The 144,179-nt window shown below is 41.5% G+C and overlaps 2 protein-coding genes and 2 pseudogenes across 5 annotated transcripts; 3 read left to right on the top strand and 1 right to left on the bottom strand.

Annotated features, from left to right (window-relative positions):
- The first annotated feature begins 23,355 nt into the window (after window positions 1-23,355).
- On the top strand, window positions 23,356-96,556 carry LOC144615029 (uncharacterized). 4 transcript variants are annotated; one of them, XM_078441450.2, is made up of 4 exons: window positions 23,356-23,563; window positions 47,015-47,079; window positions 89,725-89,870; window positions 96,266-96,556. In XM_078441450.2, the coding sequence occupies exons 1-4, from the start codon at window positions 23,489-23,491 to the stop codon at window positions 96,328-96,330; spliced, it is 351 nt and encodes a 116-aa protein (XP_078297576.1). In that variant the 5' UTR covers window positions 23,356-23,488; the 3' UTR covers window positions 96,331-96,556. The 4 variants fall into 4 exon arrangements, 1 of the variants encoding a protein (XP_078297576.1); XR_013553362.2 differs by lacking the exon at window positions 89,725-89,870; XR_013553363.2 differs by lacking the exons at window positions 89,725-89,870; window positions 96,266-96,556 and adding an exon at window positions 51,043-51,114.
- LOC145713477 (U2 spliceosomal RNA) lies at window positions 40,555-40,774 on the top strand (annotated as a pseudogene).
- On the top strand, window positions 41,541-42,514 carry LOC132664877 (etoposide-induced protein 2.4 homolog pseudogene; annotated as a pseudogene).
- On the bottom strand, window positions 68,509-99,757 carry OPRK1 (opioid receptor kappa 1). The gene is made up of 4 exons (XM_060610528.3): window positions 99,422-99,757; window positions 98,824-99,113; window positions 83,361-83,713; window positions 68,509-72,913 (listed from the first exon to the last, which is right to left on the bottom strand). Exons 2-4 carry the CDS (start codon window positions 99,078-99,080, stop codon window positions 72,381-72,383), a joined length of 1,143 nt encoding a protein of 380 aa, XP_060466511.1. The 5' UTR covers window positions 99,081-99,113; window positions 99,422-99,757; the 3' UTR covers window positions 68,509-72,380.
- Between the last annotated feature and the right edge of the window lie 44,422 nt (window positions 99,758-144,179).

The raw sequence follows: 144,179 nt of genomic DNA on the forward strand, positions 1-144,179 counted from the left end.
TCACGTAAATTGACAGTATTTCTTGATTTGAGGCCCATGGACTCCTACATCAGCAGATCTCTTCTCCATGTTCAGAAGGTCTCAAGTTTGAAACATATGGATGTAGAGATGCTTCCTTTAGACGGAAGCCCTGGGTGGGGGGGGTGATATTAGAAGGAACTGAGCTCTTTTGTGGAACTATTCTAGCCATTTAACTGTGACTTTGGCCCAAGGTCAAACATGCCAAAATCAAGCCAGACAAATCAAGCTTCCCCTCAGTTTGGGAAGAAAAAAGAGCATCTGAGGTGAAGCTGAAGCGGTAAACAAGACGTGAGACCAGGCCCTCAGCCAAGGCATGCTACTGAGACTAGTCAAACCTGAGGAAATAACTGTCACCGTGGGATGAAAACCAGATCCAAGTGGGGCCGAAATGCTAGAGAGGATAGACATTGGTGCTGGTGCTTAAGCTCTGGGACCATCCAGTGGGAACCATCCAGTTCTCTGCCTGATGTTGTCTTCACGGGTCAGACCCTTAGCCCGTGGAGTCACACGTATCTCGCGTAGTTGGACCGATGTGGAATCATCTGAGGAATCTGGGCTAACGTGGGGATCTTGTGAGTATTTTAAGTGTTCTCACAACACGGTAGTACTTAAAGGTCTCTGTTTGAGAACGTGATCTTCATTTGGGGAAGAAGGCGGGCACTGAAAACTGTTCTTTCGGCGGATAGGATTTGATGTTTCAAAATTCTTAACCATAACAAAGTGACACATGTTTTGGTTCACTCTGTTGTTCCTAAGGCTATTTGAAAAAGGAATTCTTTAGATAGGTCTGAAGTCAAAGGTAAGACCAAAACATAATAGTTACAACACTGAAAATACAATTTAATCTCCCATTTGTAGGCAAAGTCAGTAATACGGGGTAAACTAGAACAGAAAGAAACTCGGATTCAACACTGTTTGTAGGAAACCCACTAAAAGTAAGTTACCACAAAAAGATTAAAGGGCGTGGCTAGATAAAGCCATATTAAGAACATTGTTTCCTTCTGCAGTAAAGAAATATTAAAGTTTTAAAAAATCTGCTTTCTACTTACACTGGTTACGTAAATATTAAACATAAGCTGAACAAGCTATTTGTTTTCCCTTTGTGAAAGTGAACCGACTGGTCAATATTAGCTGATATTTATACATTCATAGTTGAAAGACAAAATTCTAAACTGGAGAATACTTTAGATTATTATTTTTTTAATTTTAAAAGAAAATGATCGATACTCATATACTGTGGAGGACATTTTGTTTCTAAAAAAACCCAGGAGCTGTCAGGAGCTATAAAAATATTAACAAGGTCATCAAAGCATCCTAATGATGTACTGCCTCTTCAAGAGGAATGCGATGTTACTGAGCTAGGATGTAAGCATCGAGTGGCCAAAATATTACATTTTTTCTGGCCAATAGCACATATAACATGGGTAGTTTTGGAGGGGACATGTAGTGGGGTTCAGGTGGATATATACTCAGACTGTCAACTGCATAGGGAGAGACATTCCCAGGTATGAACAAGTGGACTGTGTTCTGCTGTGATCTATTGAAGTGAAATATGTGTCTTGAGTATTTTCATAAGTGTAGTTAGGTTGATAATTTTCACTTGTGCTTTACGCATATCAAAGGGGCATATGAAAGGCAACAGCACAGGCTACAAGGCTATAATGTCCAAAGAGTTGGGGCTATTCTGGCTGTCAAATATCCTTCCAAACTGTCACTACGCCTACATATTGTGTTCTTCGAGTTAAGTAGACTTTTTGGTAAACCATGGGTGTGGGTATATCAACATGTGTTTGACCTTGGTCTTTTGCCATTCAAAGTACAATTAATTGCACTCGAAATGCAATGGGGCTCGAACCCATGAACTGGGAGATCATGACCCGAGTCAAAGTCGGACGCTTAACCGACTGAGGCACCCAGGTGCCCCAGGGAGCATTTTTAAATTATATGTTCCAAGGCTAAAGGAAGTGTTTTAATTTACGGACTTCACTGCTCTCATAGTATTTATCACAGGCAAAGTTCTTTCCGAAGTATTATTTGTTTGATTCTCACAGGAACATGACATATTATCCCATTAAAAATTAACAACTTAAGGGACTGACACAGGGGTTAAGTATTATCCCAAAGATTACAGTTAGGAAGTGAAAAGGACTGGTACTGAAGCATCTTCCCCAGGAGTCAGTTCACTGCACTAATGTGGTCTCCCAAATACCCGTATCTGTCTAATATCTATAGCTGTGTTCCTCTTCTGCTAAACCCAGAATTTTGAGATTTTTAGCCAGTTCCAAATGGTTCATCTGACTTTAATGGTTCTGTATCACCCAATTAATTACACTTAAAGAAGTTCCCAGAACCTGATCAATTTTGCCAGCTGCATTACACCTGAAGTTCAATTGTCAATTCATTCAACATGTACTGTTACTTCTATACGGTAAGTAACTCTAATATGATCCATGCATATTTCATATTATCTAGCAGCAACCGCCATTTAAATATCCAGATCAAAATCCACACTTTACCTCCTTAAAGCCTTTCAGCTACCTCCATCACATTCAACACCAAAAGTCTACCAATTGGCTTAATGGATGAATGATGAATGACTTTTCATCAGCAAAACAAATAGTGTGCATGAACAGAATCTAAGACCTTACACAAATTATGAGGAACGGTGATTACTTGAGATTCCCATCTGGTTCTGGACTCACGGATTGTAAGAGAATTGTATCTCTGGCCTCTGGCTGGAAGGTTAGCCAAACTGGCCAATAGAATATAAGCTTATCTGTCTTATAAGAGGCCTTTCTTACATGGGGCTCCCATCTAAAGGGATGGAAGTTAAGACTCATTAATAGTGATATACATGGCAGGATTTGGCACAAGACATGTCCTGATTGTTACCTCTTTCTGGATTTCTTTATATATTGTAGAGAGGAAATTTATAACACTGACAAACTTCTAAGTATTAGAAACTATGAATACTTACCCCTTAAGAATCTGATAATTGTGAGTGATCAAATTTTCTGAGGTCAGTTTTCAACTAGATCCTTCTAAATCTATTATTAACCCTAACGAAAACCTTAGAAAGAGTATTCCTGGTTCATAAGAAATATCGAAATAAGTAACATAAAATCACTTGCACTTTTGCCTCTATAAGGACTTGGGGAATAAGATTGGCTTTCGTTTTTTATTTTATATACCTCTGTATTATTCAATTTGCATAATTGTTATATTCTGTATAGTTTACATCATACAATGTTGTTGGTGATGATAATGATGTATTATTCAAATTACAAGTAAACTTGTATTACTTGCATTACATGTATTACTTTTTAGTGAAAAAGAACTAACATAACAGAAAAGAGCGAAACTAATTTTAGGCCAAGACTGATGTAGGAATACAACTTTTGCTACAACTCCTCATTTCAATTTTTGAGATCTTCAACATAGCATCATTATTTTCTTCGTAACTTACACAAATGAATGTTATTTACTTGAACGTATGCATCATTTTTATGTTTGCTGCTAATTTTCTGATACTGGACGACAAAGGTCTTTTACACAACACTGAAAGTTTCACTTAGGACTCTTATTATCTTCATGCTCCATAAAACTGAGTGATAATCCACTGTGTAGAAGCACTACAGTTGGGGTGTCTGGGTGACTCCGTCAGTTAAGCATCTGACTCTTGGTTTTGGTTCAGGTCATGATCTCATGGCGGGTGGGATCGAGCCCCACGTCAGACTCTGTGCTGACAGTGTGGAGCCTCTTTGGGATTCTCCCTCTCCCCCTCTCTGTTCCTCCCCTGCTTTCTCTGTCTCCCTCTCTTTTTCTCTCTCTCAAAATAAATAAACTTAAAAAAAAAAAAAAGAAACAATGCCGTCAAATGCCAAGGAGAATCATGGCTATTACAAAAGATCAAAAATCATAAACACTGCGATGTGGTAAACTTATTTTGTTTTGTGGATGAAAACTCAATGATACAGGCTGTACTTTATAACCTTTATTGAATAAATGCATGAATCCCATCTCAGTTGGTGTCTAGGTGTTTGAAAACTGGTTTAAAAACTCAGCTTCCCGTATTATCAGATATTTTTTAAAGCAAAATCATTCCTGCTTGTCTTGATATTTCCTATAAGAATTAAAGTGAAGTACAAAGGTATATAAAGTGAATCAGAAAAGATTTCTCAGTTCCTAGGTTTATGACACTTTGGGGCCTGGGGTAGTGCACAAAAAGCTAGCCCATAAAAATAACTCCAGAATCATTTAAAATATGGAACAGATGTTGCAGGTGAAAAAAAGATCATATTCTCAGAGGGCAGCCCCCGAGGCCTACATAAATGTGTGGTAGAGTCTGACCTCCCCACCTCTAAGAAAGCAGAAAAGTAAGAAGGGGTATGTTTTAAAAGTAGAATGAATACATGGAAACACCATTGATGCTATGCCCTTTCATTGTTGGCAAAACAAAGCTGCCATTTCTAATATCAAAACACACCTCTTCTGCTTATCTTTTTCTTTAGGACTTCTACTCTATGAATATGTATTAGCTTCAAAATCTGGCTTCCTGAAAGTCAACTCTCTTACCACCTGCATTTAATCCTCCTCATGTAGACTTTCAGGCTTATCCCTTTTCTAAAAGAACATTAAGGTAAGAAAAGCGGCATTCCATTATCAGCTTTCTTCCACTGGAAAGGAAGGAATTGTTTCCCTTTTAGACTCCAAATGAACAGAAAAACAATAACTCTAAAAATCCTTTACCCTCCCATCACCACTCCTGCAGACAGTTATGTTCAAAGAAATGCCTTCAAATGTTGAAATACACACTTTCTAATACAAGAGATTTTGGGGACTAATGCTTCCCAATTTGACTATAGGTTTTATGTTGATGGACACATAAGTTAAATTTGAAAATACATATCTAAGCTCAGCCGCAATAATTTCTTACTTGACACATCCCCAAAGGCAAGGGAATTAAAAGCAAAAATGAACTATTGGGACCTCATGAAGATAAAAAGCTTCTGCACTGCAAAGGAAACAATCAACAAAACTAAAAGGCAACTGACGGAATGGGAAAAGATATTTGCAAATGACATATCGGATAAAGGGCTAGTATCCAAAATCTATAAAGAATTCACCAAACTCCACACCCAAAAAACAAATAATCCAGTGAAGAAATGGGCAGAAAACATGAATAGACACTTCTCTAAAGAAGACATCCAGATGGCCAACAGGCACATGAAAAGATACTCAACGTCACTCCTCATCAGGGAAATAAAAGTCAAAACCACACTGAGATACCACCTCACGCCAGTCAGAGTGGCCAAAATGAACAAATCAGGAGACTATAGATGCTGGAGAGGATGTGGAGAAACAGGAACCCTCTTGAACTGTTGGTGGGAATGCAAACTGGTGCAGCTGCTCTGGAAAACTGTGGAAGTTCCTCAAAAAATTAAAAATAGATCTACCCTATGACCCAGCAATAACACTGCTAAGAATTTACCCAAGGGATACAGGAGTGCTGATGTGTAGGGGCACTTGTCCCCAATATGTATAGCAGCACTTTCAACAATAGCCAAATTATGGAAAGAGCCTAAATGTCCCTCAATTGATGAATGGATAAAGAAGTTGTGGTGTATATGTTCAATGGAATACTACTTGGCAATGAGAAAGAATGAAATATGGCATTTTGTAGCAATGTGGTTGGAGCTGGAGAGGGTTATGCTAAGTGAAATAAGTCGTATAGAGAAAGACAGATACCATATGATTTCACTCTTATGTGGATCCTGAGAAACTTAACGGAAGACCATGGGGAAGGGGAAGGGGGAAAAAAGAAATTAGAGAGGGAGGGTGGCAAACCATAAGACACTCTTAAAAACTGAGAATAAACTGAGGGTTGAGGGGGGGTGGGAAGGAGGGGAAAATAGATGATGGGCATTGAGGAGGGCACCTTTTGGGGTGAGCACTGGGTGTTGCATGGAAACCAATTTGACAATACATTTCATATAAAAAATGAAAATGCATATTATAAATCCTATGTCTTTCAGGCTAATGGTTATATATTTGGCTAGATTTATTGTCTACATAAGGTGCAGTCATAGAAAACTGTAAAATTTATTTGCCTAAGGAGCTGAATATTTAAAATTCTGCCAGTTCTTCCCCACACTCGGAATGATTCAGTGTGAGCCTTAGCAACTTCCGGTCACATGCCACAGGGGCATTAATAATGGGTTCTAGGTTATACCCTGTGTACTCCAATGTCAGCCTGCACAGGATGTAGTTTGGGAGATTTGTCAGAGAAAAGAGGAGAGAGATTCCCAGCTGACTTTGCTCATGGATAGAGCATTTGAGATGGCTGATTTGAGGGATCTAGGAAAGCCTTCCTTAGACCCCCCCCCCACCCCAAATCTTGGAGTGCCTGATTCATAGCCTGAAATCCTGCCATAAAAAAGTCATTTTTTCAGGTTAGTCTTTCTTCCCTAATGGAAAGGTAAACGTCCTTTCCAGTCAGTAACAAGTATATAAGCATTTCCCAACTGCAGTTGAGATCCGGGCTCTGAAACACTGCTTATTTATCTCCTAGTACAAAATAATAATAATAATAATAAAAACATTTTCTTCAACGGCTGATGAACTTTCCTATGCAAACCCTGTTGCATTTTCTAACTTTCCAGAAAAATTACTAAACAGACAACAGCAGCAGCAGCAACAAATAGCAAACAGTAAACCCTAAAGGAAAAGGTGTAATCTCTAGAGTTGTCACAGTATGTTGTTTGAAGTGTCCAGTTTTCAACAAAAACATTATCGTAATGCAAAGAAATAAAGTATGGCCAATAGGAACTGTCATGGAAGAAGCCAGACATTGGACTCCCTAGATAAAGAGATTTTGAACCAGAATTATAAATATCTTCAAGGAATTAAAGGAAATCATATCCGAAGAATTAAAGAAAAGTATGACAAATTGTCTCCCAAATAAAAAAAGTCAGTAAAGATATAAAATTATTTTTAAAAAATGCACATTCTGGAGTTCAGTACAATATTTGAAATGAGTAATCCATCAGAATGGCTCAGCAGCAGATTCAAGCTGACAAAAGAAACAATCGGGGAACTTGAAAATAGGTCAGCTGAGATCATCTAATCTAAGGAACACAGTGAAAAAAAGAATGATGAGAAATGAACAGGGCCACAGTTACATGTGAGACACCATCAAGGTTACCAACATATGCAAAATGGAGACTCAGAGGAGAGGAGACAAAGCAGCAGAGGAAATATTTTAAGAAAGAATAGCTGAAAACTTTCCAAATATGAATAAAAACTGCTAATCTACACATTTAGGAAGGTCAATAAATTCCGAGTAGGATAAACTCAAAAAGATCCACACCTAGACACATTATATTTAAACTGCTGAAAGTTAAAGCCAAAAGGGAACTTGGGAGGTGCCAAGAGAAAAATGATTTTACACACACACAGGATTCTTGATAAGATTAACAGATATGACAGTAAAAAACATGGAGACCTGGGGGCACCTGAGTGGCTCAGTCGGTTAAGCGTCAGACTTCAGCTCAAGTCAGGATGTTGCAGTCCATGAGTTCGAGCCCCGCGCCGGGCTCTGGGCTGATGGCTCAGAGCCTGGAGCCTGCTTCGGATTCTGTGTCTCCCTCTCTCTCTGCCCCTCCCCCTCTCACGCTCTCTCTCTCTCTCTCTCTCTCTCTCTCAAAAATAAATAAACATTAAAAAGTTAAAATAAATAAAATTATTAAAAACGTGGAGGACTGAAGGCACTGGGACACTATGTTCAAAGGGCTGAAATAAATCCTGTAGGTTCTAAGGAGACCATGTTTTCTAGACACATAAACTCCTTTCTTCTTCATATTTAGGTCTCCGTTGTACCTATTTGCTATTTATGTCTCAATTTTTTACTGTTTCTGATTATGGTATGTGTGTCACTCCCAAGTTATTTTCTAAAGGTCTACTTGGGTTATCACCACTCCGGAAGCATGCTTACTGTAAAATATCAAAATACTGTATCAGCGTAAAAAGTAAAACCGGGGCAGCTGGGTGGCTCAGGCAGTTCAGCATCCGACTCTTGGTTTCGGCTCAGGTCGTGATCTCACCGTCCGTGGGATGGAGCCCCGCAGCGGGCTCTGCACTGACAATGAGGAGCCTGCTTGGGATCCTCTCTCTCCGTCTCTCTGTCTCTCTCTGCCCCTCCCTTGAGCTCCCCTCCCCCCAAATAAATAAACTGAAAAAAAGTAAAACTTAAATTTCCTTTTACCATCGATCCCACATTCCTCCCTCTCTTAAGATAGCCACCCTCGATCAGAGTGGCATATTCTTGGCATATTCTTTCCAGACCTGCTGAGGTATATGTTTAATTAGGGAGATCATGCCTGAGCCCAGTAAATGCAGAAGAGGGTAAATGTTACCATCACACGCTCTGAGGCCTGATGGTTTCGGTTCAGGTATTGGCTCTGACTTCTTAGTGTCTAGACTTAGGCAAATTCCTTCATCATTCTGTGACTCAGTTTCTTCACATGTAAGATAAATATGAATGCATAACAATCTTCCAATAAATGTTATGGTCCATATAAATTTTTCCCATTAGGAACAGTATGATGCACATGTTATTCTGGAGCTTAATTTACTTTATATCACAACATGTAAGGATTATATGATTTTAACACATGCAAATCTACTTCATTATTTCTAAAGTCTATAGGTTATTCTTTACTATGCACGTGATATAACTTCGCCATTCTGTCTTTGAAAGCTAGGTTACTTCCAGCTTTTTCGATATTATAAACAGTTCTACAGTAATTCATCTTTGTAATTCAAATGTGTGTCCATAGAATAGATCTCGAGAGGGATAACTTCTGGGTTGAAAGCACGCAATTTAAAAAATATTTTATCTAATGTGAAATTACCTCCCAAAATGGCTAGTCCAATTTTCCCTCATTATAATAAGGTAACAACATCTAGGAAGTTGTTATGACCACAATGTACAGACAAGTAAGCAACAGTTCTGGATAGTCAACAGGCGGCCCGGTCAGATGAAACCCAAATATGTTCTTATTTTTAAATCTTGGCCTTTAAAGAGGTGATCATGATTTGTTCATTATCGCTTGAGCACTTGGTCACATGACATACATTAAACATTATTATGTTGTTAGCCTTTTTAAGAGGAGGAAAGTGAGACCCAAAGGTCACACGATTGCAGCTACAAAAGCGGGTGCTTGTACTCAGCCCTGACAGCTCCCCAGGCCGCTTCTCACCCTCCCGTGTCATCGTAGTCACTCAAAGTCAAATGCGAGTTTCCACGCCTCTCACGTACCTTAGAATGTGCTGCTGCATGAAATGATTCTGTGTGTCCTTGTCACCTCTCCCCATGGGATGACAGATTCTTTGGGAGCTGGGACCATATCTTCATTCTCTTCTGGGCCCACTATAGAATCAAGCCTGTTTCCCAGCACATATATTCAGAGTCCGGTGTAAGTTTTCTTATATTTACATTTTTAAATGTTGATTTATTTATTATTTTTGAGAGAGAGAGAGTGGGAGAGGCCGAAAGAGGGACAGAGAGAGAATCCCAAGCAGGCTCCACACTGTCATCAGCACAGTGCCCCATATAGAGCTTGAACTCATGAACCATGAAACCATGAGCCGAAACTGAGTCAGACGACCAACCAACTGAGCCACCAGGATGCCCTTATATTTACATTTTTGATATTGTGGTGATACTTGGGGTTCCTAAAATATGGAGTTAATATGGGAAGCCTGCATTACAGATTAAGGACTTGGTATTAGCAAACAAAATCATGAATATCTAAACATTAGATTAAAATTTTTATCTAATGGAATATTATATAGCAATTAAGAAGAAGAAGATATATTTTTTAAGGCTGGTGTCCACACCACATGGGAATATCTCTATATTACATTTTTTTTTAATTTTTTTTTTTTTTTAAATTTTTTTTTTTTCAACGTTTTTTATTTATTTTTGGGACAGAGAGAGACAGAGCATGAATTGGGGAGGGGCAGAGAGAGAGGGAGACACAGAATCGGAAACAGGCTCCAGGCTCCGAGCCATCAGCCCAGAGCCTGACGCGGGGCTCGAACTCACAGACCGCGAGATCGTGACCTGGCTGAAGTCGGACACTTAACCGACTGCGCCACCCAGGCGCCCCTAATTTTTTATATTTCTTTATTTTTGAGAGACAGAGAGAGACAAAGCATAAACAGGGGAGGAGCAGAGACAGAGAGGGAGACACAGAATCCGAAGCAGGCTCCAGGCTCCGAACTGTCAGCACGGAGCCCGATGCGGGGCTCAAACCCATGAACCGTGAGATCAGGACCTGAGCCGAGGTCTGACGTTGAACTGGCAGAGCCACCCAGGCGCCCCTCACCAGATTTTTAAATTCTGTTAGGGTGGGAGCAGACTCAGACAGACCACAATCTGGAACGAGACAAGAAATGCAATGTGCATTTAGGAGCGACTCCTGGTGACAGAGGGATTTTGGGTGTCAATCATAGGCCAAGCAGGGGCAGAGTCTGGTCATTCCAACAGGGATGTCCCTGTAGGTCAGTAGAGAGCTTTGGAAGAATCTGGGTACAGGCAATTGGCCACAATTCAGGTGAGCAGTGGCTTTGGGATGGTCTAGCTTTAGTCACAGAAGTCAAACAAGCCCATGAAGTCAGAACCAGGTCATGGAATCAGCACTGAGTTACTTGTATGTCACATAAGCTACAGAAATCAATGTTTTTAAAGTCCATGACTAGAAATAGGATTGCTCATTTGCTTGAAGGCAAAAGGCACCCACAGTTGGAACGTGGTTCTCTGGTTCTATAGACTGGGGGAAAGTTACCAGACAGAGTGAGATTTACCATCGTAAAATATACTATATATGGAGCTCAGGGCTAATATCATGTATTTGACCTAAAAAGAATGCGCTGGTAATTTGACAATTTAATAACACTTTTATGGGTCCGATAATAGCAACTATTGTAATAACTTTGTCTTATTTTTAATGCTCAAGATCATTTGCATGAGTTAGTACTTCTTTTCTATTTTCCTTAAATTAGTGATTTCTTTTTCTTCTAACACATTTTCTGCAAGTTTGGACAGTATTGCATTGACCACAATGGGCTGAAATATACATAACCTTATGCTAATCATTTTTCAGGGACAATTATAGTCTTGGCTTAAATAACATCCTGACTGTGGCTTTAAGTTTAGACTATCGCAGTAGCTTATTCACTCCTTTCCCCATTATTTCTGATTCTCCAAAGATGCAAACAATGTTTTCTATCAGCCAAAATAAGCTTGTTTTGATGCCAAAAGTGCCATAAATCACTCCCACCTTTTATGCGTACAACAGTTTGAATACTGCAATTAGAACACTTCACACATAATTAGAAAGTTGGGAAAAATAGATTTTTTTAAGTTTATTTTAAGATTTAAGTTTATTTTAAGACTATTTTAAGTTTGTTTATAGATAGATGATAGATAGATAGATAGATAGATAGATGATAGATGATAGATAGATAGATGATAGATGATAGATAGATAGAGAATGCAAGCATACACAAGCAGAGAAGGGGCAGAGAGAGAGGGAGAGAGAATCCCAAGAATCCCAAGCAGGCTCCACGCTGTCAGCAGAGCTCTACGTGGGGCTCGATCCCACCACCCATGAGATCATGACCTGAGCAGAAACCAAGAGTCAGATGCTTAACCGACTGAGCCACCCAGGTGCCCCGAGGAAAATGGATTTTTTAAAAAGTAAGGAATTGGACTAACAACAAATCTTGACTACATATCACTGTGAGAGAGAAACTGAACACATAGGACCAAAATATTGCAAGAATTGGGGTCAGGTAGTTACTAGGCTGCTAAGCTTTACCATGGCCTTTTGTTTCCATCTCTGCAGTCCCTGGCCTCTTCTCTACTAGTGGTGCATATGGTCGGCAGATGCAGAGGGCAAGAGAGCCTTCCCTCGTTCCCAAGAAGCCAAGGAGACTCAAATTAATAGCCAACAGTGGTTGGACCAATGAGGTTGTTCCGCCCTCTGCTAATTTGTAGTAAACACAACAGTTTCAATCTTCCATCACTCCATACACTGACATTGACCTTTCCATCTCTCCTTCTTTGATCAGTTAAGTGGTATTTAATTAGAAGGCTTGGAGTGGAAACTCTCCCCCCCAGCTAGAGCTTAATCCGCGGATCTCCTTCCATATCTTCTAGCAGGCTCTGTTCTCTGTGCCTCCGAAAAAAGGCAATGATGATGTTAACAACAACAATATTTACATCATCATACCTTTAGGATAAAATGTTCTGCACACAGCACCTAAATTGAATTAAAGGCTATTAATCTTTTATTCCAAGGTAATAACCTTTCTCTACATACCTTTCTAAATACCTAATATATATAAGGGACATGCTTTAAAATATCTTTATTCTAGGGGCACCTGGGTGGCTCAGTCAGTTAAGTGTCTGACTCTTGATTTCAGCTCAGATCATGATCTCAAGGTTCGTGGGATGGGCCCACGCATCTGGCTCTGTGTTGAAAGTGTGGACCCTGTTGGGATTCTCTCTCTCTCTCTCTCTCTCTCTCTGTCTCAAAAATAAATAAATAAACATATAAAAAATAAAATAAACACATTTATTCTATGAAACATGTAACATTTGGGGCGGGATCTCTAATGAAGTTTCTCTGAGGTGCAATTAATCTGACACCACCAAAGTACGAACCCATAGTTATTGTCCTCCCTTTCATGTTGGAAGGGGGGTAGGGTCCTTTCAAATCAGACAGGAATAAAGAACTGCTGTGGGGCAGGAGGGAGTCCCGGGAAGCAGGGGACCACCCAGTTGGCCTGGATCAGCTGCTCAGTGAAGAAAGAGTGACCAGAGAAAGTGTATATGGTGTGGTTTTGCTATTCTTGTTACTGCTTTGAGATTATCATAAGTAATTCTTTCAGAATGAAATAGTCCTGTGATATTATTTTGGAAATAGCAAAGAGTAGGCTTGGAGAAATGGTGCCTCACAGAGTGAGTCTCTATGGACAAAGAATCCAAAAATGCAGAGGAATAGCATAACTCTGAAAAGGAAAGGAAAGCAAATGGAACCCTCGGGAAGCCAGCCTTGAGGGCACAGACTTCAGGAGGAAACTCAGTCCTGGGAATCAGTCATTAGCAGGCCCATGACACCCATTCAGATTATGCTGTGTTCAAGTGGCTTGCTCAGGGTATTATAGGCATAATATAGGCAGGCAGAGCTGAAGTCCTAGGACCCAAAATGGAGTCTTGACACCCACTAGGTTAGGAACTAACTACTTTGAACCTGGGTCTCCTCGACCTTTAACTACCCGCAACATTGTACCTACAACACAGAGTTTTTAATGAAGAATAAGCGATATAAGGAGAAAAAAACACTTTGCCAACCATACTATCTCCACAAATATTAGAGTTCACACTCAGAATACACTTGAATGATTTTGAGGAAGCAGGTGGGAATTAGGAGAGACGATAGCCGACAACATGTCCCCACTTGGATCTACCAACAGTGGCTTGATTTCCAAAGCCAGGAACATCACTAGTGTTAGTCCAGGAGCCCAGATGCTTTCTTTCCATAAATTTACAATGTCAGCTGATATTCTAGGCAAAGAACAGTGCCTTAATTCAAGCTCGCGGAAAACATTAGATGTTGTTGAGTGTGTCTTCTATTCATAGGTTTTCATTTCCATGAATTTTAAGCAAATGTAACCAGTCTGTTGTCTTCCAGGTTACTTAGAAAGTGATTGTACCGTCGAGCAATCATTGCCTCTTTTTCCCCCTTACATTTGCCCCCATTGTTACAAGCGTATCCCATACGGATCAGCCAAGTGAGAGACAGGCCACAAGATGAAAACTGCTCAGACTTCTTACTGTATAAAGGTTCTCCTTTCTCTTTCTCTACAGAGAGATTGTGAAGAACAATTTCCAGGCATCCATATTGAGTGTTTTTCACCCAGAAACGCTGGAGGCTAAATAAGCCACTGGTGTCTTTATCTGAATGTCAGGCACATGATCACTTATCGTTACATCAGAGGAGATGGCGAATGGAAAGAAACTGGAACGAAACAAAACAAAACAAAACAAAACAGGTCTTCAAGCCCAGCCACAGATGTTCAGGTTTTTCCAAATGCCTACTTCAAGACCCAAGGAGCTTTGTTGATCACTTGCAAAGAAGGAAACTTGAAGAAAGAAAAGAAATCTTGGTGGTGTTCACTGCTAATTATCTGACAAAACACTCAAGTGTTGAAAGCTATGGCTGAACACCAGTGAACTATGGGAAAGTGGCAAAGTAGTCAGAGTAAATCAATACGACATAAATAAGCCAACTCGGTACTTAAAACGGGGACTCAGCATCATTTAAGATCATCTTCAAAAACTTTATAAACACGAAACATCATCTCTTCAGAAAACTTAGACCTATGGCATACAGACAAAATTTTGTTATGGCTTTAGGGACGCATAGCTCACAGATTCGTTCTCTTAATTTAGAAAGATTCATCTGAGCCATAATTTATACTGGCACGAACACGGCTTCCATGATAAGAACATAAGCCAACGGAGGTATATGGTAAATGAACCTAACTGAAAGAGTTTAGTTCGAGCAGTTCTACAAAACAGACAAACAAACAAATAATCCTTCAGTCAACCCATCTGACTGTTCGCTGGGTGTGGACTCGTCTAAGCACTGCTTCACGAGAGATGATGCATTCATAGTCCCTGCTTGGCCCAGAGAAGGAGAGAGACAGCTGAACCCAAACAATGAGAAACTCCAGGGTGGACAGGCAAGGTGACATTCCACTGCACCAAACAGATCCCATAGTGGATCGTACCTGCTTCTAACCTGGAACTGCTCGTTCCTTCTCTTGTTACCCCTGCAGTTTGCTCATGTGATGGATGAGCTCAACATGCACGAGCATCGTTTAAGGGTTATGGGCTATCCCCTTCCAAGCACAGAAGGAATAAAACATTGAACGAGGCAATCTGAGCCGCCCAATCTCTAGTTCTGGTCTGGTGTAGTGGAAATACAGTCTTCGGTAATTAGTAGCTCTGGTAAGAGAGGGGGCCTGCAAGAAACGCCCTTTATGCAAAGAAACATATTCAGTCCTAGGGCAGAGCCTCTCTGGGAGAACGTGGGTCATGGCCTCAAAGAAATGGGTGTAGACTTTGACGATAGGGAGCCTGTAAGTATGCTGAGGACATCATTGTACCTAAAGCACCTGTTCATTGTAGGCACTACCTGATGCTGACCTTAGTACCCTGATAGAGAACAATCAAGTCCTGGATCCAATTGTCCTTGGCGGGACCCTTACACAATACAACTCTTAACGAATGTATAAGAAAAATGAACCCCATGAGAGAACCGAAATAAAGTCGAAGGGATGACATAATACAATGACACCAAGGAGCCATACTTTAACATCCATGTCCTTTAAAAAGGAACCTTTTTATTATAGAAGATTCCAAACATAACAAAAGGAGAAAGAGTGGTATAATGAACTCCCATGAAACGCTGTAGCCGTTGGCCCACTGGTCCAGTAATGTTTCATATATACACTCCGCCATCAACATACCTTTTTGTATGCAAATATTTCAGCAGAGATCTTTAAAAGATAAAGACTCTTCAAGAAAACAATCATTGACAATAAATTTCATATACTGAAGAAAACAAATGGAAACCAATCTGACAATAAATTTCATATATTGAAGAAAAAAAAAAGAAAACAATCACAATAATATTACCATACATGAAATTTTAAATTACTGTGAGTTCTTCAATATCATCCAATATACTATCAGTATTCAAATTTTCCTAATTGTCTTGCAATTTTTTTTAAAAATTTGCTTAATTAGGATCTCGATAAGGTACATTATTGCAGTTGGGTAACTTGTCACTTAAATGTCTTTTAATTTACACATTCTGCTTTATTTTGTTGTTGTTGAAAAAACTAATTCGCTTTTCCTGACCAGAGTGGGATAATTTACTTCCCATAGTGTAATGTGCTTCACTCCCTTTATTTTGGGGGGAATCTTGAGATTGATCAGAGTCAAGTTTGATTTTTTCATTAAGAATATTTCATGAGGGTTGGTATGTAGTTCCTTTTGGAAACACAGGTACCTAGCCATTTCTCCTTTTCCGATAAACGTTGTTTAGATTTATTAATTTAGTAAAAGGAAATCCATGGAAAACTGAAGGAAAACTATGCCTCTTCAAAACAAGGAAAAATATACCTTTGAGACAGAACTGGGGCAACATTGGCTGCCTCTTAACCCGAGCTCTTTTTGGGTATTCATTTCCCCTAATGTTATCTGCCTCGTGGATTATCTGCCTCGTGCCCTGCAGGGGCTTTTGCTTGTCTGATGAAGAAGGGCTCATCTCTTTCTTTATGACTCAATATTTGAATCCAAAGAAAAACTTACAAAAAGATGAAATTAGTTGTAATCAGATGCCTTATAAAGATTTATGCACACATTTTATGGTTGTATACATTAGTTATAACCCTTTAGAATAAGTTTAATAATATCTAACTTAGTACCCTTGTATGCATGGTATAAAACTAAAACTATAATATTCTTCCAGCCACAAATGTTTCACCATTGCCTAAGATTGTATATCCTTCCAAACACGGTCTTTGAATAAATAAGAACACATAACTAGCAATTCATCTATAATTTTTTTATTATTTGATCACTCTGAAAATTTCAAATAGTATAGCAAAGTATGAAGAAGAAACTGAAAATCACCTGTTTTTATACCACCCAGATATTTTTTTAAGTTTATTTATTTATTTTTGAGAGAGAGAGAAAGAGAGCACACAAGCAGGGGAGGGGCAGAGAAAGAGAGAGGGAGACACAGAATATGAAGCAGGCTCCAGGCTCTGAGCTGTCAGCACAGAACCCAATGTGAGGCTCGAACCCATGAACGATGAGAGCATGACCTGAGCCAAAGTTGGATGCTTAACCAACTGAGCTCCCCAGGACCCCCCCACCTAGATATTTTTGTGAATAGAATTACTATCATAAACATGGTATATGAAACTGTACATGGTTCCTACACTCCTCTAGAGTTAATGTACACATCTAAACTCTACTCTTTATTTTATAAACACTGAGGGTTTATTGTGGGCAGGACAGTATGCTATGCTATGTTATCCTTTGCTCTGCATTGAGATAGTGGGCTGATTTCCTTCGTCAGGAAAGCCTAAAAAGGTATTTGTAAACCACCTGTCCTTGTCCTGCATCCATGTGAGCTTAGAAGTGGTTCCTTTTCCAGTTGAGCCTTCAGATGAGGCCACAGACCCTGAACGGACAGCTTGCTTGCAGCTGGACCCACAGAAACTGTGGGGTAAGAAATGCATGCTGTTTTAAGCTGGTAATTTTTGTGGCAATTTATTTTGCAGCAATAGATTATTAATATCTGAGTTGAAGGGATTTATCCACTTTTATTTGTACTTTGTTCTCAGGAACTTTCTCCCAACTCCGGTGATCCCACGTAGAAGCAGAGCATGTAATTGCTCCTGAAGACAAAACCAAAGCTTGGGGATTTTAGCTCATTAAAAATAAGTGTGTTGTGATATTTAGTGATTCTTTCAGAAGCCAGTTCTTATCTGAAATAGTAATTGTGAGCTATAGTTTGAAAACAATCCCTTTCCTGATGCAAAATCTTGTCGTGAGTTATTTGAGGTCAAAAGAAAAGTAAGAAATGTACCAACTGGAACATAGAGCCTCAAGGCACGATAAACTGGCATTTAACTGAAACCTTTCTTTTTCCCTGCTAGCAATTCTCCGTCAGTTAAAAAAATAAAGAAATCAAGACAGTTCAAATAAATAATCAACTGTTCTTAGAGTGCTTTTAGAAAACATGTGATTTATCTAACACCTGTGTAGGCCATTTAATGAACGTCTTAATCTTTTGTGCTTATTACAAGTTGGGTTTTAATAATTAAATAGCATATTTACTATTTACATGTCCAAAAAGACAAACCCAAAAATGTATTTAATTATTTATTTTTCTACTTTTCTGTGTTTTCAATAGTTTATTTCTATATGATTAAATGATTTGTGTATCTGCCTATGTACTAAGACATGTTTACACACACCGTGGAAAGAAGAAAGTTAATGGCTGTCCATTTGTTCTAGATCAATTAGCATTAAAGTATCGCTTTTCTGATATCTAGACAAAAAGGGAACTATAGAATTATCTCCATCTAGTAGGAATTCTTGAAGAACAGGAAGCCTATTTTCATCGTTATAGCCCCAGTAGGCCAGGATTTTTGCCAAATAAGGGAATGAATGAATGAATGAGCATATCTCTGATTTCTCTTGCTGAAGCTGTCCTATTGTCTCCAAGTTTTGAAAACTCAGCAGATTGGATAACCAAACTCCAACTGTTCAGACATGAAAAATCAAGGGTAAATGAGCAGCCATACAAAATTTAAAGACAGAAATTTATTTTAGGGCATGCTGTTATAATTCCTCAAATGATGTCAAGGTTACTTTGGGAAGAAACATTTATCTTTATAACCTCACCAATTTGGTATCATGTATTTTGGACTCAGTAAAATAGGAGGGTCAGCCTCTGTTCAATGGGAGAGAAAAGTTAACCTGTTCCAAATACACAGCTTTAAGATAGGGATATTGAAAATAGCAAGTAATACCATTTATTAGGCTCCACCCGGTGCCAGAGAACCAAAAGGCTTATGCTGATGTATCTATTTAATCTTCATAGCAATTTGAGAAGTAAATACTGTTATATCTGTTTTAAACATGAAGAGACTAAAATCAGAGCATTTGAATATCAAACAACTGGTAAGAACCTGAACACAAGTTGATTTCAATGCAAAGCTCTTTCAGATCCAAAACTAATTACTGAGTTTCCTTGACTGAAAAATGCTACTGACAGTGAGATTGAGGATGAGCATTTAGGGGAGAAGGGACCAAAACATTCAATGCAAACACAAGTAATGTCACTGATTGATGGTAATAATGTACATTTAGTCTTACAAGTAGATAACTTCCTACTATAGAATCACATACACAAAAAAACAATGTGCAAACTTCTTGCACATTGAAAATGTCAAAGTCATTTTGAACCAGTTGTGTCCATTGACAGTTAAACAGTATCAAGATAATTAACTGATTTTCATAACTTTCACTCTTGGTCTCTTTGACACTAATATTAAAAGTATCAATATAATCGCTAAGGTTTATTGCACATCACCAGGGTTTTATTTATATGTCCTAATTGGATTCATAGTTTAAATTACAGGGTTGAGAGATTTAATTTAAAAAATTTTTTTTTAATTTAAGTATAGCTAACACACGATGCTACATTAGTCTCAGGTATACAACACAGTGATTCAACATTTCCATACATCTTAACAGCATTAATTTGTGACTCATGCCCATCTGTATTTGAATCCAAGACCTGCAATTATGTGAATTTAAGCTATTTTCTTCTCAGGACGGGTTAAGCCACGCTTTGATATGAAACGACGCCAACATTTCAGTGGCTTCCAACGGCAAAGGTTTAGTTCTCCCTCAAGCCACTTCCACATTCCATGTTTGACGCCATGGTCTTGCCCGTCTTTCAGGGTTAAGATGGTTACTTAGAGTCTGTGACATCTAAACCAAGACTGAAGATGAAGTGGGAGGGCTGTGGATGCGCCCGGAGAAAAGTCTTCCAGGCAGAAAAACAACGTAAGCAAAGGTTTGGGACTGGAGAGCTCAGAAATCAAGAGAATCGTATTTTAGAGGGTATGGTGTTCCAGAAGCCATACTGAGTCCTTGATTTGTCAAATATTTCTGCAATCCCAAGAAATCTACTTAATCTCTCTGAGACTCAGTCCTCATCAAATGAAGAGAATAACACCAACACTTTAGTATCATACGTATACCGATCAAATAAGATACTACCGGTGAAAATTTCTAACACGTGGCCTGGTTCATATTGGACATCACTTCTGTATGTTTTCCTTTTCAGGAGGGGGAAACGGTGATGTCTATTAGATGTAAACGTAATGAAAACATCAGTCAGAATCTCTCAACACACACCGTCTCAGGTCTTAAGCTGAGGTAAAAGAAAAATGGAATCTAGTTACTTTGTGTTTCCAAGCAAAGACTGTAATTCAAAACATTCTGCTTCCCTCAATGTTTGTGTTTTATATTTTTTCAACTAAGCAAAAATTTTTTTCAGTATCCATAGACAACCTCTTCTCTGGATTCTACAGGAATATCACAGCAAGTAAGACATAGTTTCTGAAGATTTGTAGTATCAAAACCTAGTGAGAGAGACAATACAAACCATATTGAGTTCGCTTGGCTTTTGTTTGCTAACTGGTCCCACCTATACACAGTCCGTTCTAAAATAAATTTCGTTTTTTTTTTCAGCCATCACAACAAATGCCTATTTATGTCATTGTTCCCGTCCAGTAAAGATAGCCAACAAAAATAGACACATTCTAATTATTTTGTTTCTTTCTTATTATTTGAGTTGTCATGATAACCGAATTAGGCTGGCTAATTAAAGTGTGACTGACTGATTCATTTAATTAAGTTATTATAATGACTAAAAGAACCCTCACTTAAATCAAACGATTGACTTAATGATATTGTATTCTTGGGTTGACACAACCTCTCTTTAAAAGAAGGGAGACACAATAGAATATTTAAAAGATTGGACATTGACACCTAAAAGAGTTTTCTTAAATGTAGGAAAGTATTGGTTGTAGTTGGTGGTTGTGATGAATTACGACATCTGATAAAGAAAGATAATGCCGAGCTTTTCTCTCTTCTGTGTCCAACGTCGTAGAATAAGACATAAAAGGCTTTTCGTTGACATGACTTTATTTTTTCTTTATAATGCCCTTCTATTACAGGGTTGCAAAACTTTTTTTAAATCAAAAGTAAATGGGAGAAATTTGTTTTCAAATACACATTTCTGGCAGTTTCATGCTATACTAGACTCGGGGTATTGAGTGGTGAAGCACGGGGAGTTCTTTATGCTTCTTTAATTATGTAGGTATCAAGTCTAGAGTTACGTCTTCCACCTAACAACTTAAAGCAGGAATCGGAGGAATAAATCTCGATTTGCTGGTAACTCACAAGGAGTTCAACTTTCATGGTTTTGCCTCCTTTAACCTTGAACCTGGTATGCACCATTAGGTAGTGTGAAAGAAACCACGGGGACCCGCCAAAGAGCCAGCGTTTTCTACTCGACTGAAGGGAGCTTCCCGGGTCCCTGATCACGTGAGCCGCATCTGACAGTGAACGTGAGCAAGCAAAACATCTTTATTGCTGAAAGCCCCCGAGGTTTGGGGTTTATCTGTGACTTCTGGCTAGCTTCACCTCCTCTGACCGCCCTGTGGCCGAGGCTAGTGGAGCTCACCAACACTTAGGCACCCTTTCACCCTTGCAGGTGCAATGGGGCTAGGTGGCTGGGTTCTGCAATGCACTCGGGAGTTGTAGGAGCCACCTGGTCTAAAGACATCATCGCTTTATTTTTTTTTTAAGATTTCCTCGGGGTTTGTTTTTTTGTTTGTTTGTTTTTTAATATAATTTATTGTCAAATTGGCTTCCATACAACACCCAGTGCCCATCCCAACAGGTGCCCTCCTCAATGCCCATCACCCACTTTCCCCTCCCTCCCACCCCCCATCAACCCTCAGTTTGTTCTCTGTACTTAGCGGTCTCGTATCGTTTGCCTCCCTCCCTCTCTATTTGTAACTATTTTTTCCCCTTCTCTTCCCCCATGGTCTTCTGTTGAGTTTCTCAAGATCCACATATAAGTGAAAACACTATCTCTGTCTTTCTCTGACTGACTTATTTCACTTAACATAATACCTTCCAGTTCCATCCACATTGGTGCAAATGGCAGGATTTCATCCTTTCTCATTGCCAAGTAGTATTATTCCATTGTGTATATAAACCATAACTTCTTTATCCATTCGTCAGTTGGGGGACATTTAGGCTGTTTCCATAATTTGGCTATTGTTGAAAGTGCTGCTATAAACATTGGGGTACAAGTGCCCCTATGCACCAGCACTCCTATATCCCTTGAGTAAATTCCTAGCAGTGCTATTGCTGAGTCATAGGGTAGATCTATTTTTAATTTTGTGAGGAACCTCCACACTGTTTTCCAGAGCGGCTGCCCCGATTTGCATTCCCACCAACAGTGCAAGAGGGTTCTCGTTTCTCCACATTCTCGCCAGCATCTACAGTCTCCGGATTTGTTCAGTTTTAGCCATTCTGACTGGCGTGAGGTGGTATCTCAGTGTGGCTGTGATTTGTATTTCCCTGATGAGGAGTGACGTGAAGACATCATCACTTTAGAATGCGCAGTACTCAAGCTCTCTCTAAAGGCTTTAGCACCACAACTGGGTGTTAACTATTCTTTCTCTACGGTGCGACTCTTGGATATTGAACACATTTTAAATAAGACAGGAGTGTTTCTTGCGAATATAGATGAGTCCCGCGTAAGATGCCTCTGATTGAGAATTACTGTCTGTTAATATCAGGAAAGGAATTTGTCTGTATCCTCATAAAAGTTGGAATGCTTGAACAACAGACACACAGTATCTGACCTATCGTCCTCAGGGAAATCACATTCGGTGTACAGAAAAAGGTAGATTTTGTTGAAAGCAATGAAATAATTATACTATAACGAAGCCTGATTAATACTCTAACCTTGTATTCGGAATGCTGCATGAAACTGCTCTCTGAGGCAATACGAAAATCACAGGTAAAAGCAATATTGTGGAAGCTGATAAAATTTGTGGCCAGTACTAACGTTGACAGTTGAATGTGCTGGGCAATCAATCACAGTCCCCTCAGGGTGCTATCCCGCTGGAGAGGAACCCTCCCGAAAATTTAGACTTGATTATGATAAATTCACTATGGTTGTGAAATCCCTCCACAGATGTATGCCATCAGGTCCAGGAAACTATGAATCAGAAATGGAAAATAATTGTAAAGTGAGTACAAAAAACGTGAGAAAGTCTGCATTGCTATTGTTGGATGGTGTGGCTGTTTAAAGCCATACCAACCCCACACTGCTTATTTTAAATGTTTGGAACGTGCGCATTTCACATGTTTATCTGATCGTACCCTCTTGCAAGGCTGACAATCACCACCAAACAAGCAGTGATAGTGATTGTTTTGTCAGAAGAATGCCTTGAGCCCAGGTCAGGGATGTTTTGCTGATGTAACAATTTTGTCTTTATTGCACTGACCCCTGGTCAGAGACTGACATCTACCGATTAATAACGTTGCTCTGTGACCACGAGGCTGGGGCAAGTCTCCGGTGGTGTGTACTAGATTGTCAGCATTGTTTCTTGATAAAACCGAATCTCAATGACATTCTAGAAGGTTCCACCACTGGAGTTGGCTGTGTAGCAAGAACATGCCTACATATCCAGCGGGGGATAAGGAGCCCTGATGAGACTCTATCTTTGGATCCCTGGTCTGAGGTGCTCTGTGTACAACCGGTGGTTCCTGAATAAGAGAGAAAAAGTATGTCCTGGTATCACCCTGCAGAGAGGGCAATTGGCATTCATCCCTCCTTTTTTTCCCCTTAAATGTTTATACTTTTGAGAGAGAGACAGAGACAGAGTGTAAGCAGGGGTGGGGCAGAGAGAGAGGGAGACAGAATCCAAAGCAGGCTCCAGGCTCCGAGCTGTCAGCACAGAGCCCGGCGCGGGGCTTGAACCCACAAACCGTGAGATCATGACCTGAGACCAGCAGACGCTTAACCGACTGAGCCAGGCAGGAGCCCCTGCACTCATTCCTCCTTGCTCTCCAAACTTCTGGCTGCGAGGCAGCTTCTGGCTGCGATGCGTATCTACACTTTAATTCTGTTGCCATGTTGGACCCTCTTTCTACAATACAGTGAATTTTTGTAAGTATGGCCGGTTTGAGCCCTGTGAATCTTCTTTAGTAATCGAAGCCTATCTAATTGCCACAGGGAGTGCAGTTCCTGTGTCCCCACTTTCTGGCAAGGTGCCTGGCCCGTGGGATGCATCTACTAAATATGAAATGACATCTACCTTCCCTTCCTGGGGGGGGAAGAAGCCAAAATAAGTAGAGGTCAATTTAATTAAGTCACATTGCTTACCAAATTAAGTAAACTCTTTTATCTTCAAAGAAAATCTATAAACACCATTGGAAAGAAAGAACGGCTCCATGGTCTGTTTATGAATAGTTCATCGTTTGTCCTTAAAAATTAATAGCTAATATTTATTGAGCTACTCTGTGCCAGGCACTGGGCCGAGGGCTTAATATTTATTTTTTCATTCATCCATTCGTGTTTTCGACAATATTTGTTAAGTACCTATTTGATAGCCAGTAACGTTTAGGTCCTGGAGATACAACTCGTTCATCTCAACCACCTTGTAAGATGAGTCCACCTCCTCCTTTTACAGATAAAAAAACTGAATTTTGTTGGAGTTAACGTGAATCAGATTCTAACAGAAAAATTCCCAGAAATTTAGTTCACCTCTGATTTGTGTCAAACCTATGCTTGGACTTCACGATCCACAATACCCTCCCTTGAAAATTGGACATGGTAAAGTTCTGCCAACCTCACAGGGAAGTGACTAAGGACCCAAAGAGAGTGTGTAAAATCGAAATGGCTTGTAAGCTGCCAAGGGTTAAATAAAGGCACTATATGCCTAAGGACAACTTTTGCCCACAAAATAAGTACGATATTTCTGAAATCCTTTTCATTGTTTGCTTTTCCTGCTTAAGGATCAGTGGTAATCTATTTGAAGGAAGTAGCATAAGGATGCTTCTTCTGAGAAGAGCAGTTTCAAACCCCATAGTCAAAGTCTGTATTATTTCAAGGCAGATAGTGTCACAGCTACAGAGTCATGTCAAGGGTAGCGTTCCTATCAACGTGAAAAGACCAAAGCTCTTGAATTGGACTATGTTCATTACCCACCCAATTTGATTTTGCATTTCACCTTAAAAATCGGAAGTCACGGCCATATGTCTCAACCAGAGTAACTCTACCCAAAGGCAGAAAAATGGATTTAATGACCTTCTGAATCCCATCCCTACAGACTTAGAATTCTCTTGTCTGTAAAATGTTTTTGGAAATAATTATAAGAGAACATCTACCAGGACTAGAATGATGTTCAAAAATGTAAAATGACTAGGAGCACATTTTAGGCACTAAAAGGTTTTATTTGACTGTTTTTCTAACATCCTGACTTGAATTTAGAAAAAGAAAAGATAGACAATGTTCTTTTTTTTTTTTTAATTTAAAATGAGATTTGAAAGTTACAGAGCATCTTAAAGCGTATACAATAGCAATCACCATGTAATTAAAAATCAGATGGTTCCTGGACATAAGTGTCATGAAAAAGACTGCCTGTCTGACGGATTGCCTTTAGGAGGCATTGCTAAGCACTGGCAGTGGATAAACAGTGTTGAGTTATAGAAAATCCTCTCATTGGGACAAAACTTAATTAAAGGAGCAGAATGTATAATTTACAAACATTTCAGGCTTTTGCACGGAGTTTCAGAAATCTGACTAGAGAACAAAGGGACAACGGGGTTGGAAAGGGGCTGGTTAGTTACCATGCCGTGGTGGTTCTAGGGTCTCATTTTTATTTGCACTTGATTTTCCAAACGCCTGCTACCAGGAGGCAGTTGAGAAAGTGAACGTTCTCTGTGTGTCCAATAAGAACTCAGACCTAATAGCTTCTGTTGGATTCTTATGGGCTGAATCATTTCCCTCAGAAAGACAATTTCAAGTCTGAATCCCCAGTGCCTCAGACTGTGACCTGATTTGGAAACAGAATCTTTACAGAGGTCGTGAAGTTAAAATGAGGTCATTAGGGTGGACCCTAGTCCACTGTGACTGGTGTCCTTATAAGAAGGGGGAATTTGGACCCAGAGACAAGCACAGAGTGGGAACCAGGTGAAGACACAAGGAGAGCCATGTGAAGATCAGAGTTGTGTTGGCACAAGCCAGGGACCATCTGGGGCTACCAGGAGCTAAAAGAGGCAAGGAGACAGTCTTCCCTTACAAGCTTTAGAGGAAGCACAACCCTGCTGTCACCTTGATTTCAGACTTCTAACCACCAACTGCGGGGCAATCGATTCCTCTTGTTTTAAGTCATGCAGTTTGTGCTAGTTTGTTAGAGCAGCTCTAGGAAACGTACACAGGGTCTATCTAAAGAAATCAGCTTGGTGTGGTCAGTGTGAGGGTGGGCTCCAAAGTCAATTATTCCTTCGGCCAATATTTTCTGACTTCCCTGCCCTGGGCACTGAGCACATGGGGACAACACGGACAGACAGGGTCCACCTTTCACAGAGCTCACATCGAGGCAGAGGAAGACAGAAAAAGAACAAGTAGATACGTACATAAAGCAAGCTCAGAGCTGGTGATTGCTGCAAAGAGACAGGAGTAGGACCATAGGAAAAGAGAGAAACGGTTGGGTGTTTTAGAAGTGCCTCTGAAAAGTGACATTCGATTTGTGAAATCGATGAAAAGGATCTAGACCCATGAGTGTCTGGGCAAAGAGTATCGTAGGTAAAGAGATCAGAAATTCAGGAGACAGTGACAGGAAGCAAGGTGTGAATGGCCAGGAAGGCCTAGTGGGTCATGGTGAAGATGTGGATCTTAACCCATGGATAAAAGAAAATCATGGAAGCTTTTGAAGTAAAGGATTGCTGTGACCTATTTACATCTTTAAAAATTCTCACCACAGTGCAGCGATAAATGTTGGTGGGGAGTCAAATTAGGGACAGTCAGCAGTAAAAGTAAGAGAGAACACAGGGCGGGGTTAGCAGGGAAGTGAGCAAGCAGAGATAACAGTGGTCGATGTGGGGTATATATACTTTGGATGCAGGACTGGCTGATAAATTCAGTCTAGTTGAGGAAGGATAGGAAAGAAGGGATCATTGAGAGCCTTTCCTTTCTGCCATGAGCAAAGGGATGGTAATGTCATTACATGAGATGGGGAAGGGCAGGATTGGTGGGGGAGAAAGAGAGAGAGAGAGAGAGAGAGAGAGGAATCAAGAGTTCCATTTGGCCATGTTTCATTAGCAATGTCTGTTAGATACTTGCACTGTGGAGGAAGCAGTTGTCTGGGACTTATGACAGAGATGACTGCTTAAGACATGAATGTGAGAATGATCCGCAAATCGGAGATATTCAAATCTTTGATGGAAATAAAACCACCTAAGGAAAAAGTAAAGCTAGGGAGGAGTGTGGAAGAACAGAGCCTGGGGAGCTCCATCACGAGCAGAAGAGGAAGAACCAGGAAGTGAGGATATAGTGGGGTTCAAGGGAATGTCAGAGCTTGTAAAGTAAAAGACAGGCCCACAAAAAGCGCTAACACACACACGAGCTTTATCGGAGGTGTTTGGACAAGAGTGCTTGCGAAGGGAAGTCTCTCCCAGGAAGAGACCTTCTGGAACATCAGTGTAGGATCACCACCCAGAAGGGGACAGAACAAGGAAGCTCCCCAGGGGCAGGGGTCTTATGTACATGGACAATGTTCTCTGCAGCAAGGTGGGGAGTCTGTCAGAGAGCTCCGAGGGGCAGCAGAGGCTAGGGGCCTTTTATAGCCTTGGAGTGCAACTTATGTATGGCTACCAGATCTTAAGTGCCATTTTGAAAAGTACGCAAAGCAAGCAGGCTCTACATGGATAAAAATACACTTATTCACTAGGAATTTACCCAAGGGATACAGGAGTACTGATGCATAGGGGCACTTGTACCCCAATGTTTATAGCAGCACTCTCGACAATAGCCAAATGATGGAAAGAGCCTAAATGTCCATCAACTGATGAATGGATAAAGAAATTGTGGTTTATATACACAATGGAGTACTACGTGGCAATGAGAAAGAATGAAATCTGGCCTTTTGTAGCAACGTGGATGGAACTGGAGAGTGCGATGCTAAGTGAAATAAGCCATACAGAGAAAGACAGATACCATATGGTTTCACTCTTCTGTGGATCCTGAGAAACTTAACAGAAAGCCATGGGGGAGGGGAAGGAAAAAAAAAGAGGTTAGAGTGGAAGAGAGCCAAAGCATAAGAGACTCTTAAAAACTGAGAACAAATTGAGGGTTGATGGGGGGTGGGAGGTAAGGGAGGGTGGGTGGGTGATGGGCATTGAGGAGGGCACCTTTTGGGATGAGCACTGGGTGTTGTATGGAAACCAATTTGACAATAAACTTCATATATTGAAAAAAAATACACTTATTCAGGCTACATCTAAAGCAATTGGATGTGTAAGAATTTGAGTTTGGCACCAAATTTTGAGCGAAAGGTCCTTGCCCTCTGTGAAGAAGTAACTATGTGAGGGCCATCGTACGGTAGCATCTGTGGCCCATTTAGGTAACAAAGGATGAGACAGAAAGGTTCATGTGTAGGAGAAAAAAAAGCAAGAAAGAGACAGAGACAGAGACAGAGGGAGGCAACTTGGAAGAGGAGTGAAGAACATTGGAAGGAGGAGGAAGCAGTCACGTGCTGCTGGGTGGTCGAGTGAGCTGACAGGATTGATGTGGGAGTTGTTTGAACGAAACAATTGATGATCTTGATGAGTGCAGTTTCGTGGAAGAGTGGAAGCAAAACCCTGACTGGGAAGTGTTGAGGAATGGAAGCGTCAACAACCCTTCCGGGGAGAACTTTCCAACTTTTGCAAGGAGTATAATGCTATGGTCTGAATGTTTGTGTCCCTTCAAAAGTCATATTGTTAATATCCTACCCCCAAGGCAATGGTGTCAGGAGGTGGGGCATTAGGGAGGTGATTAGGTCATGAGAGAAGCGTCCTCATGAGTGGGATTAATGCCTTAGACAAGAGACCCCAGAGAGACCCCTCACTCATCCCTCCTGCCATCTATGAACCAGGAGGCTTGACCTCATTAGACATCAATTCTGCTGGCATATTGATCTTGGACATCCAGACTTTGAGAAATCAATTTCTATCCCACTCAGTCTATAATATTTTGTTTAAGCAGCTCAAACAGACTAAGACTACTGTTTGAAGGGAAGCAGAGAAATGGGTTAGTTCCTCTACATACTAGGGGATACAAGCATGCATTAGAAACTTTCTAATGGAAATAATAAGAACATGCTGTGTCGGTGGTGGGGGTAAAGAGAACGTTCCATATAGAGAGGTCTCCACCAGAGTAACGCATTTGGCCTCTTGCCCTACAACTTACTCTTTAGCTGCTCACCCTGGAGGAGTGAGTTGACTAATCCATGGATAAAACACACTGGTCCTGTTTCCCAAGTTGATGGAGTCAATCTACGAAAAGTCTGAGAACACTGGAGAACTGTCTCTTTCTATGCCAGATCAGGACGAGGCAATTATCCTGGAGAATGTTTCTGCTCTAAGCCTGTAACTTTTGAGGTTTCCCAAATGTCTAAACTGAAGTGGTAGCAAAGTGCTAGAAAGAGCTCGGGGCAACAATTTAAACCTCAAGCAATGGACTTACAGTAATGGTGATGAAAACGTTACTCCCATTATCTCCATTGATTCCATACTCGGTAGGAGAATAAAAATGTATTGTATATGGATCTGTTAAGAATGATTTAATAACATGGGGATATCAAAGGAAGAATGGAAATTGGAGGAGCTAACACACTGAGTAGGGTGGACTTGAAATATCATCTGTTTATTATGAGCAAAGAGAAAAGAGAATATAAGGGTACAGAGGCAGATACAGCCAGAAGACAAACTTGGAATCACGTCTTGACTCTATCATTTGGCTAGATGGCCTTGAGAATATTCCTTACTTGTAAAATAGGAACAATAATATTTATCACCATCAATTTACTATGCAGCGTATATGAGGTGTCACATGAAAATACTTAGCAAAAGATCCAGTCCCTTAAAATCAACAAATAAATAATAATAATAATAATAATGATAATAATAATAATAATAATATCCGGGGGTGCCTGGGTGGCTCAGTCAGTTGAGCGTCTCTTGATTTCAGCTCAGGTCATGATCCCAGTGTTGTGGGAGCCTGCTTGGGATTCTCTGTCTCTAAAATGAATACAGAGACGCCTAGGTGGCTCAGTCGGTTGAGCGCCCAACTTCAGCTCAGGTCATGATCTCACGGTTTGTGAGTTCGAGCCCCTCATTGGGCTCTGTGCTGACAGCTCGGAGCCTGGAGCCCGCTTCTGATTCTGTGTCTCCCTCTCTTTCTGCCCCTTCCCCATTCATGCTCTGTCTCTCTCTGTCTCAGAAATAAATAAACATTAAAAAAAATGTAAATGAATACATACATGCATACATACATATATACATAAATAAATACATAAAATATCTGTAGTAATGTATATATAATAATAAATCTATATATACCAGGCCAGGCCAAGTATAGCAAAATGTGAAGACAAGTATAGACATGCTTCTGGTGTCCAGCAAAGTTGTTTAATTGGTAGTTTGTCTATCCATAAAGCCAAAGGGATCTTTCAACATCACAACTTTGTAAGTCTTTCTTTAGTTAAAAATCTTTTTTGATGTTTGGTATTCAAAAAGTCTTTCTGACGTTCACTTCAGGCAAGATAAACATTTTGTTCTTACTGCTAGAAATTATGAACAATCTGGAACAGATGATTGTCCTGTTTCATACTTTCAGCTCCAGGAAAATGTAACCTCCCTTGAAAATGGAAAAGTTTACAGAGAGTCTGAGAACACGTTTTTCTTTTTATTGTAAAGATTTTGTAAAGAGTCTTAGATAAATTTTATTGCTTCTCCTGATTCTCTCTTTATTGATCAGATAATTTAGACAGAAGCCCTTATCAAAAATTTCGACCACATCGTAATGCATTTTCTCCATCGATATATAATAAATATAACTGAAAAAGTGTTTCAGGAGAGCATATTTCCTTTTAGCCCATACCATGAATATTTTTTCTCCACTAGTAAAAATTCTTTTACCAGATATGCTAATAAATTAAGTTGCCTACCAATTTCTTCTCAGGCAAAGTACTACGCTCGGGCTTGTTGAAGGGACAACTTTTAGAAAATCATGCAACACTCAATTCTGCCTCCCTTTTTCCAAGGCAGGCATATGTGTGTATCTATAGAGAAGTTGTTTTAAGATTAAGGTATAATCAGGGCACCTGGGTGGCTCAGTCAGTTAAGCGTCTGACTCTTGGTTTCAACTCAGGTCATGATCTCAGGGTTCAAGAAATGGAGTCCCATACTGGGTTCTGCCATGACAGCGCATAGCCTGCTTGAGATTCTCTCTCTCTGCCCCTCCCCTGCACTCTTTCTGTCTCTCAAAATAAAATAAGTAAACATTAAAAAGGGATGTAGGTGTACTTTGGGGTGCTGGGTGGCTCAGTCGGTTGAGCGTCAGACTTCAGCTCAGGTCATGATCTCACGGCTCACGATTGCAAGCCTCCAGCTCGCTGCTTCAGATCCACAGAACCAGCTTCAGATCCTCTGTCCCCTTTTCTGTCTCTGTCTCTCCCTCGCTCACACACTGTCTCTCAAAAATAAATAAACATCGAGAAACAGATTAAGGCATAATTTACAGTCAGTAAAATGCATAGATTTAAGCAGTCAGGTTCATGGTTTTGACAGTCATACATATGCGTGCACACACGCCCACACACCTTGATAGAGCGTATTTCCTATACCATGGAGAGCTCCCTTATGCCCCACTTTTAGCTAATGCCTTCAACCCCACTCCCACCCAAACACTCTCTAATTTCTATCCCCATAGACTAGTTTTTCCTATGTTTGGATTTCATTATATGGAATAATCCAGTATACTTTTTTTGTTTGGAGCTTGTGTGATTTTTTTTTCACTCCACAGAATATTTTTTATGTTTATTCTTTTAATGTGTATTTATTTTTGAGAGAGAGAGAGAGAGAGAGAGAGAGAGAGAAACAGAGCATGAACAGGGAGGGGCAGTGAGAGAGAGGAAGAGACAGAATCTGAGACAGGCTCCAGGGGTCGAGCTGTCAGCACTGAGCCTGACGTGGAGCTTGAACTCACAAACTGTGAGATCTTGACCTGAGCCAAAGTTGGCCACTTAACCTACTGAGCCACCCAGGCACCTCATCCACAGAATATTTTTAAAATTACAGGGGGGAGGACACTTGTTGGTATGAGCACTGGGTGTTGTATGGAAACCAATTTGACAATAAATTCTATTTAAAAAATAAATTAATTAAATTAAACTAATACTATAAAAATAAAAAATAAAACAAAACTAATTCATATCATTTATAGAATATGCAGTCTATTCCTTTTGATTGCATATTAGCTTATATTGAACATTATTCTTTGGTGAGGCATCTTATGACTTTTGTCAATTATTTTGTTGGGTTGTTGTCTTCTTACTGTAAATTTATAGTTGGAACATGAATTATTTATCAGATATGAGTATTCTCAATATGTTTTCACAGTCGGTGGCTTTTGTATTTATTATCTTCACGGCATATTTTAACAACCACAATTTTAAAATTTTTATGAAGTCCAACTTTTTAGTTATTTCAATATTAGTGCATTTTTATCAAGTATAAGTAATATTTGTCTACTCTGAGGCTAGAATGTTCTCTGTGCTTTCTTCTAGAAGCTATAGGGTTTCAACTTTTATCGTTATACCTATAAAACCTCTCAAGATCTAAGAATGGAATAAGGCAAAGCTCAAACTTTATGTGTGAGTTTCTGTGTGTGTGTGTGTGTGTGTGTGTGTGTGTGTATTTAAGCCAGGTTTATTGACATGAAATTTACATGCAATAAAATTCACCGTTTTCAGGTGTGCTTGATGAGTTTTGGTAAGTGTCTACATTTAACCTACGCCACAATTGAGGTATAGAATATATTTATCAATTCGGTTTTCTAGACACATTTTCACTCAACTCTTTCCCTTTCTTGTACCCTTAACTCCTGGAAACTGCTGATATGTTTCCTCTCCTTTTAGTTTTGTTCTTTCTAGAATGTCCTATAAATGGGATCATGCAGGGGTGCCTGGGTGGCTCAGTCAGTTAAGTGTCTCACTTTGGCCCAGGTCATGATTTCACGGTTTGTGAGTTGAAGCCCTACATCGGGCTCTGTGCTGACAGCACGGAGCCTGCTTGGGATTCTCTGTCTTCGTCTCTCTCTGCCTCTTCCCTGCTTGTGCGCTCTCTTTCTCTCTCTCTCAAAAATAAATACACACAAAAAAATAAATTCAAAAAATGGGACCATGCAGTCCAAAGCCTTTCTGTCTGAATTCTTTTACACGGCACAATACCTTTGACTTTTATCCATATCGTTGCATGTATCCATAGTTCATTCTTTTTATTGCTGAGTAGAATTTGAATTCATGGATTTTCCACAATCCATTTATTCATTCATCAGTTGTTTCTAATTTGGGCCATGATGAATAAAGTGTTTATGAGCATTGGTGTACAGGTCTTTGTGTAGATATATGCTTCCAGTTCTCTAGATGTTGAATTACTGGGTCATATGGAAAGTCTATGTTCAAAGTAATACGAGCACCACGTGAGAGTTTCACTTGTTGACATTATTCCCAGTATTGGTATTTTTGTCTTTTTAATTTGGCCATTGAAACGAGTGTGCAGTGATATTATGGTTGTAATTTCCATGATGAGTGCTGACAGTGAGCACTTCTTTTCCATGGGTTTATTCATATATGTCCTTTAGGAAAATCTCAGTACAACATTATTTTTAAATTTAATTGAATTATCTTCCTATTATTGAGTTATAAGACTTCTTTATATAGGCTGAACCTGTGTCTTTTAAAGGTTATGTGTTCTGCATTACTTTTAACCAGTGTGTGTGTGAGTTATTATGAAAAGGTGTTGATATTTGTCAAATGCTTGTTTTGCATTTATTGAAATAATTTCATGGTTTTCCTTTTTCAGCCTACTGAAATGATCACTTTTCTTGTTCGATATTTGAATATTAAACAAACTTTGTATTCCTGAAATAAACCTCACTTGATAATATATCGCCTTTGTATATTGTTGGATTCTATTTACTAGAATTTTGTTAAAGATTTTTGTGTCCACATCCATGGAGGTTACTGGTCTGCAGTTTTCTTTACTAATAGTGTCTTATTCTGGTTTTGGTATTAGTATAATGTTACCTCCATGAACTAATTTTGGAAGTATTCATTTCTGTTTTATTTTATGGAAGGTTGAACAGGATGGTATTATTACCTCCTCAGATGTTTGGTAAAATTTATCAACAAAGCCATCTGGGCAAGGTTATTTGTGTGTGTGTGTGTGTGTGTATGTGTGAGACAGAATATTTGTAATTATGAATTTAATTTCTTTAATAATAAGGGCTATTCAGGTTACTATTTTTTCACAAGTGAATAAGCTTTATTACCTTGCACCTTTAAAAAAGTGTCTACTTTTCACCTAAGCTATAGAATATATTGACATAAAGTTGTTCATAAGATTCCTTTTTTAAAAAAAATCATTTAAATCCAAGTCAGTTTACATATAGTATAATAACGGTTTCAGGAGTAGAATTAGTGATCATCACCTACATATAATACTCAGCGCTCATTCCAACAAGTGCCCTCCTTAATGTCTGTCACCCATTTAGCCCATCCCTCCACCCATCACCCCTCCAGAAAGCCTCAGTTTGTTCTCTGTATTTAAGAATCTCTTATGGTTTGACTCCCTATCTGTTTTTATCTTATTTTTGCTTCCCTATTCCTATGTTCATCTGTTTTGTTTCTTCCACATATGAGCAAAATCATATGATATTTGTCTTTCTCTGACTGACTTATTTCGTTTAACATAATACACTCTAGTTCTATCCATGTTGTTGCAAATGGCAAGATTTCATTCTTTTTGATAGCAGAGTAATATTCTATTTTATATGTATACCACATCTTCTTTATCTATTCCAAAGTTGCTGTACCAGTTTGCATTCCCACCAACAGTGCAAAAGTATTCTCCTTTCTCTGCATCCCCACCTACATCTGTTGTTTCCTGAGTTGTTAATTTTAGCCAGTCTGACAGGTGTAAGGTGGTATCTCATTGTGGTTTTGATTCGTATTTCCCTGAGGATGAGTGACGTTGAGCATCTGTTCATGTGTCTGTTAGCCATCTGGACGTCTTCTTTGCAAAAGTGTCTGTTCATGTCTTTTGCCCATTTCTTCACTGCACTACTTGTTTTTTGGGCGTTGAGTTCCAAAACTTCTTTTATAGATTTTGTATACTAAACCTTTATCTGATAGGTCATTTGCAAATATCTTCTCCCATTCTGTCGGTTGCCTTTTAGTTTTGTTGATCGTTTTCTTCACTGTGCAGAAGGGTTTTGTCTTGATGAGGCCCCAATAGTTCATTTTTGCTTTTGTTTCCCTTGCTTCCAGAGATGTGTCAAGAAGTTGCTGTGGCCGAGGTCAAAGAGGTTGTTGCCTATTTTCTCCTCTAGGTTTTTGATGGCTTCCTGTCTTACATTGAGGTCTTTCATTCATTTTGAGTTTATTTTTGTGTATGGTGTAAGAAAGTGGTCCAGGTTCATTCTTCTACATGTCACTGTTCAGTTTTCCCAGGACCGCTTGCTAAAGAGACTGTCTTTTTTCTGTTGGATACTCTTTCCTGCTTTGTCAAAGATTAGTTGGCCATATATTTGTGGGTCCATTTCTGGGTTCTCTATTCTGTTCCATTGATCTGAGTGTCTGTTCTTGTGCCAGTATCATACTGTCTTGTTGATTACAACTTGATGATTACAGCTTGAAGTCTGGAAATTTGAAGCATACATTTTTGGTTTTCTCTTTGAGGATTGCTTTGGCTATTGGGCTCTTTTCTGGTTCCATACAAATTTTGGAATTATTTGTTCCAGCTCTGTGAAGAATGCTGGGGTTATTTTGATGGGGACTGCATTGAATGTGTAGATTGCTTTGGGTGGGTAGTATTGACATTTTAACAATATTGGTTCTTCCAGTCCATGTTTTTTCCATCTCTCTGTGTCTTCTTCAATTTCTTTCATAAGCTTTCTATAATTTTCAGTGTACAGATATTTCACCTCTTTGGTTAGGTTTAGTCCTAGGTATTTTATGGTTCTTGGTGCAATTGCAAATAGGATACATTTTTTGATTTCTCTTTCTGTTGCTTCATTATTGGTGTATAGAAATGCAACCGATTTCTGTATATTGATTTTATATCCTGCAACTTTGTGGAATTCATGGATCAGTTCTTGAAGTTTTTGGTGGACTCTTTTGGGTTTTCCACATAGGGTATTGTGTTGTCAACAAAGAGTGAAAGTTTGACTTTTTCCTTGCCAATTTTGATGGCTTTTCTTTTGGTTGTCTCGTTGCTGAGGCGAGGACTTCCAACACTATGTTGAACAACAGTGGTGAGAGTGGACATCCCTGTTGTGTTCCTGCCCTAAGACGGAAATATCTGTTATTCCCTATTGAGGATATTAACTGCGGGTCTTTTGTATATGACCTTGATGATCTTGAAATATGTTTCTTCTATCCCTATTTTCCTGAGGGTTTTTATCAAGAAAGTATGGTGTATTCTGTCAAATGCTTCTTCTGCATCTATTGAGAGGAACATATGGTTCTTGTCCTTTCTTTTATTAAAGTGATATATCACATTGATTAATTTGCGGATATTGAACCAGCCCTTCACCCCAGAAGTAAATTGCACTTGAATCATTGTGGTGAATAATTCTCTTAAAGTATTGTTAGATCCAGTTTGCTAGTATCTTGTTGAGAACTTCTGCATTCGTGTTCATCAGGGAAATTGGTGTATAGTTCTCCTTTTTCGTGGGGTCTTTGTGTAGTTTTGGAATCAAGGTAATGCTGGCCTCCCAGAATTTGTTTGGCGGTCTTCATTCCATCTCTGTCTTTGGAACAGCTTCAAAAGAATAGGTATTAACTCTTCTGTGGACAATCTGGAATAAATGGACACATTCCTGGAAACATATAAAGTACCAAAAGTGAAACAAGAAAAAATAGAAAATTTGAACAGGCCCACAATCAGTAAGGAAATTGATTCAGTTATCAAAAATCTCCCAATAAATAAGAGTCCAGGGCCAGATGGCTGTCCAGAGGAATTCTACCACACACCTAAAGAAGAGTCAATACCTACTCTTTTGAAGCTGTTCCAAAACATAAGATTCCTTTATCTTTTTAATGTCTGTAGGATCCAAAGTAAAATACTTTTCTTCTAGGTATGGCAATTTGAGTTTTCTCTCTTTCTTGTTGGCTAGAGGTTTACAATTTTATTGATCATTTCAGAGAGGTAGTTTTTTATTCTATTGATTTTCCATTTTGTTTTCACTTTTCTATGTCATTGATTATTCACTTTCCCCATTTTCCTGCTCATCTTAAGTTTGCCTTGCTCATTTTTTTTCCTCTGGTTTCTTAAGGCAATAGCTTAGATCAGAGGTTGGCATATTAGAGCCTGTGGCCTATTTTTGCACAGCCTCTGAACTAAAAATGTTTTTTTTAATATTTTAAAGGGTAATAAAACAAAGAACAGTCAACAGAGATCATCTATGAGTCACAAAGATCAACATGTTTACTATTTGGCTGTTAGTTTTCAAAGTTTACCAATTCCTGGCTTAAATCATTTGTTTGAGTCTTCTTAAATATCAGCATTTAAAACTACAAATTTCCCTTTATTCACTGCTTTAGCAGGATCCCACAGCTTTGTTACAATATTTTGTCTTCTTCATTTGAATAAAAGATTTTCCGATTTTCCTTGTGATTTCTTTTTTTGTCCTAAGGGTTATTAACTAAGTGTTTCTTAATTTCCAAATGTTTATTATTGATTCCTATCTAGTTAAATCCTGCTGTGGTCAGAAATGTATTTTATATGCATTCCGTCCTTTTAAGTTTATTGAGAGTTGACTAAGTGTCCAGAATAAAGGTTGTCTTGGTAAATATTCCATTTACACTTGAAAATAATTTGTATTCTGCTGTGTTTTGGTGTTTTATATATGCCAGTTGTGGAGGCTCTTTTTTTCTCTATACATATATACATATATGTCTTCATCACCTTTTGTTTAAAAATACTTGTTGAGAAGTATGTTCTTTCTGTCCAATTAATTGACGAAGTGTGCCTGGGCTAAAATTCGATTGATTGAAAATCTGTAGATTTTGTCCTTCTGGCTGTCTTAAAACATTTATTTTCAAATATCCAAGGTGAAAAAAATTTTTCTTCAAAGTAGACAAATGATAAGAATCCCTTGCGCATTAGTCTCATGCAATGTGATGGTTTGTTAGCAAAGAAAAATTCCTACAGTCTTTCTTTGAACAGTGCCATTGAATTTGATGGTAAGGTATACTCCAGTGACTTTTAAAATAATTGTAAGGCTATGTCACTATTAGGAATAGGTGCATAAATTAAGTAGAAATGAAGCAGATTCTAAAGCTGGACGATTTTTTGAAGCTCCAACATTTACAAGTTGAGTTTATAAAGTTTCGACTTTTAATGATCATTTCTGTCTTTTTCTTCTACTTTGCTATTCCCAGGCAATATTATTGCTGCAGAAGCAATATTATAAAAAGAATATCATCTTGTATACTTTTAATCTGAATGAAATTATGAAAGGGTTATTGAACATGACCTTAAATAAAGCCAAACTATCAATAACCTAGAATCACCAGACATTTTGGCTTACTTGAAAGTATATTTGATGCTAACAGATTAATTTACGACTGTTCGGTGTCTTGGCAGGTTCCCTTTTTTCACATGTAAAGTGAGTAATGGGCTCTTTATTCAAATGGATTTTTAAGAAGACAAAAAGTCGCATTTTTACTTGATTTAACGAATACTGAAATTGGAATTCCGGAAAGATATTTCCTGAAATGGCTAGACTGAGACGGAAGGTCTGTTAGTTAATGTTGTAAGTAAATACGTACAGCTTCAGAAACCTACTTCGTGCAGGGCCCGGAGGTGACTTTCGGAACAAAGGGTCCAGAGAGCCACAGGCTCAGAGCTACATGGCCCAGAGCCCACTCTTTGGTCCCGTGTGACATTGGTTTCGTATATTATAAGGCAGTGAGTGAGGTATTTCCCAATGGGGAGCTCTCTGACTCTACACCATGCTTAAACCTTCTGTGCACGTGTGTTAGGCCCTACGGCAAGTAACGTTTACAAAGTCCCGGTCTCGGTGTTCAGAAATAAATACCGCTAGAAGATTCGCCAGCTTTTCAGATGTTTTTATAACTAAAGGTTCATATCTGAAAATCGAGTGTTCCCTTCACTGAAAAAGAAAACTTCCAACATTCATAATAATTTGAAAGGAAATCCACCTCGTTGAAAACTGGTGGCATGATTTTTGAAGTCATATAGACCCCCATCTTACACTAATACAAAGGTAAACTAACAAAGGGCTCTGTTCCTTGTTTACCCGGTGATTTTGGAAATGCTGCTATTAACTTAATAGAATGTCTGCATTTATTGATTATGACTTAGTAAAGAGAAGATATTAAAATAATTGATGCAAATAGCTACCTAATTTAATTATTAACTGTCACCTTGAACAGCCAACTGATGCATTTTAAAGAACCTGTTTGTTTCAATAGAGATCTTATACTTATCCAGGGGTACAGACTTTACAGCAATTATTTATGTTATCATAATATATAAATATTTAGTTTGTAACATTCACGGTTTGGCCCAAACACATTTTAATAAAGCATAAATCCAATATAACATACGCCTTTCTCCAAATTATTTCAAGTTAATGCAAGGATGTTCTCGCATGAAAAGATTTCTAAATAATTGCAAAAATCTAGAATTTTTTAAAAGACCTTCAAAATCAAAAGGGAAAAGCATCGGATTTGGAATCAGGTGATCCAGGCTTAAATTTTGGCTTTGAGGGCAAGGTTCTTTGTAACTCTGCTCACTCCTCCCTGGATGAGTTCTAGTTCCCTCCATCTGCCTTTTGGGCATTATGCCAAAGAGTGAATGGTCTGAGAACAGCTTTGAGGGCCACACAGTTATATGAAGCTGAAGAGGCAGAAATTACAAGATTAATTTCAATCCGGAAATTGAAACTGATCCAATCTATACTCAACCCACAAACAATAACCTCTGGGTTTTGAAATATCTCCCTTAAACCTGTTTTATTTATCTCTTTATTTGCTTAGATTCCTAAGGAAAAGCACAGATTTATCACAAATGAGTATTTGTGGTTGTATTTAACACAATCTTCTGGAGAGAGGAATTGCTGAGCCATAAATAAACCTCTTCTGTTTTTGAGTAAGATTTCACAAGAATTTATATTGCTTTCTTTAGGAAACTTTACACGGATAATATTGAGCCTATCACCATGGTGTTTGTTACTAACCTTTTAGTTAGTACCCCAAAAACCTTAGTTTGAGGGAAGAAAATTCAAAATTATTAGAATTCTCATGCAAAGCATCTGCTGTACTTGGGTTTGCACCTCAGGGCCTTTGCACTTGTTGGTCCTGTCCTTAGAAAATTTTCTCCAGGCATCCATATGGATGCCCTCTCTATTCATTCATATCTCTGTTCAAATCTCACCTCATCACTGAAGTCCTCTTGATGTCCTTCTAGAAAGCACACCCATCGCTTCTCGGCCTTTTGGCTAAGATCAAGTGTAGAAAGCACACCCAATCCATCTTTCTCCTTCACATGGCTTGCTTTTGTGCTATAGCCCTTGTGCCTGTCTGCTATTATGTATTTGTTTTTTGTGTGTTCACTATTTCCTTCACCAGAATGGAAGTTAGCGAAGTCACAGACTTTATTTTTATTTGTTGAGTTAATTAGTAATTAATGAGAAAAAGCAATACCTATATTTGTATTTATATCCAAGAAATTAAAAGCTTTGGATTGCCTAATTCTACTTAGGAATACCAAAAAGATATAGTATATTTATAGTATAGTTATAAATCTTGTGTGTGTGTACTCAAACAGTGGCCATTCAGATCTTTTGCTTTTATTTATTTTTTAAGTTTATTTATTTATTTTGAGAGAGGAGAGAGAGAGAGCGAGGGAGGGGCAGAGAGAGAGTGAGGGAGGGCCAGAGAGAGGGAGAAAGAGAATCTCAAGCAGGTTCCATGTTGCTGACACAGAGCTCGACATGGGGCATGAATCATGAACTGTGAGATCATGACCTGAGCCGAGATCATGACCTGAACCAAGATCAAGTGTCGGGCGCTCAACCAACTGAGTCACACAGATGCCCTATCAGGTATCTATTGAGTAGCCAAATGGAGATATTGAGTAGGCAGTTACCTGTGTATTCTCTTAGGAGAGAGGTGTGGTTGAGGATATCGTTGGGGATGATCAGTGTATATGATGTTAATGTAGTGTGCAGTACTTGGTGTGATCAGTAGGAGAACAAGTATAGATAGAAAAGGGAGGAAGTCCAATGACCAAACCCAGGACACTCCACCATTAGACGGGGGGTGTGACCCTGGGAACATGGTGTCAGGAGAAGGCACCAAGTGGAGAGAAAGTGAGCAGCCTGCAGTGGGTGAGGGTCCAGGCTGGGGTCCTGCCAACAGGGCTCCAATGTTGTTCATGATGAGAGGTTGAGGGACTCTTCTCTCTTTTCTGTGTAGTTGATGGTGTTGGTGTGAAAAGATGGCCAACAGCATCAAAACCTTTCTCCAGGACCTTGCCAAGGGAACTGAAGTGTCCGTCTGGGCTATTTGTGCCATCTCGAAGCTAGATGCTCAAATCCAGGACAAAAGAGAGGAGCAGTATTGAAGAAAGGCAAGTAGTACCTTGGCGCAGTAGAGGGAGCAGGTATAGTGCACGAGCAGGAGAGGGAACCAGGTATTGTTACTGGAATTTTCCAGTGCTCTGTTTGGAATGGCAGAGTATTCTCATGTGTTCTCCACTTGTTTCATCAAGTGTTTATTCCTGGGCTTCAGCCAGTGACAGCACAGGTTATCGGTGATCCACGGCTACGTGGAGATGCTTGGTCGTGGCTGGAGTTCTTTCTTGCATCAATTTCCAGTGTTCTTTGGGTTCTCCCCATCCGTGCTTAGCAGAGTTTCCAGTGTCATCTGGTTTCAGGATAGAATTGATCTGGCTTTTGAGGTATCAGGGAGAAAGTGTTCCCCATTCCCTGGTTTCAGCAAAACAGGCGCTCACGTGTTCCTCAACAGTTTTCTGTTGACTCTCTTCTTCATGCAAGGGATGTTGTGAGTCTCTTTCCCAACCATATTTTTGGTCCCCTGGTTAGGCTTCTGCATATGTCTGTCTCTACTCACTAAACTGCTTTGGGTATCCTAGTTCAATAAAGGAATCAAAATCCACCAGTGGCTATCGGTCAGAAAGTCGTTGCCTTACTAGCTTGGATGTGGCTTGCCCTTGGCTTTCCTCCTAGGAACACAGTCCCTGTACATTACCTCTCTATCCTCCTTCATTTACTCTTGTCAACTTAATGCATGGCAAAGAGCCAGCCATACATCTTGTTGGTGGTCTCCTTGGAAAGTCCACAGGACCTTCTACCTTCAGTCTGCCCGAGCCCTGCTCCTCCTCCGAAGGGTCCCTTTCATTAAGTGGATCTGCTGACTCCTGAGCCCCCTGCATCCAGAGGGGAGGGGTTGTATTGGAAGGACCCTGTGGCAGCTCGTCTCCCTGTTTACCTCACCTCACTCTGCCCAGGGCCCTCTGCATATTCCCTTCTTCCGGAGGAACTGGGATTTTTGTCTCTGGTGACCACGAGGCCCAATCTTCCTGACACCCGTATGTGGATTTTTAACACCACCCTGAACCTGAAAAGGTCCCAGGTTTCCCCCAGCACTTTTCTAACATTTGCTGGCCTCTGTGTCTAGACCGATATGACACCTTGTTTCTCTCCCTATGCCATTTGCTGCCCCACCTCCCCTTCCTACCCCCCACCACCCTTGGATGAATGGACTTTGTAGTTCAAGCCATTTCATTCCACACATTTTTTATTTCTGTTGGTTTTCTGTTATAAGGGCTGAGGGCAGACTGCCCCAAGACAGGCCACTTTGGGATGAAGATGATTTTAAGTTAAAAAGCAAGACAGTGTGGTACTGGCACAAAAACAGACACTCAGATCAATGGAACAAAATAGAGAACCCAGAAATGGACCCACAAACGTATGGCCAACTCATCTTTGACAAAGGAGGAAAGAATATCCAGTGGAATGAAGTCAGTCTCTTCAGCAAGTGGTGCTGGGATAACTGGACAGTGGCTTGTAGAAGAATGAACCTGGGCCACTTTCTTACACCATACCCAAAAACAAACTCAAAATGGATGAAAGACCTCCATGTAAGACAGGAAGCCATCAGAATCCTCAAGGAGAAAGCAGGCAAAAACCTCTTTGATCTTGGTCGCAGCAACTTCTTACTCAACACGTCTCCAGAGGCAAAGGAAACAAAAGCAAAAATGAACTATTGGAACCTCATCAAAATAAAAGCTTCTGCACAGCGAAGGAAACAATTGGCAAAGCTAAAAGGCAACCGACGGGAGAAGATATTTGCAAAGGGCATATCAGATAAACGGTTAGTGTCCAAAATCTATAAAGAACTTGTCAAACTCAACAGCCAAAAAAACAAATAATCCAGCGAAGAAATGGCCAAAAGACATGAATAGACACTTCTCCAAAGAAGACATCCAGATGGCCAACTGACACATGATAAAATGTTCCACGCCACTCATCATCAGGGAAATACAAATCAAAACCACAAGGAGACACCACCTGATACTGATCAGAATGGCTAACATTAACAACTCAGACAACAACAGATGTTGGCGAGGATGTGGAGAAAGAGGATCTCTTTTGCATTGTTGGTGGGAATGCAAACTGGTGCAGCCACTCTGGAAACAGTATGAAGGTTCCTCAAAAGATTAAAACTAGAACTACACTACGACCCAGCAATTGCACTACTCGGTATTTATCTGAGGGATACAGGTGTGCTGTTTCAAAGGGACACATGCACCCCAAAGTTTATAGCAGCACCATCAACAATAGCCAAAGTATGGAAAGAGCCCCAATGTCCATCAATGGATGAATGGAGAAAGAAGATATGGTATATATATACAATGGAGTATTACTCCGCAATCAAAAAGAATGAAATCTTGCCATTTGCAGCTACGTGGATGGAACTAGAGGGTATTATGCTAAGTGAAATTAGTCAGTCAGACTTCACTCATAGGAGGACTTCACTCATAGGAGGACAAATATCACACGACTTCACTCACAGGAGAACTTTAAGATACAAAATAGGTGAACATAAGGGAAGGGAAGTGAAAATAATATAAAGACAGGGAGGGGGACAAAACAGAAAAGACTCTTAAATATGGGGAACAAACAGAGGGTTACTGGAGGGGTTGTGGGAGGGGGGAGGGGCTAAATGGGGAAGGGGCACTAAGGCATCTACTCCTGAAATCATTGTTGCACTATATGCTAGCTATGTGTAAATTAAAAAATAAATAAATTAAAAAAAAAAAACAATCAAAATGCAGCAGATTCATGAAAAGATTTTTATTTCCTTCTCAACTGCCTCCAGAGAATTTAGGCCAAGGGTTTGCTCCAGGAAGAGAGCGAGGGATACAAGCAGACAAATGTTCACCTTTAGCCCAGAAGGCTGACCTACAGCCTGAATAGCTTCCAAAAGGATCATATACGTGCTGGTTGCTACCTTCTTAAAGGGTCTCACAACGGCCTGTACATCTCACTGATCATTAACAACAAACTCAATGAGAAATCTTGCAAAAGTATTTTTATGAGTCGAAATTTGCAGGAGACATTTATGGTTTAATACTCCTTGCACATCCCCTCTCCCACCCACCTTGAGCACTAGGCATATAACCACCAGCCTCGCACAGCAAAAGTGCAGTTGTTTCTGCTCGTGCTACTAAAGTAAACTTACGAAGCGGCACCGTGAAACATCTCAAGAACTCTTTCTTAGCGTTGCAGGCCACAATCCCGCAACTCTGTCACCATAGATAACTGCATTGCGGTCTGAACCAGGTAGGCAGCCTGGAGGAACCCAGCAAGGCCTGTTTGGTCAACGCCCTCTGTGTCATATTGTTGCCAACCGGCCCAGCAAACTTTTGTTTACCACACATTTCCTCTCTCGCACCTTCCACTGAAGCGCTCTCCTTTCCTTTCCTTGAAGTTCCAGACCCCTGCCCCCTTTGTCTTCAGCTCAGAATGACACATATACTTCATTCTGCCTATCTTTCCACCCAAAATTTCATATGTACTAGGAATCCACACACACATGAAATTCTGGGTGGATTCCTGGTACCTACGAAATTAAGTTCGGTCTTCTGTGCATCTGTCTCATGTCAATTTGATGCTTAGTTCCGCTAGAAGGACCTTCAGGGGCAGAGGAAATTCTTCTTCTCTGACACTCTGAAGTCCATACACTGGATGTGGGGAGCGAGGAGTATCTCAGTTGTTGCTAGACGCGTGTAACTCGGGTTAGCGTCTGGTCTCCCTTGGTCCACTGGGGCAGGGGTGGGGAGCAGCCCGAGGAGGTGGAACACAAAGAAAAGCCTCCTCACAGAGAGATCTGCTAGATTTTGAGGAATGGTTTTCTTGCTTCTCCTGGAAGGAGAAAAGGTGTTCTCACTCATGCATTTAGAATTCTCCAATGTCCATCAACTGATGAATGGATAAAGAATGGAATACTACTCGGCCGTGAAAAACAACGAACTCTTGCCATTTGCAGCAACGTGGATGGAACTGGAAGGTATTGTGCTAAGTGAAATAAGTCAGTCAGAGAAAGACAGATATCATATGTTTCCACTCATATGTGGAAGTTGAGAAACTTAACAGAAGACCATGGGGGAAGGGAAAGAAACAAATATATATAGTTACAAACAAAGAGGGAGGCAAACCATAAGAGATTTTTAAATACAGAGAACAGGGGCACCTGGGTGGTTCAGTGAGTTAAGCGTCTGACTTCAGCTCAGGTCATGATCTCGGGGTTCAGTCTGTGGGTTCGAGCCCCGCGTCGGGCTCTGTGCTGACAGCTCAGAGCCTGGAGCCTGTTTCAGATTCTGTGCCTCCTTCTTTCTCTGCCCCTCCTTGGCTCATCCTCTGTCTCTCTCCCAAAAATAAATAAACATTAAGAAATTTTTTTTTTACTAATAAAAAAAAAAAATGAATACAGAGAACAAACAGGGTGGAAGGGGGTGGGACGGTGGGTGGGTAAATTGGGTGACGGGCATTGAGGAGGGCACTTGTTGGGATGAGCACTGGGTGTTGTATGGAAGGAATGAATCATGGGAACCTACCTCCGAAACCAAGAACGCACCATATACACTGTATGTCAGCTAACTTGACAATAAATTATATTTAAAAAATTAAAATAAATTAAAATAAATTAAAATCCCCCAGCTTGGGGAAGCACCAATTCTGTACCAGCGTCACTGCACACAGAATGCTCAGAAAACCTGAACTTTTCCAACGCTGGAAACTGGAAATTAACTGCCAGCCACTGCCGGGTCTATCTGGTATTTCGAAGGAATACTGGGGGCTATAAATAGAAATTCAAGGAGTAAACTTTTCAAATCCCAAACCTCTGATTGCTTGGTGTTTTTCTCGTCACTTTAAGCAATGAAATATAGGGGTGAAGGCGGGCAGATATCCAAACAAGTGCATAATTTTAAAACGTCACAATTAAGGACGTCCAGGTGGCTCAGTCGGTTAAGCCAACTGTCCAATTTGGGCTCAGGTCGTGATCTCACGGTTCGTTCACTTCTGAGTTCAAGCCCCACGTGAAACTCTCTGATCGGTTTCCCTGTGTCTCTGCCCCTCTTCTGCTCACATGTACATTCATGCTCTCTGTCAGAAATACACTTAACAAATAAACTTAAAAACATAAAATGTCACAATTAAACACGAGCGAGTATCCCCTCTACCAAATCCCGCAAAAAGCAAGTCTGTTACTAGGTATTAATGTAACCTTTGGTAGCTCACTTTATCTAGGGATCTCTGTTGCTCTCTGTGTAAAATGAAGCAAGTAAGCTGATAAAATCCAAGATCTCTTTTAGCTTTGAAATTCTCATCTACCTTTTCTACCTCTACAGGCTGTTCCAGACAGAAAACTCAAATCTAAAGAAGTTCTAAGGTCTTCCAATAATGTTCAACAAAGGTAATTTAAAGACATTAAACCCTTGTAAAAGCACAGCAAACCAATGGCTCTGAGATTTCAAGGTCTAGTTCACTGCTTACTGGAAGAAAATTAGAGCAAAAAATAAAGAAGCGAGGATTATGGCTAAAAACAGAAAAAGAGTGGGTGGCAGAATATATAATTGTATAGAAGTTTGAGAAATATAAAGGCTGGCAAATGAGTTTAATATTAAAATGTCAAAGAAAGAGTCTGGAAGGGATAATTGAAGGTCAAGAGTAAGCCAGAGAACCTTTGGCTGAAGACGCCATAAATATACAGAACAGGAAGAAATACAGGAAATAAAAATCTATTTAAAATGTTTATTTAAACAAATGAAGGCTATAAAGCATGTGCTGACTAAAATAAGGAAGAGGGAAATTAATTCACATTCACCGAATACCTGTTATGTGTCAGGCATTGGGCCAGGTGGTTTACACAGCCTAGTAATTTAAGAGTTCATTGGAGACTTGAAAAAGGAAACCAGGGGAGTCATGAATAATTATTGTTCATTATGCACAAGCCTGGGGGACTCAAAGGAGTCTTGCTTGGTGGTCCTACATTTCAGTAGGACGTCAGCGTAGGCTTGTCATCCGTAGTTTGAGGTTTCTCGGGTGAGCGTGATACATAGCCAGGCTTGAAAATCACATCCTTTACCCTGGCAGGTTCACATTCAGTCGGTGAAAACAATACATCACTGTCACTGTGCACAAGAGAGTGGAAGATTGCGGGGCTGTGAGGAGACCATCCCGAGAGCTGGAAAATGGAAGGGAGAGGGGAGATCAAAGCAGCCCCAGGGGCTGGACCAGACCTGACCTACTGAGGAAGTCTCGCTAAGGTGGTGAGGATTTCAACCAGGATGAGACTAGAGAGGAAGATATTGTCATAATTGACTAATCTTCACTGCTGCTCAGGGTAATATCAGTTCCTGGGAAAGCAGGGCTGGAGAGTGACGAGGTCCTTAGGAGAGTCATTGCCAAGTACAAATCACCATAGACCACAGTTCCCTCCAGGTTTGTATCCAGGATGCTGTGAGGGGTGCGAACAGGTGCCCCAGGCAGGTGACAGTGTTGAGGTCCCACAGCAACTGGGCAGGGCAAGGGCAATTCTTAGATGTGTCACAGGGAGAGGGGATGGAAGTAACACGAATTAAGCAGCTCAACGGGAAGGACCTAAAGTGAGCAAACAGGAAATGAGAGTTTGAACTACAGGGTTTAAAAAGAAGAGAGGATTGAAGTCACACAACAAAGGACAGGTCAAGAGGTCTTGGTGACAGGCTGTGGAGAAGCAAAGGCCCTGTGGAAGCTTCCACAGAGCATTGAAGCCTTGCTGACTGGGGTGTTATGGTAACTGAGCCAGAAATAGGAAGTATTTCTGGAGAGAGGGTTTGGCAAGAAGAAAAGAGTGAGTCAGAAATACTGGGATTTGAAACTACAGAGACGAGTCAAAGCCCCAGGTGGTGTTTGGGGATCCATCCATAAGAGCCGAGAGAGACGCTCAGGTAGGGGGGCAGGGGGACGGAGACGCAGAGAAGCAGCCTTGAGGGGAAGGCCTGCAGGTGGGGGGAGCGCACACGGCAAGGAAGAGCAGAATCGGGACTGAGAGGGGGCAGCTCCATGCGGGGAGGGCAGCCGGAACAAGGAAGGGACAAAAAGCCGTCAGATCAAGCAGCAAGTAGCTAAGTAGGTGAGCGCAGGTGGGTCCTGAGGATGCCCAGGAGCTCATCACCCACATTGACTGCTGGTGGAAGAAACAGCCTCCGTCGGGCCTTAACCTTCCTCTTCAGTGAAAGGGGAGCTACAAAGTGATCTCTTAGGGCCTTTTGTCCTGTGGCATATGCTGTGTGGAACCAGAGTGGTGGGGCAGAAACCAGGCTGTGCAGAATAATAGAGCTCTTTAAATGGAAGGCAGCGGGGGGAACACGGTCTTTTGCAGTTTTTTTTTATTATTAAAAAAAATTTTTTTAAGTTTATTTTTGAGACAGAGAGAGACAGAGCATGAACGGGGGAGGGGCAGAGAGAGAGGGAGACACAGAATCGGAAGCAGGCTCCAGGCTCTGAGCCATCAGCCCAGAGCCCGACGCGGGGCTCGAACTCACGGACCGCAAGATCGTGACCTGAGCCGAAGTCGGACGCTCAACCAACTGAGCCACCCAGGCGCCCCCAAAATTTTTAAGGTGAAAGGAACTTGTACAAGTAGGGTCAAAGGAGGAGGGGGGCAGGGACCACAGGCGCAGAGTACTGACCTGCGTTCCAGGGGGAAAATAGAGCATGCGAAAACGGTGGGCACGCTAGAATAAAATCAGCAAAAGAACCCAGTGAGGGGTAGCCTTTCTCCCGGGTAGTCTCTGCGAAGCCTTCTGGTTCTTGCAAATCGAATCGAACCCACTAGAGCCTGGAGAGGCAGGAGAGCCAGGGCCACGGGGGGTCTTGGAAACCGAGAAAGTCCTTTTTGGAGAGGATAAATATGCATTTAAAGATTTCAAGGTTTTGGTTAACTGCTTATGATTTACCACGGACTAGCAAAAACCTACGTGCTCACATCCACATGCTGCATGGACCTCGTACTTTACATAACACTGTTTGCTCCTCACCTCTAATGAAGTCGGCAGGCAACAGTCTCTCGATATATAAAGTGTGCGTGAGATTTCACGTTCACAGACCTTAAGGTGAAACGAAGTTTAACTGAGCAATAAAAGCCTAGAATTTCGACGGTGTGCTGGCAGCGATGAAGCTCACAATTTCTTTATTATCGTGCTCTGTTTCACTATAAAATTGTTCCGGGCCAAACGAACCTTAAGTCTATGGGCCCTACAATGCAGCACACATTTAAGGGCAAACAGTGCAGAAAAATCTCAGCAGGTGATCATCCAGATCATTTAATGGGCTGGGGCCTTTAACAACGAACAGAAGATTTCTGCCCCCCCACCCCAAAAAAAGATTTTCTCAGAAAAAGAAGATTGCTTTTTCACAGATGATGATGTCATTAAGAAAATGTTTTGTGTTCAAGAAGGAAAACCTTGGGCTTGACAAAAACTTGTTGAATTGTATAGCCCAGAAAATCTGCCTGGATTTGGGTTTAACATTTACTGAGTGTATCTGACATACAGATCAGGACAGATATTGGTAACAGAGCTCAATGCTGTGAGATTCGAGTTTCTGAATTTACTTCTTCCCTTAGGTCACACAGACTTTAGCTGAAGCACAGTTTCCTTCCAAAAGGCAGTAATTGGCCCTTGGCAGGCTCCTTAATTCACTATAAAACAAAGACAATAGGGAGTCTTAATTTTGGAATTCAGGAAAGTTTCTTGGTTGCTAACCCGTGGACAGTTCACAACAACTGGTTTCTGCTTTTTGGATTCTTTTTTTGTTTGTATAGAGCTTGATTGTTTATAAATCATCTCAATATAAAGCATCTCATTATCTCTTTATAATCATCCTGAGATGTAGTCACTATCCTCATTTTCCAGCGCATTTTCTCCGTCACACAACCCCTTGGCTTGTTCGTTCATTTCTTTAACAAACATTTGTCTGTTACAAACAAAGTACAAAGAAAGTACAAAGAAAGGAAATACAAAAAGCATGCCTTGGGCACAACCTAATGAGCTCCTGTACAAATAGTTTGAAAAAAAGAAAAAAAAAATGGTTTGAATCTTCTTAGTCATAATCCTCCAAAAATGACTCCTAATATCTCTAGCAAACTAAATGGGAGCCTATTGGTATGGCATTATAGTTCTGGCCTGATTTTACTAAGAAACAGAATGAAAATAAATACAAAGTGTCAGGGCGATATTTTCTGGAATACTGAGGTGATTTGGGTGGGAGATGGGATGGAAAGATTCCTAGGGACGGAGAAATTTGGGGAGGAGACAACACGAAGGGAAGGGCAGGAGGTGGGCCGATAGAGCCGGTCTGAACGTATGAGATTTCACAATGATTTTTCCACCAGGATCCATGTCATGTCGGGAAAAGAGCGACCGCCTCCTCTGAATCTACAAGCATAAGATCTAACCTGAAATTTTTTTTTTTTTTTAAATTTTTTTTTTCAACGTTTTTTATTTATTTTTGGGACAGAGAGAGACAGAGCATGAACGGGGGAGGGGCAGAGAGAGAGGGAGACACAGAATCGGAAACAGGCTCCAGGCTCCGAGCCATCAGCCCAGAGCCTGACGCGGGGCTCAAACTCACAGACCGCGAGATCGTGACCTGGCTGAAGTCGGACGCTTAACCGACTGCGCCACCCAGGCGCCCCCTAACCTGAAATTTAAGATGGAGACCCTCTTGGAAATATTCAGAACATGTGGTTGACATGGACATGTAATCGACCCTCCAGAGCTGAATTCAATGTTGAACCCATGGACTTTTAGTTGGTTGGACCTTTAAGATTTCTCCCTGGTCTTTAGACTCACAGGAATTAATATAATGAAGCTTGGACCTTTTTTCTGGCTTGTGACTTTAATCTGTTTAAAATTAAAACCATACTAATGTTCTAGAAGAACTGTACATTCTCAAAATTTAAGTGTGCATTCTCTATACTAAAATGATTATAAGAACCACTCCATTTTATTTGTTTATTCATTAGAGAAGTCTTTTGTTTGTTTGTTTGTTTGTCTGTTTGTTTTTAGCACCTGCTAAGTACAGGGTGCTTTTCCAGGTTCTAGGGAGAAAATAAAGAGTTTAATTGTTGCTTGTTAACCCTGAAAATATAAATATAAAGTACTTGTGCCACATAAGACTCTTCATTGAACTTATTTGGGCACTTCGATTTTCCATACCTAATATTTGATGTATCCATTAAGGCAGAGTAAGCATATTTAATATTCAAGCCACAATGTTTAACATGTCAGTTCAACAAATACTTGTCACACATATTCCATGGATTCTACACCATGCTAGTCTTTGAGATACATAGATGTGTAAACCTCCTCTCATCATTAAACTCATTGAGACCCAGAGCCCTTAACACCAACCACACCGCAAAATTTCCTGTGGTGCTTTAGAAATACAAGGACCTCTCACTGTATTCCTCCATGTTGATTTTGGAACAGGGCTTGGTATCTATTATTTTTTATGTCTCATGGAAGATTCCAATACCCAGCCAGTGAAAAGGATCGCTAGCCTCACGGAAATTATTTTGCTTACGATCTATTCTTTATTTTTCAAAGAATCATCTACATGAAGCTTCTCATAAAACTAAACCTACACCAGCCCTATCACCCAGCCCTTTTACTCCTTGGGTTACTCAAAACAAATAAATCCACATGTCCACAAAAGGACATGCACAAGAATGTTTACGACAATTAATAATAGCTCACGTGCCCAAGAAAAGGAAAATGGAAAAAAAAAAAACCAACAACCTGATATACTCAAACAATGGAATACCCGCTCACCAATACCACTACGGATACACATAACAACATGAATAAAACTCAAAAAACACTACGCTAAATGAAAGAGGGATTACACAAAAACCTGCTACCGAATCATCCTATTTCTCTGAAGTTCTAGAACACGCAAAAGTAATTTATGGTGGAAAATAAAACAGTGATTGCCTTGAAGGGATTGGAAGTTGAGAAAGGCCAAGAAGGACTCTCTAGCATGATAGCAATATTCTATTTATTAACAGAGGTTTGGTTACACTGGGACATGTATTTACCAAAACTCAAAGCATGCTGCCCTTAAGAAAAGGAAAATAAAAACCTCAAAAGAAAAAAATCGTAAACAGATCTTGAGCTCTTAATGGATGTCATGTATGTTGAAGTACCTAGGGGAGGCATGTACTGAAGCAGCTTATAGTGGTGGACGTAAAAATGAGATAGATTGATGGACGGAGATCAGGATGGATAGATTTAATAAAACAAATAGAATAAATTATTAATGTAGAGCCTACGTGATGGATATAAAACTGGTTCAACTTTTTGTACATTTGAAAATTTTTATAATTAAGTGTCAGGAAAAATTGTACGTGCACGTCCACAGTGTTTAAGGTGTCTAACATAACTTCGGGCACCTTGTACGTGTTAACCCATGCAATTTGCATAAGTCATGTGACAGAGGCCAGTTGCGCACCGAATCCACTTTGTCATCTCCCTGTTGGTGCAGATCGTTTCCAACCAAGCGTGTGCTTGCCTGTGGTCACATGACTGAGCCTGGCCAATGGACTGGGAGTGGAAGCGATGGCTACCATTAGGAGGCCTGGCCCGTAGGCACCTTTCCCACGTGAGACTGGATGGAAACCTCAGAACCTTGGTGCCTTCTGTTGCAGGTGATGCCCTGACTCACTGAAGGAGCAATGCTGGCCTATCAGAAATATTTGTCTTGGACTTCTTGTGAGCTCAAAATATACTTCTTATTATATGATAGAGATTGGGGTATTAGTACTGCCTTAGTTCGTGCCAATCTAACTTGCGTATCGTTCTACCGCGTGGGTACTGATAGTGTCCTTATTTAACACATAAGGACACAGCCCACAGGTAAGACAGCTCAGCGGCCACCCTGGGATTCAAACTCAGGCATTTTGGCTCCAGGGTCTAGACTCCTGAGTATTGCACTAATTCTGCCTCTTCCTTCCTTGGAGTGGAGGTACTGATAAATAAATGTTTCTCCTTCAAGCAAGTGATGTAACTCAGCGACAGAGGATCACCTTTCAAAACACAAATTGGTATTGCCAGAAGCAGACTTGTAATCCTGCTCCTTGTCAGCCGGGCCGGGTGTCCAGTGTCTGGGAGGAAGGTCGAAGAGGGCTCAAACAGCAGCGCTGACCTTTGCACATACGCTATTGCCACTGTTGCTCTGAATAATTAGGAAGGGGGAGGGGTCCCCTATCTGTTGTATATAGCTCACTGACATCTTTTTTGACCCGAGCTTCCTCTGGCCCCTAAAAACGCATGTCAAAATCGGGAAGATTGAGCTTCCTCCTTGACCTCCACTTGGTCGTAGCTCATCCGTAGCGATAATAACAGAAAAGAGAGTTGTTCCCCCCAGATCAGTACTTGATATATACCATGTGTATTGATTTACTGAACTCCTGGTAAGGAAGCAGGTGCCCACAGGGCCCAAAATGCAAAATGGGGATGCCAGAACACAGCCTCTGGTATTTTGCTGGACAGAATTTTGATAGGTTCACCATATTGCATAGAAATAACGATGAAAATACAACACGGATCCTCTCCTATGCACAAAGAGGCAGGACGCGGAAAAATTTACATATAAACCTATTACATGACTGTGGTGTCTCTGGAACTTGTACTAACCAGCAGCCTCCTAATTACCAGATGCCATGCAGCTTGGAGTTACATTTAGGAAATTGTTGAGGTTGCCAGATTCACATTAAAAAAAAATAACAAGGTACCCAGTCATATCAAATAGCCTTGGGAACCAACACAGAAGCACATGAAATTCAGCCATGCCCTTCCTGTTTTCCTGTTTGTTATGCTTTATCAGGTCACTGAATATGAAAATAAATCAATGCAGACCTTTACTTTTTTTATGTATAGTCGCAGGCTGCAAGCCAGCAAGCAGTCTGGTAACAGAACTATTGGTGATTGTTTCTGAATATTAGTGGCTAAAAAATCAACAATTTGAAATTTCAAAGTACAATCTTCAAAGATCTCTAGATCTTTCTCAAACTTTACTCCTTCAAGTTAACCTTTAAAAAATTTTCACCGCTGGAGCCTGAGTAAGCCAGTGGCATTTTGTGATGGTGTTGACACAGCTCTCAGTGTCTTCCATTTGTGTTAGATGTCGGGGTTTGCTTTGCAAGCTTTGGTCAGCTGAGTCCTCAGAGATGACCATAATCGCTGACCACAGTCATGGCTCTCAAGGTCTGCTCTCTTGGTCACTGTGACAAAATAGAATTGGATCCTAGACTTTTTGCTCTGCTCTACCACAGAATTCCTGAGGGGTAAATATTTATTTAACCCTCCAACTTCCACATAGTGTCCCCCCAAAACTTCATGTCTACCCACAACACCAGAATATGACCTTATTTGAAAATGGGGCTTTTGCGTCTTCTTCAATTTCTTTCATAAGCTTTCGATAGTTTTCAGTGTATAGATTTTTTTCACTTCTTTGGTTAGATTTATTCCTAGTTATTTTATGGGTTTTGGTGTAATTGTAAATGGGATCGATTCCTTGATTTCTCTTTCTGTTGCTTCATTGTTGGTGTATAGGAAGGCAACCGATTTCTGTGCATTGACTTTATATCCTGCACCTTTGCTGAATTCATGAATCAGTTCTAGCGGTTTTGTGGCAGAATCTTTTGGGTTTTCCATATAGAGTATCATGTCATCTGAGAAGAGTGAAAGTTTGACCCCCTCCTGGCCGATTTGGATGCCTTTTATTTCTTTGTGTTGTCTGATTGCTGAGGCTAAGACTTCCAATACTATGTTGAATAATAGTGGTGAGAGTGGACATCCCTGTCTTGTTCCTGACCTTAGGGGGAAAGCTCTCAGTTTTTCCCCATTGAGGATGATATTAGTGTTGGGTCTTCCATATACGCAGCAACTTCTTACTCAACACATCTCCAGAGGCAAGGGAACAAAAGCAAAAATGAACTATTGGGACCTCATCAAAATAAAAAGCTTCTGCACAGCGAAGGAAGCAATCAGAAAAACTGAAAGGCAACCGATGGAATGGGAGAAGATATTTGGAAAAGACATGTCAGATAAAGGGTTAGTATCCAAAATCTATAAAGAACTTATCAAACTCAACACCTAAAAACCAAATAATCCAATGAAGAAATGGCCAAAAGACACGAATAGACACTTCTCCAAAGAAGACATCCAGATGGCCAACGGACACATGAAAAGATGCTCAACATCACTCATCCTCAGGGAAATACAAATCAAACCCACAATGAGATACCACCTCACACCTATCAGAATGGCCAACATTAACAACTCAGGCAACAACAGATGTTGGCAAAGATGTGGAGAAAGAGGATCTCTCTTGCACTGCCGGTGGGAATGCAAGCTGGTGCAGCCACTCTGGAAAACAGTATGGAGTTTCCTCAAAAATTAAAAATATAGCTATCCTACAACCCAGTAATTGCACTACTAGGTATTTATTTACGGGTGTGCTGTTTCGAAGGGACACATGCACCCCCATGTTTATAGCAGCACTATCAACAATAGCCAAAGTATGGAAAGAGCCCCAATGTCCATCGATGGATGAATGGAGAAAGAAGAAATGGTATATATATATACAATGGAGTATTACTTGGCAATCAAAAAGAATGAAATCTTGCCATTTGCAACTCCGTGGATGGAACTGGAGGGTATTATGCAAAGTGAAATTAGTCAGTCAGAGAAAGACAAAAATCATGACTTCACTCATATGAGGACTTTAAGACACAGAACAGATGAACACAAGGGAAAGGAAGCAAAAATAATTTAAAACAGGGAGGGGGACAAAAGATAAGAGACTCTTAAATATGGAGAACAGAGGGTTACTGGAGGGGTTGTGGGAAGGGGGATGGGCTAAATGGGTAAGGAGCAATAAGGAATCTACTCCTGAAATCGTTGTGGCACTAAATGCTAACTAACTTGGATGTAAATTTAAAAAATAAAATTTAAATTAAAAAAAGAAAGAAAATAGGGCTTTTGCAGATGCAGTCAAGATGAGGTGTAAGTGAATTAGAGTAACCCATGAATCCACTGTGCCTGGTGTTTTTACAAGAGGAGAAAACACAGACAAAATGACACACAGGAGGAAGGCCATGTGATTGTCCTCAATTCAAGGAACACCAAGGATCTCCAGCAGCCACCAAAGGCTAGGAAGAGGCAAGGAGGGGGCCTCCCCTAGCGGCTTCTCCAGAGAGAAGCTTTGGCCATTGGTTCTGCCAGTGCCTTGATTTCAAACTTCTTGTCTGCAAACCTGTGAGACAATAGTCTTTGTTGTTTGAAGCTACTCAGTTTGGGCTTCTTTGTTTGCCAGTCCTAGGGTCTCATACAGAAAACACCTGGTAAAGAGATAACGTTTTCGAAGATTTATTACTAAATATTCGAAACCAAATCCACACAGGTACACGATGGGTTCCTCTTTTTGCTCCCAAGCTACCCTCTAAATGCAAAAAGGAAACGACCGTTTTTGCCGAGGCAATAGCTAGTCGACTGCAGGACATTTGTCGCCCTCCACTGCTGTGTCTTAAGGCATGAAAGCCTTGCCGTGGTAAAGGGTAGGCAGAGAGTATGACCAGGGCCCTGGGACCTCTTCCTCCATGACCAGCAGTGTCTTCTGAGATGGTGCCTGTGACACTGAACCTGAGATCACCCTTGTGGCTTACAATCTTTTTTTTTTTTTTAATTTTTAATGTTCATTTATTTTTAGAGAGAGAGAGAGTGAGTGGGGGAGGGGCAGAGAGAGAGGGAGACATAGAATCCGAAGCAGGCTCCAGGCTCTGAGCTGTCAGCACAGAGCCTGATGCGGGGCTCAAATCCACAAGCCGTGAGATCATGACCTGAGCTGAAGTCGGAAGTCAGATGCTTAACCGACTGAGCCACACAGGCGCTCCAGGTTTGTAGCTTTCTGATAGCAGTGACATAAAGGTCATTTGTGCACTATAAGAAGACCTTTTCTTTCACCTACTTGCATTATATACACAGAGCACTCTTGACCTTTAACTGAGCTTAGAGCCAATTTTAAAGGACACAGTCAGTAGAGCGGGCACCAAATTGTCCTCCTACAACACCGGGGATTTGGATTTCCTCCGCATCTGAACCAGGCTCTTGTGAGGCTGACGGGACATCGCCAGTGCTCAGAAAACGCAAGTATCTTCACTGGCAATTTGATCTGCTCAGGGGTGACGTCTCCTTGGGTTCGTCTTGACTGTTGACAGTCGCTCCGACTTTTCATGATTCTGGATGATCCTGACAGTTTTGAGGAGGAGTATTCCTTGGGAATTTTCTAGTGTTTCTGGCTCGTCACATCATCAAGAGTGCATACTATCAACATGACATATCATTGATTTTGGCCCCAGTCACCCGGCTGAGGTAGTCAGTGTTTGGCACGTTTCTCTACTGCAAAGTTATGCTTTTTCTCCCTTTCCATTCGGTACTTTCTGGAAGGCAGTCACTGTGCCCAGCCTGTACCTAAGGAGTGGAGGCGGGGTTATGTAGTGCCTCCTTGAGGGAAAAATAGCAACATAAATTATGTAACGTCGGTCTCTTCTCTCCTGCGTATGGATGTAGCATGCGTCCAGTCATGTATTCCAGTATGGAGTCACGGATGTTTGTTCTACCCCTTGAGGTTATAATCTAATACTTTTTTTTTCTTACTCAAACTCTTCCAGCTTTAGTCACGGGAAGACCACTCAGTTAACCATCAGTGTTCTTTTGAGATCCCCTCGGAATTATGGCTTTATATATTCATTTGGAGCGCATCCTCACTTCCCGGCACTTCTCACGTACCAGGCCCTTCTTGTATATTCCCCACCCCGGTCCTAGAATCAGCCTTGGTCACTTGGACTTGAGGATGCTATTAGAAACCGTGGTCTGGGTACGAGGTGTGCTCCTTGCTACCGGGGCTTCCTGTCTTTTGGCCTTTCTCCGTTGCCAGAGTGAGGACATCGATGTCACAGGACAATACAAGTATATCCACATAACGACACTTTTCGATGTGTAACTGTCTCTGTATCTGTATAAACGTAAACATGAGGTTAGACCGCGGTCTCCATCTCATTGCCACATAGGGTATTCTAGCGTCCTCCCCTTGCTTGTCTGTAAGCTCCCACTCCAACTAAAAAAACTGGGCTCACACCATCGGCCCTCCATGCACTTAACTGCTCAACCCCAGTATACATGTGTGGCGCTCTGGGCATTGCTAACTCTTATCCTCTTGGGGAAAAAAACGTTATCAACCCGAGCGCAGGGTTTACATGCAGTTCCTTTGTCTCCAGTCGTACAGACTCTAGTCATTTCCGACTGGTCAACACCTTTTCCCCCACCCCTTCGGTGAACTTGTTTTATACGTTTGTCATACAGTTAGAGTCTCTTGTCACGGTTTGCATTCCTTCCCGGGACCCCCCAACCTCCTAAATCATTCTTAAAATTTGTCTGCATTAAGGTTCGCTTGTTGTAACGTAAAGTGCCGAGGGTTTTGACGTATGCGTGTTATCGCACAGCCATCATTACCGTATCAGGGAAATTATTTCACTGCCCTCCAAGTCTCTTGTGCTTTACCCATTTAATCTTCTCTCCTGTCCCTTGAACCCGTAGCAGTTAGCAATCTTCTTATTGCCTCCGTAGTCTTGCCTTTTCCAAAATGTCATATAACTGGAGTCACGTACCGTGCAGCTTTTTAAGAGGGCCTTCTTTAACTTGGAACTATACATTTAAGTTTATCCATATCTTTTTCATGGCTTAATAACTCTTTTTTTATCACTGAGTATTCCATTATATGTATACACCATAGTTGTTTGTCCATTCACCTGTTGAGGGATACTTTGGTTGCATCTGGTTTTCAAATCACTTGGGTACATATCTAGGACTGCAATTGCTGGCTTGTATGGTAACACCATATTTACCTTCGTAAGAAAGAGGGACTCCTGGCATCAATGTTTTATGATCCTACCAGAAGGTAGCATTAGTTGCATTCTATAGTAACGGTTAATAGTAATAAAATACAAAATATGAATATGGGAATAGTGAACATTAACCAAGGTATACCATATCAGCACCATTCCTCCCCTCCAGAGTATTCCGTGAATTAATACTTTATCTTAACTGGTGTATTTGGGATTAACAACAAATTTACATAGTAAAATACGTGCCGATTGTGACTCCGTCTCAGAGATCGCAAATAAATCAATGTATTTTCATGCTAATAGTCGTTAAGAATTCATTTTCTTTTTCAGCGTTTCAAGGAATATTCGTTGGCGCATCTCTGGCATTGAGTGGGATGTGTTTGTGGCAGATATTTCAATGTTGCACGGTCATGCGACATCAGCCCAGGGGTTTATGCACTGACTTTTAAAACTGATTATAGATAGGGGCACCTGCGTGGTTCAGTCATGATCTCGCTATTCGTGGGTTCAAGCCCCACATCCAGCTGGCTGCTGTCAGCCTGTCCGTACAGAGCCCACCTTGGACCTTCTGTTCCCCTCTCTCTGCCCCTTCCCCACTTGCGCTCTCTCAAAAGCAAATAAATATTTAAGAACTTGATGAAAGATAACAATATCGTACAATATACCTGAAAGTTGTAGAAGAGTGGATCTTAATTGTTCTCACCGCAGAAAAAGTAACGGTAATTATGCAACATGACGGAGGTGTTAGCTAACCTGGTCATAATGGTGGTAATAATAATATCACAATATAAAAGTGTATCAAATCGACATAGTATATACTTTAAAGCTGTACAATGTTATATGTTAAATATATCTCAATAAAATTGAGAAAGAATTGAGACTTTTTGGGAAAGAAAGCTGGTGATATTTGGAATTTTCTGGAAGTTTTTCTCTCAGCTTGTCTAAAAGGTTTCCAAACTACACTTCAAAGCACCGTGCTAGGCTCTGAGGAAATACAAATTATGTGTACGACTCCAGAGCTGGACTCAAAAGCTTGTAATTGTATGCAGGTGGCTAAGGGAAAGGGATCGGAACACGTTCCAAAGTGTTTCTAGAAGATAGTGTAAGGTAAGTATCATATGAATGAAGCAGAAGAATGCCACAGGAAGAGTAAAGATGAAGAAAGTTCTTCTTGTGGGAGTGATCAATAAGGTTAAGAATCCCACAGTTGAACATTGTAAACAAGTGGCCTTCTATATCTCAAAAAAAGTCACTAAGTGCCAACAGGAATCTTGATCCCATTTGAAAAAGACGCTTCTTAAACCAAGCCTTTGGTTGGTGTAGAGAGGTAACTCTCGGATACCATATGAGTGGCCTGCTATTAAAATTAATTCTTGACAGTTTTTTAACAACTGGACAATGTTACCACTCAGATGATAGTATTTTATGAAATTGTTCTCTGGCTCTCTCATATATCTGTGTATGAATATGTACATATATGGAGAGTTGTTATCGAGAAGTATTTAATAAAAGTCATGTAAATTAATATGAAAATTTACTATCCAATGCAAGATATTTAAAACTATATTTCTGGGAGTCTGGGTGGCTCAGTCGGTTGAGCCTCCCACTCCAGCTCAGGTCATGAGCTCACAGTTTGCAAGTTCGAGCCCCGTGTTGGGCTCTGTGCTAACAGCTCAGAGCCTGGAGCCTGCTTCGGATTCTGTGTCTCTTTCTCTCTCTCTGCCCCTCCCCCGCTCACTTTCTATTTCTCTCTGTCTCTCAAAAATAAATAAATGTTAAAAAAAATTCAAACTATATTTCTTTTTATTTTCTACATAAACAAAACTGTATGTGTGTATGTAGCGTAAAACTGCTTTCCAAATGATGTAAGTTCATGCCATTTCAATCATTTCCAAATCATTTATTGAGTCTTAGAATTTCTTTTCCATGTAGCCCATTTTACTGCTGGCTTATCACTGGGTGTCCAGTGTAGACCGAGCTGTAGTGAAGGAATGGCTGGGAGTGAGGGTCCACTCTTGGGTAGCAGTGACTTTCACAGGCCCTGTGTTCCTGCCCACGGTGCCTCCACCAACGCCACCAACCTGCCTCCTCCTTCAGTTCTCCTTCCGGGTTGGCGGTCACCCTCAATGCTTCCGGTACCCTTTCCCCTCTGTGCCTTCACGCCAGCTCATGGCCTCTGCTGGGAATATGCCATCCTTTTAGGCTCTTTGCCAAATGGTATGGAAGAATTTGCAGTTTGTGCCTCTATACCAGGGCCACCGTTTGAGTGTGTGTGTGTGTGTGTGTGTGTGTGTGTGTGTGTATGTGTGTGTACAGATAACAGATACCTATGTACGTTAGATAACGAAATAAATGATCTATGCATTTAACTCAGTTACAGTCTTTTGTTTGTGGAGAATAGTGGAAATAGAAGCGTCTGCCCACCCCAACCCCTCTGCCTTATATTTCTGTCTAAACATATATTACAAGTCTTGAATGAAAGTCACTGTAAACTAGAGTCCAAACATTTAGAGTTTTAAAGAGCTGACTATAAGCTCTCCTGGGTTTTCATTCTGTAAAGCTTTAACGAACCTGCTCCTATACCTAGTCATGTAATCTAATACCCCATTTGCCACTAATTCAAATAGAATAAACTACAAATAAAATAAATAAATAATGCTGAGAGCACATAATTATGGGCTCTTTGATGCTTTATTTGGCCTATTAAACTTTACATAATTTGCCAAGGGAAATGTAGTCAACATTGTCCCAACAAAGTGCATACATCTATTTGTTTTTTTTAATTTTTAACTCAATATTAAATTAAAATTATGGGCGCCTGGGTGGCGCAGTCGGTTAAGCGTCCGTCTTCAGCCAGGTCACAATCTCGTGGTCCGTGAGTTCGAGCCCCGCGTCAGGCTCTAGGCTGATGGCCCGGAGCCTGGAGCCTGTTTCCGATTCTGTGTCTCCCTCTCTCTCTGCCCCTCCCCCGTTCATGCTCTGTCTCTCTCTGTCCCAAAAATAAATAAAAAAAAAACGTTGAAAAAAAAATTTAAAAAAAAATTAAAATTAAAATTAAATTAAATCAAAATTAAATTAAAAATTAAATTTTTCAAACAACCTGATCTGATAACGGATTATCAAAGGAGATCTTCTATCTTTCTTTTTTCAGTGCACAGAAAAACCAAGACAAAGAACTGTTAAGTAATGTTCAAAGTCATAAAGTCAGGAAATAAAAGTGATTCCAAAACCACATTTCTCTGGCTCACAAAAACATGACCTTTTAACGTTCACACCATATTGTCGGTAATAACATTTGTATTATTTGGTACAGCATTTAGAAATATGAAATAATATGCAATGATTAATTTAATTTTTATAAACTGTTATGGTGGGGAAACCATCCATACCTAAAAGAAACTTATTTTCTGTTTTCCTATAAAATGTCTACACTCGTTGCTTGTTTGCATCATTAATGAATCCATTACAGTATTATCTCTCAGTATACAGCTGCCTTTTTACTTATGTCCATTTTCTGCTGTTTATGGTCCAGTGGTAGCTGGAGGGAAGGAAATCTAATATGAGTTTCTTAGAAGCCCTGGCATTTATATATTTCTATTCCGGAGGAATAGAATAGAATTGGTGAGTTAACAAGTTTTGGAAGAAAGACGAACTTCTCAGGATGAATCTTTTCATCGTGAAGAGCGGTAGTTTTTTCCCTTCTGCTGTATGGAGAGGTGGGCAGGGAGGTTTTGAGGGGAGGCAGGTAGTGAAATCTGCTTCTGTCCGTGTGTGTTACGGTGATTTTAGAACTAAAGTCCTGCCGAACACAGTGCTGTACAACAATCACCCCGTTATGCTCACTGATTCTGCGGGTGAGGAATCTGGAGACGGGAGGATGGCTCACTCTGCTTCACAAAGACTGGGTTCTCGCCAGGAGTGACTTTACAGCTAGCGACCGGACTCCCAGGGAGGTGTCTTCATTTGTCTGGCAGTTGAAGCCATCCTTTGGCTGGGGCCTCGGCTGGTCTCTTTCACTTACCCATAGCTTCTCCCCGTGGCCTCTCTACAGGGGCTTGTTGGGCTTCCTTATAACATGGCAGCTGGCCCCACGAGCAAGCATCCTGAGAGAGAGGCAGAATTACCTGGGGTTTTATGATTTAATCTCAGAAATCACATGGCGTCGGGGTGCCTTGGGTGGCTCAGTCGGTTAGGCGTCCGACTTCAGCTCAGATCACGATCTCACAGTTCCTGGGTTCGAGCCCCGCATCGGGCTCTGCGATGACAGCTCAGAGCCCGGAGCCCGCTTCGGATTCTGGGTCTCCCTCTCTCTCTGCCCCTCCCCTGCTCGCACTCTGTCTCTGTCTCTTAAAAATGAATAAATGTTAAAAAAAAATTTTTTAAAGAAATTGCATGGCTTCATTTCCACCATATTCTGTGGATTGAGACAGTAACACTGGTTTATTCAGGTTCAAAAGAGGGACACAAACCTCACAGGAGATAAGAAGAATTTCAACATATTCACATTGTATGAAGATTACTTGGAATGAAAGATATACAGCCATGCCATTTTGGAAAATACAGTCTGCCACAATGAGTCAAAGCTTAACATATGCTTTGTTTTATAAGCTGTCTGATTTCCCAACAGTGGAAGTATGACAAGAATCAATGGTCTGGGAGTATTTGCCAGTTAAACTACCCATATCCTGGGCCACTCACTACAGACCAGAAAGTTGATTGTATGCCCATTCTTGATGACTGGATCTTTGCTCCTTCTGTATTCCTATGATCTAGAAAGTGTGGCGTAAGACAGCTAATGCTCATCGACTGCCAATCATTTCCTAACCTGCTCCATGATAGTGGTAAGAAAGGCAGTGACGAAGCCCATTCAAGTGGACGTTGCCTGGAAAACCAGCTGAATCGCAAAAAGGGAAATGCTGAAAATCTTGACCAAAACAATTCAGTAATAAAGACAATGTTGACCTTCAAATTATTTTTTACTATCTGACAAAATATTTGAGGTTGTGTGCACCCACATATGCAGGTGTATTGTTTAAGTCCTTAATTATTGTTGAACTGATAGTTGAATGACATCATCAAGAAAATTTCCACAAGTCAGAAACGAATTTGCCTGCGTATAGATCTCAATGGAAACACCCTCTTTTCCTTAAAAAGCAGGCCTTAGAAACAGACGCTTATGTACTGAGGAACAATTTCAAAATGTAACTTAAAGAAACACAGATTAATTTTTTAATCTGCAAATAAAGTTGGAAGTGCGTCAGTATCCTAGAATAAAGAAAGCATACTGGCAAAGACCCTTGAGAGGGTCATCTTAGTAGTGTGTCCATCTAAGTGGAACTCCAAAATGAAAACAGGCTACGGAAAATATCCAAAAGCTCCGCCCCCCCCCCCCGCCCCGCCAAAAAAAATCTATTCAGTGTTCACCGTGTAGTACTCTTCAAATTATTTCAAAACATGAACATTCTCAATTTTCACTGGAATGGAAGTATGCTCGAGCTGGCATACATCACGGTCTTGTGTGGGGTTACAAAGAGGAATGGCATAATTCATAGGTACGGAGACTGAAGATACACTATTCATGTCTTTCCCCCTCACTGCTCCCGGATCATAATCTCTTCCCCATGCCAATGAAATGCCTGTCATCCTCCAAATGATATCTAATTTAGCCCTGAGAGTTCCAGGATACATTTTGGGTATAAATAGCCACCATGTGACCAAGTGTCGCCATTACGCAAGACATAAGGAAGTATAAGATATGGAAGATATGGAGGGTGTAGGAAAACGATGGATTCAGTCATCGTGGTAAGCAATTGTACACTGTGGTTGTTATTAGCCGTGTCATTTTTAGTGTTATTTCTAACATCTGCAAGTACTCCTTTTTTTGCTCACAGATGTCACCTTGTATTATTTATAAAATATTCTCAGTGCTAGAACTCTTCAAAAGTATGACTTAGTCTGTGGCTTGTGCGTTAAATTTTAAGCGTAAGACCATGCGTTACGTTAAATTGCGTTAAATTGTGCGTAAATTTTAAGCGTAAGACCATGTCATGATTCTTAAGATAAAATTAGTAAATTTGAATATTAATTGCTACCCAGAATCAATACTCAAGAATAGAAATGTCTTTAGTGTGGGTTTTCCTCTTGGCTCTACATCGATCTGGAGGCCCGTTTCCAGAATGGGAGAGAAGTAACACAGCTGTCAGAACTTCATGTCCCCCAACCCTGTGGCAGCCCATGTTCATGACACTGCTGTTCTCACTCTCTGCTCATCCCATACTCCCCCTCATTGTCCACCTCCACCCACGAATACCTTTCACATGCACGTTCCTTTCAGAGCTGCTGTCCCCAGTTTTCTGTTCTCACCAGATTCTTCCCCCTTTCTTCTTAGGGAGCCACTGAGGAAAGAGCGAAGGTTTGACTGGGTTTCTCTTTCCACAATTGTGTCTTTACTACCTACTGGATCTCACGTGGCCATAATGTGTCACATGGCTGTGGGAAGCAGCCCACAGGGAATCTCATATAGAGTCGTGCAATTTTCAAATTGGAAGAGACCGTGGGAATAGTGGAATCCAGTGTTTCTGCAGTGCGGCCAATTGAGGATAATAGTAATTATATTAACTCACACTTGTTGAGTATGGACTTCAGTTACAGGAGCCCAGTAATTCTATGTGACGACAGTCTTTTCGTCAATATTTTACAGAGGATACCGTCATGCAGAAAAGATCGCCATCTTGCCCAAGACCGCACAAATCTCAACTGGAACTGGGAGTTAATTCATCCATCTAATTCCCAAGTGTCTGCTAGTGTTCGTCCCCCTGATAGCTTCTTTTGCTCACCAACCTCCCAGAACACCGATCCTAAGAAATTCCATCATTCTGCATGTAATAATCACATTTTCCCTCAACTTCTTGCCACGTCGTGAGTGGCACTGGCAAACTTGACTTTTCCATCTCATGCAATTAACTTAGAGGCTCATTGAGAGTATGATCTCAGGACATAAAAACACTCAGTATAACAATAAACATGAGGTTTTATAATGATTTGTAGTAGCCATAGCAGCACTGTTGTTTTTACATCAAAAGTTAGCTGATACTTTTCTTCAGTAAATAACCCTTAGCCTCGAAAGGCATATTTTGGGTGTGAATTTCCCGTTGAGGTCCATTATGACATTAGAAATACCAAGTTGTATTTGTAACTTCAAGGACACAGAAAATCTACGGCTTCAATGAACTAGAGAGTCATCTGAGACCTCACAGGTGGTCGCTAGTCCTTCTTTCCCACATCTGACGTGGAGTTTCTTCCCCTAAATAACAGCTGAGGAAACGTTTCTGATGAAGTTGTAGGCCACCTCCAACAGCAAGGAAAGTATTTCAGTTCTGAAACGTATCCATTTTATGCCCTCCCAAAGCACAGATCTGTATAGATTACAGGTTTATTACACATAATCTAGCCTAGTAGTCTAGTAGTCTGTCCTGCTAAGGTCTCTTCCACCAACCAAAAATTATTTATCAGAGGTCCAGTGGAGGCTATTACGTAGTCACCTGTCTTTGCTCCTGTCCCACCTGTAAAGAGCACGAGGCGAATGAATTGGTTGCAAACCAGCTGTTCTAACTCCTCCCTCATTCCAATGTCCAGTAGACATTGTTGAAAGTAACTACACTAGACCCTGTAGTTTGGTCTGTGTTTTACATACACCTTTCTGGCACAGCTCATAATTCTCAGTGTCGCATCCTCTGGTATAATTCCAAGACTATATTGTTCCCAAATTATGTGGCTTTCAAAATATAGCCTTCCCTGACTATTTGAAACTCACAAAGTCACTCACAGTATTTACTAGTTGCCATTTTACTGATCTTCAAATACTAGAATACTGCTATTCTAACTATTGTAGTAATTTCAAGTATAACATAGAGACATAGAGAAAATACCTTTAAAAGTATGTCTACGTAAATGGATAGATAAACCTTTTAGAAAAGGTTGCATTCATTGATTTGTGCCCTTGTTGCAATACATTGCAATTATTTCCTTAATGACGTGTTTTCCTTAGACTGTAAGTTATCAAAGGTCTATCTGTTTTGCATACCTATGCAGAATCTGGCATAGTTCCTGACATAAATACAAACATCCTCTCAAGCAACAGCTTTCGCAAAATTTTTTAATATTTGTTTGTTTCGTGTTATCACTAGTTCCCACAAACCTAGCGACTATCCATAGGAATGTATCATGCAGCAAATTAATTACAGAGAGAAGGTATCGTAATGCCTGAAACTTACTGCATACTGAGCTCCAATCCCCAAGGAAATTGAGTTATCAAATCAAAGATAAATACTAGAAAGAAATTGGCTATTTTAAATGAAAGTAGGACTTGCTAGTGTGTTCTCAATTAGCTAGAGGCATACTTTTTTTTTTTTACCTCCCTTTCCCTAAGTGTGTTTCCACTCACACACACACACAAACCTTTGTTTATGCGTGCAAATGCCATGAGGTTTAGAAACAGGTAATTCACGATAGTAGTGCAGCCACACTGTTTTGGAAGCAAGGAAGGAGAGTTTGACTTCTTTTTTTTATTGATGGGACAGTTTCATTCTGAACATTTTCCATAATGAAAAAGCGGTTTTCCATGAGGAAGGCCATGTGTGACACTGATTCTGGAATCTTTTTTTTTTTTAATTTTTTTTTTAACGTTTATTTATTTTTGAGACAGAGAGAGACAGAGCATGAACAGGGGAGGGGCAGAGAGAGAGACACACAGAATCCGAAACAGGCTCCAGGCTCTGAGCTGTCAGCACAGAGCCCGACGCGGGGCTCGAACTCACGGACTGTGAGATCATGACCTGAGCCGAAGTCAGATGCTTAACCGACCGAGCCACCCAGGCGCCCCTGATTCTGGAATCTTGACAGCATTACTGTGGAAAGCCATGAATTCTGAGGGATTGGTAGGTTTTGGAATTTAAGATCACGGTTTAGATTCTTACATTCTGTTCCTTTCCATTAAATATCCACGACATTGGCATGGATGGAAAATCAAGGCGATTGTTTTTAGCTTTGAGAAACAGTTAACATTGTTCTGAAGTACAGCATCATCAAAGCCATTAAAGAATAAATGATATATCACAGTAATTGACCACTGTGTTTTGAGCAGGTGCAATTTTTATTTTACCACAAGGCACACAATCTTATATACAATGCATACTTATCACCTTCCAAAATTGCAAGATATAAATAATATACACTGAAGAATATAGGAGTATACTTTTGTTTCAGAGAAGAAAACGGCCTTAAGACAAACAGGTTTATGTCCTTTAGGGGTGGGATTTTCATATTTATGCTGAATCTTCCAAACAGCTCTTGTTGAGAGAATAAATCTCATTGGATGGACATACAGCCTTGTCCTAGTTTTTCCTTAAAAACATCTCATTTAAAGCCAGTGTATTCCTTTTTTTAAAAGTGTATTTATTTTGAGAGAGACAGAGAAAGCACAAGCAGGGGAAGGGCAGAAGGAGAGAGAGAGAATCCTAAGCAGGCTCCTTGCTGTCAGAGCAGAGCCCAACACAGGGCTCAAACCCACAAACCGTGAGATCATGACCTGAGCCAAAATCAAGAATCAGACGCTTCAACGACTGAGCCACCCAGGCGCCCTCCAATGTATTTTTGTTCCAGCCCATTTATCTTATTATGTCCCAATACTAGATGAAACATCTATAAATTTTCTCATAATGGGTCTGCAGACTTAAGAACTTGTATTTCTCGGTAATTCATCACAGAATGGAACAACTTTCTTAGGATTTACGTGAATATTCCCTCATGTTTTTCAAAACTAGCTTTCCAAACTGCTTCTTTTTTAGTATTATGCTTTGAGTTTTGACTTATGTTCTTTGCAAAGGGGAGCCCTTAGATTCTGGAGTATTTCTGAGACATTAATGGTGGTTCCAGTCTCCTTCCAGTTAGAATTCTACGTTTTCACCCTCCTTGCTGCATCCTGCATGGATGTGTCATTTCTATTTTTTTTATGACCCCCTCACTAGATTTGAACTTCCAGAAGTCACCAGGGTGGGAAGATGGAGTTTATGTAGAGTTGACCTCGAGATTAGATACACACAATTCTGGTCTCAAAGAGACACAGCAGACAGCGTGCCCTCCTCGCTGTGATGGGACAGCAGGACACAAACATACATTGTCACACACACACGCATGTGCACACGCACGCACACAAACACACATACACACCAACACACATACACACATGCATACACAAGCACATATACTCACACACACTCACATACACAAACATATATACACATTCACATACATGCACACACACAGGCAGGCATGCAGAGATATACTCACACTTTCACATATGCATGCACACACCGTCAAGCACATGCACACACTTATGCACACAAAGACACACACGCCCATGTAATTCCTCACACACGCATGCACACGTGTACACACATACACACTTCTGACAAGTAAATACTTTTGTGTAAGTGGTATTTTTCCTAATATATATGACTCACTTTTTCATCCTTTAAAGTAGTGCCCTAAAATGACAAGCCACTCTCTCCCTTTTCTAGTTTGCGGAAATTGGTGCCCACAATAATAGAGAAATTTGTACAGCCCTCATGGGCACTTAGAGCTACTTCTTGGGCTGCAAACTTAGACATAAAAACGAGCAGGATAATCTGGCTAAAATTCAGAATCCAATAATGGCCATAGATGCCATAAGGGCACACGGGGTGCTAATTGAAAGAAAACCCATTACTGTAATTTCATTCCATGATTGTGTCTCTATTTTATTTTTGTACCTCTTAAGAATCCTTCAAGAAACCCTCCCGGGTCTTAGTGTTCCATAAAGAGATTTTTATATTTCTCACACCAGTAGGGTTTGTTTCTGGAACTACTCTCTGTATAAATACCCCTCCCATATGATAGCCACGATTTTTAACCATACGGCGAATGCCAATCAATATTTAAGCCCTTCCTACCTACATTTTGTTACAGGAATACAAAGCCACCCGAGAAAATCAAAGAAATTTAAGAAACGCTCAAAGGAGTACTTCGTGTTCATTAGGAACCTTGCCTTTCTGCCTTACGTCATCTATCAGATGCCATGGAAATCTGGAATATACACAAATATCATTGTAGTAAAATTCTGAAGCCATAATATAAAACCCTCAGGGCAAGAATTGTCTCCAAAAGGAGAGAGTATATACACAAGACAGAAAGTACACCATGAACGGAAATGACAGCCGTGATGGTGCCTATGAGCATGTAGGCCGATACATTTGATTTCCCACTAAATTCCAGGGGAGGCTGCCCTAGGAACACAGAAGAGATTGGGTGTTATTTCTAACTTATCCATTTCTTCTGCCCAGGCAAATTACAGAAAAAGCCATTACCTCTGAAATCGTAAGTTTCAGGGGGAAAGAAAGGAGACTATGTCATCTGGAAGTTTTGGCCAAATTATCCTAAATGTGCTGCCCACGGCATTATCCTCAGCTGGTACACTCTTCACGGAACACAGTGCAAGGTTGTGTCCAAGCACCACGGGGGACATCACGTCCTCGTTCGGCCCACACTTCGGAACGTTTCTACTTCCTGCTGAAGGCCACACGATCCTAGCCCAAGATTAACACGGGCAAAACCCCCCTCCCTCCCCGGAGAGAGAGAATTTGGTAGCAGCTATATATTCACGAAGAGACGCTGCATGTAGATTAGATTCTGCCAAGTCAACAACCGGGGAATGAGTACCATATTTCATAATTGATTAATACGTGCGTTGTGAGTACCGTTGAAGGACTAAATGGCACTCACGGGTCTGAAAGAGACGGCACCTGACCAACTCCCAGAAAGAAGCTTATGTTGTCCCCAAATGTCTCAGCATCAGCTCTCACTAACTCAGGGGATTCGTGTTAGTATGCCCTCGGGAGAGTGGCTGGCTGGAAGGCAAGCCCATTTCGTACTCGCATGTATCTACTATTATTTACAGGTGTAGCTATATACACTCTCGGTGGTATTTGAAGACACGCATTGTCATGAAATTATTTAGCTGAATGGCATGCTGAAAAACCGAATGTGGCTTCTAAGAAACTAAACTCGGTTGGAAACCACCTTTGGTCTGTTGAAAGTAACTTCATACGTATCAAGGTAACTTCCCGTTATACGTAAGCAGACACCTCAGGTGTGGGTCTGAGCCCTGCCTCCGCCGGAACCCTCACCGCACAGCCACGTGAAGGGCGTCCACAAAGCATCAAGCGAGCGAGGCACGTGCCCTAGGAACGGTCCTTGTTTGTATTCAGGTGGTCGTCGTCAACGTCAAGCATCTGGATTGGAGGCCCACTGAGCTCTGAAACCGAGGTGTTGTCTTGTCCTGTCTTTTTTCCTCAACAGAGCTTTTGGAACCGCATTGCACGGGAAGGCCGCAGCAGGTGGGGCCCGGACTAAATTTAGGTAACCAGAAGAGAAAAGGCTTATTTCTTTGTCCATCAAAGGAACTCAGAATCAGCCGTGCTTCCCTGCCCTAGAAAGGGGCTGGATTCACTTACTCAAGTCTTCTCCACCCCATCCCTACAGCCTCGATGCTTCCGCTGACCTGGGTCGCTAACCCAGCCAGCATCGTAGGACTTCAGACCACGAGACTTCTAAAAGTGTGTAAAAGATTCTACCTTTCCATCTCAGACTTCGGTGCTGATCTGAGTTAACCCTAGATCATTAAACTCTTCTCTTCCCGAAGAACTGTAGGAAGACATCTCCACGACTAGTCATACTGGTTTATTTGTCCCATCAACATCCCTCATGTAAGCAGGATCCTGAACGGTGTTTCGGACTCTACTGGTGCTCTGTCGCTCCGTCCTCATGTTAACTGGAAAGCAGAAGTCCCTAAAACACCGCTTGAAGTTTTCATCCAGAAACGCATAGAGAATGGGGTTCAGGCTGCTGTTGGTATAACCCAAGGCGATGCAGAAGTAATAGCTAGAGAGGGCAGCGGTGCTGTGAGAGGCATTCCCCAGGGCCTCCACAAGGATGAAGATGTGAATGGGGGTCCAACAGATGATAAAGACCGCCACCACCACCAGGACCAGCCTGGTGATCCGACGGAGGTTACGATCTTTCTCTCGGGAGCCAGAGAGGAGACGGACGCTCTTCAAGCGCAGGATCATCAGGGTGTAGCAGATGATGATAATGAGGACAGGGATCACGAAGGCGAAGACGAAGACACAGATCTTCATGAAGAGGTCCCACCAGGAGTACTCGTCATCCGGGAACTGCAAGGAGCACTCGATGACATCCACGTCTGGACAAGGTGAACAAAACAAACATAAGCACCAGAAGAACGTCTTTTCTTATGACCGTGGCTGCAGAGTATTCTAAAAGTGAGTGTCAGGGGTGGCTGGGTGGCTCAGTCGGTTGGGCGTCCGACTTCGCTCAGGTCACGATCTCACGGACTGTGAGTTCGAGCCCCACAGGCTCTGCTGACAGCTCAGAGCCTGGAGCCTGCTTCCGATTCTGTCTCCCTCTCTCCTTGCCCCTCCCCTGCTCGTGCTCTGTCTCCCCCCCCCCCCCCACCTCTCTCTCTCTCCTTCAAAACTAAATAAACACTAAAAAAATTTCAAAGTGAGTTTCAATACATTTGGGTGCAAAGGTACAATTATGGTGAGATGATATTACCTGAAGCAGATCACCAAATTGGGAATGAATGCTATATATGTAAACTACCTTATCTTTGTGCTTATTACAACGAAGCCATTTATTGGTGACATCACAATACTATGGAATAAATGAGACAAACTCGCAATAGGAATTATGCAGTTGTGGAGCCCAGTTTAACGTGGACGACTTTCAGAAGAGCTAAATTGATCATTTATAGCATAAGCCCTTACTTGTATTTCCATTTATTAATAATTCTCCCAGACCCACGGCTCTGGCAATAAAAGCTAGTATCTATTTGTAATAAGTGATGAAATATTTCGAGTCTAGCCATTCAATTTAGCAAAAGTCAACTTGTCTGAAAGCATCAAGTGATTTATAAGAAATCATTATGTGTGTCAGTAAAAATTTATAAAAAAAAAAAATGTGTCCAAAGACGAACCAGGAATTGTGACTTAACGGAATCAATTGATTCAGGGCATTGTTGAAACAAGAGTAAACTTTTGGAAAAGAAAGAGAAGGAGGAAGAAAAGAAAAAGAAAACAGAAGACGGAAGGGGAGAAGAAGGAGGAAGAAAAACCTCATGAACACTGTCATCAAGAAAATGTGTAAGCAAGAAACATTTTTCGTTTTACTAACATTGACTATGTAACAGGTAAAACAAATATTTCAGATGGCCACTTGGAAAATGGAGTTATTTGCTCTGCTTCTCGTGGCTGCACAGCATTCTCTTTGGAATGGCCTTACGATCGGAAAGAGCGGAGACCAGAAAGAACGGAGACCCAGGATAAGCCCTTTGATGATGCTTCCGCGGGGGGCCTGCTCACCCCTCGGGGGCTCCCTTTCTCCCCAAGCGTCAGTGAGTCCACATTTTGTCCTCTTCCGTCTGAGCAGTCATTGAGCACAGAGCAGGCCTTGATCCTTCCTTACCGATGAGTAATCATTAGCAATAAGAGTGTAATTTTCATAATGACAATATTTTCTTCCCACATTGGGCATCTCTACGTCAAAAATGGCAAAAGAATATTTTTAGAGAGGTGAAACAGTTCTATTTATGTTTTCTAAAACGTTTGGATGTGATCTTAATCAAATATCCCTTAGGAAAAACAAAAGGTATCATCTTAGAATTTCAATTGGGCATATTTTAAAATACAAAGAATATAGTTATTTTGGCCAATTATAAAGATGACTTTCTTAGAAATATGTCTTTCATCAACTAGATGCCAGATCAAACCTTTCATTGGTAAATGCAAACTTCCAGAATAACTTGGGATTTTTTGATTCTCTAAAAAAAGTCATTGTTGGGGCGCCTGGGTGGCTCAGTCGGTTAAGCGGCCGACTTCGGCTCAGGTCGTGATCTCGTGGTCCGTGAGTTCAAGCCCCGCGTCGGGCTCTGTGCTGACAGCTCAGAGCCTGGAGCCTGTTTCAGATTCTGTGTCTCCCTCTCTCTGACCCTCCCCCGTTCATGCTCTGTCTCCCTCTGTCTCAAAAATAAACGTTAAAAAAAAAAATTTTTTTTTAAAGTCATTGTTTAAACCACTATTACTATGAAGACTATTAGAAAAAAATAAGCATCTCTTTTAATTTTTGCTTTTAGTGTTTATAGGAATACTAACAGTTAAAATCATTTTTTAAAATCATCCCTATTATCATTGAAAAAAGTATTTGTTAAACAACTTTTGACAGGTGACACATTGCAGGTGATTTGTCTATTGAGTCTAGCCTCCTCAAAGGTAGGGAACGTGTCTAATTTTTTGTTTTATTTTTTCCATGCTTAGTTTTTGTGTGTTCCAAGATTGTCTCTTTCTTGAGGTTGGCCTCAGCTTAAATGTCACATCAAAGACATTTATACAGAGGCCACAGTCCTCTCCCTTGCAATCTATATTCTGTTTACATATTATACTCACCCTATTTTTAATCATCATATAATGACAGAAGCCAGACAGAAGCCCTCCTGTAATAAATAATATGTTACCTTTCCTGATGTCTTTCTCTCCATCCAGAATGCAAACTACTTTAGGGTAGATACCCAGGGTGTTTTATTCAATATTTAATCCCTGCTAGATAGGGTGGTGAGAACCACAAGATGCTTAAGGAATACAAATTGTTAAATAAGAACATAAAGTGCGGGGTGCCGCAGTGGTTCAGCCGGTTAAGTGACCGACTTGGGCTCGGGTCATGATCTCGAGGTTTGGGAGTTCGATCCCTGCGTCGGGCTCTGTGCTGACCGCTCAGAGCCTGGAGCTGCTTCGGATTCTGCGTCTCCCTCTCTCTCTGCCCCTCCCCTGCTCATGTTCTGTCTCTCTCTGTCTCTCAATAACAAATAAACGTTAAAAAAAATTTTTTTTAAAGAACATAAGGGGCTGAAGCAGTAAAAATTGTTAAATAAGTGAATAAATGAATATCACGTGGAAACCCTCGAAAATAGGGACTGATTACAGTAGTTATTATGGAAAAGCACTCTGCTAAGACAAGTCAGGCAACATAAGAGCTGATGTTTAATTTGGATACATCTTCTAACTGTGAGTATCAGCTTCCTCTTGAACAAATGATCTTGCACGTAGTAGGAGTTCAATAAATATTTGCCGAATGGGTGAAATAATCAACTACAGCTGCTTTTACAAGACTTTGGGAAACATCCAGTGATAGAGTTAGAAACATCCTCCGGAAATGTCAATGAATTTAAGGTTATCCCAACAAAGAGAAAAGAGAATACGGAGGCAATCAACAAGGAAATTCAAGTCCAAGGGCACCATTTTTACAAAATGTTCTCTTTTGGGGAAAAGAATGCATCTTTAGCCTTTGTGATGCACATAGGCCAAAAGTGAAGGATACAAAAGTATATTCCATGCAAATGGAAACCAAAAGAGAGCAGAAGTAGCTGTATTTACATCAGACAAAACTGACTTCAACTTAGAAACTGTCTTGAGAGGCAAAGGAAGTCACTATACAATGATACAAGGGCCAAGTCACCAAAGCGGATGCAATACTTGTAAGTATATACGCACCCGACATTGGAGGACCTAAATATATCCACCATCTATTAAGAGAACTGAAGGGAGACATAGATAGTAATAATAGGGGACTTCCATATCCCGCTTTCAACAATAGATAGATCCTCCAGATATAAAATCAAGAAGGAAACAGCAGACCTGAACAGCACTATAAATAAAATGGACTTAACAGACACATACAAAACATTCAAGAGCAACAGAATACACATGAAAATATTAAATATTTAATTAATATTAATATGTAATTATAATATTAATATTATAATACATAATACATTAATATTTAATTAATATTAATTAATTGATATTACTATTTAATTTATTGAAATATTAAATATTTAAATATTAAATATTAATGCACATGAAATATTCTCCAGTATCGATCCACGTTATGCCACAAAGCAAGTCTTCACAAATTTAAGAGGACTGAAATCATATTAAGTGTCTTTGCTGACCGTGTCAAAATAGAAATCAAATGGGAGGAAAGCTGGAAAATTAACAAATATGTAGAAACTAAATAACACTCCTGAACCACCAGTGGGTCAAAGAAAAAGTCAAAGTAAAATACAAAACGCTCGAGATGAATGGCAATGCAAATACAACATACCCAAACTAGGGGATGGTGGCAGAGGCAGTTCTTAGAGGAAAGTGCACAGTGATAACCACCCCGCGTGAAGAAAAAGAAAGATCTCAAATAAACAACCTACCTTTATGTATTAAGGAACTAGAAAAAGAAGAACAGACAAAGCCCAAAGTTGGTGGAAGGAAGGAAATAATGAAGAAAAAAGCAGAAACAAATGCAACAGAGACCAGGAAAACAAAAGACAATACACAGAAACAGACAACAAACAGAAAACGACGAACAAAATCTTTTCGAAAAGATAAACAAAATCAAAGCCTTAGTTAGACTCAGAAAGAGACAGAAGACTAGGCGAAAGGAAAGACATTATAACTGGTAACACAGAAATACAAGGGATCGTAAGAGACTACTATGAACGATTACGTGTCAACAAATTGGAGAATCTAGAAGAAATGGATACATTTCTAGAAACATACAACCTACCAGGCTGAATCATAAAGAAATAGAAAGTCTGACAGATCAGTAACAAGTAGATTGAGACTACATCAAAAACCTCCTAACAAAGAAAAGCCAAGCGCCAGATGGTTTCACTGGTTACCTTCTACCAAGCATTTAAAAAGGGTACCAATCCAGGGGCTCCTGGGTGGCTCAGTCGGTTAGGCATCTGACCTCAGCTCAGGTCATGATCTCACAGTTCATGAGTTCCAGCCCTGCGTCGGGCACTATGCTGACAGCTCAGGGCCTGGAGCCTGTCTTCGGATTCTGTGTCTCCCTCTCTCTGCCCCTCCTCCACTCGCACTCTTTCTCTCTCTCTCTCTCTCTCTCTCTCTCTCTCTCTCTCTCAAAAATAAGTAAACATTAAAAAAAAATTTTAAAAAGGATCCCAATCCATTTCAAACTCTTTCAGAAGTTGGAGAGGAGGGCCCACTTTCCAAACTCATTTTACAAGGCCACCATGAACCTGATACCAAAGCCAGACAAGGACACCAAAGACAAAGACACCACAATATCTCTGATGAACAGAAATGCAAACATCCTATAAAACACTAGCAAACCAAATTCAACAGCACATGAAAAAAATCATACGCCAATATCAGGATTTATGCCTGCGATGGAAGCAGGATTTATCCCTGTGAGGATTCCCCAAATCCAACAATGTGACACCACATCAACAGAATGATAGATAAAAATCACGATCATGCTGATAGATGCAGAAAAATATCTGACAGAAATTCAACATCCATTCATGATTAAAACTCTCAACATATTAAGTATGGAAGGAACGTAGCTCAACATAATAAAGACCGTGTACGGTGAGCCCATAGCTAACATCAAATACAATGGTGAAGGATTTGAACGCTTTTCCTGTAAGATCAGGAACAAGGCAAAGACGCTCACTCTCACCACTTTTATTCAACATAGTATTGACAGTCCTAGCCAGGGCATTTAGGCAAGAAAGGAAATAAAAGGCATCCAAATCAGAAAGAAAGAAGTAAAATTGTTTGGGGAGGACACAATCTTACGTGGAGAAAACCCTAAAGACTCGACTAAACCACTTTCGGTAAAGTTGCAGAATTCAAAAATCAACATACGACAAAAATCAGTTGCATTTCGATACACTAACAATAAGCTATCTGAAAAGTAAACACAACAATCCCATTTACGTTACCATCAAAAAAGAATAAAGTACTCACAAATAAATTTGTAAATAAGCCTAAAAGATCTGTATACTGATTACTATAAAACACTGATGAAAGAAATTGAAGACACAAATAAATGCAAAGGTATCTTATGTGCGTGAATCGGAAGAACTAACATTGTTAAAATGTCTACACTATAGAAAACAATCTCTGAATTCAGTGCAACCTTTATCAAAACCCAATGGCATTTTTTCACAGCCTTAGCCAAAATAATCCTCAAATGCCTACGGAACTACAAAGGACCCTGAATAGTCAAAGCAATCTTGAGCAAGAACAAAGCTGGAGGTATCACGCTGCCTGATGATGAATTATATTACAAAGCCACAGTAATCAAAATAGTCTGGTACTGGCATAAAAAACAGACACATATTCCAATGGAATGGATTAGAGAGCCCCGAAATAAACCCACGCCTATACAGTCAAGTAATCTCCCAATAAGGGTGCCAAAAATAGAAAATGGGGAAAGAATGGGCTCTTCAATAAATGGTGCTGGGAAAATGGGGTATCCCCGTGCAAAAGAATGCACTTGGGGCCTTATACCATACACAAAAATCAACTCAAAGTGGATTAAAGACTTAACTGTAAATAAAACCATAAAACTTTTACAAAAAACGTAGGCTTGAAAAGCTTCTTGATAGTGGTCTTGGCAATGATTTTTTTTTTGGATGCGACACCAAAGCACAAGCAACAGAACCGAAAATCAACAAGCAAGATTGCATCAAACTAATCCAACCTAGAAAAAAAGAAGAAAAAAAAAACCCTCTTCTGCACAGCCAAGGACACAATCAACAAATTGAAAAGGCAGCCTGCGGAATGGAAGAAAATATCTGCAAATCATGTATCTGATAAGGGGCTAATATCTAAAATATATAGGAGATCATACAACTCAATAGTGGAAAAGCAAATAATCTGATTTAAAAATGGGCAAAGAACCTGAATAGACGTCTCCCCCAAAAAAGACATACAAATTGCCCACAGGTATATAAAAAGGTGCTCAACAGCACTAATCAACAGGGCAATGCAAATCAAAATCACCTCAAACCTGTTAGGGTGGCTATTATTTAAAAAAAAAAAAAAAAGATGTGTCAGCAAAGATGTGCAGAAAAGGGATCCTGTTGGTGGGAATGCAAACTGGTGATACACACACACACACACACACACACACACACACACACACAGCAGAATATTATTCAGTCTTTTAAAAGAAAGAAATCTTGCCAATCGTGGCAACATGGATAGACCCGGTAAACACTGTGCTAAGTGAAATAAGCCAGACAAAGAAATACAAATCCTATATGCTCTCCCTTATATATGGAATCTAAAATAATCAAATTCACAGAAGCAGAGACAAGAATTGTGCTTTCCAAGAGCTTGGGGCAGGAGGAACAGGGGAGACAGTAAGTCAAAGGAAGGGTACAAAGTTTCAGTCATGCAAGTAAGTAAGTTCTGGGAATCTACTATGTAGCACAGGTTCTGTAACTGACAATGTTGAACTACATACCTGACATTTGCTAGGAGGGAGGAGACCTTCGGTTAAATTTTCTTATCACACAAGAAACATAATAAACAAGGCAAGAAGAAACTTCGGGAGGTGACAAAGGTCTGCGGTCTTGAGGGGATAACGGTTTCACAGGTATACAGCTATCTCCAAATGCACTGGGTTGTTTACATTAAATACGTACAGCTCTTTGCACGTCAACCGTAATAAAGTGATTTTTCTACAAAATAGTCTTTCTTTTGCTTTTAGATTTATATTAGAGGGCCGCGGCTTTCTTTTTTGGTATGGGTTCCAACGTCTCCAGGCTGTCGTAATTATAGTTAGTTCTAGTATCTAAACTAAAGCTTTTGTGGTGTTTAAGAATATTTTTGTTTCTGCTTGTAGCCATTACAACAACTTCGTTATTTAGTCGTTATATTAGGCAGACTATGATTCCCAAAAGACATGGTGTGCACATGTATGCTATGTAAAATGTTATATTTAACATCTTATGCCCAGCAAGTGAAAATTTTGCTGTACACAAGAGCCTTCGATATTGAATGAATACCCTGTCGGATGTTGGTAAACATAGCAGTGAGGCAGGACCTGTTAAAATCATTACGTCAGGTCAGATGCTAGCTACCATTGATCAAGTGCTTCCCAGACGCAGGCACTGCTTTCCAGCTTTCCATGCACGGACTGGATGGATCTGGAAAACACTCTAATAGGGAGACACTGTTATCTACCCCTATTTTGCAAATGAGGACATTGAGGTACAGGAGTCTGAGTAATGTCTCCAAAGTGATACTGTCCATAAATGGGGAAATCAGGATTCGATTCCGGGCAATTTGCTTTCAGAATCTGTGCTCTTAACCAAAAAAGAGGCCAGGAAGAAACCCAGAACATCAGCTGAGATTCCTTGTCCAGATGAGCCTGGTCTCGTGAAACTGACGCCTGATTTCCTTCAGTGAGCATTGTCCGCAAACACAACACTATAAACTACCAATGCCATTCAGCTCTAATTCACGGCATAGAGACTGTGTAAAGCAGTCCTCTTCGTGATCCAAGAGTCCTGACATGGAGTGTCATCCAGCACTCCAAAATGAGTCCAGAGACAATCTTTCATCACATAAAAATCTGCTTTAGAAAAGAGAAGAAACGAAGAAAGAACGGAGCCCTCCGACGAGACTACGTTAATTTTCTCCCATTTTCTCCTCTATTTCCTGCACGAGTTAATCTTCTCCCGACACTGGTTGGTCCCTTCTTCCACCACATCTGCACACACTCATCCACAGCAGCTCCTTCCTGGAAAACCTACATCTACCTTCATTTTTCTCTTTCAAAAGCCAAACTGAAATCCATTGCTTCTAGGACGTCATTTTCTGACAGTGATTAGAGGAGTGTAGTGGTTAAGTCTGCAAGCATGTCATGAAATATCAAAATCAGTTCTTTATTTGCCATGGGGAAAATCAGCATCTTCTTTGACTATCTAGCCCATTCTTCTAGTCCTGGTGGTGTCTACATGGCCTCCCTTCTTGAATCCAATTATTATGTATCAACACCCTAGGCTCAGAACGGTTTCCTGCAGCTTTATTTCCATTTGGTGTATGCAGGAAGAAACAAAACCCTGTGTGTAATTAATCATATTTTATAATGCTTCTCTGATGAAGTTTGACAGGTCTTAAAATTTACCCAAGTATTATAGCTTAACATCCACCATGACGAAGTTGGAAATTCATTTTATTGTTTAAGAGGGAAAAGATTGTATTTCATCAAAAATGTGGACTGTGCCAGGAGCGCCTGGGGGGCTCGGTCAGTTGAATGTCTGACTTTGGCTCAGGTCATGATCTCACGGTTCGTGAGTTCAAGCCCCACGACAGGCTCTGTGCTGACAGCTCAGAGCCTGGAACCTGCTTTGGATTCTGTGTCTCCCTCTCTCTCTCTCTGCCCCTCCCCCACTCATGCTCTTTCTCTCTCTGTCTCTCAAAAAATAAACATTCAAAAAAAATTTTTTTTAATGTGGACTATGCCACGTAAGCTAGGATTTTAGCACCTGCCCTCTCTTTGATCTGGCAAGCCCCCCACTACACGTATTCAACTATCTGTATTCCCAGGTATCATGAGCCTCTCTAATAAACTAGAACATTTAGAGAACTGCTACAGCAGTAAATAGCATTTATAAAGTCCAAAGTGATGGTTCTGCTCCCTTCTTCCCAAGGAATCTCTAAGCAAAACTTCCCCAGCAGCAATTCTCACCCAGGCTACAGGTCAGAGTCATCTGGGGCCATCAAAAAAATCTTGACCCCCCAGACGGTACCTCAGGTCAATTAACCCAGAGACCCTCCAGAGGTGAGACCCGGGCATGAGTTCAGATGACCCTTGAACAACATGGGTTTGAACTGCACAGGTGCACTTATACACAGATTTTTTTTTTTCTAAATACAGTACAGTACTATAATTGTATTTTCTCTACCTTATGATTTTCTTAATAACATTTTCTTTCCTCTAGCTTACTTTATCCTAAGAATATAGCATAGGAACATATACAAAACATGTTAGTTGACTATTTATGTTATCAGTAAGGCTTCTGGGTCAATAGTAGACTATTAGTAGTAGTTAAGTTTTTGGGGAATCAAAAGTCAGACGTAGATTTTTAACTGCATGGGGCTGGTGCCCCCCCAACATGGCTCAAGGATCAACTGTATTTTCTAAAGTACCCAGGTGTTAGAACCACCGTCTTAGAAATACTGGGGAAACATCAAGTATCCTGTTTGCATTGGGTGAGAACTAAAATGTCCAAAATCTAAGTTTTGCTGATGTGTACTATCATCCATCTGTGAACCCGATTTTGAATGGCTTACAGCCAGATGAAGCTATTATGATAGGGACGCGAAGATTAACGCCTAAAGAAAAAGAGTAAAGAGCCAGCATAGACGTCTAATGATTTAGGGTCCTCTTTTGGGGAGAAAGACGAGGAGTGAGTAGGTGTATCTTAGAATCGCCAGGATGCAATGTAATTGTATTCTAAAAATCCACATGCCTGTGGCTCCCTGTTTCATCCCCACTCCTCCAGATTCTGATAAGCACTTCCAGAATAGCAGATAGGCTGGGCATCTGTATCTGGGTAATGTCTTTATCCTATCCTATGTGTAGACACGGACAGCACAAATGGTTGTGTTTCTCATCTTCCGTGGATTTAGGCATAGTATTTCCACTGGCTTTTGGTTTTTCCCCTAGCTGTGTGTCCTACTCACTTGCACATCAGGAGTTTACATCATTAGAAGTGAGGTTTTTGCAAATGAGGTGACAATGACGGTCCTTACCTTCCCTGACTTTGGTCCCTCCAAGGACTATCGCGGATATGCCGACAGATGACGATAAGAGCCAAATACAGATGTTGATGATCTTTGCTTTCATGGGTGTGCGAAAGTCTAAAGCCTTGACGGGGTGGCACACAGCAATGTATCGGTCCACACTCATCATGGTCAAGGTGAATATGCTGGTAAACATGTTATAGTAGTCAATGGAAATGACAATCTTGCACAGCACGTCCCCAAATGGCCAGGAATTCATCAGATAGACGGTGCTCTGGAAGGGCATGGTTGTAGTAACTAAAGCATCCGCCAACGCCAGGTTAAATATATAAATGTTGGTTGCTGTCTTCATCTTTGTGTATCTAAAAGACAAGAAACAAGGTCATTTCTCTTCATCTCCAGGTCAAATCCATATTAGGCGTCTAATAGGCAAAAGGACTGTTCTAGACATTAGGAGTAGTAGAAGACAATGGGCAAAAGTCTCTGACTTTACCTAGCTTTTATTCTCGTGCTGTGTTCAAAATATAATTAAATTTAAAAAAGGCAAAGGATAGCATACATAAATAGATGAATACACATATAGATCTTTTGGACAGACTTGTGTATAACACAGGTCTTTATTTTGTGACTGGCAATTCATTTTAACCCTGGAGCTGCTTGGCCTTAAGCATTTTTTACACAATTTATTTCTTCCCTTTCCCTGAATAAAACAAAGATGAAACTTACTCAACTTTTCCTCAGGGTCATTTTGAGAAACCCGTCATTGTGATTATGTCTCTTGAAAATCCAAAATGGTCTTCTTTTTTAAATTTAATTTTAGTTTATTTAAATTTTAGTTAACATACAATACAATAGTGGTTTCAGTTGTAGAATTCAGTGATTCATCACTTACATACAACACCCAGTGCTCATCCCAAGTGCCCTCCCCTCACCCATCTAGCCCATCTCCCACCCACCTCCCTCTGTCAACCCATAGTTTGCTGTCTATCATTAAGAGTCTCTTGTGGTTTGTTTCCTTCTCTTCCCTTTTTCCCCCATGTATGTTTTGTCTCTTAAATTCCACATATGAGTGAAATATATGGTGTCTGTCTTCCTCTGATTGACTTATTTCGTCTAGCATAATACATTCTAGCTCCATCCACATCACTGCAAATGGCAAGATTTCATTCTTTTTGATGGCTGAGTAATATTCTATTATGTATATTATATATTCTATTTTATATATATATTCTATTTTATATAAATATAAATAAAAATTTATATATATAGTTATATATATTCTATTTTATGTATATATGTATATATATACATGTATATGTACGTATATACATATACATGTATATGTACATATACATGTATATACGTACATATACATGTATATATATGTACATATACATGTATATATATGTATACACACACACACACACACACACACACACACATATACCACATCTTCTTTATCCATTCATCAGTCGATGGACACTTGGGCTCTTTCCATAGTTTGGTTGCTGTTGATAATGTTGCTATAAACATTGGGGTGCACGTACTCCTTCAAATCTGTATTTCTGTATCCTTTGGGTAGATACTGAATTATGCAATTGCTGGATCGTAGGGTAGTTCTAGTTTTAATTTCTTGAGGAACCTCCGCACTGTTTTCCAGAGTAGCTGCACCAGTGTGCGTTCCCACCAACAGTACCCTCTTCTCCAGTTTTCACTTTGAAAATAACATTCAATTTTGGGATGAGCACTGAGTTATACGTAAATGATGAATCACTAAATTCTATTCCTGAAATCATTATTACACTATATATTAACTAACTTGGATTTAAATCATAAATAAATAAATAAATACATAAATAAATACATAAATAAAATACTTTCCATCTTAATGGAAAACACAACTAAGTCTGTTGATTTTGTTTGCCAGTGTGCCACTAGTTTTTTTGTCTTAAATGCATTGTGTACATAAAGCAGACTGAGTTCTTCTTTATACACATCATGGCACTCAATGTAATCTAGCACAGTAGGTGAGAAATAACTCAGGTTTTCTTTACTCTCATCTTGAGAGATGTTTAAAGCACATCAGTGGCTTCCTCTTCCAACTGAGGGGATGGTAATTTTCAAAGCAGGTCAAGAACGATTGCCTTTAAGCCCAAATGATTCTTTCCATCATAACATGAAGTTTAGAACAATTCCATTTTCAACTGAAACGGAATTAAAAGGATTGTTTTACATAGAGAACACTCCCTCAGGGATCTACGGGGCAGGAAATGTTCCAAATGCTATCGGCAGGTTTTCAGAGGCCAAATGCTAAGATACGTAGGGGAAATCCATGTTAATTATTTTCCACACACCTCCGATTTGCAGACCTTATCGTAAGTAATTCAGCCATGCCCCATGTCCTTTCTTAATGTTATGGCTTTGGCTTTCATTGAAGGGCATTTGTAAGGACATGTCTTATGGAGAACTACTGCTTTGGCTACAAAATCAAGCTCAGTGGTTATTATTGATCACTGCCAGGGTGTCTCTCAATACATAAATATCCACATAAGAAATGTCTTTTAACGTGTAGTGACAGAACAGCCGGGGCTCTCCTGGGAGGCAGAGTGGTCTTCTGTGAAGTCAGATCATCCTGCGTCTGGGCTCAATGTAAAACTTTCCTAAGTTTCAGTTCCTGTTACATAAAGATAATAAAATCAAATGGCCATAAAGGCAGTAGATGACCTGGCTCAAAATGTGTGACACACAGGATCATACTTCATTCTCATCGTCCCACCCCCCTCTCTCCCCCCCCCCAATCCTCCCCTGGTCTCTCCTCTTCTTGCTAGGAAATGGCATGTCAGTGCTTGGATGAAGGCACGGTCAAGACGGCCACAGAGTCAGGAGCGGTTGGTTTCCATTTTCATGCTCTGCCATCTAAGCAGTGCTTTAATCTGGAGAACGAGGAGTTTACTTTAAAATATGTCATATTTTCCCTTTGCAGTTTTCACTCAAATATTACTAAGTGGCCTGTAAGTTCTAGAAAGTGATTAAATGTGTATGACCAATGCTCAGGGCTTAGGCTTTATAAAGGCACAGGTAACTAGGGAAGGTCCACTTGCTGAGACAGAGCAAATGTTTCAAGGGAGCAAGACGGAAATAGTATCTGTTCAAATACTGTCTTCTTTAATGCGGTTTTATGTTTGAAAAGTGCATCTTACAGGCCGACCTCCTATTCTTTCCATTTTCTCCCCCACAAATCCCTGATATTAACAAAGATTTTAGCAAGCAGTGCCTTTAACTTCTGCTCTCGGATTTGGTGACCTTGATATTCTCCTCTTACTTTATGAAGTTAGACGGACGTCCCCTGCCTTACACAGTTGGGTCGACCTGGGTTCTGGTCCTTATGTTTCCCTCCAAATGTTAGATTTTGGACATGTCACTAAAAACTGAGCTTTGGATTCTCAACTCTAAAATGAGAAATATAATGCTTATCTTAAAGAGCTCCTGAGACAACTACGGAATGCCCCTGCTCCGGAGAATATGTCTAATTTACTCCATGGTCTTCATCTCCTCTCCCTCCTTTACGTATGCGGAAGCCATCAGTTACGACCAGAAGAGAGGAACCTAGTTTTTCGTCAGAGCCATGGTTCAGCTTGAATACAAAAGATAATAGTAAAAATGATGCCTGGGAGCTTATATGCTGGAAGAATATGAATGGAATGAAAAAGGAGTTATGATAAAATATAACATGTCCTTGTCAGTAACCGCCAAATTATGGAAAGGGCCCAAATGTCCACTGACTGATGAGTGGATAAAGGAGTGGAATACACGATGGAATATTACTCGGCCATCAAAAAGAACGAAACCCTGCCATTTGCACTGACATGGATGGAACCAGGATGCATTATGCTAAGTGAGATAAGTCAGAGAAAGACAGACGCCATATGATTCCACTCACATGTGGAATTTAAGAAACAAAACAGATGAATACAGGCGGAGGAAAAAAATGAGAGGGGGGCAAACCATAAGAGACTCGTAACTATAGAGAACAAACTGAGGGCTGCTGGAGGCGAGGTGGGTGGGGGTTGGGCTAGACGGGTGGTGGGTATTAAAGAGGGCACTTGTTGTGATGAGCAATGAGTGATGTACATAAGCGATGAATCACTAAATGCTGCTCCTGAAACTAACATTATACTATATGCTAACTACCTAGAATGTAAACAAAAAGCTGACACATAAAATATAATGTGCACCTTTAAGCAATCACAAAATGATGAGTGATTTGCTCTTAAGCCTTCCAAAAAGACTTTCAACGAGTAAATGTATGAAATTGCTTAAGCCTTGAGCTTATAAAGAATTCAGATCTGGTCATCAGATCTCAGAAGAAGAGAGATGAGCACCTGTAACAGAAATGCCTACAAATTACACAAAATTTTAACTAGACTCGTCCAAGCAAAAGTCCTTGCTCCCTGAGAAACAAGCTTTTCTCAGACCATTCACGTGGGAGCTACCACTGTCACCCCCGGGGGCCGGAGACACCTACCAGAGACCTAGAGATGGTCCTGTGCCCTCCTGCCATGGACAACCCCGTATCTGCCAGCATGCTGATGTCACCGCATCACTCTGGTTTCCAACTGGTTCATGTTAACGATGACAGTCTCGATACCCACTTATTTCAAACACTCCCTGCATCAGACTCTGCTGTACGTCCCACAGATGGACCCCACTCAGTCCTCACCCCAGCTCCACATGGCAGGTATCAGTATCCCTATTCTACAGCTAAAGCCACTGAGAATCACCAGACTTCCGTGCATTTCTCAAGGTCATATGGTAGTAAAAGGGATTGCAAGGGGCTCCTGGGTGGCTCAGCTGGTTGAGCTGTAGGACTCTTGATGTTGGCTCAGGTCATGATCTCATTTACCACACCGAAAGGGAGAACTGACAGGTATAATTCTGAGTAGTGAATAAACTACGAGTTCAATGAGGATTTGCTGACGGTCCTTCAGGCACGTTACCCGACTGGATCCTGTGACAGCACGATAAGACCCTCCTGGTCAAAGGCGGTCTGGTTGAGGACTCGGGGATTGTTTGTATTTCATCAAATGGAGACAGTAGTTAGTCCTTTCAATCAGATGTCCCTGGGCGGGGCGGGGCGGGGCGGGGGGCGGGTGGAGTAAGCTTTCTTACTATGAGAAGATATGAAATTATGTTCCATTTCCTCCACACTGCTTTACAAAAATTTGCGAGTATTTCAAGTAAAATGGCACCATCTGGGTGGGAAGGTTTTGGCTCGTCTGGAGAAGCTGGAGGGGGGCTGGCAGTGAGTGGTTGCACTTTTTAGCTTACGCCCCACAGGAGCATATGGCACGAAAAGAGCAAAGTCTGTGGGCTGTCCCTGCGACACTTGCCAATGTTACAAACCTGGAGATGACGATAAGGGACACGGGTCGGGCCATGAAGAAAGCCATCGCCTGGCAAAGCGGCACAACGTGTCTCCGGGAGTGAGAAATGCTCCCCAGCACACATTAACTCAAGACCTTCCTACCGTAGTTCCCTACAGAGAATTGAGGGGGGAGGTGCTCTTAGATTGGCAGTCATACACGAACAGGGTTTTGTGCTGAGCCGTCAGGAACCAGCGTCACCAGGCGGGGTTTCTGGGAGAGCGGGGCACCTGCCGTGAGAAAAATGAGGCACGAGCGGGAGGAACACTGACCTTGCAACTCAGCAGTCGCAAGACGGTTCCTCGTCCTTCCCATGCGCCTCCTGTGCTCTAACAATATACAGGTAGAAAAGCCCATATTTGGGTTAGCAGCATCCCTTCCTGTGCTCTGACAATATACAGGTAGAAGAGCCCATATTTGGGTTAGCAGCATCCCTTCCTGTTGAGGTACACTGCCCAAGTGCTGTTTGAATTGAAATTTAAATGATGCTTCTTCAATCAGGAGCTCTTTTTTTAGCTTTGCGACAGCATAATACACCCAGGATCTTGATGGGTAATCATCATCCATCTTTAAATACACACACAGGTTTTCCATTTTGTGGATTCCAGGCATTTTTAGCTCTTACCTACAATTGCCCCCCACGCTGACAATACACACACCCTCTCTTCTCTCCTGTTAGAGTCAAGCTTCATCCCCTGTCTTTATCGTTTCATTATTTCAACACATTTGTAAGTGCTCCATACCCAGCAACATACTGGCCATTGAGCGTGACTGAAAGACTCAATATACAGACCGCGCCCCCGGGGAGCTTTTCAACCAGTGGAGTCAAAAATTACCACAGGAACTAGAGGGACAGACGGAAGGGAAGGATCAGTGTGTGGGGAAGAGATCGGGGCACATTTTAAAGAAGAGAAGACCTGGACAGGATCTTGCGCTTCGCTGTTTCTCAGGGGTTCGTGGAGTGCACACCTCACGAGTAAAGGAAGTCGGAGCTGTCATTCCAAAGTTTCTCCAGGAGGCAGAGATTTTATCAGAGAAATCATGTGGTTCTGTGAATTCTGCTTCTTCCAGCAGCTCAAGATTGAAAAACATTCTGGTAAGTGTGGTTAAGTAAGCATCATGAGGGTAAAAAAAAAAATAATAATAAAAAAAAACCTTTGAGATGAGCAAATGGGGCATGATTCAGGCGACATGAATATAGAACATTAGCATGCCCCCCTCTGGACAAAGGCTGTTGGGTACTTTATCGTGTTGGGAGTTTTTCCACAAGCAATACCCATTGTTTGGGTGAGGAAACAGTAAGGAGGATGTAAATGGCTTGCCTCAGACCACAAACGAGTGAGACAGTGGGAAGTAAGAGCTGAGCCTTCTGAGTAGCCATGAAACCACAGCGCCAACAGAATGAAACACACACCCGAGTGGTCATTTTTCTGAATGGATCCCTTTACTACAGCAGACACCTAAGGGCCAACAGAATGCACCTGAAGAATGGCTGTTTGGTCTGGTGAACCAATGGCTCCTGACCCACAGGAAGCTGGCCGCCATATTACAGCCCTGGGGCTGTAGGCACTAGGGTCTCAAGACCCCCAACACACCAGGCTCAGGAGAAGGACATTTCTCTGGAGAGTCCTGTGAAACCAACAGCGGAAGACTAGCACAATGAGAGACGTGTTTTGACACTCTCTTCTCTATGTGGCCAACGAGCATGATTTATTCATTTTCCAGATTTAGAGCATTCCAGATTTTATGTTTAAATGATCACAAATGATGGCTTTACCAATGTGACTTTTCAGAACAGTTAATTTGAAAACACAAGGAGTTTGCCCCGAGAATTCTCCAGATGACTTTCAGTTCATCCCGATGAAATTAACTGGCTACCCGACATGTTTTTGGATTATTTACTATTGAAATTATGGTTCTTTCCTCAGGGGTAACAGCTTATTGATATTTAAGGGAAGGAAGGGAAATTCAGTCACTTGCTCCAATGATCTGACTCTGCAATTGAATATACTCACTATATTCACATAGTCACTATGTGAATTCGCTATGTGAATTCATAGACTCACACGGATTCATGTAGATGGTCACGCCCCTTCAGTTCCCCAGAATTACTCATCCACGTGCAAAGAGCAAAAGCTATAGGAAGTCAGTGGAGCAGACTATGTCCCTGCGTCCCACGACTGTCACCACCTCAGTGACCACACTGGCGGTGAGATACAGCTGGAATGGTGGACATGGGTCATGTTGCATGGCCGGCAAGGCTGTCCATGCGGGTGGTGGGAGAATGCAGAGTGGTGATTTCACTACAATAGCTGGTGCCCTGGACCTGCTCATTCTCTGTTGGCATGGCCTTGACTCCCAGAACGAATGGTCTAGTGTATCCAGCTGTGCACTATCATGCCTAACAATGTCCAGTAGAAAACTACAGACCTCAGATGACTGACGTGTACCAATCGTCAGCCTCTGGATACTTAGAAGTATACAGATATCTCAAATGACTTTTTCCAATTTTATACAGAAAACTGACATAGCTAAAGTAAGCCACAGGATGCTGGTAGAAAGGAGAGAAGACAACCCTCCCGCTCTGTCCTCTACCAGAAGGAAACAACCCCTTCACTAGGTGAAGAGAGTTTAGCACCTGGTGAAGTTAAAGGAGTTAATACTGAGAAAATCATTCCCATTGTTAAAGAAAATGCTCACTCAGAACCCTAGCCATTGTTAATCTGAAAGCTTCCCTCCCCACCTTTGGATCAGTTCCTTTGGGATCTCTGAATTCATCACATAGTCATCACATGCTTTCTGCTTTTCTCCTCTTTCATCTAAGGTCTGGCCTGCTGGACCAGGGAAGGAGGTAAGCGTTTAAATAAAAATACGCACACACGTACACACACACACACATAAGCCTTTTACGATATTATCCTTACTCCTATAATCTACTCTCTTACGTAAATTTTCTTTATCTCAGACATAAGCTGGCATCCCCTCCAAAGAAAGAAACAGAAATTGGCTGATTTTCTGTGGGGGGATAAATAAATCTTTTAATACAGTTTTGAGCCGGCATTATTTGCACCACTCAAACCACATAAGCCAAACCTTAGAGAAAAGGAGAGAAGACTGCCCTGCAGCCATACAATGTTACGATTTTGCACTGAGGACAGAGCCCCCCACCCGCATCCCCCGGGGGCAAGAGGAATTGAGTGCATCTGGAAGTTAATCTGCAGTGAAGAAGGTGCCAGCTAGCTGCACAGTTCCCACCAAGATACTGCTGCTCGAGAGATACAGCCGAGTGATTAATGGAGAGGAGCAAACACCTCCCAGCCAGAAAGAAGTCCCTCCTAAAACCAACTATAAGACTGTCACCACGGAAAATTGTAAAGATTCATAAAGTCAACAGAAACAGGAAGTGATTTTGAAGAGTACAATTGTGCCTGGAGTCTGCTAAACGTTAGGACCTGGATAGCTGATGACCAGCTTGGTTTTCTTTCTTTCTTTTTCTTTTGTATTCGGGGGGAGGGGCAGCTGGTTAGTCTCTGATCTCTGCCGCCGTCCACAAGGATTTGGATTTCGGCTACAATCACGTTCCACAGGGAAGAAACTAATTCCATTTTGCTAATCCATATCACCAATTGCAACGAAACCGATTCTCTCTTTTAAGAGCTTGTCAAGTAATAATTACTCCGAGAATGCAAGATGGGCACTTTTGAAAATGACTTCTGGACCGATCTTTACTAGGCTTACTTGAAAGGAAACGTTTAATGCTGATTCCAAGAGAGGGCTCAGGATAAACTAGAACATATTTTTCAATCAAAGCCTGAGGTAAGGCTGATGTCAGATAGGGGGCAGCACAAGGTTAATTATACCCACAAGTCTCTGCCTTGTCTTCAACGTCTCTCCAGGTGTAGTCTGGCGATATTATCCAAGGTAGGCTACGGTGACATCTGAGAAAATCTGGAATATGTGTACATATAACTACAGCGATGGATGGAAAAGAGGCAGGCACGGCAGTACTCTGACTGTGTCGCCTCACTTCTCATACTTCCCCACTTTGGTGACAGCCACACCCTTTTCTGGGACTGACCCAAGTTCAACCATGGGGCCCACATGAACTCAGGGGTGACCGGAGTCAGCATATGCCACGTAACCTAAGACGGTCTCGGCACAGTGGGACTCCTGTCAGTGGCTTGGGGAGGAAACACTAACTCCCCAAGTTAGTGGGGGAAACTTGCTCCCCCAAGTTATGAGCAAGAAAACAGGTGCCTTTGTAAAAAGAACAACCTGTGTGCCCAGCAAGCTCGGGTGGGTTGGCTGCCTTTGGAGAAGAAATTTGAGTTCAGGAAATAGAACCATATCCAGAATATTTTTGTGGTTCTGGTTGTTGTTGTTGGTTGTTGTTGTTTGGTTGGTTGTTTTGATTTGGTTTCTGTTTTGTTTTGTTTTGTTTTCCCAAGCCCTTACAAATGTCCTTTTAGGACACTTCAACACTACCCAGGTTGAACTGTAGGGACGCAAAAGTCTTCTACTCTCAGGGCAAAGATAGCAGAGGATTGACACCCTACAGGTCTTTATTGTGGTAGCCATGAAGCAAGGAAAACTGATGAGAAAAGAAAAAGGCAAACCTTAAGACCAAGGAACAAGCAATTTTGATTCCTTCTATTTTTGCCCTAATAATTTTTCCCTTGTTTATCCTTACATTTTACTCAACAAGATGCAGACCTTCGCAAGAGTAAAACTTTTCTTTAAATTCAACAAAAGAGAACGTATATACAAAACTATCATAGAAATTGAAGCTTGAGGAAGGTGTTTTCTTAAGGGGCACAGAGAGGGGACAGGCAGTGTTTAAGCGGAATCGTGTTCCCTCAAGATACACGCAGTCAAGTCCTAACCCCGGTACCTCAGAATGTGACTGTATTTGAAGACAGGGCCTTTAAAGAGGCAAAGTGAGGTAAAATCAAGGTATAATGGGATGTGAGGGTGGGCACTAATCCAATATGGCTGGTGTCTGTATCAGAGGAGATTAGGACACAGATACACATGACATAAGACCCTGTGAGGACACAGGGAGAAAAGGGCCATCTACACGCCAAGGAGAGAGGTCTCCAAAGAAACCAGCCCGGCCAGCACCTTGACCTCAGACTTTGTCCTCCCTGTGAGAAAACAAGTTCTATCGTTCAAACCACCCAGTCATGGGTGGCACTTCGTCATGAAGGTCCTAGTGCACTAACATAGGGCAGAGCAGCGGCCGCCCTGAGAAGGAAGTTCCACCCGGGGCCAGCAGCCTGCCTCTCCTGACACCTGCCCCACGGGTTCCAGACTTGCTCAGCCAGCCTCACAGTCACGTAGCCCAATTCCTTACAACGAATCTCTTCACATGTACATCTCCTACTGGTTCTGCTGTTCTGGTTGATTCCTGACTAATACAGAGAGCATGCAAAGTGAGGACAGAAGCTCCGAGAAGGCTCTGGAAAATACAACCAATCGAGAAACACGAGAGGAAGAGGGGTCCATGATGCAGACAAGAGAAACCCAGAAGGCGTGGCAGGGAGTCAAGGACAGGGTGCTATCTGAGAACGAGACGGGCATAGGATTGGTCGAGCGTGCCAAATCTCCCCAGAATGGCGTGCCTGGGTGGCTCAGTTGGTTACGTGTCCGACTCTCAATTTCAGTTCAGGTCATGATCTCACCGTTCATGGGATGGAGCCCCGCAGCTGTCAGCACAGAGCCTGCTTGGGATTCTCTCTCTCCTTTTCTCTCTGCCCCTCCCCGGTGTGCTCGTGCCCTCACTCTCTCTCTCCCTCTTTCTCCAAATAAACAAACAAACTTAAAAAAAAAAAAAAAAACTCCACAGAAGTTAGGGGACAGCCAGCCTAAAATGAGCATCGGAAACATGATGATGCTCTAACTTTGGTAAAAGAGCGTCAGGGAGGGAACCCAAGTGCCCTGGGCTGAGGAATGGATGGCAGACAAAGAAATGAGCAAGAGGGATTATCCCTCCAAGAAGTTTACCTACAACACACAGGAAGATGAGAAGCCATTAGCTAAGGGAACCCAGAAAAGGAGGAGGGTCATGGACATTGATTACCTGTAAGACGACAGAGGTTTGAGGATGTCCCGATGCTTACGAGACCAAATCAGTGAAGAGATTACAGATAGCGTAGGAAGGAGACCCTGACACAGCAGAGACTCCAGAAGAGCAGGAGGTGAGGAGATTCAGCTCACAGGGGCAGGGAATCACCCTGGACGGAGAGAAGGAAACGTCTCCACTGAGATGGCAAGGAACGAGGGGAGGGCGGCTGCCGAAACACATACGTAGGAAAAGTGCTCCCAGAAGCTGGATTCTAGAGTCACGGTGCACAACTGGGTCAGACCATTCCCCTGACCATGAAGAATTATGGTCGGGGAGAGGGCTTAGGCATTAGTATTGATTAAATTAGGGTTGGGTGTTTGTTTGTCTGTTTGTTTTTAAGTGAGAAATGGGAAAAGGAATTGGCTCTTTCTGGAAACAGGAGAGAGACACAGAAAAACCAGGCAGACTTGGGGTCAGATACACTTGGAAGGCGGCGACCTGGCCTCGGCAAAGATAACAGTGACTTTATTCGGCAGAGTTCAATTAGCTGTGTAGAGGAATCGGGAAGACAAGGTCGTGGCTTGATCCAGGGTGAAGCTCTGGTGGAAGACAGAGGCAGGACAAGAAGGCAAGGCAGTTGAGTGTATTGGCAAGGGAGGTTGGACTGATGCCTCACAAGGTCCGGGTGAGGCCAGAAGAAGAGAGAGTCTGGGAGAAAACGAAGGGCTGCCGGGCAAGAAGGCATCCACAGGTTTCCAGAATGGTACAGCAGGAACTGAGCTGGGCAGCGGACTAAAGCACAGGAAGGACCTGGCTCAGGCTGGCTCCGCAGTTAGCAAGGTGCCACTTCAGTCAGTTTATTTCATCAAGATTAAACGAAGTAACGCACACGAAGTAGATAGCTTTACCGGCCTGGCATACCCTTAAGTTTTGGTCCTGTCTGCTACGGGGGAGACAGCTGTATGCGTGCAAGTTGTGGGAGGATGGAAGTTTAAGATGTCCCAGGTGAGACCGCCTGGCGAGACCCGGGTGTGGGTGGGCATCGGGGCGTGCCCTGCAGGTGAGGGACACGGGAGAGCACACCTAAGCGCCACGCCCGTGGGCACACCCAAAGTGTCGGCAGGAGCCAAAGACGTAGATCCAGGGCCAAGGTAAGAACCTCCCACCCCAGGGCCACAAACCAGAAAGCCTGGCGAGAAGGGAGGCTGGGGTGCTTCGTTTTAAGGTGCTCACGGTGACAAGTCACCGTGCCCTCACATGAGGCAGTTAAGGCAGTTGGTACTAAGACATGACGAAAACCTTGAAGCTTTCAATACATTCGGAGGATACTGGGCAACAGTTCAGGTACCCAAGGTGGGAAAGCTATTTGTAAGACGGGTCTAAAAAATAATCCAAGCCTTTTTCCACAACCCTAACTTTCTCCCCAGGTCTGAGCTGGCCATTTCAGACCCGTACCTGTCCTGACATCCAAGCATCTAAATCCCGTCTCTAGAATGATGTCCCAGATGACTGAACCATGACCCTTTCCAATGTATAGTATTTTAAAAGCGTCGTTCTCCAAAGCGATCCTCAATCTTTTCAAACAGTGTCGCTCAGTCCTCAGCACGGAAGATGAAAGCCGCGTTTGAACCTGCACTCCGCCTGGGCTCTCAGTTCCCATGTGAACACCACAGCGCCCCCCTTTCAAATCTTCAGCTGCTTCTTCGGAGCGAAATAAACCCGAGGCCACCAACTTCTCTTCTGAAGCTTTATTTTTCAATTCTTTGACCCTCTCCCAGTCTGAACTGATTCTAAACACTCCTTAGTCCTCTTAGCTATAGATGCAAGCAAACCAATGTTTCCGTACGTTGGCATTCCAGGACGATAGCATAACCCCTCACCTTTCATACTTCATCTCCAAGTAGTTGGGGCTGGGGTGAGAAGACGAATGGTGTTACGTGAACTGGCTAACTTTTTGTGTATGTTTAGCTGGATGTATTCCCTTCTAGCAAGTTTTATTCCTGGATATCTTTTGGAGATATGTGTATACATACACACACACACACACACACACGTACATATAGACAATTACATATCACATGTTACATAAATATATGAATAATTAATAAGTATACTATATTACTATTTATAAAGGTGATTATTAATTATATACAATTACATGTAATTGTTAAATGTATTTATGTTTCATTTCTATTTCTATTTCTTGTCTACTGTTCTCCCACGGAGTTGTCTTTGCACACATTTTAAGATTCTTCATTCCTTTTTATCCTACTCTGCAGGGCTATATAATAGTTGTTAAGCAACTAAGAAGCTCTTCTCAAACTCAAAACTTCAGGTGTTCATTCAAATATCAAGAAGATGTTTTTGTTTTACCGGTGCACTTACATATGACATAAGTACGAACAGAGTTGCTTTTGTTCCTAGCATCTTCGTTTTGTGTAACAATGTTTTCTCACAAAACCACAGCCTCTGAACCAAAGATCTCCTAAAAATTTTAATTGAAATTGAGAACACAGCTGTCTTTTCTTTGCTTTCAGTTGCCATAATCGTCTTTCTAATGGAGAACAGCCCTGAAATTACTAATGACTTGAAAAAACGATGTGCTTTTCAAATCTCCCCTCCCTCTGTAGCCTTTACTTCTCACTGATAGAATTCCTGTAAAATACAATACACAATTATGGAAACCCAGGGTACCAAGGTACAAACGCTAATTGTAGGTGAAATGAGCTTTATAATATTTGGAGGTTTAAATGATGGGTTTTAGGTCCGGAGCACAGATGAAGATAAAAAACCTGAAACTCTGAAGACTAGATACACAGATAAATACATGGGCATTTTATTATGATGATTATATCTCAAGACTCATGCTACTGGAGATAATGTTCTTAAGGTTCATAATAAATAAGGAGCTAAAGTGAGAATTTTTTTTAAAGTAGTTTTTCTTCATCCTTCAGTATCCCTGAAAAGAGTGACTTTGTCCTTTATCTCAAAGGAATGGAAACCCCTTATCCACTCTCCAAGGTGCATTTCCAAAGCATTACATCTTCCAGAAAGTAAAACACACATATTTCAAAGGGCCTCCAGGCCAAAGTTGAGATTTTTTTTTTCTTTTCTTGTTTTCTTTGTTGAAAGAGACCAAAATAAGAATCATTTCACTTACCAGAAAACTAGCCTATATACGTGGGTATTTAGGTATTCATTACTAGAAACCGACTTCCATGTAATTTTATCAAAGAACAATGTAATAGAACCTTCAGCTTCCCTCGGTGGAAAATAAAAAGCAAAGCAATTTTTGAAAACCTCCACAACCCACACTTCAGAGGATAAATATCAGATGGCTTATTTACAAAAATCACTGATATTCTTAATAAATGAGATGACATTTCAGTACTAAAAGGGCTCATGTGTGGATACCAACAACCCTAAATAGTATATTGGCTTTTGCTTCATAAACCGTAACACCAATCTGATGAGTCACAGGAAATTCTGAAGTATCTCCAGTGCATTCGATGGGCCTGAATCTTACCTTAAGAAATATTCACGGAGGACAAAACCAAGCGCTCCAAACTGGGGCAGGCAACCAGGCAAAAAGGCCAGGCAAACGAACTTAGCTCCCTTTCCAGGAGACGCTGACCTTGCTGCGCACCCTAGTACTTTCCCTGACCACAGTTTTCAGCAAGGGCTTGGGGGGCAAGAGGACTGTCACTCAAATCCTCAAAACACCGCTGGCGGCCCGATCTGCGCAGTGCGAGCCTCGCAGTCCCCCACCAAAAACTCTTCCAGGAAATCCCTTACTTCAAGGAGGCCACGCTCTGAGAATCTCCGGAGCTCGGCAAGGACGGGTTAGAATCCCCGCCACCCGCTTGGCGCCCCACCTGGCGTCCGGGTGACTGGACCACCCCCACCCACCCCCGGGAGCCTCACTCCCCCCACCCCCACCCCGCCTCCCACTCCAGCCGCGACGGCGCCCAGACCCCGCACTCACCGGATGATCACGAACATGACCAGGGAGTTGCCCACCAAGCCCACGACGAACACCACCGAGTAGACCGCGGTGATGATGACCGGGATGGCAGGAGAGATGTGCGCGGGCTCCAGCGGCGCGCCCTCGGAGCCCCCGCTGCTGTTGCCGTCGCTCTCGGCCCAGCCCGGCGGCCAGCCGCTGCCGTTGGGGGGCAGGCAGGTGCTCGGGGGGCAGGTGGGACCCGGCTCCCCGCGGAAGATCTGGACCGGGGGCTCCATGGTTGGCGGCGAGGAGGGGCGGCACCTGCGGGGCTGCGGGAGCGCGAGAACCGGCTGGACCCGGAGAGGCAAACTTTGCCGCCCACGGGCCAGCGCGAGGAGCCCGGGCCCCGCCGAAGGCCCCCCACCCCGCCCCCGGCGCTCGTCCCGCGCTCGCTCCCGGTCCCCGGCTCCTGAAACCCGCCCCCAACCCTTCCTGGGCACGCCCCCTGCCCCCACCCCCGTCGCGGCGGCACGGTCCCCACCCGGCCGCTCTGGGCCCCCAGGGACCAGAGAGCCCTGGAGCACACAGCCCGCGCTCGCCGGCCCCGCTCCTCGGAAGTCGGAAGCCCAAAGCTCACCCCCGGGTCCCGGAGGCGCGCGCGGCGGTCCGGGGCAGGTCCTGGCCGGGGCGGCACGGCGCGCTCCCGGGGCCGGCTCGGCGCTCGCGGTCGCCGCGCACCCGCAGCCCCGCGCTCAGCCCAGCGCCGTCCCCGCGGCTCCCGCGACGCGCGGCGGCTCAGCCGGGAGGACGCGGCCCGGACTCGGCCGGCTCGCCGGCCGGGGGGCGCACCGAGCGCGCGGGGGCGCTCCGCCCCGCCCCCGGCCCCGCCCACTCGGCGGGGGCGGGCCCAGCCCCGGGCCCCCCCCACCCCGAGGCTCGCCCCGGGTCTCAGCGGCTCTTGGATGCCCCTAGGACAGAGCCGCTGTGCCACTGAGCTTTAGTGGTAAGGAAGGGGCTGCCCCCTCAGGGCGAGTACGCATCTGGAGTATTCAGAAGAGTCTCGAACTACTGTCGCCTTCGTTCCCGGGGACAAAAAGTGTACTTCTGAGTATTTGGAGGACCCATCCAAAAAGCAAAGTAATCCAGTTAGGCCAGATCGTAAAATACTGATGACTTAAAAATACATCAATAGAGGGGCGCCTGGGTGGCTCAGTGGGTTGAGCGTCGGCTTCAGCTCAGGTCATGATCTCACGGTCCGTGAGTTCGAGCCCCGCGTCGGGCTCTGGGCTGATGGCTCAGAGCCTGGAGCCTGCTTCGGATTCTGTGTCTTCCTCTCTCTCTGCCCCTCCCCCGTTCATGCTCTGTCTCTCTCTGTCTCAAAAATAAATAAACGTTAAAAAAAATACATCAATAGAATATTTCTGTGCATTCGGTTCCTTCTAGTCTTCTCTGAGATGACACGGACCACACGTGACAGGTGTTACTTACCTGCGGATGAGTAACTCTCCTTACGCAGGCCTCAGTGTTGGTCCAGGAGTTGACAAACTGTCTCTACCTCTTTCATGAATCCCTGCAACCATCACATTCTCCTCACCTTTCCATCACTAGGGTGCCTTCTCTAGGAAACCCCCAAGAACCTGAACCCCCATAGGGAAATTCGGTCATCATCATTTCCGTGCATCACGCTGCCAGTCCAAGGATGGCGGTCGGATTCTGCTGGGGGAAAGAGGCCCTCGGGCAATGGGACCCCGGGGACAGTGAGGAAGAGGAAGGCAGACTAGGGTGGGCTGCAGCAAGGGAGCCAGGACTCAGCTCCGAAGTGAAGGTCCTGAATCAAGAGTGGGGAAGTTCCCCTTTCCCAATAGGATATGGGAGCCAGGACGCCAGGAGACCAGGGTGCCTGAGTTTCTTAAGTAGATTCGTCCTCCAAGGCTGACTGACTTCTGGAGACAAACATGACCCTCCACTCCCCCCAGCTCAGAACACCATAATGGCGTATACAGTCATTCCATTCATCAGCTGACAGCCGAAGAGAGCTGCAACCTGGTTCAAGATACAGTGACCCCTAAAGAGGGATTTGACCACCAGAGTCTCATCACAACCTCAAAACGCAGAGCTCTTTGAGGAGTGTGCTTCAAAGAAGCACAAGGAAGCTCTCTTTTGCCCAGCAGAATCCCTCCAACCCCGGGCGGGCACCATAGGAGTTTTGAAATTTACCAAATCTTACGTGTTGTGGGGTTTGGTTGCAGATCGTCACTAAAAGATGACACCTGCTTTCACAGAACATCAGAACCGTGGGCTCTCCGTGTGTCTGAGGGTCCGTCTCTGATAGGAAGATGGCAGACGGTCTTTTCCAGATGTCTGGGGGCTCGCTTCTTGCCACAGGGATCCCAGACTACCACCAAAGCAACCCAGGAAGACGTTTTGTTTGAAAAGTAAGCAGTGTCTAAGTAAGAAAGAAATTAAAAGAGGTATGTTAAAGGAAAATTAGCTGGGAAAGGCAGAATTATCTATCTATCTATCTATCCATCTATCTATCTATCTATCTATGACTTCATGCATTAAAGATATATACAACTGTCTCTGTACAACATACTTTTGAAAGGGTATTTACAATACTTAATCTTCCTCTTGCACTCACCACTTGGTTAGTTTTTGCTGTTGTATTTAGCACACAGGGGGCTCACACAACTGGTAACTTTTCTGCGTTGGGCTCAAACACAGGTATTTCTGGCCCTTGTAAACACAGGTATTTCTGGCCCTGTGTAAACAAGCTGATGACACAGGATGACTTCATGTAAGGGAGCAAATGTGGAGCCACTCTTTCCCAAAAGACAAAACAAAACATATAGAGGAGGGGTTACTTGTCAAGGACCAAAAAAAAAAAAAAAAAAAAAAGGAAAAGAAAGGTTATTACTTGAAAAGATTTAGGTGATACAATTAGTTCCAATGATTTGAACTTTTGACTTCCCCGTGTGTCTCATAAATATACACAGTTATGTGTGTGGAGAGGTTTGCTGGGCCCTTCTAAAATGAAAGCACAACTCATTCTGGGACTTCTAATAAGATGATGTTCTCATTCCGATCATTAATAAGAAACCTCTGGTAGTTGGGACAGTGTTTTGAAGGCAAAGGATTGCTAATTATGGTAAAAGCAGTTTTGTTTCATTTGAATACTCCTATGGTTTTGTTTTTTTTTTTGCCCTTTTTTTACCGAACTAACGGCCCAAATAAAGTGAACCCAAAATGGGCCGAGCATTAAGAAACCTTCAGGCAGCGGCGGTTGCCGGGGGAACGTGGCCGGTGTCTCTGAATACAGTGGGGAAGGCTGCTTATGCGTGCTCAGGTTGTCAGGCGTATGAGATTTTATCATAATGTCGGAGAAGAGCTTAGAAAATAGTGAGGACAAAATAAACTGCTCAAATGCTGTAAACTATTATGCACTGAGATGCAGCCCGGGCTATTCAACTGACTACCGTTTTCTCCTACCCGCCACTCTGCTCAATGCAAACACTGTGCCTGCAACCGCACGGAAAGCCCTTTTAAGGCTGAAAATGGGTTTTCAGGCATTCTTGTGGCTGAATGTCTTGGGTGATGGGTGCTTTGGCACTTCTGTTGTGTAGACTGGGGAGCCCACTGGTACCCTGTGATCAGCTCGCTTTTTCATGACTCTAACAACGTGCAATGAGTGTATAGCTGAAGGGTACAGTTACGTTTGCCTAAGACGCCGGGTGTGGCCAGGGCGGCCTATGAAGAGCCAGAATGCTCCGAGTCACTTCGCTCTTCACGCATCGGATGTTGTCACGTGTGTCCCCAAGTGGCAGGCGAGAAGGCCGGACTTGAGGGAGTAACAGTAAACAAGACAAAGGCAGTCCTTTCCCGATCGGGTTGCGCAATCTAGTGTGAGAGAATCGAATTTTTTTTTCAAACGTTATGAAAAATTAATAACAAGTACCGTGAACCCTGGCAGGGGTTTTATAGGAAACATGTTTAAGGAAACAAGGTAGCCAGCAGCCAAGGCAACAAGTTTGTGCACAATAAAAAAGGGCCCCCTTTCTTCGAGACACTTGACTAACGCCTATTTGCAAGTTGCCATTATAAAGATTTAAGCCCCCTTCGTGTCTCTGTCGGGAAGGCATCCCGTGAGTTATTGTAGGCGTACAACCTGCACCTGTGTGTGTTTTGAGGGCCCTCAGCCCAGATGTCAGGGAACCTTAGTTACTACAAAAGCATCAGGGAAGCCCCTCAGGACCAAGTGGTATTGAAGCTGACGCTTAAAGACCGTGGTAGTTCTCCAGGTGAAAAGGGAAAAAGGGACCCTTCCAGGCAGGGAACAGCGTATGTAAAGAACATACACGAGCAGGAGTGGGGCACATTTGTGGAACTAAGGGGAGTCCAAGGAACCCGAGCCTGGGGGCCCAGGGAAGTGTGGCCCAAGATAAAATGGCAGTCAGGGTCAAGATTACACTGAGCCCTAAGAGACAGATGGTGAAGGTTTTGCATCTCGGCGTAAGACGCGTGAAGAATCTCAGGCAGAACAGCACGCTCGGACATGGGATTCTCGAAACCTCGCTTATCTTTCATTTGTAGGCCGTACTGGAAGAGACAAGAGCAGATGTGAGAAGCTCCTGATTGAATCCGCATCATGTACTGTTGCCCCTACAAGTCATCTTAGCGTGATGCATGCCCGCACGGTATATACATGAAGGGTAAACGGAGGACTTTCTCATGGTCCTGGAGCTGAGGCTTAAGCCTGAAACTTCTTACCCTGAACAACTTGATTGACTTGAGTCCACCGCTTTGAAAATTCAGTGCTGGTCCCATGACGGGCTCTAGGATGGGGAGGGACAGAGATTGGGGCAACACAAGGCAATAAAGGGCGCCTTATGGCATGTTTGCAGTGTTCGCAGAAGGTGCAGGGGTGCGGTGGTGAGGGTAGGGTGGAGGATGGAGGGAGACCTAAGTGAAGAATGCACAGTCTGAGGGGTTATGAGTGGATCGCAAGGTCGAGGTGGTGGCTGATGGGTTTGAGGAGGGAGCGTTTGGAGAGAAAGCAGCCGTAAAACTATTGTGATGGTCGAGGTGAGAGAGGATCCGACCCTACAGCAAGGTAATTGCTGAGCAAATAGGGAACGTGATGGTTTTGAGAACCATTTAGGAAATTAAATTGGCAAGACTTGTAGTTTGAATGAATATAGAAGTTAGGGAGGAGGAAGAGCCTAGAACTACTTTAGGCTTATGCTTGGGTGACCAAGTGGAGGACGACACCATTAACTGAAATAGGAAATACAGAAGAAGTCACAGCAAGCTTGGAGGAGAAGGCAATGAGCCCGGAGTTGGCAAAGCTGCGTTTGAGGCCCCAGGGAGGCATTTGCATATGTGGTGCAGGGGGGAGTCTCTAACGCTGGGGAGAGTCAGTGCTGGAGAGGTGGAGGGCCGTTAGAACCAAGGAGGGAATAAGGGTGCCAAGGGTAACATGGCAAGGAAGTCGAGCTGATGAGACAATGCCGAGAAGCCACACCCTTTCACAGGGATCTCACAAAGAGGACTGATAAAATGGGCATGAATGAAGGAGGAGAAAGAGAAGCAGCGTCAGGGAGATCTAGGGAAGGGAGCACTTCAAGGAGAGGTGATGAGTGTCCGCACGACAGAGAACGTGACATAAGATACCTGCCAAAGAAAAAAAGTCACTGGGGGCCTGGCATGATGTGTCATTAAAATTGCGCTTGCTGTCTGTGCATTAGAACGGAAGGGAACAGACAGTAAGACATAACGACGGTCTGAGGAGCCACTTGATGTTAGGGTCCTCTGTTGAAGGAACGCTTAGTCTGGAGAAGAGGACTATGTCACCTGGCTCATGGAAAATGCACCTGCCTCTGCCCTGCCCACGGCCGTTCCTCACTTGGTATCTCACTGTGGACACAGAAAGACCCACCTGCCGGGCCAGCCACCAGGAGGGAGAACTGTGCACACTGCACGGTGAGGGCTGCCCTCTCTGTATTGGACGAGGTCCCAGGCTGCCATCTTGTGTGGTCTTTAGGAGTCAAGGACCCAGCTCTGAGGCACGAGAATACCAGCCTTCCTGTCTCCCAGAACCATGTGGATAACCTCTGTTTGCCCCATACCTCCACTCTCTGTCTTCCTCACCCTGCTCTGTGTCCGGAAAGTACTGGTCAAGTCCAGGTATGGAAGGTACCCCGGTAAGAGATCACAGGGTGGGTGGAAACTGAAGTCCTAGCAAGAAGTCCTCCTTCTTTTTGCCGCTTCAGCCAAAAGGTAGAAGAATTCCCCCCCCCCCCCCCCGCTTCTCCCACTGAAGTATTCAATTCATCTTCCTCTCGGTTCCCTCAGCTCTCTCCACACCTTATAGATACCTTTTCGTTGGGAGGGCACTTGTGGTGGTGAGCACAGGGTGACGTGTGGAAGTGTTAAGTGACTGTATCGTACAGCCGAAATTAATATAACACTGTATGTTAACCAACTGGAATTCAAACAAAAACAAAAAATAAATAAATAAATTCTCTCGGTTCTTAAGTTTAAGGTAACTCGTAGGACCCACATGCCCCAATTCATGCAGGGCCTTTGCTGGTCACAGGCACCCTGCTGCAAGGAGCTGGGCAGAGGCACCCCGTCACACTTGACCCACCCTCACTCAGAGAGAAGGAGTTGGTTGCCTCTCTTTCAGCTCATTTTGGAAGATGACACTTTTGTGTTTGGTGATCTGTCTTCCCTCAGGCTCTCGTGGAACCGAAAAGATACTGTCTGGCCCAGCCTTGACTTTCTTGGGAAGAGCTCACCTTCTGAGTTGTCTTAGAATGGAAGAGCCAGTGCATTAATGCCACAAAACACCATCAACACGGAGGCACCCCAAGCGAGAGATTTCCTCTCCCTTTTAACCATCAACATTGGACATGTTTCCATTGAGGTTAAAACATAGTCTGGCTCCACACCCTGTAGGTCCCGACCAAACGGGGGGTTGGCCAAAGGGTGTCCTCAATGGCTGTTGTGGAAAGACGTGGCCAACTGATCCAACGCTGACAGGCCATTAGGGCCACACGTGTTGAAGCCACATTGTGGCTCAGCTGATTAGACGCTATGTGAATTATCTGGAGAAATTAGAACATTTTTATGTGGTTCCCAGTAACATCATATCTCATATAGTTTTGCCTCAAGCTTCTTACAGAAACATGTTAGAACTTGAGGGATTCTTTCTTTTTTCTTCCTTTGGTCGGTGTGTTTTCTGTCAAACTAATAGGATTGCCGATCTCCAGCACCGCCCAATTAACACCTTACATTAATTGTCACCTGGGGCGCCTGGGTGGCTCAGTTGGTGAAGCGGCCGACTTCGGCTCAGGTCATGATCTCGTGGTCCGTGAGTTCGAGCCCCGCGTCGGGCTCTGTGCTGACGGCTCGGAGCCTGGAGCCTGTTTCGGATTCTGTGTCTCCCTCTCTCTGACCCTCCCCTGTTCATGCTCTGTCTCTCCCTGTCTCAAAAATAAATAAAACATTAAAAAAAAAATTGTCACCAGGCCTGCTATTCTGGGAATTATGCTCAGTGTTTGCATGCTCCTCATTTGGCTTAGAAGGCACACAGTAAAAAGGGAATCCTCGCAGGGGACCCTTTTCATGAATATCTCCTGAACTGTCTCTTCATCTCTGATGCAATCTACCCCAAATGGGTCTAGAGAAGAGGAGGGTGTCCCTCCACTTCCACCTTTACTGCCCCCTCTCTACTTGAAAACCCTGGTCTGGAGTATAGCTGAAGGCACTTCAGATCTTAAACTTCCAAGAGCTGAATCGGAAGAGCCGTTTTAAAAACATGAGCACATTACTGGTGTGGTTCATGGTTCGTACAATTATCGTATGATTTCACTTTATGCATAAAAACATGAGTTTCAAGGGAGAGCAAGGTCAGGAGATTTTCATTTAGAGATAATCATAACTACTGATGCACAACGTAGCAAGCAAGGACATGTAGAGCAGGTTTACAAAAGCCTGTCGATTGAGGAATTGGCCAACAACTAGTTTGAAAGATAACTGGTTTCCCAAGAACTGAGGAAATCGTTGATCCCAGAATAGCCACTTTCTGCCTTCCCCTTGAATGGCTCAGGAGAAGCTGAACAGACACCCCAGAGTGTAGCCAGGGCATGCCACGAGCACAAACCCTCCTCCTCCCCACTCATCCGGATCACTCAACCCCACCAAACTCACTACCATATGCAAAGAGTGGAAAGTATTTTGATTGAATAAATATTTGTAATAATATTAGTACTCACATTCCCAATAGTGTCTGGCATCTATAAAAACATATATTGACTGCAAGAATTAAGGATAGTGGCAGGTTTGGGGCGCCTGGGTGGCTCAGTCAGTTAAGCGTCGGACTTCGGCTCAGGTCATGATCTCGCAGTCCACGAGTTTAAGCCCCGCATTGGGCTCTGTGCTGCCGGCTCCGAGCCTGGAACCTGCTTTGGATTCTGTGTCTCCCTCTCTCTCTGCCCCTCCCCTACTCGTGCTCTCTCTCTCTCTCTCTCTCAAAAATAAATAAACATTAAAAAATTTAAAATAAATAATGGCAGGTTACATGTTACATTTCACAGTGAAGACACAAAAGTGGTTGGATAGGCTTGAGACCAGAAAACGGGTTGATATAATCTCAGCATGTGTTTGAACGGTAGCGTTAACTCAAGACAACAGTTACAGTTGATTTACCTCCTATAATAGCATTTTCTCTCCCTTTTTCTTACATACTTCCTAAAGGAAAATTATGAGCAAAGTGATAGAACTCAAAGGTTAATCAATTTGGAAAAAACAAGCCGGTAGCTTCCTTTGAATCTTAGGCAGCGTGTGTACATTTATTAAGATCATGGGGCGCCTGGGTGGCTCAGTCGGTTGAGTGTCCTACTTCAGCTCAGGTCACGATCTCGTGGTCCATGAGTTGGAGCCCCGCGTCGGCTCTGGGCTGATGGCTCAGAGCCTGAAGCCTGCTTCCGATTCTGTGTCTCCCTCTCTCTCTGCCCCTCCCTCGTTCATGCTCTGTCTCTCTCTGTCTCAAAAATAAATAAACATTAAAAAAAAAATCAATAAACTCACTGAGCTTAACAGAATTTAGAAGTTCATGACTCCAAAAGGTTCAGACGCAGCATTAGCTTTGTAATTGAAGGCAGTGCTTGCCAAAAATGTCACATATTTTGCAATGAGTTTTACAATTATTCAGTTAGCGCTCAGAGTCTAGAAACAAAATCCCCTGAGTGGGGAAGCCACAATAACTCATGACATCTAATAATACCATCCCTGACTGAATCCTTTGTCTTTTAAGAAAAAGATCTCCATTTTCTAGCATTTTTTACAGCACATGCCATTCAATTCAAAGGCTGCGGACTACACTCAAAGAGTGATATTTAACAAGAAGATCAAAGCCTAGTTCTACAAACTACCAAAAAGAAGGTACAGAATATTTGAATACCCTAAGAAAGAAAGGGATAATTGCAATACTATTTCAGGTGACACAGCAGTGAATTTTGTCTTTTATTCCTGATTTCTTCTTCTCCGTTCCCTCGACCCCCGTTTAACAGAAAGTGAAAACAAAAACATTTGAACAGCAGAGGGAGTAGGTGCTATAAAATAGCACTTTGGGTAAAAAGATAAAAGTAAATAAAAATAGAATTCCCATACAAAAATTTTCAACAATACTGCAAGATTGGAACCTAGTTTTTGCTTCAAAGGACCTATTTTTTGCGGATTTCAAAATCTTAGCAGTATATCAAAGCATCTCCTTGTACTGATGGCAATAACCGTGTCATAAATTTGCACGAAGCTTTGATTTGGTCTAAGTACTTCACACGATGATATTTCATCGGGTTGTGATAACTTCCGTGTACTTTATGCAGAATAACCCTGTCCCTGTTTTATAATCAAAACACAAGCTCTGAGCGTTTAAGCCACATAACTGTGATCATTTAGTAAGCAGAGGAACCAGAAATAGAATCGTTCTTTTGAATCCCACCCAGTGATCTTTTCACCTTCTCAGGATGCACAAAAATTTTGGTTGGAATGAAAGCAGAGATGAGTCGTAGGAGTAAAATTAAAATGTGAGAGGAATGGCAAGTCTTTGCCTTGACATCGAAGCGTGAACTGTGGCCTCGTTGTCTATTGTGCAAGAGGTAGTTAGTTATGTATTGTGAAACAGGCAAATGGTTACGACTGAAATTACTTTGAAAAATTTCATCAATGTTAGTATGTTAAACTCCCCTAAAAAAGAAGTATATTTAGACAACTAAAGGAAGTGGAAGGAAAGACTGGTCAATTCCACAGTAAAGTCAATGAAAGACACTGACTACGTGAATACTGCAAATACGTTTATTTGAAGAAAAGTAATTGATACAACAGGATTACATCACACATGTGGAAGTAATATAGTTAAAAATATAGTGCGATGTATCAAGTTTAGGTGGTAAGTAAGAAAATGTCATTTATCGGGGTGCCTGCGTGGCTCAGTCCGTTAAGTGACTGGCCCTTGATTTTGGCTCAGGTCATGATCTCAAGGCACATGAGTTCAAGCCTTGTGTCAGGCTCCGTGCTGCCAGTGAGGAGCCTGCCTGGGATTCTCTCTCTCTCTCTCTCTCTCTCTCTCTCTCTCTCTATCCCTTCTGCACCCCTTCTCTCTCTCAAAATAAATAAATAAATGTTTAAAAAGCAGAAAATATCATTTATAGTTTAAGATAGACAAAGATCTCTTTTTATTGGCTTACAAAGATTGTTACTTGCTTTGGTAATATGAACCAAATGTCCAAACTACTTACAAAGGTATTGAGAAGTTTTGCTCCTGCCCATGTTATCTCTTTCTCCCCTCTTCTATACCCATGCATACAGGTAAGCTACTTTTTGAGTTTTCTTTGTGTTCTTTTTTTTCTTGTATTCCTTTATGCAAATGCAATTAAATGGCCTTCTCTCCATTTTTACACCGAAAATATTCATCGTCCTGCACCATGTGATTTTCATGTAGCATACACACGGAAGACATTTCTCTATCAAGACATTCTTATTCTTATTCTTATTCTTCTCAAGATCGCTTACCTTCTTCGGAGCATTCCAGTTTGGGTACAGCAACAAGGCCTTCACACATATAAACTTGGATTCGTTTCATCTCCCGCTTCCAGAAACAATACTGCGAGTGTGTTTGTATGCCTGTGCATGTATGCAGGTAGGTTATGTTCCCAGAGGTTGCACGATTTGATCAGAAGGTAGACAGAGTTGTACTGCAAACAGCTGTTGACATTTTCGGAATATTTGATCAGCTGTTAAAAACTGACACTTCTAAAAGGTACATTACTTCAACTGACAGTCAAATACATTATAAATGAGGGTGGTACATACTTCAAAATGAAGCATTTCCTATTACGTAGTTATGTTGCACTATGATACATGCTTTGGAGGTTATGGCTGTTGCATCAGTCGGGGGGGGGACTGTATAATGGGTCACCACTGCCTAGCTATTCCCAACTTCATGTTCAGTTGCATCACATTTTTATTTTTATTTATTTTTTATTTTTTTTATTTTTCTAGTAGCATCACATTTTTAGCTGAAATCAACAATGATAGGAATAGTTACACCTCAGAACCTGGCAAATGTTACAAATGAGGGTTTGGTAGTTACAAATGAGAGCTGGCTGTTAAACATTAACTTGCCTACCTCTTATTGATGACTTTAATCTGATTGCAATCCATAACAGTTTTGTAGACCTTACTTTGGTAAACTGAGATGAAATAATTTAACTTATATCTGATTCTCACCTGCCACTGAATTCATTTATTTTTGAGACTCCCTACCTTTCATGGCCATATAATTATTTGAATAAGCTCAATAAGGATCTTGTGGCTTCACTCTATGTATAAAAACATGAGTTTCAAGGGACAGCAAGAAGGCCAGGAGCTTTTAATTCAGGATAACCGTAACTAATTATGCACAACTTAGCAAGCAAGGATATGAGGGCAAATTTACCAAGACACTGTCCATTGAGGAATTGACCAGCTGTTACTTTGGAAGATAACTGGTTTCCCAGGAACTGAGGGGCTCTTTGATCTCTGAACAGGTGCTTTCTGCCTTACCATTGGATGCCCCAAGAAAGGCTATGCAGACACCCCAGAGTGTGAACAAGGCATGAACAAAGTGAGAATTTCAACAAAGAGATAAAAAATATTAAAACATACCAAACAAAAACTACAAAGCTAAAGAATACAGCAATTAAACTGAAAACTGCAATATAGAGGATAAATATCAGACTAGATCTAATGAAGAAAGGGTCAGCCAACATGAAGACAGGGCAGTGGAATTCATCCAATTAAAAGAGCAAAAATGAAAAAAGAATAAAGATAAAGGGATACTATGAAGTGGTCAAATACACATTATAAGGGTGCTAGAAGGCAAAAAGAGAGAAAAAGGGCAGAAAGCTTATTCAAAGAAAAAATGACAGAAAATTTTTCTAACCTGGGGATGGGAACAAGCATCCAGCTAAAGAAATTCCAGAAAGTTTTAAACAAGATGACTCTGGAGACACTCACGCCAAAACACATTATAATTAAATTGTCAAAAATTAAAGGCAAGGAGAGAATCTTAAAAGCAGCAAGAGAAAACACAACTTTTACAAACAAGGGAAGGCCCCTAAGACTAGAAGATTTTTTAGCAGAGACTTTGCAGACCAGCAGAAGTGGGATAATGTATTCAAAGCGCTGAAAGGAAAAAACAAAAACCAAAACCCAAAAACCAAAAAACCTGCCATCCAAGAATGCTCTACCTGGCAAAGTTGTCCTTCAATTGTTGAAGGGATTGTCTTTTAAATTAAGACAAATTAAAATTAAAATTAAATTAAGCTAAAAGGAATAGTCTTTTAGCTTCAAAGAAACCTAAAAGAATTCATTAGCATCACAAAAAACTGTTAAAGGTAGTTCTTCGTGCTGAAATGCAAGGATGTATTATGAAAACATATTATGAAAGTATAAATCTCACTTATGATAAAGGTAAATATATAGTTAAATTCAGAGCCCTCTAATATTGTACTGGAGGTAGGTAAATTGTTTATAACTCTAGTGTGAAGGTTAAAGGACAAAACTTAAAAATATCTACAACGAGAGTAATTTGTTTCTGGTAAACTCTGTGGTAAACAGTATGGAGGTTCTTCAAGAAATTAAAAATAGAACTTCCGTATGATCCAGAAATCCCAGTTCTGGGTATGTATCCAAAGAAACAAAACCATCATCTTGAAGAGATACAGTACATCTGATAAGTTCAAGGCAGCATTACTTGCAATAGGCAAAGAGTAGAAATAACTTTTAGTGTCCATTAGTGGGTAAAGGAATACAGAAAATGTGAAATATTATTCAGCCTTATGAAAGAAGGAAGCCCTAGGGGCACCTGGGTGGCTCAGTCGGTTAAGCGCCCGACTTCGGCTCAGGTCATGATCTCGCGGTCTGTGGGTTCAAGCCCCACATCGGGCTCTGTGCTGACAGCTCAGAGCCTGGAGCCTGCTTCAGATTCTCTGTCTCCCTCTCTCTCTGCCCCTCCCCTGTTCATGCTCTGTCTCTCTCTGTCTCAAAAATAAATAAACGTTAAAAAAAATTTTTTTTTAAAAGAAAGAAGGAAGCCCTGCCATTTATGACAGTGTGGAAGCATGGTGCTCAGTGAAATAAGCCAGACATAAAAGCCAAACACTCTATAGTGACACTAAAGCGTAAAGTTTAGAAGAAAAAAAAAGTTGACTTCATGGAAACAGAGAGTAGAAAAGCAGTTGCCAAATGCTGAGAGATGGGGAAGTAGGGAGTTTTGGCAACAGGTACACATTTTCAGTTATGAGATGAATGAGATCTGAGGATGGAACGTGAAGACTATACGGTTAACTGAAATTTACAACTGCAACTTGCAAAGAGAGAACTTAAATGTTTTTACACACAAAGAGGTGATGGATGTGTTAAATCGATGTGGTGGGGTCCTTGCACAATGTATGCGTATACCCAATTTTTTTAAATTTTTTTTAACGTTGATTTATTTTTGAAAGAGAGAGAGGCAGAGCGTGAACGGGGGAGGGGCAGAGAGAGAGGAAGACACAGAATCGGAAGCAGGCTCCAGGCTCCGAGCTGTCAGCACAGAGCCCGACTCAGGGCTTGAACCCACGAGCCACGAAATCATGACCTGAGCCAAATTTGAACACTCAACCGACTGATCCACCCGGGCACCCCAATACCCAATTTTTTTAATGCTTATTTTTGAGAGAGAGAGAGAGAGAGTGTGTGTGTGTGTGTGTGTGTGTGGGTGGGTGGGTGAGGGAGAGCAGAGAGAGAGGGAGACAGAATCCAAAGCCAGATCCAGGCTCTGAGCTACCGGCACAGAGCCCGATGCAAGGCTCAAACTCAGCAACTGTGAGATCATGACCTGAGCCAAAGTCAGACACTTAACCCCCACTGAGCCACTGGGCACCCTGTCTATGTATATCAAATTATCCAACTGTATTTTAAATAGCTTAAAATTTTACTTGCCAATTCTACCTTAATAGAAAATAATTAAATTTAAAACTATAGTCTCCTTGCATCCAAAGGATTGCCAAAAGAATCCCAGAAAACATGCAATGTAGGATTCACTTTTGTCTCCTCCTCTTTGCCCAACTTAAATGGATCTGCCTAGTTATATTATGAATAAAATTTAAGGAACGAACAAGTATTATGTAAAATGACTTTGCTCCAGAAACTTATTTTATTTTTTAGTGACACATATCAAGGTGGAATTTAAAGAAATTTTACTCCTTACCTCAATAATTGTTACGTATTGCCATCATTAAAATGTGAAACGTTGAATAAGGGTTGTCTGAACTTTTTCTTCTTTCTTCCTTTTTCTCCTTGTTGGAATATAGTGTAATTTGTTTCTGTGACTTAGTGGAAGGTGAATGTGAATGTTCCTCGAACTTTTGAAACAAAAAAATTTCTCCAATTTAAAAATACAGGCTTTTAAAAGTCAATCAGAGGTACTTAACTAACCGTGTGGTTTTAGTCTTTTATATTCTGATTTCTTCACCATCATCCTGATGTATTATGTGAAAGGTGAATTAAATTTCCTTGCCACAAGTGTGTTTCTTTCTTTTTCTCCTTGTGTTTTTGTAATTTCTGTTTCATGGATGTTACTGCCATATTTCTGATGCGCTGTTATTCATTGCTATTTATCACTACTCTGCTTTCCTTGCAAATTTAACATACTAACGTTAATGTAGTTCTTTCTGTCCTGTATTTCATGTTGTCTGACATTAACATCCAGGAAAGAAGAAGTTAAGCAGTTGGCCTGCAATTCATGTCTCTTCAGTTATAGGATTTGGAGGACTCCCCTGTGTCATATGGAGTCAGATGGCCATCTAAGTACTTGTAACCGTGCCATAATAGATGCTGTAGAAAATAAACTAATGGAAACAGCTAGGGTAAACACCCTTGTTTATTAAATGCTTTCAGCACCATGTTCCTGGCCTAGGATTGTTTGTGGCAAATAAGTGCAGAATCTTTGGATGCAGGAGCCATGGCTTCCTAGAAAATGAGACACAAATTGGGTACATCTGAAAGGGAAGGTGTTTCGGAACTTAAATGCTCCCTCCTATGCGCGTAAGGTGATCACATGCCTACTTAGAGATTTTATCTTTTGAGCAGACCACAGAGTATGTCCGGGATAAGAAGGAGGGATCTGGAGAGTGTGCTAATCTCCTCGACACCTCGATGCTACAACTGTGATATTTGATAGCTCATCTCTTTAAAATCACTAGTCTATTTGACACGGGGTCAATTGTCGGATTCATGTAACTGATTTGATGATTGAAGCCTATGTGTTAGCACATCACTACCCCTGATTTCTTTTTTTCCTTTGCATTTGTCCAGTGTAATGTTTCATCATTTTATTTGTAACTCTTCCGAATCACTTCAGTTTAGGAATGTCCCTTACACATCACACAGACCTGAGGTTTGACTTTTAATTCAATTTGAAAATCTTTTGTACATTTATAGGTGAATTCAGTTCATGTATGTTTATTCACTTCACAGATATGTTTGGCCTTAATTATCTCAGATTATTTTGTGTTAAATTTTTTGCTTTCTGTAGTTTTTTTCTTATAACTTTTCATAGTATAGGCTTCTTTCTTTTTCTTGTCTTTGTTCGTTTGCTGTTGTTGTTGTTGAGGTCATTTTGTTTATTTTTTATTTTTTTAATATAATTTATTGTCAAATCGGCTTACGTACAACATCCGGTGCTCATCCCAACAAGTGCCCTCCTCAGTGCCCATCACCCATTTCACCTCTCCCCTCCCCCTCCCCCATCCACCCTCAGTTTGTTCTCTGCATGAATTGACCCAAGGGATACAGGAGTGCTGATGCATAGGGGCATGTGTATCCCAATGTTTATAGCAGCACTTTCAACAATAGCCAAATGGAAAGAGCCTAATTGTCCATCGACTGATGAATGGATAAAGAAGATGTGGTTTATATATACAATGGAATACTACTTGGCAATGAGAAAGAATGAAATCCTGCCATCTGCAGCAATGTGGATGGAATTGGAAGGTATTATGTGAGCAAAATGAGTCAGTCAGAGAAGAACAGATAACATGTTTTGACTCATATGTGGATCTTGAGAAATGTTTGTTTTTTATGTGTAATTCTTCTATTATTTAGAGTGGATTATGTGTTTGTATTAGTCAGCTAGAGATGCCATAACAATATACCACAGACTGGGGAGTGTAAACAACAGAAATTTAGTTTCTCACAGTTCTGGAGGCTGGGCATGCAGGGTCAAGGTACAGCAGGGTTGGGTTCTGGGAAGAACTCTCTTCGTTCACAGATGGCTGCCATATTGCTATGTCCTCACATGACCTTTTCTGTGAGCATGTGTACAGAGAGAAAGCTCTGGTGCCTTTTCCTCTTCCTATAAGGACACCAGTCCTACTGGAATTGGGTCCCACACTTATGACCTCATTCAACTTTTTTCTGCTTAAAAACCCCATCTTCAAATACAATCACATTGAGGATTATAGCTTCTACACATAAATTTGTGGGGACACAGTTCAATCCATAACAATGTTTCTAAAAACCAAGTGGTTGTGTTTATGATTACAATTTTATAAAATTTTATTCTATAAGCTTTAAATATTCAAAGAAATTTGTCTTTGTCATTACATATGAAAGGCAGTTTGACTACATATAATATTCTTGCTTCACGCTTTCTTTCCTTGAATATTTTGTAAATATTATTTCACTGTCTATTTGAAAGGAGATTAGGAGGAAATAACATACAGAGAAGAAAAGTAAAAATGTTTAATTAACTGAAGAAGAGAAACAAAACAATCTTATGGGATAGTTTAAAGATATAAACCAGGAAACGTTTTCTGAAACATCAGGAAGCTCCAGCAATCGGACTAGAGATGCTTCCCCCCTTCACCTCTTCATGTGCTCCTTTTCTCCGACCTTCTTTGCACACACATACACAGGGGTCTGCCTTGTGAAAGGGCTGGCCCAGCACACATGGAAGTTGAGTGGCAGGTCCTAGGTCCCCCAGATCCAGGTGCTTGCAGCAAGCTAGTGTAACTGGTTGAGTATCCCGCAAAACTCAACAGGTCCCATTTTCTATGGCTCCTTCTTGCATAAATACTTTATCATGAAGATGGAAGAAGCCAGGCAGTGGAGTCCATTCCTCAACTCCCCACCATAGTTGAATCATACAAAGTGGGTCTCAAACAAAAATGGAAGTGAGTTACATCCCTCTAAAGGTATTTGTTGAAAAAGAAGAAAATCTCGAATCGATAGTCCAAACACGCACCTTTGGAATTAGAAAAAGAAGAGCAAACTAAACCCAAAATTAGCGGAAGGAAAGAAATAATAAAGATTAGGGATAAAATAAGTGAAATAGATATTTTATTTTTTTTTTAACGTTTTATTTTTATTTTTGAGACAGAGAGAGACACAGCATGAACGGGGGAGGGGCAGAGAGAGAGGGAGACACAGAATCGGAAGCAGGCTCCAGGCTCTGAGCCATCAGCCCAGAGCCTGACGCGGGGCTCGAACTCGCGGACTGCAAGATTGTGACCTGAGCTGAAGTCGGACGCTTAACCGACTGAGCCACCCAGGCGCCCCGAAATAGATATTTTAAAAACCATAGAGAAAATCAAGAAAGTTGGTTCTTCGAAAAGATGAAAACTGGCAAACCTTGAACCTGTCAGACCAAGAAAAGAAAATTCAAAACACCTAATCAGAAATGAAAGAGAGCATATCATTAATGGTCTTATAGAAATGAAAAAGATTGAAGAGAATACTAGTAAAAGTGTATTACAACAAATAAGATAACTTAAATGATATGAATAAATGCATAAAAAGGCACATTTGACCAAAACTGACTCAAGACAAAATAGAACATTAGTATATATCTATAACATAGAAAATGAATTAGTAAGTTAAAAACGTCCTCAAAGGAAAGCCCACACCCAGATGGCTTTGCTGGTGAATTCTATGAAACGTTTAACAAAGAAGAAACACCAATTCTTTACAAAATCTTTCAAAAATACTTGAGGAGGGAAAAGCAAACCATTCTATAATGCCAGTAGTAACTAAAGCAAAGTTTATGAGGACATCACAAGAAAAGAAAACCACAGTCAGTATCCCCTATGAACATAGAGGCAAAAATCTTCAAAAAAAAAAACCCTAACAGAATCCAGCAACATATAAAAAAGAATTGTGTACTACAACCATGTGGGATTTATCGCAAGAATACAAGGTTGTTTTAACATTCAAAAACCAGCCAATGTAATTCACCGCGTAAGTAGAGAAAGTACAAAGTTATATGATTATTTCATAAGATGTAGAAAAACATTTGACAAAACCCAACACCCTGTCATGACAAAAACGTCCAACAGAGTAAGAATAGAGGAACCTCCTCAACTGATACCATTCTTCAATGGAAAGCTGATTGCTTGCACCAAATTTAATAGTGAAAGATGGAGTGCTTTCCCTGTAAGATTGGGAACAGAAAATGGAGATCCATGCTTACCACTTCCAGATAATATGGTATCAGAGGTAGTGGTCAAAGCCCTAAGCATAGAAATGAAGTAAAATATTTCCAGACTGGAAGAGGTAAGATGATCTCTATTTGAAGATGATATCAAGTACACAGAAAACTCCATAACATCCACGAAAAAAAGAAATGCTGGAACTAATAAATGAGTTCAGCAAAGTTGTGGGATACACGTGCGATATAAATACTATTGAATAATCATAAAATAAAATTGAGAAAGCAATTCCATGTACAAATTGTCGGATTGTTTGCTCTAGTTCTGTGAAAAACGCTGTGGTATCTTGATAGGAATGGCATTATATCTGTAGATTGCTTTGGGTAGGATGGACACTTTAACACTATGTGTTCTCCCAATCCATGAGTATGAACTACCTTCCCATCTCTTTGTGTGACCTTCAATTTCTTTCATCAATGTTTGATAGTTTTTTCCGAGTACAGGTTTTTCACGTCCTTGGGCAAGTTTATTCCTGGCATGGGATTATTTTTGGTGCAATTATAAATAAGATTCTTTTGTGAATTTCTCTTAAGGCTGCTTCATTATTAGTGTGTACAAATGCTACCGATTTCTGTACGTTGGTTTTGTATACTATGATCTTACTGAATTTATTTATCAGTTCTAGTAGATTTTTTGGTGGAGTATTTAGGGTATTCTATAGGTAGTATTATGTCATCTGCAATTAGTGAAAGTTCTACTTCTTCCTTAATGATTTGTATGCCTTTTATTCCTTCTTCTTGTCCGATTGTTTGATTGTGGCTAGGACTTCCAGTACTATGTTGAATAAAAATGGTGAGAGTGGACATCCTTGTCTTGTTCCTGATGTTAAGGGAAAGGATCTCAGTTTTTCCCCATTGAGGATGATGTTAGATGTGGGGTTTTCATATATGGCCTTTATTGTGTTCACGTGTGTTCCCTCTAAACCTACTTGGTTGATGATTTTTATCATGAGTGGATGCTGTACTTTGCCAAATGTTTTTCTGAACCTATTGAAATGATCACATGGTCTTTATCCTTTCTCTTGTTGATGTGCTGAATCACACTGATTGATTTGCAAATATTGAATGACTCTTGCACCCCAGGAATAAATTCCATTTGACTGTGGCAAGTGATTTTTTTAATGTATTGTTGGATTTGGCTTGCTAATATTTCCTTGAGGATTTTTGCATCTGTATCCACTTAAAATGGCATCAAAAAGAATAAAGATTTGAGAATAAATTTTACAAAAGGAATGCAAGACTTGTATTCTGAAAACTATGGAACATTGTTGAAAATTAAGATTAAAGGATATTTGATAAGTGTAAAGGTATGTCATATTTATGGATCAGAAGACTTAACATGGAAATACTAACACTCCATAAGTTGATCTCCAGATTCAAGGCAATCTGTATCAAACTCTCAGCTAACTTTTTTGAAAAAAAGTGACAAGTTGATCTGAAAAATTCATAAAGAAATACAATGGACTCAAAATAATCGAAACAACGTGAAAAAAGATCAAATTGGAGAACTCACACTTCCCAATTTAAAAGTTTACTATAGGGGCGCCTGGGTGGCTCAGTCGGTTGAGCGTCCAACTTCGGCTCAGGTCACGATCTCGCGGTCCATGAGTTCGAGCCCCGCGTCGGGCTCTGGGCTGATGGCTCAGAGCCTGGAGCCTGCTTCCGATTCTGTGTCTCCCTCTCTCTCTGCCCCTCCCCCATTCATGCTTTGTCTCTCTCTGTCTCAAAAATAAATAAACGTTAAAAAAAAATAAAAGTTTACTATAACTCTGCAGTAATCAAGACAGTGTAGTGCTGGCATAAGGGTAGACACACAGACCAATGAAATAGAATAAGAAAATGGAAACAAACCAGTGCATCTATGGTCATTTCATTTGCAACAAAGGTGCAAAGACCAGTCATCAGTCAGTGGAGAATGAATAGTCCTTTCAACAAATGGTGCTCTAACAGCTAGATATCTACACGCCAAAGCATGAAGTTGGGCCTCTGCCCCATGTACCAAAAATTAACTTAAAGTTGTTCAGACAGCCAAATATAAGAACAAAGATTATACATATCTTAGAAGAAAATATAGGAGTAGATCTTCATGACCTTGGGTTAAGCAATGATGTCCTAGACATGAAACCAAAAACACGAGTGACTAAAGAAAAAATAGAATAATTACACTTCATCAAAACTATAAACATTTGTCCTGCATTGATATCATCAAGAAAGTGAAACAAAGAAGCCAAAAAACTGGAGAAACTATTTGCAAATTATATATTTGACAGGAGATGTTCCCAGACTATATAAAGAACTCTTACAACTCAATAATAAACATTGTCACCACCATCAACCAGTTATAAAATGGACATAAGATCGAAGTAGGCAAGTCTCCAAAGAAGATAAACAAATGACCAAAACACACATGAAAAGATGCTCAACTTCATTAACGATCAAGAAAATGCAAATCAAAATGGTAAGGAAATAGTATTTTATGCTCACTAGAATGGCTATAGTCAAAAAATTGGGCAACAACAAGTATTGGAGGAAACGGAGAGAAGTTGGAATCCTCATACATTGCTGGTGGGAATGTAAAATGGTGCATCCACTTTGGATAACATTTTAAGAATTCCTTAAAATATTGGACACAGAGCTACCATATAACCCAGACATTCCACTCCTGGGTGTTTCCCGGAGAAATAAAAGCATATGTTCACACCAAAACATAAGAATGTTCATGGCAGTATTATTCATAATAGCCCCCAAATGGAAGCAATCATAATACCCATCAACAGATGAGTTGATGAATAACATGTCATAAATTTACACTATGAAGCAATATTCAGAGAAAAGGGAATGTAATACTATAGATGAGCTCTGAAAAGATTATGCTAAATAAAAGAAGCCCATTACAAAAGACCACATATTGCCTGGTTCCATCTATATGAAATGTCCAGAATAGGCAAATCTATAGACGGAAAGTATGTCAGTGGTTGCCTAGGCCTGGGGGCAGGGGGTAATAATGAATGACTGTCAGTGAAATGGGGTTTCTTTCTGAGGTCATGAAGATGTTCTAACATTGTGGTTATGATTGTACAGCTCAGGAAATAGACTGGAAACATTGCATTGCACATATTAAATGATTGAATTTTATGTTAATGTGAGTTACATCTAAATTAAAGTATTTTTAAAACAAGAGAAAAGTACCATGATGAAAAGAGACAGAATATCTCCAACGTCTTCCCTAGAAGAAGGTATACTGTAGCTTACGACTATGATGATCTCTGTAACAGAGGGGCTTCACGGTGAGGTTATCTCCAATAGTTAAAGGAAGAAAGTCTCAAAAGGATAGGAGTAGTTTGTATGGGATAACGGAAAAACCAGTAACAAAAGAGACAAAACTTTCAGGTGTTCGCACGTGCTAATTAGTTAACGCAATACCTGGTCAGCTATTGCAATACTGCGTCAGCTAACGCAATACCTAATCCTATTGTGGATTGGAGCGCATTAGGCCATCATAGCATAAGCAGCCACATCCTTGGGATTTGTTTTCTATGCACTGAGCAAACTTTCTCATTATATAGGAAAAACAGACACAGATAACTTAGAAGAAAAGTACCATCCACATTACAACTGAATATCTTATTATAAAACAGTCAATTTAATTTTTTTATTGGCCAGTGTCCTACGAGTTTGGTTATAAGCCGGTGTCTGGGACTGAATCCTCAAGAATATGTTTCTGGAATCTCAGAGCTGAGTGTCGGATTGTGGGTCACAAATGTGAAGTTTCTGGAACTCCACCTAGATGACTGACACTCTTTCCATTTTGGTATTTCAATCAAAACGCAACAGTTACATGCGCTGACAAAGTACTTAAAAATAATGATCTGGGGCGCCTGGGTGGCTCGGTCGGTTAAGCGTCCGACTTCGGCTCAGGTCGTGATCTCGCGGTCTGTGAGTTCGAGCCCCGCCTCGGGCTCTGTGCTGACAGCTCTGAGCCTGGAGCCTGTTTCAGATTCTGTATCTCCCTCTCTCTGACCCTCCCCCATTCATGCTCTGTCTCTCTCTGTCTCAAAAATAAATAAAGGTTAAAAAAAATTAAAAAAAAAAATAATGATCTGCATTAAGTAACAGAACATTCTTCACCTATCCTGAACAATGGGTCCTGCTACTAATAAACATTTAGGTGTAGGTACCATGCAACCACTTAACTTAAACCTTTGACGCATGTTTGTCTTCAAGAAACTGTGCTTCAACTTGTAACCATACCAGGCATTCAAGAGATTAGAAGCATCAAAGGTACATTGATTGAAATGTAGCCATTTTTCTGACATCCATCTAAATTCGCCCAATTATTTCTCTCAATTACGAATCAGGTTGTGAAAAGAATTCTGTTAAATACTTCTCAGGAAGTCCGTTACTTGTGTGCTTTTATTGTTATGAAAGAGAAAGAAATTCCAGAATGCTATTCCCCCCCACAGCTCCGTCTGGGGTTTTCCTATTGCCAGAAGCTCGGAGTTTACAATTCTAGGGCCACCGTCTCACAGAACAAGCCCTTGGGCTCTCATGTACTCGGAATTTATCGTCTCTCAGATGCTAGCACACTTATCTGATGTCTACTGCACGTGTTACGTTACTTCCGTAGGTCTGGGGCAGCACTCTTGTAATCAAACATCGACGTCCCTGCGTGGAACAGAGTGGGATAAAGATGATGAGTGGTCTCACTTCACTTCAGACCAGACTTTCCCTCCCTATGAATTTGCTCCAAATTTCTGCATTTTAGAATCATAACCAAGAGACTCTACACATGTAATCTAAATGGTAAGGGATCTTGCAAAAAAAAAAAAAACCCACAAAAAAATGCCCCTGATTTGTCATGTAACAACATAACAAAGGAAAGGAAAAAGGTGCAACCCTTCAAGTCTAATAAGAAATCCTATCTGGGGCGCCTGGGTGGCTCAGTCAGTTGAGCGTCCGACTTCGGCTCAGGTCATGATCTCACAGTTTGTGGGTTCGAGTCCTGCGTCAGGCTCTGTGCTGATGGCTCGGAGCCTGGAGCCTGCTTCGGATTCTCTCTCCCTCTCTCTCTGCCCCTCCGCCACTCAGGCCCTGTCTCTCTTTCTCTCAAAAAGAAATAAATATTTTAAAAAGTTAAAAAAAAAAAGAAATCCTGCCTGATTTTGCATCTCTCCTTCACCACCTTCAGACGCTCTCCTTGAAGCCAGAATCAAGCAGGATGAGGTGCCTTAGACAAGCTATTTACCTCCATAGTATCACAAAACCTGTATATTTAAAATACAATTAGTCCTCAGGATTAAATCTACTTTTTCTCTCTCCCAGCACGTTATCAGTGGTGTTGACTGTGACCGGTCTTACATAAGATGCAGAAGTAAGAAAGAATGGCCAGAAAAGAGATTCTGATGCACGCACAACTCTTGTTATACTGGGGAATTGACATAAACCACAAATAAGTATATTTTCTGATACAATGTAAGCCCTACATCTCATCCATATGTGTACCACAAAGCAAGATTTTGTAAAGCTCCCCCCGCGACAACAGAACCTGGATAATAACATTTCACATCCAAGTTCAGAGATTCCCTCCGCCAAAGCAACACTGTTTCGCTCTGAAACGTAAGACTGCGTTTCAGTTCATTTATGCCACCCAGGGGGTGACAGGTAATAAACCATAGTCACAATTGTTTGTTTTACATTTTTATAGAAATTACAAATGACGCTATGTCAAATTCTGATCTGATGAATGCTTTCTTTTATAAAGGCAAGTGAACCATTACGTTACTCATACCAGAATTCAATTACAAGAATTGTATTGCCTGTAAATTAATGTTATCCCAACAAGAGTTACAGCGGGACTCTCAGTGTCTCTGGGCCTTGACAAGCCTGTCGTGAAGTGCACAGCTTCCTGGAAAAGGCTCGTCTGAAGACACAGACACCAATATTGCTTGGAACACGTCCAGCTCGTCTTTTGAGATTCACATGGCCGAGACTCATTTTAGTCATTTTCTTACCATCTTGGCACTTGTTTTTCTGGCAGAATCATCAATATAAATTTAGTTATAAATTCAGGATTTATTTTAGTTTCTCTTTCAAATACATGAAACTTCTCAAGTTCGTGCTTGATTCCTGAGAAGGTAGAACGTCTTGCACGGGAGAAATTCCACATAACTTGTAGCATGGAGCGAAAGCATGACACTGACATCCAGGGAGTGGCATGAGCTGATATTTTTATTCCAAACGTGTCACTCGTATTGCTGCATTTGCAATACATTCTGGATACAGGGAAACAAGAGTGAATGGAAAGAGGCAAACCGAGAAGACCTTTTAGTGGCCCAGGGGGAGATGATGGTGGTAAGGACTGTGGGCTAGTGGTGGAAACAGACAATGAAAAGAATTTGAAGATTATTTACAACTTCACAAAAAAAATGCTAATGGAACAAATGGTGGGGGATGAGGGAAAGGAAGACATCAAGAGTAGTTTCTAGATTTTTGTTTTGAATGCCTGGGGTGCCATTGACTAATGTGGGGAAGCTTCAGAGCTGAACTGTCATTAGTGATGCTTTGGACATGTTAACTTACAGATTACTCGTCAGCATCCAGATGAAAGTGTTTTATTCGGTTAGAAACAAAATTCTATTAATCAATGAAAGGAACAACTAGAGAGATACAGTTAGGACTTGTTGACATTTAAATGGTAATGCAGAACCATAGGATTAGACAAAAGAGAAGGTGTGCAGAGAGCTTGTGTCACTCTGGCAGGAGCGTGATTGGCTTCTAGGAAAAATTCCACATAAAATCCTTTTGGTTGGGTGATTCATGGAGAATGTTTTGGTTGGGTAATTCACGAAGAACGTTTTTGTTGGGCGATTCATGGAGAATGTTTTGGTTGGGTAATTCACGAAGAACGTTTTGGTTGGCTGATTCATGGAGAATGTTTTGGTTGGGTGATTCACGGAGATATTCCCATGTCTGAGCTCTTTTCTATGGGTACATCAAATAGACATTGAACATTTGTAACATGAAACACTACAGTAGAAACTTACTGCTTAGACTCTTCTTCCTGCTCTATTTTCAGGACTTTCTGTGTTTCTCTGGACTTTTCATGAGATTTAGAAGTTTTCCAGCCATTATTTCTTCAAATGTTCTTCTCCTCCATTTTTCCTGCCCCTCCTTCTAGGACTTCAATTACACAGACGTTACACCTTTAGATCATACCCCACTATCTCTTCTGCATACTCTGCCCTGTTTTTTGGTTTCTTTGTTGGTTTGTTTGCCTTCTTTTTTGCTTCCTTTTGGATATATCAATAAGCTCTCTTCCTGTTTACTGATGCTATCTTCTGCTGCATCCAGTATGCTGTCGTTCTGTCAAGCTCATTGGATTTACTTATGATTTCTAATTCCTTGTTGAAATACTCCTCTTTAATCCACTGTTTTGGTTCAGTTTTTTTTTTCCTTATCATAGTAATAATTGTTATATTAGAGCCCATCTGTTATTTCAAAAATCTAGATCATATCTGGTATCCTTCTACTGACAGAATTATATTCTGATTATTGATCCTTTTCCTGCTTATTTAAATATCTAATAATTGAATGTTGGGCATTTCAGATGAGACATTGTGGAAGCCGGGGATTATGCTATCCTCTCCTAAAGAGTGTGGGTTTTGTTCTGACAGGCAGGTCAATTGCTGGCAGATTATGTATATCCTGTCAGGCTAAGATAGTTCAAATGTTGTTTCATGTTGAAGGTCTCACTGAGTTCTCCAACTCTTTTCCTCAGCCCAGTGAGTATATTTACGATCAGGGTATTATGCTAAGTGAAATAAGTCATATTGAGAAGACAAATCCCATATGATTCCATTTGTAATTGGAACCTAAAAACAAGCCAAAAAAAGGGAACAGACAAAAAACAGAATGTGAAGTATAAATACAGAGAGCAAGCTGGTGGTTTCCAGAGTGGAGGGGAGTGAAGGGATGGTCAGAAAGGGTGACGGGGAGTGGGAGATACAGGCCTCCATGTGTGGAATGAGTGAGTCATAGGAATAAAAGGCACAGCGTAAAGAATACAGTCAATGATATCGTAATGTCGATGTAATGGGATAGATGGTAGCTATGCCCGTGGTGAACATAGTGTCACGTATAAACTTGTCCAACCACTGACTTGTACACCTGAAACTAATGTAACGTTATGCCAACGTTAAATCCTCAAATTTAAAAGAATCTTTTTAAATGTAGTTTTGTGCTTATTCCTAAGGTGTAGCCCTTACTCCTAGTATGCTATCCTTTCCCATAAGGTGTGGTCTCTTCCCGGGGGTTCTGAAGGTCTGGGATATCTCCCCCCAAAATCTCTCCGCTCTCAGCTGAATGTCTCAATGTCTTCCCAGGAACACATGCCCTTCAGAGCCTCCATTTAGCTCTCGGCCTCCCAGCAGCTGCTTTCTCCTGTGTTCTCACACAGCTACAAGTTACCCAAGGACCTGAGATGAGTTTCCACTCATATTTTGTGGCTTCTTCTCCGTGGCTCACCCTCATCAACCTGCACACCCCCCCCCCCCCCAATCTCAGTCACCTTGGTACCTTGCACTCTTCTGTGTCACTTCACCCGAAGGCCACGGCTTCCTTCTTGGGCTCATTTTCCCTGAATGATGGCCAGGAAGTATGTCCCTGGGATGCAAGCCTGGGTGGTTGTATCCACAGGTGTATGTCTTGTAAGAATTATAGGTGTATGTCTTGTAAGAATATATTGGGTTGTATTTTATTTTTCTATCCAATACAACATTCTATGTCTTCTCATTGTTGAGGTTAGTCTATTTATACATTTGTGATTATTGATATATTTGAATTTAATGCTATCATTTTGTCTTTCTATAGTTCCAGATTTTAAAATATTTTCTTCTGTCTTGTTTCTTCTTTTAGATTGACTTGGTCACTAAAATTTTATTTTTCTATTCTTTCGCAAGTTATATCCTGTTTTCGTACTTACTCAGCAGTCACTCATATAATGTTAGCATGCTATATAAAGGGTGCTTACAGGGAACTAATCATTTCAGTGCGACTCTTTCAGTCAAGGGATCTTTCCTGAGGTATAGTAGGGTTTAGCGGGGTTTTGCAAGGAACAGCGAGTGGTCGTTAGCGCAAGTAGGCTTCAAAGGGCAAGGCAGGGAGAGCGGTTTCCAGGAAACAGTAGGTGTTAAAAGAGTGTTAAAAGAGGTCTGTCCAACAGACTCTGCCTTTGGAAAAGGGATACAGCCCACTCGTGACCCAACTCGGAGGAGGAAACAGATACTCCTACTTCACTCCTCTGTCACCTTCACACTAACTGAAATCTAACGGGTGAGGGAGCCCGTAGATCAGTCCACGCGGGTCCCCTTCCCAGGCACAGAGTAGGATGATGGTGAGAGGGTTAAGTGGCCATTTGAATTCTAGAGTAAATCCACCTCTCTCTCTCAGCTCAGATGGGGAAACAGACTAGATCCCATTCAATATGGCCACGCCATTGTAACTTATGTAAATTACCCTCAGCATTCTAGTTGTATGTTAATCACCCCAAAGAAACATCATCACTTTCTTTGGTAACCATTTATTGGTTCCAAAGGTATCTTGTTTTTAACTGAAGTATGACTGGCATGCAATATCCTATTCATTTGGGGGGTACATCGTGGTGATTTGATATTTTATACATTATGAAATAACCCCCCGCAGTAAGTCTGGTTAGTATCTGTCACCATATGGAATATTATTGACTATATTGTCTACACTGGAAGGAATCTTTCTGTACGCCAGACCTTCTCTTGTGGACCATTGTCTTTCTTCCTCAAATTCCTTCAAAAGTTCTCTTCACTGAGGCTCCTGGTTATGAATGCCTCCAACTTTTGTTTACTTGAAAACATCTTTATTTTGTACTAATTCGGCAACAAAAGTTAGGCCGACCTCATAACTGTAGAGTGACAGCTGTCTTCTCTGAGCCCCTTGCAAATGTTATTACTTGTTTCTGACTCCATTTCCCTGGTCTAAACATCATTCCTCTGGGGCAGTCTGCCTTTCCTCTTTAGGCCCTTGTCAGATCTGTCTTTCCTCTTTCAGCTCTGTAAAGACAACTGTCTGAGGCTTTTATTTGTGGGGAAAAAAAAGTTTACCCCACTGAGAATATTCTGTGTCCCCCTTGACGATCAGTTTGTAGGCCTTCCCTCAAGTTTTTAAACTTCTCAGCCATAAATGTCCCCTCTTCACTTTCTCTTTTTTTTTTTTTTCCTCTTGGAATGTTGAGTGTCGATGAGAACGCGTTTTCTTATTCTGTCTCATATCTTCTCAGACACATTTTCCACCTCCTCATCTCTTCTTATAAGTTCCTTCTCTCTTATTATAAGTACTTTCAAATCACTTCTTTAAGTTGTATCTAATCTGTTTAACGAACCACTGAGTATTTAATTTTAACCACTGAGTATTTAATTTCCAGGATTGTTTTTTCACTTGTAAAGTTTTTGTCCTGTCATTTTCCAAATCTGCCTTTTCTTCTTTGACAGTATCTTTTCTTGCTAACATTCGTATTTCTTCCTTCAATGCGTTAAGCAGTTTAAGCACTGCTTTTTCCAGCGCTCTCTACCTGATAATTCCAATGTCTGCGCTCCTTAGAATCTATTGTCCTGCAATTTTGCAAATTTTGCAAAATCCTCTGCAATTTTGACTGCGGGGCTCTTCGAGCGGAACTTAGCTGAGGAGAATCTTGAAGAAGACTGAACGGAGAGTATTTTCACCATGCAAGCTTTTTCTTCTACACGTAACCTGGATACTACCATTCTAAGCACGGTTTAATTTAATCTTTAGCTTGCGGTTGTCTGCACCTCAAAAGTACATAATTTAAATCCCAAAGATATATCAGGGCATGTTCAGGGCTACAAATTCTCCAGAAAAAAAAGAAAGTATTTCTCAACCCAGAGCTACAGGCCACACATTTGGCAAATTGGTCTGTGAGCTCCTTTATTTGCCCACTGACAGCTTTCTTCTGGCCCGAGGCACTGCCCTGTCCCTCTGCCTTAAATTCTGCTGCTTCTTGGAGGTAACAATTCTGTTGCAGCCGATTGGGAAGCTGGGCTGAGTGAGTGGGCTGGTGTTGAATCATCCACCGGCTCTCTCTTTGGTACCCTGACTAATCACCCGCTTCAGAGGGTCGATGGCCTTCGTCCACTCTCTGTTCTGTGGACCCCGGGCCTGACCCTCGCTCAGTGACACTCCATCCTTGTGGTTAGACTCTGCTCTCTTACACATCCTCGGCCGCTCTCTCCCTCCACGGCTAGCCCTACCCACAGTCGTCTTTCAGAGACAAAAGTCTCCTTCTGTCTTTCGGATGAAAACTCCTATTTCTGAGCAAAGCTTTGTATTTACTTTCTACAAAACAAGCATCATTTCTAAGATTTCGTTTAGAGAGGAAAGAGCAGCTCGTACTTAGTTCACCACCTTGCAATGAGATTAACGTTTTACATAACACATAGATTATGTTCAGTATATTCTGCTTTAAAAGTCTTGGAAGCAAGTAATTTGCTTTGTCGTGGTTAGGAGTGAAACTGTGGGAAACATGTAGTATGGGAAGCAGTGAAGTATTAGGCGGAAGAGGTCCTAAACTGCAGTCATGAACTTGGCTTCCACTCGGTCCAGCCGCGAATGAACAGCGTGCCATCGTCAGGGTAACTGATTCCATGTGGGCATTAGTTCAACTCTACTATAAACAAGGTAAATTTCATTATGTTCTGTAATATGACATGCCTTCTTAAGGTTCTAGAAATTGCTAGGAATTACTTGGAACATCCACGTGCATGTACTGCATACTTCCTTGAGGACGCTGACTAAATGAGGACACGTGTACTAACAAACTCTTTAGTATAAAAACCAACCTAAAAACCTTAATACGTTCGGCTTTGCTCTAAAGAGAAAACCGCTTAAAGCTCTCAGATTGTGGTTCGACAGAGTTATGAAGGTTTTTAATCCCTCTCGCCCAAATATGGCAGATTGTTCCCGGTGGTGACACGTGGCAAAATGCAACCAGACATAAAGCCAGGAAGCATCGATTCCCAGTTAGGAGTTTGCCAAATAAGCCAGGAAGACTGAAGATCCCATGTCAGGTAGCTATTAGGAAGGGAAAAGACTATGATTTACTCTCAATCGGATACCGTTCTCAGCCCATCCTTTCCCTCTGGCTCCTGCTCTGGCCACCAGCTGCCATCAGGTGTGGCCTGAGAGCACGTCACCCCAGTTATGCCCCGTGGCCCTTGCCTTCCACCATCAAGTTTTAGCTACTGTGATGGGGGAGTCCAGCAGGAGTCTGTTCAGCGACGCCGGCACAAGCACAAATCCAGAAGTGGGAGGCCGTTAATAGTGTGCAGCAGCTCGTCCAGTGGGGAATGAAGCCCATGGAGAGAAGTGTGCATGTTTCATGTCACAGGTGGACATTTCTGTGCGTCCCACGAGGTTCTTTGGGGGTGTTCTCAGCAGGAGCCCTAGTGGCCCGCAGCCGTGACCGGCCCCATGATGCCCTAATGCCTCCTCTGCGCTTTATTCTTCCCAGCTCCCACCCCCATCTCTCTCCTCGTGATCACTTTCCAGAGCAGTCTACCTTCAAGCAAGCTGTCATCGCTGCGGAGCTCTGCCCAGCCCTCCCGTGAGGGTGAAGGCAGGTCGCAGGCCCCGGAAGCACTGTTTGCTGTCGGCTCTCTGAGAATTGTTCTTCACCGACATTACCAGCTGCATTACTCCAGGCTGGACCGCGCTCCTGGGGTGCGTTCACCCCCCAGTGACCGGTCAGTATTGGAGTACGAGGGTCTAGAGCCCGTCCCTGATTTGGAGCAAGGCCATCTCAGATTCAGAGCCCCCCGGGGGATTGGCCGAGGCCTCTGTTGGCGGGACATCACAGCTCAATTTCTCCCTTGGTCCAAATCCACTACGGCCACTCCCTCACGCCTGTTGATCTGGAGAGCAGGCTTACTGATAAAACTGCGCAGCACAAATCCATTCCTCAGGGGCTGTGTGCAAGCTTCCAAAGATACGAGCCCTTGTCCCGGGCTTTGCTCTGGGGAAATAACCTAAGCTAAGGCTGTTGCCGTGAATTCTCTCTCTCTCTCTCTCTCTCTCTCTCTCTCTCTCTTCCATTCCCCTCCCCCCCATCCCGAGTGATGTGCATTGCGGGGTTTGGTGATCATTCACTTTCAGCAACATTTCTTTAAAAAAAATTTTTTTTCACGTTTATTTATTTCCGAGAGAGAGAGAGACACGGAGTGCGAGGGAAGGAGGGGCAGACCGAGCAGGAGCTCGAACTCACAAACGGTGAGATCAGACCTGAGCCGAAGTCGGATGCTTAACTGACTGAGCCACCCAGGCGTCCCTCAGTAATATTTCTTAAGGTTTCAGTTACAGTATCTCTGGCACAGCAATCATCATAACAAAAGAGAGAGTAATTATTTTTTTGTTTTTTAAGGCTTGTCCACTCTTATTTTTTGCAAGTAAGCTCTACCCTCAATGTGAGGCTCAAACTCATGACTCCAAGATCAAGAGTCTCATGCTCTGTCAACTGAGCCAGCCCCGGGGCCCCAAGAGTAGTGACTTTCTAGGATGGAATTCAGGACTGATAACTAAAGCATCCCAATTATTCATTGGGTAGATTAGGGGCAGTAGAAAGAACACACATCTCAGGATGCTTCCCTCCCTATCTTCTTGAAAAAAATATATTTATTCATCATTATTTGGGGACATTACAATGAGTGAAGTTGTAAACTCATATGTTTGTCTTTAACTTTTCTAAACAATGGAGATCTAGAATTCATTCTCACCTCTTTATGCTGTGTAAACCTTTTTTCCCTCTCTGGATACGCCTACAAAGTTTTGCCACTTTTGCTTTGAAACTGGTTGTTCCATTGCCAATTGATTATCCTTTGTCATTGCAATTTTTGAATTGGGAGGTAATATACCAGCTTTTCAAGGTAACTAATAAATTGATAGAGATATTAAATTTCAAGTCTAAAGCTGATTCCTGCCGGGCCCTTCATCTTTGGCATTTAACACCACCTGCCTATGCAGGAAATTAAGTACTGTCCTTTCCTTGACTGTGATTTTTTTTCTTCTTTTAATGGTGGCATTAAATAGACTCATTGCAGAAAAGTTCTAAATCCCAAAGAAAAGAGAAATGGGACTAACTACGTAGCTGTGTGTGACATGGCTTTTTTCAACCAGGCATGATGAAATGAAGGATCGGCAATAATATAATGATTTTAACCAATATGGACAATCCATCTAGAGCACTCAGGTTTCTGAGGCAATGCGTTTTTCTTTAATCAAAATAAATTTAGACGGTATAAACCACTATTTCCAATATTCATTTGTTTTGCTTAATCTGGTTGGTATTAAAGGAAAATAAGAAAATGCTTTGGCTTTTGTTTTCCTTGGACCTTTTGTATTTCTGGATTGAAGCCTCAGAGTTCATTATTTCAGGTTTTTTGAGGACACAGAAATACACGGAGTCATTGGCTCTGCCACCTTGCACGCCACGGTATTTCTCGGATGTGCAGACGATCACTTCTGTTAAATGCAAGTAGAGCGGAGCCACGGCAGTTAGAGTTCCATTAGAAATTGGGAATTCCTTCTTCCCACATGTTCCTTTCCTCGTGATCACAGCTGCACAGTCACATGTGTCTTGCTGTCCCCCTGCCCCAGGGTGACCCGGAGCAACCGAGAGCACTGTGTAGTCTCGTTATTCGACTTCTTTCCTTTCTCTCTTCCTCAATTCATCTACCATGCTTCCCAAGTACTCAGTCAAGGCTTATCTCAAAAGTAAGATGAACATCCAAGTCCGTGGGACATAACTTAATGGGCACCTGCTCTCAAATATCAACTAGTCATAATGAAGAGCATTTTACGGGTAAGACTCTATTCTTTTCAGTCATGCAGGTATTTCAGACTTGGAGGGCCCCCTGTTGAAACTTTGTAGAACTCTGAGAAGGTAACAACAGGTAAAATCATTACCTGAACTTGAAGAGTGATCCTAAGACCTAAGTAAGGTCATGGAGAGATACTTGGGCGGAGAGGAGAAGGCCACTGAAGCCAATCCCCAGGATGAACTCAGAATCCAGTGTGTAAATGAGTGGATGGGGCCTGGTACATACTCAGTAGACAGTGAATGGAACTATAGATTGGCAACATGAAGGGGCAGGTGCCTAAATCCTGCTTGATCGAGTTCATAGTCTGCTATGAGGTTTTATTCTTAAGATACTGTAGATGACCAGGAAATCAATCTCATAAACAAACGCCACTTAACATAAGATGTCATTACAATGTTTACAGAAATACTCCTCCAAAACACCCCCCACCTGTCCACACGCACACCGTATTCCATGGCTTTGTGTAAATGCATCTATTACAGTCTTTCTCATACAGTGTAATTACCAACGGGTCTACATTTTTTCCTCTTTCAACTTGACCACATGTCTCAGACTTAAGTGTCACACACAGCCTGACTGTGTGAGCCAAGTAGAATTAAGTGAGGGTTCATACCTTCTAAAGGAGCAGCACTACCCAGCTGATGGTCATCATGTATAATGTGGGCTTAGAGTTGCTGTATATTCTGACTTTTTAAGGCTGGAAACTATACGTTAGCTTCATGTGAAACGATTTGCCACTTATTTAAAATTCAGGAGTCCAACTCTGTGCGGGCTAACATAATGTTCATCTTCGGTCAAATTTGTGCCAATTCTATGGCCTCTGATCTAGAATATGATGTCCTGAAAAGACCATCTAGGCCTTGTTCCTCTATCTTTAGACTTTGGCATAATGTCTCATACACATTAAGAGCTGACTCTGTGTAGGGCTGAGTATGAACATATTGCTAACTGCTCCCAAGTGAGTCTAGCATCGAGAACAATTGCATTAAATCTGCGAAACACTGCTGTGGTCCTGGAAATGATCATCCACTGTTTTTTTTTCTCTCCAAGAAGAAAATCTCTATTTTTACAGGCTTTTCTGCTTTGCACAATATATCAAAAATATGAAATAAGACATAAGAGTTATCCAAGGCAATCCTATCAAAGATCATAATGTCAAATGTTTTGTTAAAATAGCAAAAACTTGATATTTTGCTCTGTCAGGTTTGACTATGAAAACATCTGATAAAATATGTCTGGACAGTGTGAAGATCTCTTGAATTTGTTTCTCTGGCCACAAGTGACGTTTTGGGTCATTTGGGATTTTCATGCACAGATTCTCGCCCACATTCACATTTGCAGTGCTCTGTGTGTTCATGAAGGTGCTGCCCAGGAAATTGTCAGAAAACAAAAATGCAAGCCAGAGAAAGTGTTCCGAAGAGAGTGAAGAATCACTCGGTTTTATGAGCTGGCTCTTTGCCAAGGGAATTAAAAGAACCTTAAAGTAGCTCTCTAACTTCATCTATGCCACCGAAGTTCAGCAGAGTTCAAAAAATTATGTTTACTTCAGACTCAAAGAAGAGTTTAGCCCAAACGATCAAACAACAATAATCTATTTGGTTCAAATTCATCACTTATTATGGATTTTTTTTTTTTTTTTGCTTGTTTGACAGCCTTTGACTCTCCTTCCTTTCCATGAATGTTGGTTCCATCTGTAAAAAGGAACTCTATACTTCTCATCACGGCACCAAAGTGTTTGACCCCGTGGCCACAAACCTCCCCACCCCCAACCCCAGGTGTGTGCAAATAATTTCTTATGTGTTTTCTTTCCAGGAAGAGAAATTCATTACATTTTCAGAAGAACTAAGAAAATATTAATCATCACTGACCTAGAGGATCCCTCTAGTTCCCTCCAACACTGAAATTTCTGCGATCGTTTCAGGAACCCGTGCAAAGTGAATATGGCCATGGAAATAACTAAAATTTGTGCAAAAATTTTATTGGAATAATGCATTATTCAACTTAAAAATAAATGGAAAATGATTTTCTTTTAAGGTATAAACTCTGTATCTTTTGAGATTGTTTACTATTATTAAAAATAAATGCAAAGCCAAACTTCAATATACAAAAAGCTCTAACAAGAAATGAGTGAATAGAAAAAAATGAGTAGATGGCATTCCCTCTCCTAGTACTAACCCTACTGTGTTAGCTTTGTTTGCCCTTAGACAAAGCGGGAGTGAGGGACACCACCCTGCACGGTTGAAAATCTGTGCGTAACTTTGGAAGCCTTACTGATAACATAAATAGTCAATTAACGGACGTTTTGTATGTGATATATATTATATACTGCATTCTTACAATAACTAAAGAAGATGTTGTCAAGAAAATCATAAGGAGGGGCGCCTGGGTGGCTCAGTCGGTTAAGCGTCCGACTTCAGCTCAGGTCACGATCTTGCAGTCCGTGAGTTCGAGCCCCGCGCCAGGCTCTGGGCTGATGGTTCAGAGCCTGGAGCCTGCTTCCGATTCTGTGTCTCCCTCTCTCTCTGCCCCCCCCCCCCGTTCATGCTCTGTCTCTCTCTGTCCCAAAAATAAATAAACTTTAAAAAAAAATTAAAAAAAAGAAAATCATAAGGAAAAGAAAATAAATTCATAGTAGTATATTGTATTTACTTTTTAAAAATCCACATATAAGTAGACCCATATAGTTCAAACCTCTGCTGCTCAAGGGTCTAGGGTGTAAATATAAACATACTATGAATATATCTATTCTAATGGGCTGTAACCAGTTGCCTATTGTCATAAATGAACCACCCACAGACGAAGTGACTTGACACAATTTTTTTTAGTATAACACACCTGCCCCTCCCCCACTCATGCTGTCTCTGTCTCTCTCAAAATTTAATACACTTTAAAAAAGAAGAAAAGAAAAGGTTTGCCAACTCCAGCTCTAGGCTCTATGTAAACCCCTATAGGGAAAAGAAAAAACGGTGCTATATTCCTATATATTTGAATGCTATAAGCTGTGGACTGATGAATATCTTTTCATTTGAAAAGAAAGGATACAGTAGCCAAAGAAATGGCAACTTCATAAGAGTGAATATCGCAGTATATCCAGAAGAAGAAGAACAATAACAACGAGAGCAAGAAACACCAGTGAAACTATAACCCACGTCCTCAGTTGAACTAGAATACAGAGAACATCCAAATTTCAAATTGCCTCAAGGCAGAGAAACCAACACTAAATCTAGCAGTTTATCTCTACCGCTGCTCCCACACTCAGGCAGCAAGTGGAGCCCAGGGACATCTGCGAGAAAAAGAAAAGACTGAGAGGCAAGCCTAAGATCAATCCCAAATCCCCAACAGTCACAGGCCAGCCTCATTGCGAATGTGCTGAAGAAGAGGTCTGAGTGGTTAGAACCCACCGTAGAGAGGGGATTTCAGCGTGCACGTACGACTCGATAAGGAAGGTCTTGAGAAAGGAACACTGTGGGGGAGGAAAAGTTTAGAGAGAATGTAAGAAGTATAGAGGGAAATACCTTTGGACACTGGATGGGAATGAGACATTATAGCACAAGGGGAAACGTAGGATCCCTCAAGGATAAAAACCTTTTTAGTAAAAAATACACACTTCCTTCAACCACTAAATCTTCCCCCAAAAGCCACTAAGTAAAGAAACCATACTTTGCCACACTGATAAAAAGAGAATGTTCTCAAACTAGAAATCTTATAAATCACCCTTAGACAACCCAGGCCCCTTATCAGAAACATAGAGATGTCAGTAAGCATCATATATATTTACACGGATTATAGAAATGAAACAGAGGGGCGCCTGGGTGGCTCAGTCAGTTTGGTGTCCGACTTCGGCTCAGGTCATGATCTCATGCATGGTTCGGGAGTTCGAGCCTTGCGTCGGGCTCGGTGCTGACAGCTGGGAGGCTGGAACCTCCTTCGGATTCTGTGTCTCCCTCTCTCTCTGCCCCTCCCCTGCTCGTGCTCAGTCTCCCTTTCTCTCAAATATAAAATGAAAACGTTAAAAAATTTTTAAATAAAAGAAAAAAGAAATGAAACAGAGGGGCACACGGGTGGCTCAGTGGATTGAGCGTCGGACTGTTGATATCTGTAGGTCATGATCTTGTGGTTGTGGGATCGAGCCCAGTATTGGGTTTGAGCATGGAGCCTGCTTAATATTCTCTCTCCCCCTCTCTCTCTCTGCCCCTCCCCTGCTCATGCTCTGTCTCTCTCACTCTCTCTCTCTCTCTCTCTCTCTCTCTCTTTCTAAATAAATAAATAAATAAATAAATACAAATAAAACAGATGATGATTTTTTAAATAATTCATTCAGTGGAAACTACCTGCCCATTCCCCAAACAATCAATAAAGTATCAGAAAAGAACTGTAACATCTACTCCAACCTGAATTAACTGTTCCCATATGAGAATTGGAGCTTGTGCAAAACATTTTGAATACGAAATTCAAAAGGCGAGGATCAAAATGGGCAAAATGCAAAGAGAAAAATGATGAGAGTTCATTGAATTCAGGACATAAAAAGAAGGGAAAGGTAAAACCCTACCAATTATGAGGGCCAAATGAGGTGGCCAAAAATGATTAATTATAGGTGAAAACTTAATAAAGGGCACTAAAAATGAGCAGGAACATATTCAAAAAGAAAGAAAGAAAGAAAGAAAAGGAGATAGCATAAGAAGTGTGTCAGAGAGAAAGTGCTTAAATGGAAGGCACAATTTATCTGTAATTAGAGTCCCTACAAAAGATGAACAAGACAATGGAACAGAAATTGTGTTTCAAATTATAACATATAAAATTGTAACCCAAATAACTTCCTATAAATAAAAGAAAACATATCACATATTGAAAGGGCAGACTATGTAGCCGGAGAACTGAGTTGGAGCAGGTCAACTCTGAGACAGACGATAGAAATATGCTCAAACTTCAAAAGAAAAATCCCTCAGAGACACCAGACAAAAAACTGATCTAAGTTACAGGGCGGGGGAATCGAACTCACATCAGACTTTGCAAAATCGACATTCAAGCTCTCTTTCGAGTAACAAGGCTATAGAAAGAGAGTTTCTTTTTTTTTTTTTTAATTTTTTTTTTTTAACGTTTATTTATTTTTGAGACAGAGAGAGACAGAGCGTGAACAGGGGAGGGTCAGAGAGAGGAAGACACAGAATCTGAAACAGGCTCCAGGCTCTGAGCCGTCAGCACAGACCCCGATGTGGGGCTCAAACTCACAGACCGCGAGATCATGACCTGAGCCGAAGTCGGCCGCTTAACCGACTGAGCCACCCAGGCGCCCCAGAAAGAGAGTTTCAAATATGCATGAGACAGGGGATTCTGTTTATTTCTGCTTATCCTCATTTACTGAGGATGATATTCGCTGCGGGCTCTTCGTATATGGCTTTTATGATGTTAAGGTATGTTCCTTCTGTCCTGACTTTCTTGAGGGTTTTTATTAAGAAAGGATGCTGTTATTTTGTCAAATGCTTTTTCTGCATCGGTTGACAGGATCATATGGTTCTCATCCTTTCTTCTATTAATGTGATGTATCACATGGATTGATTTGCGAATATTGAACCAGCTCTGCAGCCCAGGAATGAATCCCACTTGATCGTGGTGAATAATCCTTTTGATATACTGCTGAATTCAACTTGCTAGTATCTTGTTGAGATTTTTTGCATCCGTGTTCATCAGGGATATTGGCCTGTAATTCTCTTTTTAGTGGGGTCTCTGTCTGGTTTGGGAATCAAGGTACTGCTGGCTTCACAGAGTGAGTCTGGAAGCTTTCTTTATGTTTCTGTTTTTTGGCACAACTTGAGAAGGATAGGTATTAACTCTGCTTTACATGTCTGGAAAAATTCCCCCGGGGAGCCATCTGGCTCAGGACTCTTATTTCTTGGGGGACTTTTGATAACTGATTCAATTTCTTTACTGATTATGGATCTGTTCAAATTTTCTATATCTTCCTGTTTGAGTTTTGCTAGTGTGTAGGTGTCTAAGAATGTGTCCATTTCTTCCAGGTTGTCCAGATTGTTGGCCTATAATTTTTCATGGCATTCCCTGATAATTGTCTGCATTTCTCTGATGTTTGTTGTGATTTGTCCTCTTTCATTCGTGATTTTATTTGGGTCCTCTCCCTCTCTCTCTCTCGAAGTATGGCTATAGGTTTATCAATTTTGTTTATTTTTTCAAAAAACCAGCTCTTAGATTCATTGATCTGCCTACTGGGTTTTTTTGGATTCTATATTGTTTATTTCTGCTCTAATATTTATTGTTTTTCTTCTGCTGCTGGCTTTGGGGTTTCTTTGCTGCTCTGCTTCTAGTTCCTTTTGGTGTGTAGATAGGTTTTGTGTTTGGGATTTTTCTCGTTTCTTGAGATAAGCCTGGACTGCAATGTATTTTCCTCTTAGGACTGCCTTCACTGCATCCCAAAGTGTTTGGACTGTCATATTTTCATTTTCATTTGCTTCCATATGTTTTTTTTTAATGTTTTTATTTATTTTTGAGAGAGACAGAGCATGAGCAGGGGAGGGACAGAGAGAGAGGGAGACACAGAATCCGAGGCAGGCTCCAGGCTCCGAGCTGTCAGCACAGAGCCCGACGCGGGGCTCGAACTCACAGACTGTGAGATCATGACCTGAGCTGAAGTCGGACACCCAACCGACTGAGCCACCCCAGGCGCCCCTCCATATGTTTTTTAATTTCTTCTTTAATTGCCTGGTTGACCCATTCATTCCTTAGTAGGATGTTCTTTAACCTCCATGCATTTGGAAGCTTTCCAAATTTTTTTTTGTGGTTGATTTCAAGTTTTATAGCATTGTGATCTGAAAATATGCATGGGATGATCTCAATTCTTTTGTATTTATTGAGGGCTGTTTTGTGACCCAGTATGTGATCTATCTTGGAGAATGGTCCATGTGCGCTCGAGAAGAATGTGTATTCTGCTGCTTTTGGATAAAAAGTTCTGAATATATCTGTCAAGTCCATCTGGTCCAGTGTACCATTCAAGGCCATTGTTCCTTTATTGATTTTTGCCTAGATGATCTGCCCATTGCTGTAAGTGAAGTGTTAAAAGTCCCCTACAATTACAGCATTCCTATCAATAAGATTGCTTATGTTTGTGATGAATTGATTTATGTATTTGGATGTTTCACGTTGGGAGCATAAACATTTACAATTGTTAGCTCTTCCTGATGGAGAGACCCTGTAATTATCATCCAATGCCCTTCTTCATCTCTTATTACAGTCTTCAATTTAAAGTCTTGTTTTTCTGATAGAGGTATGGCTACTCCAGCTTTCTTTTGACTTCCAGTAGCATGATAGATGGTTCTCCATCCCCTCACTTTCAATCTGAAGGTGTCCTCAGGTCTAAAATGGGTCTCTTGTAGACAGCAAATAGATGGGTCTTGTTGTTGTTTTTTTTTAATCTATTCTGATACCCTATGTCTTTTGATGGGAACACTTAGTCCATTTACATTCAGAGTTAGTATTGAAAGATATGGATTTGGTGTCATTGTGTTATCTGTAGGTTTCATGCTTGTCGTGATGTCTCTGGTCCTTTGTAGTCTTTGCAACGTTCCACTCTGATAGTGTGGATAGAGATCCTCCTTAGGATCTCTTACAGGGCTGGTTTAGTGGTTATGAACTCCTTCAGTTTTTGTTTGTCTGGGAAAGCCTTTATCTCTCCTTTTCTGAATGACAACCTTGCTGGATAAAGGATTCTTGGCTGCATATTTTTCCTATTCAGCTCATGGAATATTTCCTGCCACTCCCCCTGGCTTACCAAGTTTCAGTGGACAGGCCTGCTATTACCCTGATTTGTCTACCATTGTAGGTTAATACCCGTTTGTCCCTAGCTGCTTTCAGATTTCTCTCTTTATCTTTGTATTTTGCCAGTTTCACTATGATATGCCATGGAGAAGATTTATTCTTGTTCAATCTGAAGGGAGTTCTCTGTGCCTCCTGGATTTGGATGTCTGTTTCCTTCCCCCGATTAGGGAAATTCTCAGCTATAATTTGTTCAAGTAAACCTTCTGCCCCTTCTTCTCTCTCTTCTTCTTCTTCTTCTGGAACTCCTATGATATGGATACTATTATATTTCATTGAACCACTTAGTTCTCTAATTCCCCCTTCATGGTCTAGTATTTTATCTCTCTTTTTCTCAGCTTCATAATTTTCCATAATTTTACCTTCTATTTCACTTAATCTCCCCTCCCCCTCCTCCATCTCTGCTGTCTGCATCTAGTTTATTTTGCACCTCATTTACAACATTTCTTAATTAGTCGTGACTATTTCTTAGTTCCTTGATCTCTGCAGCAATAGGTTCTCTGCTATCTTCCATGCTTTTTTTCAAGCCCAGCTATTAATCTTATGATTATTATTCTAAATTCTTGCTCGGTGATATTGTTCATATCTGTTTGGAGCAATTCTCTAGGTGTCATTTCTTCCTGAAATTTCTTTTGAGAATTCTTCCATTTCATCATATTGGCTGGTTTACTGTCCCTTATGTGTTTTAATAGCTTGTTATGAGTCCTGCTCCTGTGAGCACTACTATATTAAAAAGGGGTCATAACGCTGTCCAGGGCCTGGCCCTTCCAGAGGTGTTTTTGGAGTGTGTTTCATGCTTTCTGTTGTTGAGACTCTGGTTGCTTTATTTCCCTACTTGCAGTGGTGGTTTGGAATTGCCACCACATGTGCTTTTATTTGTTCATTGAAGTATCCCTGGAAAAAATTTTTAAAAGGGGGGGGGGGTGTTGTAGAAGAGGTCTTATCCCATACAAAGAGAGAAATTACAGGGGCAGGGAAAAAGAAAAAGAAAAGGAAAAAAAATGACCAGGCAGAGAATCAGAGAAACTATAGGGCTTAATCCAGAGAGACAGAGAGAGAGAGAGAGAGAGAGAGAGAGAGAGAAGGGGGGGGGGATAAAGAAGGAGGTGTAGAATAGGTGTAAAGAGAATAGATTAAAGGTGTCTGCTTAAAGAAATCAACAACCAGAATAACCAGACTAGAGAAGGGAAGAAATAAGAGGAAGAAAAGGAAGAAATGTGTATACATACACACACACACACACACACACACACACACACACAAAACAAGAACTGGCCAAGAATCAAATCAGAGAATGCAAAACCACTGGACTGATACCTGACTGTGCCTTGGGACTGTTGCCTGTGCTGGTTTGGAGGAAGGACTGTCTGATTGGGTCACGGTCAATCTTGCTCTGTTAACAAACCCGGTTACCAGGCACGGAGGGGCGTGGCTTGGTGTGGGCGGGGCCCGCCTCCACTGTGCGGGGGCCCGCCTCCCTTGTTGGTGATGGGGAGAAGAATGGCAACACCCAGTCTCTCCTCCCTGGACCAGCTGTCCCAAACCACCCTGTTCAGGTCGTCCTCATAGGGCCACGTGGACACGAGTGAGCCACTATGTCCTGCTCCACCGTCCTCCCTGCCTCCTTGGCTCTCGGCTGGGATTCAAACCCCGATTTCTTAAAGGATCCCACTCTGTGCACCCCAGTTCCGGGGTACTGTCACTCCGGGGTACTGTCACAAAGGACCTCTGGGTGGTGGGGACGTGCAGGGTCTTTTGTCCTTGGAATGGCGATTTGACATCTTCCCACAGCACTCAAGGGGGAGGAGTCAATACTCAACACTACTATAAAATGTATGACAGAGCTAGGACCAAATATTTATCACGTTATGTTAATGAGGCTTAATGTTCATGATATTAATGTTAATAAGACTTAACTCACCTGTCTCAAGACAAAGATTTTTTTTTATTTGACTCACAAGCAAGATCCCAATAAATGCTGTATGTAAGAGTTACAGAAAATGACAGGATTTTGAAAGCCTAAAAACAAACAAAAAAAAGAATGAGCAAAGTTGTAATAGGCAAATCGAAACACTCAGAAGTCAGAGTAGTGTTCCTAGTCTCAGACAAAAATGGAATTCAAACAAACAAACAAAACATTAAGGGAAACAAAACACAAATTTCCATGAAAAAGCCACAGTTTGCAATGCAGATAGAAGGTTTAAATGTGTATCACTGAAAAACATATTAATCACCTTTAAAAAGCAGAATCTGCAAGAGAAACAAAAAGATACAGATTAAAATATACTAATGGCAGGAGACTTTAATATAACTGATCAAGTGGACAGAAATAGGTCAGACTGGGGGCACACCTGGGTGGCTCTGTCAGTTAAGCATCCGACTTCGGCTCAGGTCATCATCTCAGGTCATAGTCTCAGGTCCATGAGTTCGAGCCCCACGTCGGGCTCTCTGCTGACAGCTCAGAGCCTGGAGCCTACTTTAGATTCTGTGTCTCCCTCTCTCTCTGCCCTTCCCCTTCTCTCTCTCTCTCTTTCTTTCTCAAAAATAGACATTAAAATTTTTTTTAATTGGTAAGACTATATAGAAAATATAAACAGCCTAATCAATTCAGCGGCCTTTATATAATAAACTTCACATCCTGCTAAAAGGAAAGACATCATTTCTCCAGTGCATATGGAATATTCACAAACTATTTGATCATATATTTGGTTACAAAGTAAACATTAGTAAGTTTAGAGAAATACACACAGTACAAACATACTCTGATCATGATGCAATCAAATTAGACATTGTTAACAAGATTAAAAAATCTAAAAAGAACTTCTACCTAGAAATCTTCCCATTAAATAATTCTTGAGCAAAAAGAGGAAATAAAGACTGAAATAATAGAATCTTTCAAAAATAGTAACGGTGAAGCGTATGTATCAGAACCTATGATCCATGAAAGCAGTGATTAGAAGAAAGCTTCCAACAAACACTACTATTTGCAAATATTGAAAAAATGAGGAAAAACGAACCAGATTCCCAACTCAAAGGAAACATCCAAGTAAACAAAAAGAAAGTATAAAATAGTAAGGATAAAAGCAGAACCTAATGAAGTAAGAAAGAAAAACAATACACCTAGCTAGTAAGCCAAAATAAGAATCAAGTTTTTCTTTTCATTAATCAGACAAACGCTCATTAGCTTAAGAAAAAAAAGGGAGGAAACACACACATGCAAAGTAAGCAATGATAACGGGAAAATCATTTTGAAAAGGTAGACAAAACAATAGTATTGGGAAGCACAGTTTAGGGAAATTAAGCCAAGTAAAAATAGAAAGCTTCCACCAATTTACTACGAGGTAAGAGCAGGATATCAAAGAACTGAGTTGTGAAAGAGACACAGGCCTGACTACTCCACGGAGGAATTCTATGACCCTTCAGTTCTACCAGCGCTCTGTAAACTGTTCCAGGGTGTCAATAATTAAGAACTTTCTAATGTTTTGGGTGCTTGCCTAGCTCGGTCGATTGTGTCAGACTCTTGATTTCAGCTCAGGTCACGACCTCACGGTGTGTGAGGTCGAGCCCCGCGTTGGGCTCTGTGC

This window comes from Panthera onca, chromosome F2 (assembly GCF_046562875.1).
Source record: "Panthera onca isolate mPanOnc1 chromosome F2, mPanOnc1 haplotype 2, whole genome shotgun sequence".
In the NCBI taxonomy this organism is placed as follows: domain Eukaryota; kingdom Metazoa; phylum Chordata; class Mammalia; order Carnivora; family Felidae; genus Panthera; species Panthera onca.

Excerpts from the sequence above, each read along its gene's own strand:
- LOC144615029 (XM_078441450.2), top strand. The coding sequence starts at position 23,489 with ATGAGACTCTATCTTTGGATCCCTGGTCTGAGGTGCTCTGTGTACAAC. Across the intron at positions 23,564-47,014 it reads TCCTGAATAAGAGAGAAAAA|GCTGTTCCAGACAGAAAACT; the intron begins GTATGTCCTGGT and ends CTACCTCTACAG. Across the intron at positions 47,080-89,724 it reads TCCAATAATGTTCAACAAAG|GGGTTCGTGGAGTGCACACC; the intron begins GTAATTTAAAGA and ends GCTGTTTCTCAG.
- OPRK1 (XM_060610528.3), bottom strand. The coding sequence starts at position 99,080 with ATGGAGCCCCCGGTCCAGATCTTCCGCGGGGAGCCGGGTCCCACCTGC. Across the intron at positions 83,714-98,823 it reads GTCATGTTCGTGATCATCCG|ATACACAAAGATGAAGACAG; the intron begins GTGAGTGCGGGG and ends CTTGTCTTTTAG. Across the intron at positions 72,914-83,360 it reads AGGGACCAAAGTCAGGGAAG|ACGTGGATGTCATCGAGTGC; the intron begins GTAAGGACCGTC and ends CACCTTGTCCAG.